The 121782-nt window shown below is 38.8% G+C and overlaps 1 protein-coding gene across 4 annotated transcripts; it reads left to right on the forward strand.

Annotated features, from left to right (window-relative positions):
* The first annotated feature begins 1455 nt into the window (after window positions 1-1455).
* On the forward strand, window positions 1456-120360 carry FRS2 (fibroblast growth factor receptor substrate 2). Of its 4 annotated transcripts, XM_066257642.1 has the most exons (10): window positions 1468-1587; window positions 31960-32109; window positions 52894-52988; window positions 54375-54417; window positions 97051-97145; window positions 110184-110276; window positions 111339-111525; window positions 112860-113018; window positions 113757-113920; window positions 115392-120360. In XM_066257642.1, exons 6-10 carry the CDS (start codon window positions 110211-110213, stop codon window positions 116340-116342), a joined length of 1527 nt encoding a protein of 508 aa, XP_066113739.1. In that variant the 5' UTR covers window positions 1468-1587; window positions 31960-32109; window positions 52894-52988; window positions 54375-54417; window positions 97051-97145; window positions 110184-110210; the 3' UTR covers window positions 116343-120360. The 4 variants fall into 4 exon arrangements, with proteins under 4 accessions (XP_066113738.1, XP_066113741.1, XP_066113739.1 ...); XM_066257641.1 differs by lacking the exon at window positions 31960-32109 and having other exon boundaries at window positions 1456-1587; XM_066257643.1 differs by lacking the exons at window positions 1468-1587; window positions 31960-32109 and adding an exon at window positions 2118-2159.
* The last annotated feature ends 1422 nt before the right edge of the window (window positions 120361-121782 follow it).

Here is a 121782-nt window from a genome sequence, read left to right on the forward strand (position 1 = left end):
ATAGTATGCATGCTGAGGCTTTAAATCCCCCCCCCCCCAAAAAAAAAATCTGGCCTGAGATACAGAATCTGCCTCAGATGTTTGATGCCTTCTGGATTTTGTTGCTGAGGAATCCCTTTTTTTCATTTCCTTTTTCCCTTTGTTCCCTGCCTGGCAACTGACTGTGGGTCCTCATACTGTCTTGGCTCACCATGTCACAAGTACCCAGGCTGGCCACGGGACATTCTTTGGCTCACCTACCTTCATTTTTCTCAATTCAAAAACCTCTACTCGTCTTTTATTTCCTTAACTAACCTTTTCTGTTGTCTATTGCTAATCCAAGTTTTCCAAATTATTCTATCAGAAGAAACTTGTTCCTACTGATGAGGTATGAGAATCGTACTTTTATTCAGTCCTGTGGTGGTACTCAGTACACTGAAGTGTTTAGAATGCATTTTCTTTTTTTTTCTTTTTTTTAGAGAGGAGAGAGAGAGAGAGAGAGAGAGAGAGAGAGAGAGAGAGAGAGAGAAGGGAAGGAGGAGCAGGAAGCATCAACTCCCATATGTGCCTTGACCAGGCAAGCCCAGGGTTTTGAACCGGCGACCTCAGCGTTCCAGTTCGACGCTTTATCCACTGCGCCACCACAGGTCAGGCTAGAATGCATTTTCATTTTGAATTCCTACAGTAACCCAGAGATGATTACCTATGTATACACACATACAGAGACATATCAGATATATTACATATGGGGAAACTGAGGCTTAGAGAGTTCAAGCAACTTGCCCAGGGTAAAAAAGTAAAAAGGAAATAACAGGACCCAGGCAATACGATCCCTGAGCCCCCAGCTCTTGGCCTCTGTTGAAGTTTCAAGTGATGATGGAATATAGGAGTATAATTTGGTTCCTGCACCTAAAGAATTTAAAAATCATGTTAGAAGTAGGTGAGATTTTTACACATAACACCAATTAAAATCATGAGCCAACGTTTGTGGTATTGAATTTGGCATCTTTGGTTTTCTCTCCTGCAAGATGTACATAATAGCACCAATCCCAAGGGGTTTGGGGATGATTAACAGAGTTGAGCATCTGAAACGCTTAATAGGGTGGCTACCAGGTAGTAAGTCTTAAATAAAAGTTAACTATCATTCTTTTTAAGGGAGGCCCATTGGAGTAGTGCGTATCCAGGAGAGAGGAGAGGCCGGGGGTATAGGCTGGGCCCCTGTCATCTAAATTTTCCGAGCTTCGGTTTTCTCCTACGTAAAATTAGGTGGCTGGAATGCAACAAGCCGAAGAGCAGCGGCAGCCTGGGAAACCCAGAGGCCGCGGGGCAGAAGGAGCACTGGACGAGTCTGGGGGCGGACCTGCGAGCGCCCAGCGGGAGAGACCCCGCCCCGCCGGGTCCGGGAGGCCGTGGTCGCTCTAGCCCGCGAGCAGTTCCGGTGCCAAAACTCTTCCCTCGCCCGCTCCCCCGGAAGTACTTTTCCAAGGTTTGGGCCTTGTAGGCACAACCACTGAGGCTCGGTCGCCTCGGAGCAGTGGCTCCTGGCAGGATCGGAGCCTGGGGATCCGCCGGCCGGCGCCTTGACCCCTCCCAGCGCCCGGGCCGACGGTGAGTGGCCGGGGGAACGGCCTGGGACGGCTGCGGGCCCTGTCGGTGCTGGCGCTCTCGGGCCCCCGCTGCCCGCTGCGGGCTGCGGGCTGCGGGCTGGGCTGTCGGGGCTCGGGAAGGGGGCTGTCGGCCGCCGCGGACTGCCGACCCCACGGGGCAGGAAGGAGCCAGCGGCGGGGCCGTGGGGTGGGCGGGGCGGAGCCGGGGATGGGGTTGCTTTTGGGACCGGAGAATGGGGATGGGCTGGGCCGCGGTCCACCCGATCCCCTCTTTTCAGCTCCCCCAAATCTTCGCGCTGCCTGCGGGATTTGGTTTTCTGTGTCCGACCTGGGTGGGGCTGGGAACTTGGACACCAGACTCAATCTTGGGACCCAGTTCCCGACTTTTTCGTCCTTTGGGTCTGCCTTCGGCCTCAGTAATTAGCCTGTGTCCCAGAGGTGTTGCCTCCTCAGTCCCAGGGCGGGGCGATGCATGGGTAGGGGCCGGGGATTTTATGCAAAGCTTTTCATCCGGAGGCGTTTAGGGGTTGCCCGGGATCGATTTGGACTGCGCTTGGGATCGGTTCTGGACAGGTCAGTATGGAGCTAGCGTGCGTCCCATAATCTTTAGTGACTGGAAAGCTTGCTCAAGCTGTTGTTAAAGTCACTTCTTAAAATAAACAACTTGAGGACGATCGGTTCAGATTGTTTCTTAATTTTCCTGCAGACGTAAAAAACTGATGATATTCTCTAACTTGTATTCCTGATTCCTGTGGCTGTTTGAAGTCACAGTTGTATGATGTGTTCAGTCTGCGGTTGTTGCACGAATGGGTTGCAGAGGGCTGGGGAATTACGGTATTACACTCTCTTTCCCTTCCCCCAAGTTTGTATACATATCTTCATATTTGAAACTGTCATTTTCCTTAACTTTAAAAGAAGAATTGTTCTCTAACTCCTGAGAATTTCCTTATACTGTTATAGCTGTTGCTGCAATGCAGAGTTCATACAGGTGGGCAGAGGTGATTTGTTTTATTTATTATTTTTTAAAAATCCCTTAAATTACGAAATGTTTAGCTTGGATAAATGGAGAATTTCCTAAAGGAGAAAGTAATGTAGGTATTTTTAATGAACAGATTTTAGATAATAAACTACTGCTGAAAGGTTTGTAGGAAGTAAGGGTTTTCCACATTTAATAGTGATTTTTCATTTATGATCATGAGAGAATGCAGTTACTGCAGATTATGACTATCAGCAGATGACCAATGTTTTTGCAATGTGGAGTGTACACAAACCACCTTTGTGATGCAAGTGACACTTTCCTACATTTCTTATCTGTGCTTATATTAGGACTTATACTGTAGGTTTTTGGGTTATTATCTCACTCTTTCTCCTCCCAGCACTGGCAGGGGAGATTGGTAATAGGAATTAGGGAAAATAGACTGAAGAGACAAGGTCAGTGAGCTCTCCTGTGCAAAAGAAAATTTATTTCAGGGTTATTGATCTTCAACAAGCAAAGGTTTGAGATTTTTTTAAGTTTTTGGAAAAGATTGTGGAGGGAAGTATAATTGCTCAGCATTTACAGTTAAATAGAAACTGTAACTCCTTAGCCATTTGAAGTGGTTGTTTAGAGCATATAGTTGGAATATTGTAATTAAGAGAATGTGGAAAATGAGTCATGTTAGATATGGTTATGGATCCGTACTGATGTTAATGTGTTTTGAAGGGAAATATTTCAAGAATTGTAATAGCAGAAAAAGATATTTGGAGAAAATCAGATAGCCTTAGATATTGTAAATTTTATTGTGTTCCAGTCAGTTCAATAGATATTGAGGCCCTGGCTGGGTGGTTCAGTGGATAGAGCATTATCCCAGCACACTGAGGTTGTGGGCTCCATCTCCTGTCAGGGCATATGTGAGAAGCAACCAGTGAGTGCACAACTGAATGGACCAAGTAAGTCGAACAACCAGTTGATCCTTCTCTTTCTCTTTCCCTTTCTTTATCTGTCAAGTCAGTGGAAAAAAATAGATACTGAACATTGTATTGTGAATTATATTATTCAAATAAATTCAACTAATATTGAACATTTTCTATGTTAGACAACCATGTAGGAGCAAATAAAGATACAACCCTAACAAATAAGATTCATGGTTTGGCAATAATTTTCTAAGGTGTGTCAGAAATCATGAAGAGATGAATTGTATTGTTTAAACATATTAAACAATTTTTCTAATTGGAAGTGGTGGTGTGTGCTTCATGAAAATCATTATTAGGCTATATAGGATACAAGGATTAAGTCTTTGGTTTTTAGAAAACTGAAATCTAGAAAGAGATGTAAGATGTCTGCATAAAACTTTACAACATAAAGAAGTATAGGTAAATAAAAAGGTTTGACCTAAAGTTTGCAGTTGTATGAAAGGATAATGGGTTCATTTATTTTTTAAGTGAGAGAAGAGAAGATAGACAGACTCCCATATGCACCCCACTGGGATCCACCCAGCAACCCCCGTCTGGGGCTGATGCTCGCAAGGGAGCTATTTTTAGTGCCTGAGGTAGAGACTCCAAGGAGCCATCCCCAGTGCCCAGGACTGATGTGCTCGAATCGAAAGAGAGAGAGAGAGAGAGAGGGAGAGAGAAGGGGGAGGTGGTGAAGAAGCAGATGATCAATTCTCCTGTGTGCCCAGACTAGGAATTGAACCTGGGACTTCCACATGCTGGGTTGCCACTCTACTGCTGAGCCAACCAGCCAAGACCTCATTTTTAACTGGAGTAATTATGGGGAGTGGTGGAGGTATAGTAGTACTTTTTTTTTTTTTAAGATTTTATTTATTTTTTAGATAAGAGAAGAAAGAGAAAGAGGAGGAAGGGTGGGGAGGAGCGGGAAGCATCAACTTGCAGTAGTTGCTTTCAGTTTGTGCCTTGACTGGGCAAGCTGGGGATTTCCAGCTTGCAGCCTCAGCATTCCTGGTCAGTGGTTTACTCACTGTACCACCAGAGGGCAGGTAGTGACACTTCTGAAGTTAGCTCTGGAGAGCTATTATTTATTGAGCACTAAGTGAGCACTAGGCTCTCTATTTGGGGACTACATAACTAAAATGTAACAAAATCTTAATTTGAATCCAGGTCTGCCTGATACCAAAGCATGTGTGTTTCCCCTTCGTCATGCTACCTCCAAATAAACTGGTAGCCTGAGTTCAACATTGCAGCGGTAAGACTTTTTTAAGACGAAAATTTAGGGGTTGGTAATAGGTAAATAAAGAAGACTTTCCAATACAAGATCATGGTGTATTCTGAGAAAAGTTAGTGGACCAGATTACCTAGAATATAAGGTTCATTTTGGGGAATAAGAGGTGAGGTTGGAATTTAATTTGGAACTGGAATATGTTTAAATGCCTATAGTTAGGACTTCAGCATTTGGGAGGTAATGAAAAACTACTAAGGTCTAAAAGTGTAGTGTGTAGAATTTTTTGTTGTAGAAAGCTGACTTTCAATAGTTGATCCTTGAAAAAAAAAAACATGGGTTGGAACTGCGTGGGGCCATTTATATATGGATTTTTTTTCAATAAATACGTACAGTACTGTAGATGTAAATTTTCTTAATAGCATTTTCTTTCCTCTAGCTTACTTTATTGTTAGAATACTGCATATAATACATATAACATACAAAATACACAGGGTGGGACAAAAATAGGTTTACAGTTGTTTGTATGGAAAATAATAGAATAAATAATGATACAAGAATAAACTTTCACATACTCATAACTATAAACCTTCTTTTGCCTCACACTGTATGTTAATCAGATGTGTATGTTATTGGTAACACTTCTGGTCAACAGTTGGCTATTAAGTTTTTGGAGAGTCAAAAGTTACACATAGATTTCCACTGTTGCGGGGGTCATCGGTGTCTCTAACTCCCACATTGCTCAGGGGTCAACAGTAGTATAAATACTGGGCAAGTGTAATGGCATTGGGATGATTTAGTAGGTGGATGGAGGAGGGATTGTTTGGAGAAGTGGAAGTTGAAGGCTATATTCATTTTAAGTGTGAGTGATGGCTGTGGTGGTACTATTACTAGAAAAACGGGCAATGGGATGCATAATGAGGTCAGTTTTGAATATGTTAACTTTTTTTATTTACTTGCCAAGCCCTGGAAATGCCCAGGAGCTTTTGGAAATGTGGGTTTGTAGCTGTTGAGAGGGCAGTGCTTGGCATATATTAAACATGGGCAGACAGTAATACAATGCATGCACTAGTAGCTGAGTCTACATAAAGAGATACAAGAATTAAGAGTTTAGAGGAGAAAGAAAAAAACTTTAAAAAATATTTGTTGATTTCTCAAGAGAGAGATAAAGGGGAGAGAAACACTGATTTGTTGTTCCACTGACTTATGCACTCATTGGTTGATTCTTGTATGTGCCCTGACCGGGGATCAAACCCCCAAACTTGGCATATTGGGAAGATGCTCTAACCAACTGAGCTTCTCAGCCAAGACTAGATGGCATCTGTTTAAAAAACAGAAAGAAAAGACACTAAATAGATAACTTTATATAGTGGGTAAAAAACTTGATAATCTGTGTACTGCTCCCTTACATTGCAGGTTCAGATGGTATAGAGAGAAGCTGATCATTGAAAATCCAATTGAGAATAAAATTTTCTTGCCATTGCTATCAAGAATACTAAGTTACTATTGCCCTGTTTTAGGGACAGCAAACTATTTCTCACTCATTGGGTCTAGACTATCAGTCTTTGGTTACATTAAGAGCTATTGTTGTTTCTTTTGGACACTGGCATGCAAGTGATATGTGAGGATTTGATTTGTAAGCAAATTTCTGATATAGTATTCTGTTTACTTATATGTATGACTTTCAGTTTTGGTTTCAGTGTTAAGAACCTCTAAATACTCAAAGATAGCTTTTGTGCCTCCTATTACTACTGGCTGCTTATAGTGCCTTTCATAGAAAATAGTATTTAATTACATATTTTTCTTCTAACTCTCTTTAGTAAATACTTTTGATTAACATGAATAGTTTTGTCTTTAATGTTCTGATTATCTTGGATAGAATGATAAGATACTTTTAACTATCATATAATGATACATATATAAATTTATTTTAATTTGGAAACTATAGATTTATAGAATTTTGTGTGGTTTTCTGTTTAGATATTTAAATAGGGTGAATCTGTATATTAATATATAAAAGATTGTAATAGTTTGCGAAATGAGGTTTACCATTGTAACTTTTTTGAGGGTAAGTTTATTAATTTTAGACTGAGTTACCATGGAAGTATTTATTTTCTTCTTGAAATTAATCATTTTGTTCTTCAGGAATACGTTTTTCACTATATCACAGGCACTTAGGAATGTCCTAAGAGTCCTGCGTCAGTGTTGTTGGAGGCAGGGGGTTTGTGTGTGCTTTGTCTGGGCTGGTTGGCTTAGTTGTAGTGAGCCTGGTAGTAATGAGGCAAAGGTCAGGAGTTCCATTTAGCTTCAGTCTGAATGATGGCTAGGGAGTACACCTCTCACTCCTGCCAGCTGTCTTAGAAATTCCTTGGTTCTCATTGGTCACAAAGGTGATTGGATTAGGGTGGATCTTTATAGCACTGGAAGAATATTAGAGGAAACTTGGTATAATGGTTAGGAACTCTGACTTGAATTAGACAGACCTGTGTCTAATTCTTGGTCTCCAGCCTCAGGAGAGTCCCTAAACTATTTCCTCGTTATTGAATAGGTTAATATTTTGTTTGGGCATGTCCTACTGTTGCTTTCTTTTTCCAAGTGGGAGCTGGCTGCTTAGACCTGTGCCGAATGCTGTGTACTGTATGGAGTGGTGTCAGTTCATGACAAAGTTTTCACTTGTCTGACGTCAATTAGCTTTTCATAAAGCTAAATCTGTTGAATTTAAAATAATTTTTTTCTAAAATTATCTTTCACCTTTTTTGTAGTAAGCATATTATTTCTTTTTGAGAGAGGTAGGGAGAGACAGGAACATTGAGTTGCTCCTGTATGTGGCCTGACCAGGGTTTGAACTGGCAACCTCTGCGCTCTGGGATGACGCTCCAACCAACAGCTATCTATCTGGCCAGGGCTTAATAAGCATAGTACTTATTTTATAAACTAATGGTGATGGTAATTGGTAGTTTTCTTTTTTTCCCACTGATTTGAGAGAGAAGAAGGAGGGGGGAATAGAGACAAATAGAGAAGCATCAACTCATTTCACTTAGTTGTTCCACCTAATTGTGTCCTCATTGATTGCCTCTCCTAGTACCTTGATGGGAGTATGTGGATGCGGGGGTGTTGTACCTGTGACCTCTGGTAGGCTGGGTGGATGCATTGTCTACTGAGCAACCTGGCCAGGGTGGTAGTTATTTTCTTTTTAAATGTCCTTGGCAAAATAAAGTTGGCACCTTCGATTTTTTTTTTTTTTTTTTTTTTTTTTTTTTTTGTATTTTTCTGAAGCTGGAAACGGGGAGAGACAGTCAGACAGACTCCCGCATGCGCCGACCGGGATCCACCTGGCACGCCCACCAGGGGGCGATGCTCTGCCCCTCCGGGGCGTCGCTATGGCGTCGCTATGTCGCGACCAGAGCCACTCTAGCGCCTGAGGCAGAGGCCACAGAGCCATCCCCAGTGCCCGGGCCATCTTTGCTCCAATGGAGCCTTGGCTGCAGGAGGGGAAGAGAGAGACAGAGAGGAAGGAGAGGGGGAGGGGTGGAGAAGCAGATGGGCGCTTCTCCTGTGTGCCCTGGCCGGGAATCAAACCCTGCACGCTAGGCCGACGCTCTACCACTGAGCCAACCAACCGGCCAGGGCCGGCACCTTTGATTTTTTTTTTTAAGATGATGGTTCTGTGAAATTTGATAATCTTGGTTTCAACAGAACCAGGGATTTCAGGGAGAATACTCAACCAACATATTAATGCATATTCAAGTTCGGTTTGTGGTGGTCTGCCCTTGTATTACCCTACAGGACAGGGACTGTATTGTGATTCTCACCACCATTGAATTTAATTTTGTTAAGTTTTACACTACTTATAGCACATTTCAAGGGACAGTTCAGATTGTTTTCAGTAGAGTTCAAACAAGTTGCTCCAAATTACTTGTTTAAGGCTTTGTTTCTCAACCAGAGTCCCAGGAGGAAGCTGGCGAACTGTGGAGGCCGCCTGCGGGTGCTGCTGTTAGTCATTACTCTGTTGATTAGTCAACAAGATAAATAACTTGCCTTTGACATAGTAGAGTCAGAAATTGGCTTTCCTTTTCACCTCTTCTGCAGGAGTGATCCTTGAAGCTACTGCAAGAAAAACTTTATTTAGCATAGCAAGTAAACCTTGTACAAATATCAGTATTCAAAATGCTTTCTAGAGAAGGAATAGTTCAGCAGTTTGCGTAATGGGTTATGTAAGTGGAGCCACAGAGGTCCCTCCTGGGGACACAAACCAATTATTAGCATAAGCCTTTATTGAAATTGCATTCAGTTGTATGAGAAGCTTATTGACTCCCTGGTTCACTTAGAGTGTGTGAGTGTGGGGGGACTTAGGTGCAGCCTCGCCTAAGTGACTGTTAAGTTAAGGCTTAACATTTGTTTCCTTTGAGTGTTTTTGGTTAGGTAATTTTGAAAATTGGGAGTGTTATAGAATTATATAGAAATGTATGACTCCCTAAAGCAAAATGTTCATGTTAGGTTGAAATAGCTTAGGCCCTCTGTCATTTAGTTTTAAATAAAACTGGAAGTTTGCTGCTTTAGATATTAAGGATGTTATTTTTCATTTTTTTTAGACATTTAAAGATTTTTTTCCCCCATTGATTTGAGAGAGAAAGAGAAAAGGAGAAAGGGAGGGACGGGGAGAGAGAGAGAGAGAGCAAGCAAGAGAGAGAAGCATCCATTCGTTCCACTTAGTTCTATTTAGTTGTGCACTTGATTGGTTGTTTCTGATATGTGCCCTGACCCAGGATCGAACCTGTGACCACAGTGCTGGTACAGCGCTTTATCCACTGTACCACTCAGCTAGGGCTTTACGGATGTTATTCCTTTAAAGAATTTTGTTGAATAATATTGTTTCTCATCAAAAAAGTATAGAATTCACTCATTGTAACAGTACTTAACTTTTTCTTACAAAGGACTATGAATGGCAGAAATGAGTGATATGCTTGCTTAGAGGTCTAGAGATACAGTCTTGCTGTGTTACTCAGCATGAGCTCACTGCCCCACGGGCATAAGCCAATACAATGGCACCTCATGTGCCCTTGAGAAAAGAAAAAGCTTATATTGCGAGGTTGACTGGGCAAGAAGCCAAAAGGCAAGCCTCAAATCTATCTCCCCCACCCAGGTTTGGGGCAAGATTTCAGGGATTGCAGCACCAGATCTTCCTGGACAAGGGACCGTTGGCTTCTCAAAGGGTTCTGTGTTCCGGTTCTGGTTGTGTCTGTGTTCTTTTGGTTCTTGGGGGTGGGGTGAGGGGAGGAACAGTTAAGGGTTCCACAAGTGTTACTCATGAGTAGTGTTCACAAGTGGTGTATCCAAGATTTAAACTTTGGTTCTGGGTCTTGTTAGAAACAGGATAGGACCAGTTTGAGCTGGTTCTATAGTTACATTAGTGGGACATTTGATGATGCCAGTAGGGTTTTATTTTTAAAAATTTATATGAATTTTTCAGAAGAGGAAGAGAGAGAGAGAGACAGAGAGAGAGAGAAGAGGGGTAAGGGGAGGAGTGGAGAAGCAGATGGTTGCTTCTCCCTTGTGCTCTGACTGGGAATCAACCTGGGACATCCACATGCTGGGCCAGCACTTGACCACTGAGCAAACTGACTAGGGCCTGTTTCACTTTCAAAGACCTAGTTTTGTGAAGTATTCTAGATTTTTTAGGGAGTGATCATTGGTCATTTAATTATGGTTTCTTTTGTTTTGATTTTTTAATTAAAAAATTAAATTTAATGATGTGACATTGGTCCATAGGATCACACAGATTTCAGGTGTACATCTCTATGACACATCATCTATACCAGGGGTTGGAAACCTATGGCTCGTAAGCCAGATGTGGCTCTTTTGATGGCTGCATCTGGTTCACAGACAAATCTTTAGTAAAAAAAATAATGTTAAAAATATAAAACATTCTCATGTATTACAATCCATTCATTTCCTACTGCTCATGTTCATGGTTGCAGGTGGCTGGAGCCAATCACAGCTGTCCTCCGGGACAACACCAAATTTTTTTTTTTTTTTCCATTTTTTTTTTTTTTTTTTTTTGTATTTTTCTGAAGCTGGAAACAGGGAGAGACAGTCAGACAGACTCCCGCATGCGCCCAACCGGGATCCACCCGGCACGCCCACCGTGGGGCGACGCTCTACCCACCAGGGGGCGATGCTCTGCCCATCCTGGGCGTCGCCATGTTGCGACCAGAGCCACTCTAGCGCCTGGGGCAGAGGCCAAGGAGCCATCCCCAGCGCCCGGGCCATGTTTGCTCCAATGGAGCCTCAGCTGCGGGAGGGGAAGAGAGAGACAGAGAGGAAAGCGCGGCGGAGGGGTGGAGAAGCAAATGGGCGCTTCTCCTGTGTGCCCTGGCCGGGAATCGAACCCGGGTCCTCCGCACGCTAGGCCGACGCTCTACCGCTGAGCCAACCGGCCAGGGCTAACACCAAATTTTTATTGGTTAGTGCATAACGTACATGGGTCATTGTATGGCTCTCACGAAATTACTTTTTTTTTTTTTTGGAATTACATTTTAAAATATGTGGCGTTCATGGCTCTCTCAGCCAAAAAGGTTCCCGACCCCTGATCTGTACATTGCATTGTGTGCCCATTGCTGTACTGTATATGTGGTCCCTTTAGCCCTTGCCACATGCCTTTGTGTTTGTTGATTTTTAAAATTTACTTTTATTACAAAAGCATATAATGTAATTAATGTAGTTTACATAATTATAAAATGAACTACCATACACCTCTAATTAGCATAGGAAATAGAACACTGTCAGCATCTTTGAAGCCCTTTATATTTCTTACCACTTATGTTTACTAATTCCCCATTCTCCTTTCTACCAACCTCTGGCAATAACTATTTTACTTTGTTTTTGTGAATTTGACTATTTTAGGTACCTCATGTAAGTGAATCATACAATATTTGTTCTTTTGTGTCTGATTTATTTCACTTAACATAGTGTCCTCAAAGTTTGCCTATGTTTTAGATAATGTTCATTGAGTTTTTAAAAATTTTATGTATTGTTTTTCTATTTCTAGAAGTTTTATTTAGTTCCTTTTTTAAGACTGTTCTTATTTATTTATTTATTATTTATTGCTTTTATGGGGCACGGGAGCAAGAAGTATCGACTCATAGTTGCTTCACTTTAGTTGTTCATTGATTGCTTGTCGTATGTGTATTGACCAGGCAAGCCCATGTTTTCAAACCAGCGACCTCAGCATTCTTTATCCACTGCAGCATTCTCTACCCACTGCACCACCCTGGTTTTCTTAAGATTCTTTTTTACTAGCTGTAGTTGCCTTTTAACTTACTAGACAGACTGTAAACTTAGGCACAATTTATGTTGTTTATTTTATTTTATTTTATTTTGAGGTGAGGTGACAGACAAGGTCAGGAAGGGAGAGAGATGAGAAGCATCAATTCATAGTTGTGGCACTTTGGTTGTTCATTGAATGCTTTCTTATATGTGCCTTGTCTGGGGGCTCTAGCTGAGCCATTGACCCCTTGCTCAAGCCAGCCACCATGGGGTCATGTCTATGATTCCACGCTTAAGCTGACAACCCTGAGCCCAAGCTGGTGAGCCTGTGCTCAAGCCTGCGTTCAAGCCAGCGACCTTTGGGCTTCAAGCCAGCGACCATGGGGTCATGTCTATGATCCCACAGTCAAGGTGGTGACCCTGTGCTCTGAGCCTGCACTCAAGCTGGATGAACCCATGCTCAAGCCGTCGACCTTGGAGTTTTGAACCTGGGACCTCCGCGTCCCAGACCAACACTGCCTGGTCAGACATTGTTCATTGTTATATTGTCACTACCTGAACTGTTGAATGAATAAATATAGTCGTGAGTTGCTGTTTGACTTAAGTGTCTTAAAAGATAGTGGGTCTAATATAATTGCATTACTTATATATTTTATATTTAGATATGAATATAGTCATAATACGTAACGTATATGTATATATAATATATATTGCTGCTGAGAGCTTAAAGGTCATGTGGGAAGGGGTCTTTCATACTTTGTATAACAAGCTAATATTTTTCAGATAAAAAAGTTGATGGATGTGCACGTAGCAAAGAAAATTTGGCTTTCTTGAAAGCATTATGTAATCAAAATTAGTGAGGCAGGTTTTCTGATACTGGCTCAGTTCTTTTTCTAGACATGGCTTTAAGATGTGGGTGATCCGAGGAAATGATTTAAGGTTTTCTGGAGGTCAACTTTTGAATTGATACTAGGGTGTAATGTTGACAGATGTCGTTTTTGTCCTGGTAAATTGGTAGAAGCTGGACCCTATCCAAATTTACCCTTTTTTTCTTTCCTTCTACCTTCCATTCTCAGTTAAAGCTGGAGGAATTTGGTCAGTGAATTTTTAGCTAGAACCTGAATTCATCCATTGACTAGATGATTCAGTAAATAGTCATTGGGAGCCTACTAGAATCTCATAAACATGAAGTCTTTGAGGTTAAAATGGTGAATTGAGATAGATGTGGTTGCTGTCATGTAGCACAGTCCAGAGGCAAACTGTAATATCCTTTTGTATTATTTATATATTTAAATTGAATATATTTAAGAAAAATATTATTTATACTTGTTGAAACTTTTCTGGCAAGGGAGAAAATTCTGATGGGTATTGCTTAATGGATTATATAAGTAGCGGATTTGAGATTCAAAACTATTCAATTAAGCATATTCTGAAAATTGACTGATATTAAATTGAAGCCTTTTATTCAAACCTGACCTAAGTAAATTATGTTCAATCTAAAGACTACCATTTGCTTCCTATAGGGTTTTGTGAATAGTTAGTGGGTTGTAGTGCCTTGGAAGTTATAACATATTACATGGTTCATTTTGCATTCCTTTATCTCCCACCCCCTCAAAAGAAAGCTTAATATTATACATGCAAATGCATGTTATTTTTGGTCTTTGTTTTTAATTTTTCTTTTGAGATAGAGACCCAGGACGTTGCAGAAGTAGTATGGCCCTACATCTTCTTCACTCAGTTTCCCCGGTGGTGATATCTTATGTAGCAATCATACAATATGAGATCCAGATATTGATATTGGTACATTACTGTTAACTAGACTAAAAACTATATATATATAGTTTTTATAAAAGTTATATATATATAACTTTTTTTTTTTTAATTAAGTAAGAGGCTGGGAGACAGACACTCCTGCATGCTCCCCAACCTGGATCCACCCAGCAAACCTCCTACCAAGGGATGCTCTGCCCATGTGGAGCCACTGCTCTATTGCTTGGCAACCGAGCTATTTTAGCACCAGAGGCGAGGCCATGGAGCCATCCTCAGCACCCAGGAACAACTCTCTCAAACCACTGAGTCATGGCTGTAGGAGAGGGAGAGAGAGAGCGGGAGGGAGAGAGAGATAGAAGGGGGAGGGGTGGAGAAGCAGTTGATTGCTTTTCCAATGTGTCATAACCAGGAATTGAACCCGGGACTTCCACATGCTGGGCCGATGCTCTACTGCTGATCCAACTGGCCAGGGCTTATATAACTGTTTTTTAAACCTTCATTTCTGTGGATATGGCTGTGTATGGCTGAAATTTTATTCCATGTATAGTTTTGTGTAATTACTACCACAATAAAAAACTTTCTAGTGTTCCCTGTGTATTCACACACATACTCCACTACTAGTTTTGCCATTCTGAGAAGGTTGTATGAATGAAATCACACAGTATATAACCTTTTGAGATGCATATTTAAATATATATATAATTGTTTTAGTTCTAAAGTAAAATAACATTTTTAAAAGGTTAGAGGAAACAAATGTAGTCATTATTTTGGAGTTTTTTACAGCTTTTTCCATATAAAATTTTATGTCATTATAGTATATGTTCAATTTTGTTTGCTGCTCTTTTAAAACTTAACATATTAAAGTATGTTCTCTGTCACCATCATATTTAATTTTTGATATTATAAGGAATGTTGCAGAAAACATCTTTGAGCATATAGACTTCTTCGTATTTTTAGTTATTTCCTAGGGCAGATTCCCAGATTTGTGATACTGAGCGGAAGAGGTTTGGTTAGTCTTGAAACATTTGGTTAAATTGTTTCTCAGCCCTGGCCTGATAGCTCAGTTGTTTAGAGCAGTGGTCCCAAACTCTGGGCCGCGGACCGGTACTGGTCTGCAGAGAAAGAATAAATAACTTACATTATTTCCGTTTTATTTATATTTAAGTCTGAAAGATGTTTTCTTTTTAAATAATGACCAGATTCCTTCTGTTACATCCAAGACTCACTCTTGACGCTTGTCTCGTAAGTTTGACAATTATATTTAAAAATACCACAGTTTTTACTCCGGTTGCATAATTTTATTTTGTGCATTTATCCGTCCCACCCTAAAGGCCGGTTCGTGAAAATATTTTCTGTCATTAAACCGGTCCATGGCCCAAGAAAGGTTGGGGACCACTGGTTTAGAGCATTGCCCTAAAGAACTGCCCCATAGGTTGCCAGTTCAACCCCTGGTCAGAACACATACAGGAAAAGATCATTGTTCCCGTCTCTTTCTCTTTCCCTTCCTCTCTTGCTAAATCAGTAGATAAAAATTTTAAAAAATTGTTTTTCAAAAGGATGGTTCTGTTAGTACTATTTCACTGTATCCTTGTTAGATTGAATATTAGTGTTACTCCCCCTACCACCAACTTAGTAGGTGGAAAAGGTACTTCATTGTTCTAATTTCAGAGTGCATTTCTTTATGTAACAGTTTTCCATGAAGAGTAAAATTGATTGTAATGTCAAAATGACATGAACTTTTAAAAATATGATTTCACTTTTAAGTAATTTGAGAAAGCATTTAATATCTGTGCCAGTGTTCAACAGTTCTGAGCAAGAGATTGAATCACCAGATCTTTACCTGTCACCTCTTGAGTTTACAGATTTGCTGCCTACAAAATGATTGCAGTTTCTGCATTGCTTCTCTCTCTGGTCTGCCACTGTCTTCTAGTTACTCTCCTCAGTTTGGATCCTTGACCTTTTCCCATGTCTGCTCCCTCTTCAAAGAGCTGCTGTTCCCTCCACTGGTACCTCACCAGCCCTTCATTCATTTTCTCTGTGTTCCTGTCAGCTCCTGCTCACACTTCAGTGCATCACTGTAATGTTTCCTTATAGTTGAGTGTAACTCTGGGTGACTACACCCTCCTGGGGTTCTTTGGAATATTGGCTCTCTTCACTTTTCTGATGGCTACCACAGAAGTTATATGGCTAATAATGTATGGAGTATAAGTAATGTACATGAATACAAAAATAACAATAACTAGGACAGTGTGCACCTTTTACTTTTCTATATATATTCTTAGAGCAGTGTGGGCCATCAGGTTAGTAAACAAAACCCTTAAAGTAAAGCAGAAGTTTTTAATTGAATATTACTAAGTACCTGGCACTATGCTTTCATGTTTTATTTAGTTTTTGTAATATTCCTATATATTTTTTTTTGTGGTAGCTGCATATGAAGGTCTTGTATATGATGTTGAGTAGGGAGTTGAAAAGATTCCCTGGTTAGCAAGAAATAAAAAAAAATACATATTTAAAATTTTAACTTGGATATACATTCTTTCACCATTTTTCCCCCTTATAGGATCAAAGTTTTTCTTTGTGCGTAGGTCCTTAAATTCTGGATTGTCTTTTTAGCATAATCCAAACCCATGAGGCATTATCTGTTAAGTATCCTAAAATATCCCCCTTTTTTTTGAGAGAGAGAAGCAGGGAGGAGAGAGAGAGAGAGACAGAGACAGGACCATTGAGCTGCACCTGTACGTGCCCTGACAGGGTAATTGAATGGCAACCTCCTTTATCCGGGGTGATGCTCTGACCAACTATCTGGCCAGGCCTTAATTTTATTTTAAATTGATTTTTAGAGAGACAAAGAGAGGAAGGGAGGGAGAGAGGAGGTGGGGAGGGAGCCATTCATTTGTTGTTCTACTCAGTCGTGCATTCTTTGATTTCCTCCCATGTGTGCCTTGTTCCGGTATTGAACCCCCAACCTTGTTGATTTGGGATGACGTTCTTAACCAATTGAGCTATTTGGCCAGGAACATATCCCTTTCTTATAGAAGAGACAATTAAAAGGCACTGTCAGTATGTTAAATAAAACTCTACGGTTTTATGCTTTTTCTTTATTCTTTTTAAAGCTTTTACATACACCTAATTTCATAATAACTTTTAAAATATAATTAGCCTTTGAATCTTTTTGAACTTCTCAACAGAATTTCAGAGAAACAACCCCTTTCACACTCATACTTCATCGGTTTACATAATCTTAAATTACATAATTACAGTGACAAGTTCAGTTGGCATACACTGGTTTGGGAACAAACAGCTGGCTCTTGTTAAGCATCCAGCTCATTTGGTGAGAGCAAAAGGGTGGTGATATATTAAGAAAGTGGTCTACTTAGGAGACTGTACCAGGCGCACGTGATCAGCCTGTGCTAGGCATCAGGGAATGACTTATGGATGGATCGATGAGCTGTGTTTTCATAAGTTGATAAAGTAGAGGTCTGTTAAAAGAATTTCTACTAAATTATTGTTGTATTTACATTTTATCAGTGAGGAAACTGAGGCTTCAGAGAATTAAGTAACATTCCCAAGGTCAGGCAGGTAATAAGTGATGGAGCCCCAGGATTTGTATCTAGATTGTATGGGTTCACATGCAGCAGGTGCTAGGTGCCTAGATGCCATATGATTTAGCCAGTCATTAAGTATTCTTGCGTGGTCTTCAGGTCATGTTTGGAATAATGTTCTTGCAGTTATCTCACATCTTGAGTCCTAGTTTCATTTTGCTCCTTGGTGTTTCTTTTGCATTAACACAGTGTAAAAAATGAGGGTGCATTCCAAGGTCAAAATTAGACTTATCCTTTGATGTTTTATTTTTATTTTTACTTTTTTTGTGACAGAGACAGAGAGAGACAGAGAGAGGGACAGATAGGGTCAGACAGACTGGAAGGGAGAGAGATGAGAAGCATCAGTTCTTTGTTGTGGCACCTTAGTTGTTTGTTGATTGCTTTCTCATATGTGTCTTGACTGGGGGGGGACTACAGAAGACCAAGTGAACCCTTGCTCAAGCCAGCAACCTTGTGCTGAAGCTGGCGAGCCTTGCTCAAACCAGTTGAGCCTGTGCTCAAGCTGGTAACCTTGGGGTTTCGAACCTGGGTCCTCTGCATCCCAGTTTGATGCTTTATCCACTGCGCCACCACCTAGTGAGGCTGATGTTTTATTTTTTAAATTAAAAAAATTACTTTCTGATTTTATAGAAGAGAGTAGGTGAGAGAAAGAGAAACATCAATTTGTTGTTCTGTTCATTTATGCATTCATTGGTTGCTTCCTTTATTTGCTCTGACTGGGAATTGAACCGTCAACCTGGGCATATCGGGATGACGCTCCAACTAACTGAGGTATCTAGTCAGGACATATAATTTGTTTTCTTTTATATTGGATATGTATAGGTGAGAACTGTGGCTAAGATCTTACAGAGTTGTAACTGCTGAGGTAATTGCAAAAAAAAAAAAGAGTGTATGGAAGAAAAACAGAGTTGGAGAGCACATAGACTCTTCCTCCTGTTAAATTTCCTTCATAGTTTGGGATCTGATCAGTCATCTTTATCTTTGTTATTACTTGCTATTTCTTAAAGCATCAACTGAGCCATTAGGATTTCAAGAAAAGGATATGTAAAGTTTCTTTTTTTAAAAAAAGATTTTATTTATTGATTTTATGGAGAGGAGGCAGGGAGTGAGAAGTATTGACTCAATAGTTGCTTCGCTTTAGTTGTTAATTGCTTGCTTGTTGTGTGCTTTGACTGGACAAGCCCAGAGTTTAGAAACAGTGACCTCAGCACTCCAGGTTGGTGCTCCATCCACTATGCCACCACAGGCCAGGCAGTAAAAGATATATTGATATATATTTTTGTAATTCGTAAGTATCTTTCTGTCCTTCCCCAGCACACACAAACCTTTTCCTGATAAATTTAAACATTTTATCAATATGTAGAGTCTGGCCTGACCAGTGTTGGCACAGTGGATAGAGTGTCAGCCTGGAATGCTGAGGTCCCAGGTTCAAAATCCTGAGGTTGCCAGCTTGAAGCCCAAGGTCGTTGGCATGAGCTCAAGGTCGCTGGCTTGAGCAAGGGGTCACTGGCTTGGCTTTAGACACCCCTCCCCCAAGGCATGTGTGGAAGCAATCATTAAACAACTAAAGTGAAGTAACTACGAGTTGACGCTTCTCACTCGCCCTGTTTTTCTCTCTCTCAAAAAAAAAAAAAAAAGAAAAATGTAGAGTCTGGTATATATTGATATTTTTCATTTTCATTTTGCTGTTCTAGAACATTAAAAAAACTAAACTACACTGTTACTACTACATTTCAGGTGTTAGAATTCAAAGACTTTTTCCACAAAATAAAATACATTTATTACATAATTTTTCATTGGGTTTTCTAGTTTCACTGTTGAAGACTATAACTACAACCAGAGCTTCTAATCACTATGAGATAAATTGGTATTACCACATTAAATTTTAACTCCACCCCTCAAATTTGGTTATCTTAGTGTACAAAGCTCTGTTTCATACACTTTATTAGGCTATCAAGCTATTTTTAAATCTTGAAAATAGCTTAAGTAACTCTCAGTTCCAATTTTAGATGGTCCTGGACTCAACACTGGAAACTGTTGATATGAATTTAAATGTTCAAGTATGTAGTTGTTAATCCCTGACTTTGATATGATTATAATTAATATTATGATTAGCATTACTCTTTGAGTATCAAATACCTCAGATATTGTTGAGCCGTAAATATAAAATAATATAGAATAAAAGTGAAAATTGTCAGTTGATAACATTCTCGTCCTTTTTCTTTGTAAATGTCAATATATGTAATACTAATTCTGAGGCAGTTTTTACCTCCTGCTTTCTTAAGTGTACATTTATGTCATGAGGTCAGATTTTTTTTGTGTTTTTTTTTTTTGTTTGTTTGTTTGTTTTGACAGAGTCAGAGTCAGAGAGAGGGACAGCTGGGGCAGACAGACAGGAAGGGAGAGAGATGACAAGCATCAGTTCTTTGTTGTGGCACCTTAGTTCATCGACTGCTTTCTCATTTGTGCCTTTAGGGGGAGAGGGAGCTACAGCAGAGCGAGAGACCGGTTGCTCAAGCCAATGATCTTGGGCTCAAACCAGTGACCTTGGGCTTTAAGCCATGACCGTTGGGCTCAAGCCAGCGACCATGGGGTCATGTCTATTATCCCACACTCAAGCTGGCGACCCTGTGCTCAAGCTGGCGACCTCTGGGTGGAGAATCTGGGTCCTCTGTGTCCCAGTCTGGCGCTCTATCCACTGCGCCACTGCTTGGTCAGGTATGAGGTCAGGTTTTATTTGTTTGTTTTTTTGGCATTAGTCTGAGTGTTTGAGTCTGGCAAAGGAATGCACTGATTTTTTGATATGCTGCCTAGCATCTTTCATTCACTGAGGTATATTCTAGACCTCATGAGACTGTAATTGATTGCAACAGCAAACTTTTGGGCTATATAGTTTGATTTTTTTTGTTTAAATGATCATTAAGTTTGTAAAATTAAAATTTTTTCATATAGTAGTGTGCTTACATGGTCAAGTCATTATGGTGGTAAGAAGAGAGCCAATAAAAGGATTTTTTTTTTTTTTACAAAAGATAAGTATGATCCTCTTTCTAAATGTTGCCATGTTATGTACTCCCCCATTCAATACCTTTTTTCATAGTTTTCTGGTTTTATAATCAGTGAGATTGTAATGATTTTGAACCAGAGAAAGAGGAGGGGGATCAGCTTAGTATTAGCTGCTGTTATATTAATCTCTGTATGTAGTAGCAGAACCCAAAATCTCATTAAATAGCAGCATTTAAAAATTAGCTTGAAAAATAATTTCAATCAGTTTCTTGAGTGTTAATTACTGAGGGACAACTATAGTATGTTCAGTCCTACTTGGACTGTAAGAGATAGAAAAATTCTGTTAGAAAAGTTAGTGTCTGACAAGTTTGTTCTTGTGGTTTCAAACTTAATGGCCATGACTTTGTCCTCCTTTTCCCCTTGCTTCGAACTGCCTTTTAGATTCAAAAATGGTTTGAATCTAAAACCAAAGAACACTTGTTAGGTTCTTTACAAAATATTTCTGGTACATGTAGCCATTGAGATCTAGACCCTCACCAGAAATTCCAACCAGACAGTTTTCTCCTTTGACGAAGGATGGTTTTTAGAGTGCTGACAAAATTATATTGCATCCAGTTTTATTTCTCTAATAAAGATTGCTTTGGGTAAGACAAATTCTGCATGTTTGTTTCACCTATTATACATTGTTTTGAATCACGCAGAATTGCCATAGTTGTTTGCTCTGAGGAGGAAATGAGCCCTCTACCCCAGTGTATATTGGTTATTGGGAACCCCTAGTAGCTTAGATTCTCAGTCTTACTGTTGCCTGCAGATGAGGATAGTAAGAGTGTATATGATGTATCAGAGGATCAGAGAAAATGGTCTAGATTCTTTAACAAATTTTTAACTTATTATTTTTTTTAACAATAGGGTAATACATGTACATGACCCCAAATAGGAAGATATAGAAAGGTTCATTGTGAAAAGCAAGTCTTTTTTCCTTACCTCCCTGGGGCCATTGCTGTTTGTAGCAAGTTTTCTTCCTACATTTACAACCATATTGACTCCTTTTATTGGTTACATCTTATCCATTGTATTGAATGAACTATAATTTAAGCTTGTTGCCTATCTTTTGCTTTTATTATGTGGCAGCAGGTATTGTATACATATTTCATATCTATGCAAATATATCAGTACTTTAAATTTAAGAGGTAGAATTTTTGTGCCAGTAGAGCCCGACCAGGTGGTAGCACAGTGGATAGAGCTTTGACCTGGGACGCTGAGGACGCAGGTTCAAAACCCCAAGGTCACTGGCTTGAGTGTGGGTTCATCTGGCTTGAGTACGAGTTCATCCTGTTTGAATGCTGGTTCATCCGACTTGAACAAGGGGTCGCCGTTTTGAGTGTGGGATCCCATGGTCGCTGGCTTGAGCCCAAAGGTTGCTGGCTTGAGCCCAATCTGGCTTGAGCAAGGGGTCATTTGCTCTACTGTAGACCCCTGGTCAAGGCATGTATGAGGAAACAATTAATGAACAACTAAGGTGCCGCAACGAGTAAATGCTTCTCATCTCCCTTCCTGTCTGTCTCTCTCTTGCTTAAAAAAAAATAAAAAGAAAAAATTGGTAGATATTACCAAAATTGTTTTTCTTGGAATATTCATTTTTAAAGTTAGAATATTAGTTTTCTGAGTTACTTTTGCAAAAATATGATCATTAGTTATATGCTATTTATAACTAGATTTATTTAATTTTGTTTTAAAATATTTTTATTTATTGGTTTTGGGGGGGGGGGAGAGAGATAAAGACAGGTGAGAGGAGCATAAAGCATTGTAGCTGCTTCTCATATGTGCCTTGACCAGACAAGCCCAAGGTTTCGAACCGACACTCTCAGCATTCCAGGTCCACGCCCTATCCACCGTGCTATCACAGGTCAGGCTATTTTATTTTTTAATTACAGTTTGCTTTTAATATTATTTTGCATTACTTTCAGGTGTACAGAATAGTGGTTAGACAATCATAAACTTCACAAAGTGTTCTTTTGATTTTTCCAGTACCCACCTGGCACCATATATAGTTATTACAATATTGTCAACTATACTATTTCCTATGCTGTACTTTTACATCCCTGTAACTATTTTGTAACTACCAATCTGTACTCCTCAATCTCTTCAACTTTTTCACCCATTTCCCCAAGCCGCCTCCTCTCTGGCAACCATCAGTATCCCTGAGACTGTTTCAATTTTGTTCATTTATTTTATTCTTTAGATTACACATATTAGTGAAATTTGTCTTTCTCTGCCTGACTTATTTCACTTAGCATAAAATCCTCTAGGTCCATGCATGCTGTCACAAATGGTAAGATTTCATTCTTTTTTATGGCTGAGTAATATGCTATAATATTGGATTTATTTTTATTCATCATGTGATTGCAAGCATGAGTCACTCATGTTGCACAAGTTACTTGCATTTACTTGTTTACTTTGTCAAAAATTTATTGTTTTAATTACTAGTATTTACTTAATTTTAGTCTTTTTTTATAGGTAGCCTCTATCTTGTAAATGAATTGTTTAAACAGGATTGTGACTAGGGGGTAGGAGGAGGGGAAATCATGAGTTAAAAATAGGAATTTGAATTAAGAGCCTGTTTTTCAAAAAGTCATATAAAATGGTATTTAACTTACTAGGTCAAGCAATAAAAATGATGTAACCCATTATATTGCACTATATTCGAACCACTGTTTACAAAACTGGTGGAAACTCAGTTCATCCTGCTGCATCCCTGTCTTAGGGAACTGGGTCTCCCCAAAATCTAGGCCCTCGGTTGTGAGTTCCATTACCTGAGGCAGGGGAATAGAGTTACATAGGGTGATGCTCAAGGAGCAGAATTCCTAGAGGGAGTAATGAACTGAGTGAGTTAGGGGTAACAGGTGATAAATAGCAATAGAATGAACTTAAGGTGGTTCATTCATTCCTTTTGTTGCTACTTTGCAGGGCTGGGACTGGGTAAGGGGGGAGGGAGCAGGGAAATGGGAAAGATAGCATTTTCCTTTATCTTTCTTCATAGTAACTTTCTTTTATTAGTCCCTTTCATGGGATCTTGATATCCGGGAGGATTCAGGTGAGTTGAGATGAATTATGGCTTGCTGGAGATGTAGCGGGACGAAGAGTGACAATGTCTGTAACTGTCAGGAAGGTGTTTAGAGACAGAAGAGGGTACTGAATGGAAAAGAAAATTGCAGTGGTAAGACAAAAAACCATGTATCAGTATGTTTTTTTGTTTGTTTATTTTTTGTAATTTTTTTGTTGATTTTAGAGAGAGAGGGTGGGAGAGAGTGAGAGAAAGAAACATTAATTTGTTGTTCCACCCATCTATGCATTCATTATTTTAGCTCCATGTGGCTTTTTTTGAAGGGTACTCAAACCATTCTTCCCTGAATGGAAAACATACACAGAGACTCTGACTTAAAGAGAATGTTCTATTATATCCTAGTTGGTTTAAAGGTGTCTGTGCTGGTCTCAGTTGACGTAGTAGCAATAATTCTCTTTCTATTCATTTCCACTGTGGAGCAAAACAGTTGACTATACAGCCGTTGTCTTTCAGACATGTCTAAATTTCTCAGTCTATTTATGAGCATCAACAAACACTTTGTGCATACTTCTGCCATGGGTTGAATACATCTCTTTTCCTTTAATTCAGCTGAAAACTGGTAATGGAATTCCTGAGGTTATGAGAGGAATAGTGTTGGCAAGTTTAGTTTTGACACTAAAGGCAAATTAAGATACCAACCAAAACAGAAGGAGACTATTACTTTAGAAAAGGATCGTAAAACTGCTGACATTTGCAAACCTAGTGTCATATTTATATAAGCTAGCAACTACTATTTTTCTAAAATTGTTGGTTTAAAAATAATTGTTATATTTGTGCACTTAGAAAGTTGCCTCTAACATACTTTGGGTATGCTTGAGCACAGCCTTTCAGTAAAGTATTCAGACATTTGGGTATCGGCCCTTTTCGTCTTATTCTGTCTCAGGCCATTTATGATAATTAAGATGGATTGTGGACTCCAGGAATTTGATAAGCTTCCATTAAAATCTAATGTGGTTTTAAAAATTGCTTAAAATGACCTTTGAACCTATTAAAATATACTGCCCTCATCTGAATTATGAAATTTAGCTGATTATTGCTAAAATGACAAACGATAGCACTTGTCATTTTGATGTTTGTTCTTTAAGTATACTGTTTCATTGCCTTTGTAAGATACTAGCTGTATATACTCTGAAAGATTCTGCTAATTAAAAATCAGCCTCCCTGATTAAATACATTTAATTCTAACTTTTGTGTGCATCTTGTTGGTATTCATTTGTGACCTCAGCTATTTATACAAATTTTCCCATCAATCTGTGGGCTTTTAAAAATTGTCTTCTTGTGTTAAATCTGTGTATTTTGTTTTATTGTTAGGCATCTCTTACTATTTTAAAATTTCTCCAGGACAAAAATAGTTTTTGTACATTTTTTGATATTTCTCCACCATGTAATGCAATGAATGCTTTATTGTTGTAAGAGCATATTTGCCCATTTGGTAACTTAAGAGGTACTTAAGCCAATGCTTACTTTGTTTTAGAGGCTGAGGATACAAGTCCAATAAGGTAGGGACCCTGCCTTCAAGTTCCTTAGACTTTGGAAGGAGATTCAGACAATAAATCAGTTTTAGTACCATGTGTCATTTATATTCTGAAATGATCTTTTTCAGGGCCAGAGCTCTACCTCTGATAGAGAAGATTTTTGTACTGAGGCTGAAGATTGGAAACTGACATTTGTAGAGTGTCTAAAGGCTTCTATATCAGTTTATCCTCCTAAATCCTTCAACATAAGCATGTTACCCATTTTATATATGGGAAACTATCTTTGAGAGGTTATATGATTTGCTAGAATATACAAGATAAATAAAACAAGGAATAGAGAAGGATGGGTCAAAGATTCTGTCAGGTTTTGAGTATGTGTGAGTGGTGGTAAAGGAGGATTTGACTAGCTTTGGATGGTGAGGATGGAAGTGGTGGTGGGCGATCCATAAGAGAATGGGGTTTACTCGGAGGTATTGAGTTACGTATGCTGGTTCTATATTGAAATCTGGAGCTTAGCTGCGAATTTGGGGTTATAGCAGAAGCAAGAAAATGTGGAGAAAGAAGAGTTTAAAAACTGCCACAATTTGGGTCAGAACAGTATATCTGACACATCTGTTTTTTGAGAACCACTCCAAAATGCCGTTATCTTTATTTAAATCAGGGGTAGTCAACATTTTTATACCTACCGCCCACTTTTGTATCTCTGTTAGTAGTAAAATTTTCTGACCGCCCACCGGTTCCACAGTAATGGTGATTTATAAAGTAGGGAAGTAACTTTACTTTATAAAATTTATAAAGCAGAGTTACAGCAAGTTAAAGAATATAATAATAATTACTTACCAAGTACTTTATGTTGGATTTTCACTAAGTTTGGCAGAATAAATCTTTATAAAACAACTTATTATAGTTAAATCTATCTTTTTATTTATACTTTGGTTGCTCTGCTACCGCCCACCGTGAAAGCTGGAATGCCCACTAGTGGGCTGTAGGGACCACGTTGACTACCACTGATTTAAATGACTTTTTTACTTAAATACACTTATTTTAAAGGGAAACTTTATATTGGTACCTTAAGTGGCAAACTAATATCACTTACTTTAAATAGTTGGCAATGGAAAGTGAAAGTGATGACAACAAATAATAGTATTGAATTACAGCTAGATAATGTTGCGGTTAAATCCTCTAGTCTGCAACTATCCATTTAAACAAACAAACAAAAAACCTGAATGAAATGAAAAACAGTAAGACTGCCCTGGCCAGCTAGTTAATTGGTTAGAGTGTTGTCCTGATACTTTTAAGGTTGCAGGCTTGATCCCCGAGCAGGGCACTAACAAGAATCAGCTATTGAATGCATAAATAAAAGTAACAATATTTCTCTGTCTTTCTCTCTCTTTCTTCCTCTCTCTTCTCTCTAAAAAAAAAAAAAGTTAAAACAAAACCTGTAAGGGCCCCGGCCGGTTGGCTCAGTGGTAGAGCGTTAGCCTGGCGTGTGGAAGTACTGGGTTTGATTCCCAGCCAGGGCACACAGGAGAAGTGCCCATCTGCTTCTCCATCCTTCCCCCTCTCCTTTCTCTTTATCTCTCTCTTCCCTCCCATAGCCAAGGCTCCATTGGAGCAAAGTTGGCTCAGGCGCTGAGGATGGCTCCATGGCCTCCGCCTTAGGTGCTAGAATGGCTCCAGTTGCAACAAAGCAATGCCCCAGATGAGCAGAGCATCACCCCCTAGTGGGCTTGCCGAGTGGATCCCAGACAGGTGCATGGGAGTCTGTCTGTCTGCTTCCCTGCTTCTTACTTCTGAAAAATACAAAAGAAAAAAACAAACAACAAAACAAGCCAGTACGACCTTGTAATTACAAGGCTTGAAACTTGACAAGCTAATTTTCTCATGACATGATTCGTTATTATATATGTGCCACCTGACGTGGATATACATCCCATGCTTTGGGAAACACCGAGCCATGCCAGGGGAAGAGGAATCTGCTGTGAAGAGAGGCAGCTAGTGATTGGACCAGTGAAAACTAGAGGGATGATGTCCTGGAAGTCTTAGGGAAGTAGGAGTTTCAAAAAGATAATTATGGTGCTTGTGAAAATTCAGGGAGACCCTGACCAGGTAGCTCAGTTTGTTCAAGTGTCATCCCAACATGCTGAGGTTGCAGTTTCAATCCCTGGTAGGGCTCATACAGTAATCAACCAGTGATGACATGAATAGATAGAAAAACAAACTGATGTTTCTCTCTTTCTCTTTGTCTCTCTCTGTCTCTCCCTTCCTCTCTCTAAAAATTAATAAATAATTTAAAAATCGGGATACTGTCTATTAATATACACCAAGAGGTTTTTGCATTCTGGTGATTCTCATATATTTGGATTTAACCAGTTCACACTGATCATCATATAGGAATTGATAAAATGCTTCCTTGGTATATTAGCAAGTTTTATCTGGAATGAATGAATGTATAAAGGCACATGACAATGATAAGGAAATACATTTCTAGTTTTCAAATAAGTAGTTATTAGAACGTCCTTTGGTCATGTTCTTATTTTATGATTGAAATTTAGCAGGACCAGTTAATTCAATAATAATAATTTAATAAAGAATTTTAGATCCAGCTATAAATATGAATTAGGCTGTCATATATGGACACATACACAATTACTGTTTCTCTAAAGAGGAAGCATTTCTCCTCCCCGTTTTGGATCGCACTTTGAGGAAATTTGACTGTATATCTTCATAGGGATATGAATAATGTTCAGGAATAGTTTTGTAGAGTTTTTGTCTCATATGTCAGAGTATGAACGAACACTGGTACAGATGTGAAGTTCTTTTTACTTTTGGTGGTTGAGTTGGGGGAAAAATGAATGTATTAACAGTTTACTTGTATTTTTGTTATCCTTAAAACAAAAATGTGTCCTTGACCTCTGAACATATTTTAGAAATTCTTTGAAGTTATGGTGATAAAGTAATTTTAATTTTCTGTGATTTACTCATACTATTACTTTGTTGTTCTTTGCATTATAAAATTCATTTTAAAGAATATCTAAGAATACACTTTTTTTTCATACCTTATTTTTAAGCTGAGTTGATGTGGTTGGCCACGATTTAAGATTGAACTTTTTCAACTAAAAAGGCTTATTTAGAAGATACAGCACTAAAAATAAATCGTTAAATTGTTACATGCCATGATTCAGCCAGGATCCCCGACCCCATTTTAATGAATAAGACAAAATATAAATAAATGAAGTACATCGTGGTGGTTGTCAGGCCACGAAACCCTATAATGTACCTGTACTGTACTTAATCACCTAACCACCATTTATAACTGAATCTGTGAGGCCAAAAGCCATTCATGACTCCCAGGCAACAGCTCAACAAATCATTTTTGGAATGTACCATGTTTAAGTTGGGAATGGCTAAAGAAGTAATTGATTTTGGCAGAAAAGAGATGTATTGAAGGAGAATTGGATATCTCTTTTGCCAGTATCTGCTTTTGTAGCCTGTGTCTAGTAGAAGCTATAATTACTAATCTTAAAAATTTAAATGTTAATCTAAATCAGACATAATTATATTAGGGAGTCATATCTAAGAAATTTTTGCCAACTTAAATTCACAAAGATTTTCTCTTCTATTATCTTTTATGATTTTTATAATTTTAGTTTTTGCATTTTATATACAGGTAACCCATTTTGAATTTTGTATATTCTGTGAGATAAAGGTCTCAGTCCAGTTTTATTTATTTATTTATTTATTTATTTATTTATTTATTATTATTTGTATTTTTTCAAAGTTAGAAGTGGGGAGGCAGACAGACTCCCACATGTGCCTGACTGGGATTCACCCAACATGCCCACCAGGGGGCAATGCTCTGCCCATCTCGGGTGTTGTTCTGTATCTGCCAGAGCCATACTAGCGCCTGAGGCGGGGGCCACGGAGCCATCCTCAGCACCCTGGCCAACTTTGCTTCAATGGAGCCTTGGCTGTGGGAGGGGAAGAGAGAGACAGAGAGGAAGGAGAAACATCAGTTTGCGCTTCTCCTGTGTGCCCTGGCTGGGAATCGAACCTGGGACTCCTGCACGCCAGACCGACGCTCTACCTCTGAGCCAACTGGCCAAGGCCTATTCATTTATTTTTTATCTTTGCATGTGAATACTTCATCAGCTTTTATTGTAAAAACTATTTTTTCCCTATGAATTACCTTGGCGTCTTTGTTGTAAAGCTGTTAGCCATAAATGCAAGAGGTTGTTTCTGGACTTTTGTTCTGTGAATCTTTATCTAACTTAAGCCAAAACCATGACTGAGAGAATTTTTGTTAGGGGATATATTGAAATATAACTAAAGTTAAATGGTGTCCAAGTGTCCACTAGGGCATATTTTGTTGGTTGAAATATATAACTAGTCTGATACATGATCATTGAGACATACTAATAATTTATTACATAATAGTCCATGTTGTGTTTTTGCATGGGTACACATGAACTAGTATATTTTCAGAGAATTAAAGAGAATAAATTCTTGAATGGCTAATGAAGTAGTTTATTGAATATTGTTATTCATTATTGATTTTCTGAACGTGATTGATATAACACTGATTCCAGTTACTGGTTTGCTGTTGATGTCCACTATAATTATTTCCTTGTCAAAAGGCTCAGGTAATATAATTTTAAATGTTAATCTAAGGCAGACATAATCAGGAAGATGTATGCTAAAAATCACATAACATATTTTTTGAAAGGTAAGCAGAAATAATGATTCATTCGCCACGACACGGCTGCTTAGTGGAGGGATTGAGAGCATAGCTAGTATCAGAGGCTGTTAAGGTAGTTTGCCGGAAGTGCGTTTGGAGGCTAATCATGGTAAGTTGAAATCCTAGGTGAATGTGGTCACTCAACAAAGAAAGTAAAGTGGCAGAGCTGGGATTAAGACTCTCCCCACTCCAGGTGCACTGCTTTTTGTACTATGCCACAGCTGCCTTAGAGGGCTGAAGGTTGTCCTTGGCTCTTTTGTGCCTCCATTCCAAACTCCCTGCTCCTCCCAGTCACACACAAACACATAAAAATATTGGGAGGAAACTTAGTTACACCCTTCTGTGTGCTATGGTAAATGGGATCAGTTAATTCAGTAGTAGATTCTGTGGAAGGGGGAGGGAGCTTCTGGCTACTGTTCTGGGGGGTTTCAGATGGAAGTGTAATGGGAAAGCCTCAGACTCACCTCTGGGTGGGGGAGAATAGAAGCAGGAGAGACAGAACAGAAAGGACAAGGCTCCTGGATGCTGGACCAATGAGTGTTTTTCAGTTTATGATGAATGTTGATTGGCATACACTGATAAACACAGATACCCATTTGTGGATGTGGAAAAAACAAATATGGTCTTATTAATTTAAAGAGGGGAAAAATTTAGTTTAGGTGTGTATGGCCAGTAGTCGGGGCCGCCGTTGCTGCCAGGCAGGTGCAGGTTCAGGTTAGATTTGGACAGCGAAGCCAAAAACTGGTGGTCCACACCTTTATTTTAGCCTCACAGCTGGCTGGCAAGGAGAAACAAACACACGGGGCTCAAAACGCACTCACACATTCTCCACTTCCACACCAGGAGAATCTTTTCTGGTTTTTCCTATAATCAAAGGCCCCACCAGTCTCAGTCCCCTCTGGTTCCCCATCTCCTGCTCTCTGCACCAACTCTGCAAAAACATGGCTTCCTCCTTCTTCTCCTTTCTTCTGAAAACTTTGGTGTGAAATCCCGCCTCCAGCAACATTAGCATAACAATGGCCCTTCCCAAGCAGGAAGGCAATTAGCAGTTTCACAGATCACATATCTGGGCAGCCATTTTTAACAATAAAAGTGAGCACCTCAGAAAATACAAATTTTACAAACTCATTTGCCCAACAAGGGGTTAAAAGTAACATTAATTGTAATTCCTGAGAAAGTTTGTACATTGGTGACTAATGTGACGTAACTACTAGTGCAATTCATGAATGTAATTTTATAGTGTTTCATTTAGATATATTAAGTATGTTTTCCTTTGCATTTCATTTCCTATCTATGCAGTTGTCAGCATACAACCAAAATAATTTAAAGCATTGAAAAAGTTTTGTATATGAATTCCTTGGAACTATCTATGATTAGCCTTGAAATGTACATATCACCCTCTCTCCTTCTGACCAGTAAATGGCCTGTTGACAAGAGGGCACACTGGAATAGTAACAGCTCAATTTACCAGAAAGGCCACGAGGTCTGGTCATAAAAGCTTTGTGGTTTAAATGAGACACATTTGGCTCTTATGTATTGCAGAACATTTTAAAATGGACATTTTTTTAACTTTAAAAAATTTATTGATTTTAGATAGAGAAAGGGGACAAGGGAGAGCAAGACAGAGAGGGGGAAGCAGTCAGTTGTTGTTCCACTTGATTGTGTATCCATTGGTTGCTTCCCATATGTGCCCTGACCAGGGATCAAACCTGCAAACCTGGTGTTTCAGGACCGTGCTCTGACCAACTGAGCTAACTGGCCAGGGCTTTTTTTTTTTTAAATAGTAGCTATAGTATTCTAATGTTTTTCGTTTTTATGAGAGCTTGAGGTTGATAATGAAGTATGTCTAGTGTAAAATACTTAATACATAAAGTAATGTATAGGATAATGGATAGATTATAGGACTGGGAGTCAGGAAATCGTACCTGTTATATAGTTTTATTGCTAAACAAAACTTTTGTCACTCTTTCACTGTGTAAGTGAGATTATAATGCTCCTACTCTTTTATTCTCCCTCAAATAATGGAATGAGCTTAATCAAAATAATGTGAACATTAATTGATAAACAGGAAATATAATGGTTCCTTTTTTCCCCCTTTGTTTTTTATTTCTGAAGTTGTGGATCATTCCCCTCTGTTTACTACTTTGTTTATTTTTCCTTTTCTAGGTTAGTTCTCTTTCAGATCATTTTCCTTTTTTTTTTTTTTTTTTTTTTAAAGATTTTATTTGTTCATTTTAGAGAGGGGGGAGAGAGAGAAAGAGCGGGAGAGAGAAGGAAGGAGGAGCAGGAAGCATCAACTCCCATATGTGCCTTGACCAGGAAGCCCAGGGTTTTGAAGCAGCAACCTCAGCACTCCAGGTCGACACTTAATCCACTGCGCCACCACAGGTCAGGCAGTCATTTTCCTTTTTTGATTTTACATATATTTGCCCCCAGAATTTTATTATGAAAACATTTAAGCATATAGCAAAATCTAGAGGGAGAGAATGACATTTGATATTTTTCCCTTATTTCTTCAAATGCTTTTCTGATTCTTTGAGGCTCACCTAGATTAATGCCTACTTACTCTTTCTCAAGCCCACTATTATCTTCCTCTTCTCTAATTTATACTTTTCCTTTGTATTTTATAATTTAGTACGCTGTCATTTCACTGTTTTATGTTGCTCTTTTTTTTCCCTATGTCTTAGCCTTGCCTTCAGTATCACTACACACTTCTTACCCTCTCTGCACTGCTAAATTTCAGAATCCCTGAGTTCAGGACTTGTCTGGATGCATTTCTTTCTCATGTTCCCTGACATGTGAGAGCACTTAGAGATATTTGAGATTTTCTTTGGTTGCTGTATTTTTTAATCTGTTTCTCATTTCATTATGTAGATCTATAATGTATCGATAAGATAAAATAACAGGTGTGGTTTTCTTTTTATTATTATTCATTTTAGAGAGGAGAGGGAGAGACAGAGAGAGAGAAGGGGGGGAGGAGCTGGAAGCATCAACTCCCATATGTGCCTTGACCAGGCAAGCCCAGGGTTTCGAACCGGCGACCTCAGGGTTTCCAGGTTGACACTTTATCCACTGCGCCACCACAGGTTAACAGATGTGGTTTTAATGCTCTTAAGCCTTTGTAATAGTTGTTTAATTATTTGTAAATTTGATACATAGTTGATATGTGAAAAGGAACAACTACATGTTATATATTAGCACAGTCCATTAGTACTGTTGAAAAAGCTAACAAAGTTTCATAGTTTTTATATGAAAAGAATTTCATTAATATTTTAAAAAATCAATAGATTCTGATGTAGTTGCTCATGGTGTTTTAACCTTGTGCTTTGAAGTTACTTTCTTTTTTCTGGAATGAGGTTCTTGACTGTAGAAAATATATGTTAATTAGGTTATATTTAGTTGGTGAATTTGTGCCCACAAGAATGTGACTTTCTCACAAGTTGTTATAGTTCTTGCAGATAAGATTGTTTCCTGTTTTCTTTTATCAAATTACTACTTTGTATTTTTTGCCATGAAGTGTAGTGTAGCCTTTCAGTTTGTCCATTTGTACTTTGACATTCAGACTGGAGACTCTGGTAAGTTCAGCTCTACCATCACTGGTGCTTACAAATGATAGTCATTTAAAATGTCAAAATTTGGATTTGATTCAAGAGTTAAAAATAATATGAGCTTTTATAAAAACACATCCAAATATATGTTCTTAAGGGGAAATAAATAAATAAAATACTGTGTTAATGGAGTGATTTCAAACAGGCCAGTGGTTGGCAAACTCCTTAGTCAACAGAGCCAAGTATCAACAGTACAATGATTGAAATTTCTTTTGAGAGCCATTTTTTTTTTTTTTTTTTTTTACAGAGACAGAGAGAGAGTCAGAGAAAGGGATAGACAGGGACAAAAACAGACAGGAACGGAGAGAGATGAGAAGCATCAATCATCAGTTTTTTGTTGCAACACCTTAGTTGTTCATTGATTACTTTCTCATATGTGCCTTGATCATGGGCCTTCAGCAGACCGAGTGACCCCTTGCTCAAGCCAGTGACCTTGGGTCCAAGCTGGTGAGCCTTGCTCAAACCAGATGAACCCACGCTCAAGCTGGCGACCTCGGGGTCTCGAACCTGGGTCCTTCACATCCAGTCCAATGCTCTACCCACTGCGCCACTGCTTGGTCAGGCGAGAGGCAATTTTTTTAAACTTAAATTATATAGGTAGCTACATTGTTATTAACTTAATTAGGTACTCCTAAACTGGCCAAAGAACCACATGTGGCTTGCGAGCCACGGTTTGCCGACCACTGAGTTAGGCTTTAGAGTTGCTACATGCCCAAAGTATTTCTCCAGTGAATTGCATACAGTATCAGTTCAAGTATTGTGTTAAAAGTATTTAGTATTATTGACCTCAATACTAGTTAAAATTCTGGTTGACAAAAATTAACATAATAGTTTGGAAAGAATTAGGTATACTTAATGAAGACAAAATCTGCTCTACCTCTTTAAAAATAAAATATTTGTACATGCATGACTTTAAAAGTCAAATTTCAAGGCTTATAAAAAGCCATCTCTTTTCTTACCTCCAGTTCCCAATTTTTAGAAGCAATTAGCTTCTAATTTTATTTTTAGTTCTGTTTTGATATGTGCCTTTATTTTTCTAAGTCAGTTCTGCTTTTTGTTGGCTTTTTACATTACACAGTCCTCCTGACTTCTTTCTAAAAAAAAAAAAAGATTAGGCACTTTAATCCCTGCACTACCTGTAAACATTTACACATACTTCTCTTTCTCTCATCTTTGTTTCAGAGGGTACCAGATTTTTGGAGTAAATAAAATTATGACTCTGTAGACATTTTTTCACAGCTGAGTTACAGAATTCACTATGATTATATTTCCTTTTTTTTATATCCACCTCATTGTTTTCCTAAATAATTATTTTGGTTTAAAATTTTATGTACTTTATGTCTGTTATTAGTTCATTCATAATTCTCTGACAAATCTAAAATGCTTTCAGTATTGTTGGACACATCAGGTAATCCATTCTTTTCCTCTTCAATGCTTCTGCATTTTGTCTAGAAGCAGACTTGCACATAACTCCTGCTATTCAGTCAAGTATTTTGCCTTGCTTTCTTTCATTTGTGACTTGTGTTCCTGAGGGTAGGGTCTGATCCACTTGCTCCAGAGTTGCAACTCTAGGCTCTTCATCAGAAATGCGCATAAGATTGGTTTTCAGAGTCACTTAAATGACCTTGCAACTAGTTGTCTGGTTTCCAACATTTTTCTGTGTTTTTGTCTTCATTATGCTTCTAGTACCCGAATCTCTCTAGCTTGCTGCTTTCTCTTTTTTAATTGTGATGATTTGATAGAATTAAATATTATAACTATTTTATTCATTCATTCATTTATTCATCCATTTATATTAAGTGAGAGGTGGGGAGGCAGCCCCCACTGGGATCTCCCAGCAAGCCCCTTACCCAGTGACGCTCTGCCCATCTGGGACCATTGCTTCATATCTCGGCAACAGAGCTATTTTAGCACTTGAGGGAGCCCGTGTAGCCATTCTCAGTGCCTGTGGCAATGCGCTCAAACCATTGGAGCCATGGCTGCAGGAGGGGAAGAAAGAGCAGGGAGTCGGAGGGGTGGAGAAGCTGATGGTTGCTTCTCCTGTGTGCCCTGACTAGGAATCGAACCCGGGATATCTACACACTGGTCTATGCTCTACCACTCGTAACCATTTTAAAGTGTACAATTCAGTGGCATTAAGTAGATTCACTAGATTCACATTCACTCACTACCCATCAATCTCCGGGACTTTTACATTGTCCCAAACTGAAACTTCATTCCTATTAAGCTATAACTGTCCCTTCCCCCTAGCCCAGCGATTCTCAACCTGTGGGCTTTTTTTTTTGGTGACAGAGAGAGAGAGAAGGACAGATAGGGACAGACAGGAAGGGAGAGAGATGAGACGCATCAATTCTTCATTGCGGTACCTTAGTTGTTCATTGATTGCTTTCTCATATGTGCCTTGACCAGAGGGCTATGCTTCTTTTTTTTTTAGTGAGACAGAAACAGAGTGAGGGACAGATAGGGACAGACAGACAGGAAGGGAGAGATGAGACGCATCAGTTTTTCATTGTGGCACTTTAGTTGTTTATCGATTGCTTTTTCATATGTGCCTTGACCTGGGGTGGGGGTGGGGGGCTCCAGCCAGGCCAATGACTCCTTGCTCAAGCCAGTAACCTTGGGGTCATGTCTGTGATCACATGCTCAAGCCAGTGACCCCACACTCAAGCTGGTGAGCTCACGCTCAATCTGGATGAGCCCATGCTCAGGCCAGTGACCTCAGGGTTTGGAACCGAGGTCCTCTATGTCCCAGGCTGACACTCTGTCCACTGCCCTACTGCCTGCTCAGGCTCAGCTTGCTTCTTGATGGCTCTTCCTCTCAGGTTTAGGTTTCACCTTTCTTGGTCTTAGGTTAGTTACCACTTCTTTCTCTTTCTGCCTTCCCAAATATTGTTGACTTCTTTAATTTGTTGTTGTGTCGTTCCTCATTCTCTGTACGCTTAATGGATTTTATACTTCTAAATCAACTCTGTCTTTTTAAGGTGAGGTATCAGTAAGGAGTAAAGGTTAGTCATGCTTAACTGAAAGCCTGCTTTCCTGCTACGTTTCTTTGTATTTTTAAAATTTGAGTTTTTTAAAATTAGAAATATAAGTACAGGTATGCCAAACAAAGGCAGTTATATAGCTATATTGGCTATAAAATTAAGCTTGATAGATGGGCATCTTTTTTTTATCACTGGTGCCCTTTGTGTTGCAAGGGTTTGATTTCTAAGACCTATTGCAGCCCTTCAGTCCTGGCTCTCTACATGTTCTGTACTACGGCAGCAGTTTTCACAGCAGTGCAAACCTGGCCCTTCATCCGAAGGGATTGGAGAGATGGACTGTTACCGAGAAATTTCCATAAAGGTTTGTTATTTAAGGTGCAGTTGAAGTATTTTTCTCCTCTTGCAACCTGAGTTTCCTAGGCAAGTTAATTACCCCTCCTGTGCCATGACACCTCTGAATAATTCTGTTTTATTCTATTATGTTAGATCTCTCTGTCTATACTAAACATCTGCATTATATGATCTGTTTTGATCGTTCTTTTTTAGACCTAGTGTTTCTCAACATTGGGAGAACATTTTGTTAGTTTGTAGTCCACAATAGGTAATAAATAATTATTTACTAAGTGAATAATCTCTTTGGATTGATTGAGTTTTCCGTTTTCTGGCAAACATACTGTCATTGTGCCCTTCATCACCAGTGTTCACTGAAATCTGTGCCAGAAACTGTTGAATACTTTTTTGCCTGTTACCGGGAGTCAGTTACGTATAGGGATTTGAGATATTGCGGTCAGAATGTCTGGGTTCAGAAAAACTAGCACGTTTATTAGCCTCTCTATGATTCAGTTTCTTTATCTGTAAAAGAGAGAATAGCTACCATATAATGTGAGGATTAAATTAATACACCTGAAGTACAAGATCAATGCCTGGTACATTGGTTTGTAGTGAATCTTTTTCATCTTTATGAGAACATGGTCTTCTATAATAGCATTAGAACCAGATTATGGTAAGTGCTGACTTTTGTTAGAAAAATCTAAGTGAAATGACAAATGTAGCTATTATTAAAATATTTAGCTTTTTGAATTTTGTATATTAACATGTTCTTAATTGAGCTTCATGGGCAGAAATCAGAAAATAACTTAAACTGGGAAAAACAATGTCTTCAGTTTGTTGTAAATGTACTAAAATACTATATTTTTAAACTCTAAGATATCTAAACTCTTTAAACATAGGAAATATATTGAATGGGAGTGTCAATATTCATGCTCTTCTCTCCCTGAAAAAAAGTTTTTGCAGCCCATTAATGGACTTGATATTTGTCATGATTGCAGTCTTCTAATTGGGGAGAATTTCATTCTGTTTATTCTCCTTCAGACACTGTGCTGAGGGTAGAAAACCCTTCATTTATTCAGCAACCATTGAATACTTGCTCATGTGCCTTGGCATTATGGATACAAAGGAGAAGAAGGCATGGTTGTTTCTTTCAAGGAGCCATCATTTCTTCATCATTTCAGTAATATTAAAATCAGGTGTTCTGGCAGAATGTATTCACAACTCTTTGACTCAGAATTCCATTTATAATGCTTTATAAAGGGAATAAAAATGTGCACAGAGATTTATATATACAGATGTTCATTAAAATATTAATTATAAAAGCAATAAAAAGAAATGAAGTTTAGTCCATCTATTATATTTTCTAGACTTTCAATTAGAAACATGTTATTACTTAAATAATTAAAATTTTATTAAAAAAAAAATCGGGTGGATTTACATGGGTGGATGGATAGAGGGTAGGTCAGTTGTTGAATTCCACGATCAGCTAATTAAAAGGAGAGGTAAAGTGCTCATGTCCATGTTAGAGCCCCAGGTCTAACACTTATTGTATGTGTGACTCTGGCAAGTTGGTGGTTTAAAATTCTATAAACCACAGTTTTTCTATATATAAAATGCACATAATAAATAGCTATGAAATTTGCTGTTAGGATTAAATAAAAGAGGGTATATATTTATTACATCTATAAAATAAGAAATAGCTCAGTAAATATTTGAGGCTCTTACTGTTACTGTTTTACCTATTCTTTTCCTCCTTAATTGTTTTCCTCCATAACCATCCTTAGTCATTTCAAACCAGAAATGCCAATATATTGTTTGGTGTGACAACTCCCATTGCTTTGTAATAGCATTCTAGAGATTTCTTATGCATTTGCCAAACTTCATATTATGAACTGTCGCCTGTTACTGGGTTGGTCAGTTTTTGTTTTGTTTAAGATGAGAAGAGGAGATAGTGTGAGGCAGACTCCCACTTGTGTCCTGACCAGGGATCCACCTGGCACTCCCTCCACCCCATCTTGGACTGATACTTGAGTATTGAACTATTTTTAGTGCCTGAGACTGTCATGCTCAGGCCAATCCAGCTATCCTCTGTGCCCAGGACCATGCTTGAACCAATCGAACCTCTGGCTACAGGAGAGGAAGAAGGAAAGGAGAAGGGGGAGAGGGAGGGAGAGAAACAGATGGTCGCTTCTGCTGTGTGCCCTGACTGGGAATCAAACCAGGGATGTCCATACACTGGGCTGACAATCTATCCATTGAGCCGCTGGCCTGGACCAAGTGGCCAGTTTTGAAAGAGGAGAAATAGCAGTACATGTGCCTTGGGTTGCCGTACTTGCTGTAAACCTTCTTTTGCCTCTTCATACACATATTCTCTCCCTGTTCTCTTTTGGATTTTATGTATTTTCTGTTCTGTTAGCTCTTTTTCTGTTTGTTTGTTTTTTGTTTTTAGTGCTTTGGCTGTTACTGTTTTTATTTCATAGCATAAATTACTCTTCATAATAAGGCAGTAGTCCAGAGCTAGCCTTAGGTCTTTTTTTAAAGCTGCTGCTTATAGGGCTCTTATAAAATGCAAGCACAGCTAGTTTGTAAGGCTGACTTGGCCATGCTTCATTTAAAGAAGATTAGATTTTGTTAAAACTTTTTTTTCTTACTCCCCTGACTAGAGAGCTCCTGCTATGTTTATTAAAATATAACCGAATGCAAAGGAACTTTTCCATAAGGGATTATAGTGTCCTTTGAGGGCACATAGATTATGACCAGCAAAAAAATTTTTTCTGTTAAATGGCAGAAATTTAAATTCATGGCTTTAGGTATAAGTTGTGTTCTGAGGGCATACAGAAAATAATAATCAGCAAGTTATAATTGGTGATTAATGAAATAGCCCTTAGCACACAGGCAAGAATGATTTTACTTTTTAATACATTTTGAGAATGAACTTCTAAACCATTGAAAGAGGTTTTACGTTTTTTGATGACTCTTATTTACATTGAAAAGCCCAGGGTATTTATAAGTTAACATAAATCAGAGTTTTTTTTTGTTGTTGTTGTTTTGTATTTTTCCGAAGTTGGAAACGGGGAGGCGGTCAGACAGACTCCCGCATGTGCCCCACCGGGATCTACCTGGTGTGCCCACCAGGGGGCGCTGCTCTGTCCATCTTGGGGCGTCGCTCTGCTGCAATCAGAGCCATTCTAGTGCCTGAGGCAGAGGCCACAGAGCCATCCTCAGCGCCCGGGCCAACTTTGCTCCAATGGAGCCTTGGCTGCGGGAGGGGAAGAGAGAGACAGAGAGGAAGGAGAGGGGGAGGGGTGGAGAAGCAGATGGGCGCTTCTCCTGTGTGCCCTGGCCGGGAATCGAACCCGGGACTCCTGCATGCCAGGCTGACACTCTACCACTGAGCCAACCGGCCAGGGCCTAAATCAGAGTTTTATTTAAAGAATATTAACAGTTGGATTTTGAAATCACTTGCCTTGGACTTACTTTTTTTATGTTAAATGCAAGGATTAATATCATATGGTGTTCAGTTAGCTTTATTTTGACTTAATTTGAAGGACAAGCTGAAGATGTTTTACTGACATTACCTAGCTAGAAATCAGAAGACAGGCTTCTTGGGTAAGTTGCTGATTCTCAAGGCCTGAACTACTTCTGTTCTCTAACATAGCTCTAAAGCATGATTGTCAGGAGCCCTAAGATAGATTCTTTCCCTTTCTTTCTTTCTTTCTTTCTTTCTTTCTTTCTTTCTTTCTTTCTTTCTTTCTTTCTTTCTTTCTTTCTTTCTTTATTCTTTCTTTGTCTTGTCTTTTTTTTACTGTATGTATTTTTAATGCTAGGTAGATAGTAGACAACAATATACATTTCTAGTGCTTGATTCTCACCCCTTCTAAATTTTAATATGAAAAGACAATGACTTTTATTTTAAGCTATGTTTGGTTTTGTTTAAGATTTTTTTTATTCATTAAAACATAGTTTTGAATTTAGGTTTTTTAGAAAAACATAGTTTTTGTCTGACCTATGGTGGCTCAGTGGTAAAGTGTCAGCCTGGAGTGCTGAGATAGCTGGTTTGAAGCCCCAGTCAAGGCACATACGAGAAGCAAGTTGATTTTTCCCGCTCCTCCCCCACTTCTCTCTTTCTCCTTTTCCCTTTTTCTCTCTCTTTCCTCTCTCTAAAATTAATAAATAAAATCTTTAAAGAAAGTAAAAAAACAAAACCATAGTTTCAACTCTGTATGGTAACTTGCTCCTGATATTTAGGAAAAAAACACATTTAATCCCCCCGTTTCACCCTCCCTATAAACTTTGTTTCATCTTTTCATCTTCATGTTGACATTAAAATAAATAAGTAAATAAAATTAATGTATTTGAGCTTTAATGTTCTAGATAGTGGAAAAGATAATACTGAACTATAAAGTAGCCCTGCAGAGAAATCTAGCAGAGAAAAGGGAGTGTGTTTTACACACTGAAAAATAAGCCTATGACAATAAGGCACTGACTTGCTCTGTACTGTTTTATAAGAGAATTGAATAGTTTTGTTACATGATTTATTTATTATCTTTAACGATTTTATTTATTGATTTTACAGTGAGAGGAGGGGACGGGGTGAGAACTAACAACTCATAATTGAGTTATTTGTTTAAAAAAAAAGAGGAATATTTAAGGCCTTTTGATAACAATTAAAAATTTTTTGATCTTAAAATGACCCCCAAGAAGCAGAGGGAATTGCTTGGTTGTAGAAGGTCAGGTGGAAATCTCCCGCGGGAAGACAGCTGTGCAGGCGGTGCCTGCTGGAGTAATCTGTGCGCGGGAAGACAGCTGTGCAGGCGGTGGAGCCTGCTAGAGTAACCGTGCACGGGAAGACAGCTGTGCAGGCGGTGGAGCCTGCTGGAGTAACCTGTGCGCGGGAAGACAGCTGTGCAGGCGGTGGAGCCTGCTAGAGTAATCTGTGCGCGGGAAGACAGCTGTGCAGGCGGTGGAGCCTGCTGGAGTAACCTGTGCACTCAACGGTAGTTACTTCTTGCACACAGATGCTTTCCTGTGTCCTCACTTCTCTTCTGTGTTCCTTTGAAATACATTTTAAATTGATTGGACATTTCTCATATTCTAGATTAGGAAAGCGATTATCCAGATTTCTAAAAATAAGTTTTCCAAGACTTCACAGGTAAATCAATTGGTTGAGTGTGCACAACATTTTTGTGTTTCTTCAGAAAGATTAAAAATAATATTTTTTTTCCCTGTCTGAGTGGGGCAGGTGAAAATAAATGCTACCTCTACCCGATATGTCAGATTCTGAGTGTCAGTGAAAACCAGTTCAAGCATATCATGTATTTAAAAGGGATATTTGGTAGAGCTCAGTGGTTCATCGAATTGTTGCAAGGATTAGAAAACCAGATTTAGGACTAAGCAGCCAGAAATAATGCCCCAAATCACATTGCACAATGATTCCCATGAGGATGCCGGCACCATCTAGAGACAGACTGACAGACGCCACAGGCTGCCCCAGTGACACTAGCTCTGGATGACTCTAAATGCTACCACTCTGCCCTGCACTTGGCCTGGCTGCAATTATTCTACCATTAGTGTGAGAGTTTCTTCTGGTCTCTACTTTTCCCGTTCACTAGTTGGCCATTTCTAGTTTGGGCTGGGCATGTGTGTTTGGCAGAGCCCCTGTATAGGACATGTGAGAAAGTGACCTTTAGAAATCATAAAATGAGGGCAAGTTCTTAAATTTAAGATATGGAAAACTTTGCCCTTCTGAAATCACAAAATGGGGAAATTCCCAAACTTAAGAAGGGAAAGTTCAGATGATAGGCAGACAGAAAGAAAGATGTCTACTGCATCTGTTTTAGATGTAGTATCAATACATGTTGAGCCTTCCCTGTGTGCTTAGGCACTATGCTAAGTTTCTTTCTTTTCTTTTTTAATACTGTTTCTTCAAAGCAGTATCACACATCATCCCCTAACATTAGACATGAGGTGATAGGCCAAGAGCAAGTAAGTAACCTACCCGAGATCATAGTCAGTACAGACCTGGGATACAAACTCAGAGCTATGATTCCAAAGGCTGCTCATAACCACTGTATTAAGCTGTATAATTTTCCCCCCTAATATATTTTGCTTGAAATCCTGTAAATAAATCTGTTGGTTGATTCTACTAAGTTTATTAAAATCTTATGTATGGTATGTGTATATATTTAGGCATTTTAAAGGAAATGGGAAATTTGTGGCTTTGATTTTATCTATTTTTAACTAATTGAATAATTTTTTATTCTTTTTCTCATTTTGTGACTTACTATAATTCACTTTGCTACATGCTACAGCCTAATAAAATTCCATCTCTGAGTATCAGTAATTTTTTTTCCCCCTGAAGTGAGAAGTGAGGAGGCAGAGAGCAGACTCCCACATGCACCCAGGCAGGACCCACCCAGCATACCCACCAGGGGGCAATGCTCTGCCCTTCTGGGCCATTACTTTGTTGCAACCAGAGCCATTCTAGTGCCTGAGGCAGAGGCTGTGGTGCCATCCTCAGCGCCCAGGCCAACTTTGCTCCAATGGAGCCTTGGTTGTGGGAGGGGAAGAGAAGGACAGAGAGGAAGGAGAGGGGGAAGGGTGGAGAAGCAGATGGGCGCTTCTCCTGTGTGCCCTGGCCGGGAATTGAACCCGGGACTTCCACACGCCAGGCCAATGCTCTATCGCAGTGATTTTGTTTTTAATTGATTGATTTGAAAGAGAGAGAAACATCGATTCTTGTATGTTCCCTGACTGTTCCTGTATGTTCCCTGACTGGAGGTCGAATATGGAACCATTGTGTATTGGAACGATGCTCAATATCAGTGTTTGGAATCCAGTTATTGAGTGTAAGAGAGACAGGTCAACAAAAAGGAGAGAGGGTATATGGCATGACTAAGACCAAGGCAGGGAGGTAGAAACATTGCGCACTCACACAAACTAGCGGTGGGGCAGGGGCAAACATACATATTGAAGGAATGAGAGAGTATATTATTCTACAAAGTGTCATTCTTTACATCCTTTGTTATTTGTAGTGGTTGAAAAACAATGAAACTCCTGCTTTAGCAAAGGAAGAACTGAAGTTCACATTATAAGCCTTTTAAATTTATTTTTAAATTTTTATTAAATTTTTTTTAATGTTTATTTTGTTGATTTTAAAGTGAAAGGAAAGGAGAGAGAGAGACAGGAATATTCATCTGTTCCTGTATGTGCCCTGACTGGGGATTGAACCAGGAACCTGTGCTTCGGGATGATGCTCTAGTCTAACCAACTGAGCTATCCAGCCAGGGCAAAGCCTTTTTTAAAAGTTAGAATTGCTATATCTAGAGTAAACAGTAAGTTTTAAGCCTTTGTATCAGTTTGTATTTTAAATTGACTTGTGTACTTCAATTTGAAAGCTAAAAAAAAAAAAAGTGCTATCTAGGAATAATAAACAGGATTTTTTTTTTTTTTTTTGGCATTTTTTTCCGAAGCTGGTAATGGAGAGGCAGACAGACTCCTTCATGCGCCTGACCGGGATCCACCCGGCATGCCCACCAGGGGGCGATGCTCTGCCCATCTGGGGCGTCGCTCTGCCGCAATCAGAGCCATTCTAGTGCCTGAGGCAGAGGCCACAGAGCCATCCTTAGCACCCAGGCCAACTTTGCTCCAATGGAGCCTTGGCTGCGGGAGGGGAAGAGAGAGACAGAGAGGAAGGAGAGGGGGTGGGGTGGAGAAGCATATGGGTGCTTCTCCTGTGTGCCCTGGCCGGGAATCGAACCCATGACTCCTGCACGCCAGGCCGATGCTCTACCACTGAGCCAACCAGCCAGGGCTAAACAGGAATTTTTAATTTGGGATATATCCAACTTGGTTTTGGCGTAAAACTCATAAAGACAAACTCCCATAGTTACTATGATGTCAGTCATACTAGAGTATTTCTACATAAATTTCTTGTTAATTATTCCTTTAGTGCAAGTCTGTACTGCAGATTTTTCTATGCTACCAAAGCAGCATTTTATAATGGTGTTATTTTATTCACTTGTACCTTTGGGATTAAATGGGCAACTATAATTTTTGTTAAAGTGAGTAGATCGAGTGTCCTTCTGCACACATACTCTTGTAGACTAATCAATAATTTTGAGTTACATGCTAGAGAAATACTTGATATAAGGTAAATGTCCATGAAATTAAAAGAGGAGAAAAATTTTCCTCTTTAAGTATTACATTTTTAATATTGAATATACTGTGCTTTTTGTGCTAACCTCCCCACCTGATCTTATATCCTGATAGGATATAAATTTTAATTTAAGAACTCTTATTTGTCTATGAATTTTTGTTTGGTCCAATGCAGGCTGTATAAAAGGATTTATGTATAAATACAATTGATGTTATATACTCTGCTATTCCACTACTTTACTTGAGAGTTAGGCCTCTTTTATGAACTGTTTTAGTGTACCACCAATCCTCAAATGGGCAATAGTCCTTTTATTAAGCTACTAGGTTGAAAACAGAATGTTGGCACATACACAGTTTCTTATCTTTATTGATATTATCTAATTATGAATTTAGTCATCTACCAAAGTAATGCCAGAGCAGAGATCCATCTAGCCTAGACTGTGCTAAAGAGCCATACCCGAGGACATGGATCACTTACTGCAACTCTGTCATTCCTAAAGGACTCATAGTCCGTTTCTAACTTCCCTTAACTTATTTACACTCAGAATTTATGCATTCATTCAAACTCTTCAACATTACACTCTGTTCTGGTTATATATGTTAATATATGTGCCAAGTTAGAATACCTATTATAGATTTTTTGGAATAAATAATTCTGGGGGAAAATACTACTTACAATGTGAACTTCAGTTCTTTCCTTGCTTATAAGCTGCTTTAGTTGCTTCACCTGTAAAATATAAAATGTTTTCACATGTTTATTTTTTTTCCTACTCTCAAAAATCTGTTCTTGCCTGACCAGGCAGTGGCGCAGTGGATAGAGCATTGGACTGGGATGTAGAGGACCCAGGTTCAAGCCCTGAGGTTGCCACCTTGAGTGTGGGCTCACCAGCTTGAAAGTGGGATCATAGACATGACCCCATCGTCACTGGCTTGAGCCCAAAGGTCGCTGGCTTGAAGGCCAAGGTCGCTGGCTTGAGCAAGGGGTCACTCACTCTGCTGGAGCCCCCCAGTTGAGGCACATATGAGAAAGCAATCAATGAACAACTAAGGTGCCGCAATGAAGAATAGATGCTTCTCATCTCTCTCCCTTCCTGCCTGTCAGACCTATCTGTTCCTCTCTCTGTCTCTATCTCTTAAAAAACTTTTTTCTTCTCTTTTAATATGGCCAATTTATGACGTTTTGTCTTTCTCACCCTCCTTTTTAGCATGTTTTTTCTACATGCTATTTAAATATAGACTATTAAGTTAGTTCTTTATCATGAATGAGGTACAAGTTATTGAGGGCCACTGAATTCCTTTGAATTATCTAATGGCTGAAACTATACCTTTTGTGGATTTTAGGAGAAACAATTTTATAGCTGCAGTTCAGAGAAAACAGAGACAGCTTGTATTGAATATTTGGGATATGGATTTACTGAAGGTCCTTTTATGAGATAAATTCTACTTTTCAGTTTGTTGGAAACTGGTTGAAGATGTTGGCCTTTCCTTCTTTGATATCCCAATATTGATTTCAAAACTATCCAGACCAGCCTATTATTGTACTTAGTCTTAGTGATAGCATATAAAGTGTTTTGTTATTGAGAAAGAAAATACCAAAATCCTAAAGATATCTTAAAAATAAGGTTATATTATTTATAATTTGTGTCTTGGGAGAGTATCTCCTTTCTGTCTGTCCATTTTTCTTTTTCTTTCTTTTTACAGAGACAGAGAGAGATAGACAGGGACAGACAGACAGGAACGGAGAGAGATGAGAAGCATCAATCATCAGTTTTTCATTGTGACACCTTAGTTGTTCATTGATTGCTTTCTCATATGTGCCTTGACCATGGGCCTTCAGCAAACCGAGTAACCCCTTACTCGAGCCAGTGACCTTGGGTTCAGGCTGGTGAGCTTTTGCTCAAACCAGATGAGCCTGTGCTCAAGCTGGCGACCTCGAGATCTCGAACCTGGGTCCTCCGCATCCCAGTCTGACGCTCTATCCACTGCACCACTGCCTGGTCAGGCTCTTCATTATTATTAATCATCAGTGTAGTGAATTAAGATTGTGAGGAAGATTTTTTTGATAAGAGTTCATTTATGTTGAAAATTCCCTGTATACAATCAAGACAGGTTTTCCCCACTGTTTGAAACTAGCGTTCCTATAAAACCTTTGTAAGCTGAAAAGGCGTAAAGTGAAGGAGCAATTACATTAATTTATATGGAAAAAAATTTTGAGTGTTTCCAGACCCAAAAAATAACCTACCAAATCATACCAAATAATACATAGAACTAAAATAACGCTAACATAGTAAACAAATGATATGAAAACATACCATGCTTTGTACATCTATCAGTACACTTAGTCAAGAGACTTGCCATTTTATTCATTATTGAATACTGACTAAAAGAGACTGCTTTGCTACTAGCAGGACCAATGGTAACTTCAGCAGCTTTCAAAATTCCTTCTGAATGTAAGAAGTGGCAGTGGTGGATACAGGCAAGGAGCTTGGTGGTGCCACTCTGGCTGTTTGGGGTACACACTGCCTTTATGAGACAGCTCATTGCAAGACAAACATTGAATGCTGTTTTTACTGTTTGCCTTTTTTTTCATAAAAGTGAAAATCCTCTTTGATTTCTTTCAGTTAGCAAAACAGGTACTGCAGATCCTGGAACAATGTTTCATTCAGCATCATTTCATTATAACATTGAGGATATGCTGTAGGAATTTTACTCTTGTTTATATCAATTAGCCTTTGGTAAAATTGGTTTTGTTACATGTCATTTTGCCACAATTTCAAGAACTTAGCCACAATTTTAAGTGAGGATTTACTGTATTCATGTAGGTCTTTTGTAAAAGCGAAATGGTCTAACAGGAACTTTCAAAAAGTGGGGGATACTTTTACTTAGAAAACCAGCATGTATATATATTTAGGCCTTTAAGAAATTTTAAGCCACCAATTTGTTGAGTTTCTCTTCTATAAAGCAGTAAGTTGTTTAAATGGCATGTTTTTAATCATTGTGTATAATTTGTTCCACAGAATTTCCACCTTCTCCAAATAACTGAAGACCTAATTAGTGTGTAGCAAGTCCACACTTTTGGGTAGTGTGTGTTTTGATAGTTAATGAATTGCCTTTTTATTTTACAGTAAGGATATTACTTTGTGAAATGGGTAGTGCATACATCTCATAATAACCAATAAGCTTACAATTTAGAAAGAAAATAGTCTTACAAACTGTTTTCTGATAATGACGTGTTAAAAATCCGATTCTGTTGAGAATAAAGAACTAATCCCAGTGTTACTCTCCCCAGTGTCATTCTGCATGAAAGACTTTTCCAGAAAAGAAAAATTACTAATCATAATTTTAATAATTTTGTTGTAAATTTTAAGAAATTGATGGAATAATTTAATATATGTATTTATTTGTATCTATTATTAAGAGAGAAAGAGAGAGAAGTATTTCAAACTTCCAGAAAAAATACAAAAACTGTTCTGATGAATAACTGTTTCCACTCTAGTAAATCTTAACATTTCTTCCCTGACTTCTCAGTGTGTAATAGATTAGCCATGACTTAGAGGTCATTAGGTTAATTGTGAATGAATACCAATTAGTAAGGTGCTATGCCTAGCTTATTCTTACTCGGTTCACTTAGACATAAATGTAGCATATTCATTCCTTAATGTCTCTGTTTTTTTTATTGATGTATAACAGTAAACCTTCCTCTTTGCCCTGTTATCTAAAGCAACTTTGGAAGAATAGAACAAATTTCTTAAACGAGCAGACTGGATTTGTGTTACTCCTCTGGGGCAAATGTGCTATTTGTGACTAATAATTTTATTCCAGTCTACTGCAGATTATAATAGTGAGAAAGACAGACAGATTTTGCATCCAGGTGCTGTCTCCTGGTTTGGACAAGATATTTAACAACTCTGTGTGCCTTGTTAAAACCTTTCCCTTAGGGAGGTTTTAAGAATTGTGAGCTAATGCAAATATTATATCTGGCACACAGAATTTGCTCAATAAAGGTTACTTTCAAAGCACTAGCCTTTTTCTAATATAATTTTTAAATTAAAGTTTTAAATTTATTGTGTTAATGTGGATTCAAGTGTCCCACCCAATAAAACACCCTCACCCCCCACAACATACTCCCCGTTACACAACCTCTTCCCTCTTCCCTCTGGGACTTACTCTCCTGTTATCTGTATCTATGTGTTGTGCACATATAATTTACCACTAGCCTTCTTTTAAGTGATTGGACTTGTTAAAGTCCGATTTCCAAATGACTGGGGACATTTCTGCAAAAAATATTCAGTATTTTTCCCTCCTCTCCCCAAACAAAGCAGATTTTAACATTAAATTTCATCATCCACTGTGGTGGCGCAGTGGGTAAAGCGTCGACCTGGAAATGCTGAGGTCGCCGGTTCGAAACCCTGGGCTTGCCTGGTCAAGGCACATATGGGAGTTGATGCTTCTAGCTCCTCCCCCCTTCTCTCTCTCTCTGTCTCTCCCTCTCCTCTCTAAAATAAGTAAATAATAAAAAATTTAAAATTTCATCATCCAACTCTTAGAACCCCTGCTAATTTCCTTCATTGTACTCTTGGTTTATTTTTGCACCTAGGGTCAGGTAGGCATATAACAAGTGCTTTGTGAATCTTAAACAAAGTGAAAAGAAATTGTTCAGATGAAAGGTATGTGGATAAGTCAGTCTTGGAGTAATTTTAGAAAACTCTTGCCAGAACTGGTATCCTTGTTTTTTTGGTCTTTAGAGACTATTAAATGTGATCACTGAGTCATACTTACTTGCTGGTTTCTCTGTCCCTTGGCTATCTCTGTTAAGCCCCTGAAGCTTGTCAGCCATAGGATGCTTAAAACAGAGTAGACCCAGGGGGAGTTTGTTTATTTAAAGAAAAATAATTAAGTTCAAACATCCCAACCATGTCATAGCTAGTCTAGTCATGTTAGAATGAGTGAGTTCTTTTGATTCTTTCTGGTGGTCATGATGCCTGAAGGCAACAGATATTTGAAAGTATTAAACTTTTCCTGAGATTACTTGGAACTTTATCATGTAATCTCTAACAGAAATCCTTGAATGAGAGGAAAGGGAATGCCATTTATTTTGTTAGTTGTTTTTTTAGTGGGATGCATTTAATTCAAATCATTACCTTCTTCCTTTCTAGTGTTATAATCTAGATGATTTTAAAACAAAACAATAAAAAAAGGCATACTATGGTAGCTGTATCCTCCATTAATTGTTTGAAGTTGGGACTGTAGAATCTTTTAAAAGGGACAGCATAGTTTTATAGATATTTAGACACAAAGATATAAGAAGTGATGGCTTTTGTGTTTCAAATGATTGTCACCTTCAAACTTTATGACTGATTTCTCCTAACCATTGTCTCCCAGGTAAGGAAATCTGAGACAGGTTTTGGGCTTGCTTAGGGTACCAGAACCTCTCTTTGATGAGATAACTTGTAAAAATTGAATCCTAAGTGAGGTAGAGGAGGAATAAGCCAGAGAGATATCTGGTGTCATAGGCAGAGGGCGGGCAAAACAAATCCTGAGGCCCTGAGAACATTGAGAACATGCCTAATGCCTTTAAAGGTAGGAAAGAGGCCAATGTAGTTAGAATAGCAAATACCTTGAACAGGAGGGAGAGTGGTAGGACATGAGGTTAGAGATGGGAAAGGGAAATATCAGATAATGATCCTGTGCCTTTATAAGGACTTTGGCTTTTAGACTAGTGAGGTGGATTTAATTAAATGAGCAGAAGAATAACATGACCTGATTTTTTTTTTTTTATGGACTAATCTGATTTGTTGAGGGGTGAGCAAGGGAGAGGGAATCTGGGAGATAAGATAGGAAACTATTATAGCAATGCAGATGAGAAATGAGTTGGCTTGGATCATGGTGGTAGGAGTGGTAATACTGCAGATCTCATTTGAAACTGAGGCTCCCAGGATGAACACTTGATGGATAGTGAGAAATACTGCACATATCTGGTTGACCGATTTTTAATAATGTTAAAATTAATCACTGGGTTCAAGTTTTGTCAACCTGATTTATCCATTATAGAGTCCTGTCAGCCTTTTATCTAATGGTTTTAACAATCATTGATCATTTAAAAATATTTATATTTCATTAGGGATCACAAAATGATGATTTTTCTAATCCTATTATTCCTTCTACATTTAGGTTTGGAATCCTATAAAAAAAAAGAGCTTTCATTTATTGAGTGCTTGATTATCCTGGAGTATTGTACATACAAGAAAGCCAGGATAAATACATGATTATTCCCCTTTATCAATTTTCAGATAAGTAAGTGCCCTAGGAACTTCCAAAGATGACCATGAATTTTTTATGTGTTTGTTTTAATCAATAGTAGTCATTTTTTTGATACTCAGTACGTCAGTATCAGTTGATCTTAAAACATGTCTTGAAAGTAAAAACTGTAAAATAAGATATATTCTGAGTAGTCTTTCATTTCTGTCCCTTCTACCCTGTTTTCTATTTTCTCTATAGATAACCATTTAAAAATGGTTTCAGTTTATCCTTCCTTTGCTTCCTTCTGAAAGAAAAAAAAGAAAGTCTGTATTAATATTTCTACTCCCCCAATTTTTATTTTTACAAAAATGTAGCATTTTGTGGAATACCGATTTAGCTACTGGATGGAAAGTAGCGAACCCTTGGGTTCTTTAAGTGTTATTTTTGAGACCTGTCAACTTTTCAGTCTTATGAAAGATTTTATCTTATATTCTTAAGTGGTCTTCAGAACCAGCACCTCAAAGAACACACATATTTTAAAAAGAAAAAGACCCTTACCCACACCATTTGGCAGTATTTAGCAAAATTGCATATCTAGCAGTTCCCCTTCCAGCTGTCTTTCCTAAAAGTTGCACAAACAAAATTATGAAGTGACATATGTCTTTGTTCTGTTCCTTGAAGGTTGGGATCATGTCTTGATTGTAAGGGCTTTGTTTATTGGAGAACAAAGCGATAAAGCTGATGTAGTTGGCATTAACATCAATGCTGTATGTGTGGAAGAGATGGCATTTTGACATTTTCCCGTTTTGAAATACTGTAAAGTTATTAAATCAATTTATTCATTATTTCAATAAATATTTACTTAGCACTTAACACATGGTAGTCATTGTTCCAGGTACTTGAAAAAATGTCAGTAAATAAAACCAACAAAAATCTCTGGAGCTGCCTGACCAGGAGGTGGCGCAGTGGATGGAGCGTTGGACTGGGATGCGGAGGACCCAGGTTCGAGACCCCGAGGTCGCCAGCTTGAGCGCGGGCTCATCTGGTTTGAGCAAAGCTCATCAGCTTGAACCCAAGGTAGCTGGCTCGAGCAAGGGGTTACTTGGTCTGCTGAAGACCCATGGTCAAGGCACATATGAGGAAGCAATCAATGAACAACTAAGGTGTCGCAACGAAAAACTAATGATTGATGCTTCTCATCTCTCTGTTCCTGTCTGTCCCTATCTATCCCTCTCTCTGACTCTCTCTCTGTCTCTGTATAAAAAAAAAAATCTCTGGAGCTAACTTTATAGGTGTGAGGAAGAAATAAACAAGAATAACAAGAAATTAATTTATTGTTTTTAAATGTGAAATTTTAGGGCTTCTATAGCTTCCGTTTTTCTTTTTTCAATCTGTACATGGCATTCTTAGGAATTGCAAGACCATGGTGGGTGAAAGGGTTTGAGGACTGAAAAGGTTATGGATTTCAAGTGTAAAACTCAACAAACCACCATCTGCCCATTGTATCATGAGCCCACTGCTCCTAGCAGTGTCTCTTCTATCCCGCATTTTCCCCGCCTCTGACTGCCTTCACCTAGCCCTCACCCCCTTTCCCTCTGGCCATCACCACACTGTTGAGGTTATGGATTTTTATACTTAGTACTTGGAACCAACTGTTGAATTCTGGGCCTGTGGGACAATAGCTTGTATTCCATCTATCCCACCTTACCCTCAGTCCTGTTAATGTTTTTTAGTAGAAGTTTGCTCAAGAACTGTTTTGATAGTTTCCTGTAGTCACTGAAATTTAGATAATTGTCCTTAAAGGTTTCATGTTTTTGTTATGCTATGTTTTTAATTCCACATCTTTATTTCAGAAATGACCATTAAGAAGTAGACGCCCAGATGCAAAGTGATGAAACAGCCTATTTGTCATAGAGTAAAATGCAGCTGTGGCTTTTCAACCAGATTAGTAAGTGTGGCCAACATTTTTTTAACTTTATACTTATTTTATCTACTTTGAAAAACATGTAATAAAAAGGTTAGTGTACATTTTTAAAGTGTCAATTTGTATTTCTGTTTTTCTGTACCATAGATTATAGTATAAATTCTAGCATATAATTCTAGAAAATGTATGTCTGTACTGTACCTTTTAAGAATAATAAAGGTAATAAAGTCATAGCGTTAGAGGAAATACATGAAAAAGAGTCACTATAATACCATTATTCAAACATAATTATTCTTAAAATTTTTGTGTATCTCTTTTTCCTACCAGTCTTGTTCTACACATTTAGAAGAAAGCATAATTTTGACCATAGTGTTGTAAAGTGTGTGCTTCTTGTATATATTTTTAAAATTAAATTGTTTTAGATGTTTCTCTCTGGGAGGAAAATGTTTGCTTCGGTACAGAGTTTCTTAGTGGGGTGATGAAAATGTTTTGGAATTAGATGGTGGTACAGATTACATGACTTTGAGAATATAGTGAAAACCACTGTATTTTGCATATTAAGAGGATGAATTTTACAACATGTAGATCAGTGTTTTTTGACTGCCAGTCCGTGGACCAGTGTTGGTCCACCAGAAATTTCATGCCAGTCCACGAAAGAGTTAACACCCTGATGTTGTATGAAGATTATAGAACCAATGATCTTGGTTGAATTCGCTTATGCTCAGGGTGGTTGGCACTTATCAGCCTGTATCATCGATGAAAATACTATTGAGGTTGTTTTAGATACCTTTGGACTTGAACGCTTTTTGGAACAACCTTTTGCACTGTGCAGAGCATTTAAGAATCATGTGCAATAGACAAAAAAAAACCATTTGAACAAACTTATGTAGTATTAATGCATCGTACATGTGGAGTTTGGAAATCAAGAACTAGCTTGTACTGTGTTGCACTGTTATACGTTGTAAGATAAAACTTTATTCGTTGGGTATTTCTGTTTTCAGCCAGGCAGAGTCACCGGTCCCCAAGTGTAAAAAGGTTGAAAACCACTGATGAAGACTATACCTAAAAAGTACCCTTCAGAATATCAAATCTTGATCAGAGTAAAACCCAATTGAGTATTGATGTTTTAGAATATTAAAACGTACCACACATCATTATGTACGTAGCAAAAATGATTTGATAGTAGAGTATTTTTGTAATGAAAAAAGTAATAAATTATATAATAAATATTTTAATAAAAATAATGAAGTACTTTTATTATTAGACTTATTGTTTCTTACTTAAGCTTTGGTAATACCAAATATTATACTATTCAGTATATACTATGTTAGCATTTTGTAACTTTTTATTTTCAAGTAACTTTCTATTTTGAAGCTAACATTTCAACTTTTCTACGTGAAAATTTTTTAGGAACAAAGTTGTATCTGTTTTTCTCAGAAGAGAATTCCACAAGGTAAGAAATTATTTATATAGTAATAAAATAAATATAGTTGAATAAAGCCTTAATTGTTCTTGATTTAAAAAAATTTTTTTCTTATATTTATTTTATATCTTTTTTTGATAATTACAAGATTCTCACAAATTTGTTAACAAACCTTTACTACCTCAGAATTTGCTAGCAAGACACAGGTTCATCTTACTTGAAGTTAGGATTAAAAGGGTTGATAAAAGTAGTCACCTTTGTAACTCAAATACTACTTTTCATGGTCAGAGCTCATTCTTAGTGTTGGTAGGAGTGGATTTGTCCATTTTATGAAAAAGTTCTCTTCTTCCATTGGGGCCCATTCACCTATTACCTCAGTGGACATCAAATGACTTTGCTGAGTAGAAGGTTCATAGACTCTCTCTTAGGGGCTTTAAGTAAAGGAAATTATTTGGCCATGTTTCCATCTATGGAAATTACATAATTGCTATATTTAGTTTAAAAATGTAATGCTTTTTATCAGATAATAAAAGATTGAGTAACATCTAGTATTATAAAAAAGTGCTGAATAATCTTTACAGTGGATTTTGAATCATCACTGAAATTTACATGTTCATACTCTTGACTTCTGAAGAATAAAATGTTCAAGTGAGTAAATAGTAAAATCTCCTTATTGGCGTGCTTACCCTATGCCTGGAACTTAAAATCAATCGCTTGGCTGACTTAAGATGTTACTTTGGTTAAATATTCTCAGGAACTTTTTGGTATAGGTAGTGGCTATCACTACAGATTATTAAGTCAGTCTGTTAACTGGAAGTGCTTATATAGTTAATTATTCAGATCAATAACTTTCTCACTATTCACCTTTTATATTCCTATATCCTGAAGGGAACTTGCACTCTCAAACTTATCTTTTCTTTATATTTTTGAGTCTTCCACAGACTTAGTTAATCAGGTCAGTCTTTATCCTGATAACTGAAAACAAAAGGGTTAAAAATGAAAAGACTGATGAGGAGGAAGGGAGGGCAAATCACTGATAGTTTTTATTTTCAAGTTTCTTGTGAAACTCTTTCGGGGGTTAAGGGAGAGTTTCCTGAACCTGTGTGTGCACTATCTGATCTTCCAGGGCACTGCTCAAAATTTCAGGAGAAAGCCAGACCTTTCTTTTCCTGGACCACAGTGCTTACAGCAAAAACAGAAACTTCCAAAGATCTGACTTAATGAACTTAATCTGTTACATCTTTGTCTCTTCTTTTGGCAAATGAAACTTAAGTCTTTGATGTTAATACAGTGCGTGATATAATGATGATGGAGCATAATGTGTAGTACTCTTAAGGCTCCCCTATGAGTGTTCAATAAATATTTCTTTTTACAAATACCCTGGTTTTATAATTTTTTTAGAGTAGAAAAAAAAATCAAAACAAGATTACTCACATTTATGTATCCCCCTGCTTTTCACAAAGATATTAAAAGGACAATGACATCTTTAAAAAATTATTAACTGTACACTTAAAAATGGTTAAAACGTTAAGTTTTATAATGTATATTTAACACAATTTTAAAAATTATTGTTTAAATTTTGGGGCAAATGTTTATTATGAAAGAGATGGTTTTGTGTAAAGCATTAGTTTTCAACCTCAAGTATAAGAGTTTTAAGTTAATGGTGTTCCTTCATTTGTATCATATTTATCATCATTGGTTCATTAAAGGACTATTCTGGTTTTTTTTATAACGAGTCCCTATATAAATGACCTTATAATGTTTGATATGAATCCTGTTTGTGTCTTGTAAAAGGTTTTATTATTTTATTTTTCTATGTTTTAATGATACATTAGATTTTAATCTAATGATTATGGTCTCCACCTTCCTCTCCTTTTTTCTAAGATCTGGCCATGTTGTTGGCTGAGTATTCATCCAATTTGTTTTGTCCTACTGTTGCATTGTATTCTAGGTTGTTTATGAAAATGAAGCTGTTAAATCTCTTAAATGTATAAGGTATAATAAAATGAGCATTTAAGAAAAGCCAATTTGTGCTTTTTTTTTTTTTTTTTTTTTTTTTAGTGAGACAAGGACAGACAGGAAGGGAGAGAGATGAGAAGTATATCAACTCATAGTTACAGCACTTTAGTTGTTCATTGATTGTTTCTCATACATGCCTTGACCAGGGGATGGCTCCAGCCAAGCCAGTGACCCCTTGCTCAAGCCAGTGACCTTGCGCTCCAAATGAATGTGGTGAGCCCGTGCTCAAGCTGGCAACCTTGAGGTTTCGAACCTGGGTCCTCAGCGTCCCAGGTTAGTGCTCTATCCACTGCGCCACCATATGGTCAAGCACAACTGAGCTATTTTTAATGTCTGAGGCTAATGCATTCAGACCAAACAAGCTATGCCTGGGGCCGATGCTCCAACCAGTTGAGCCTCTGGCTGCAGGAGCGGAAGAGGGAGAGAACGGGGAGAGGAAAGGGGAGAGAAGCAGATGGGTGCTTCTGTGTGCCCTAACTGGGAATTGAACCTGGGATGTCCATACACTGGGCCAACACTCTGTCTACTGAACCAACTGGCTTGTGCTCGTTTTTTATATTAGAATTGAAGTTCAAGAAGGTGAATTAGGTGCTGTACAATATTAGAGGAAACATACACATCTGTTTAGAAGGCTAAGAGTCTGTTAGTAACAAGCAAAGGAGGAAAGAATTGTGGGACCTAAAGAAAACATGTTTTTTTCTTCTAGAAACAGTATTAAAATGCTTAGGGCTCATTGACAACAGAAAACAGTATGGTGATTACAGGAGGGAAAGGGGAGTGTTGTAGAACTGTACACCAGAAATCTGTTTGATTTTATTGATTAATGTCACCCCAATAAATTTTAAAAAGTGCTTAGGTCTCAGTGTTAGCCTACAAAAGCTGAATAATTGAAAGATACTAGTAATATTATAGAATGTCTGCATTAAATATTACTTATTAATTAATCTAATGATTATAGTCTCCAATTTCTACATTGTATTATATTTGAGCATTCATCATCTTTTTTTCTGTTACTACTTTGAAGCAGACCATACTCTGTGCACAGTACAAATGCTTCTAAGTTTCAGATGCAGAAACAGTTCCATCCGTTTATCAGAGTATCAGCAGAAGCAGCTTCTCTCAGAACCCCCTAACTGGAAATTGTCAGAGAGTGGGAACTTTAGAAGCTTCCCGTCTGTGGTGATGGTATGCCTCCTTATAGTGAAGAGGAAAGAGAGAGGGAGACTCCTCTGGGAGGTTGAGGTAGACCATGACATTTGGAGGATACTGACAACAGTGGTCAGATCAGGGAGGGGTTACCATTAGGTAGAAAAAGCTGAAGGTACCTTATTGGGATCAGTTTCTTGTGTAAGAGGAGGATCTTAGGGGCACTTAGTTCCTTAGGTCTGAGGCTAGGAGGAATGTGGAACTGAGTCCATAGTGGAATGGGAAAGGGTAAGAGAATTCACATCTGCTAAAAGTGAAGCCACTGTTGAGGCTTTTTGAAAGAAATAGTTATGTATATGTCAACACAAGTATTTTTAAGATCTTTGGTAGGAAGCTCTTGAAGGTGATACTGATTTGGTATTGTATGCATTGTTAAATACTTCCCCTACTCTTTTTAAAAATAACTTAAAGGATTAGACGTCAGGTAACACAGTCTTTCTCTAGTTTCTCTAAGTTTTTGAGTATTTTCTATGGCATAATAATTTTATTATTCTCACTTTCTGTTAACACATGGCATAAGTAAAACAGATAATATTCTCGTTTTACAAATGATGAAACCAACAGTGGAATTAACTTTAGGTTCTTTGTAAAAGATATAATTACTAGGATAGTTTTAACACGAAAAAAGTTTCTAAGCAGGAAGAACCTCATTGCCTCAGAAGTTTAAAAAATACACATACAAACAAAAATAAAATCAACGGATGATGTAGGTGGTAGTTCTTAGCCTTAAGGTTTATAAACTGTTTTTTTAATTAAGATTTATTAATATGGATTTTGTCTACCACTGTTATATCAAAAATTATTTCAGGCCCTGGCCGGTTGGCTCAGCGGTAGAGCGTCGGCCTGGTGTGCGGGGGACCCGGGTTTGATTCCCGGCCAAGGCACATAGGAGAAGCGCCCATTTGCTTCTCCACCCCCCCCCCCCTTCCTCTCTGTCTCTCTCTTCCCCTCCCTCAGCCAAGGCTCCATTGGAGCAAAGATGAACCGGGCACTGGGGATGGCTCCTTGGCCTCTGCCCCAGGCGCTAGAGTGGCTCTGGTTGCGGCAGAGCGACGCCCCCGGAGGGGCAGAGCATCGCCCCCTGGTGGGCAGAGCATCGCCCCTGGTGGGCGTGCCGGGTGGATCCCGGTCGGGCGCATGCGGGAGTCTGTCTGACTGTCTCTCCCCGTTTCCAGCTTCAGAAAAATACAAAAAAAAAAAAAAAAGAGCCCTGGCCGGTTGGCTCAGCGGTAGAGCGTCGGCCTAGCATGCGGAGGACCCGGGTTCGATTCCTGGCCAGGGCACATAGGAGAAGCGCCCATTTGCTTCTCCACCCCTCCGCCGCGCCTTCCTCTCTGTCTCTCTCTTCCCCTCCCGCAGCCAAGGCTCCATTGGAGCAAAGATGGCCCGGGCGCTGGGGATGGCTCTGTGGCCTCTGCCCCAGGCGCTAGAGTGGCTCTGGTCGCAACATGGCGACACCCAGGAGGGTCGCAACATGGCGACGCCCAGGATGGGCAGAGCATAGCCCCCTGGTGGGCAGAGCGTCACCCCCTGGTGGGCGTGCCGGGTGGATCCCGGTCGGGCGCATGCGGGAGTCTGTCTGACTGTCTCTCCCTGTTTCCAGCTTCGGAAAAATGCAAAAAAAAAAAAAAAAAAAAAAAAAAATTATTTCATAAATATTTATCATTTATAATTAAGGCCATAAATTTAGATGTCTTTTAGTTTTGAACATTCCTATATACTTTTATTTTGCTCTTTTTTTTTTTTTCCTTCTTTTTCAAGCAAGAGGAGCGGAGACAGAGAGACAGACTCCCACATACGCTCTGACCAGGATCCACAAAGCAACCCTTGTCTGGGGCCATGCTCCCAACCGAGCTATTTTTGGTTCCTGAGGCAGAGGCTCCACAGAGCCATCCTTAGCTCCCAGGGGTCGGGGGTCAACGAGTTCGATCCTATCAAGTCATGGCTGCAGGAGGGGGCAGGGGGAGAGAGAGAAAGAAGGGGAAGGGTATGGAGAAGCAGATGGTCATTTCTCCCGTGTGTCCTGACTGGGAATCGAACCCGGGACATCCGTACACCAGGCCAACACTACCACTGAGCCAACTGGCCAGGGCCCCTATATACTTTTCTTTCTTTATTTTTTTTACAGAGAGAGTGAGTCAGAGAGAGAGAGAGAGATAGGGACAGACAGGAACGGAGAGAGATGAGAAGCATCAATCACTAGTTTTTCGTTGCGACACCTTAGTTGTTCATTGATTGCTTTCTCATATGTGCCTTGACCGGGGGCCTTTAGCAGACTGAGTAACTCCTTGCTCAAGCCAGCGACCTTGGCTCCAAGCTGGTGAGTGACTGCTCAAACCAGATGAGTCCGTGCTCAAGCTGGTGACCTTGGGGTCTCGAACCTGGGTCTTCCGCATCCCAGTCTGAGGCTCTATCCACTGGGCCACTGCCTGGTCAGGCCCTATATACTGTTCTTAAAGATTAGGTGTCTAATTTTGATGGCTGGGAGATTAGAATCCCTTTGTATGGAACAAACAATTTGATCTCATATATTTCAGAATTATGATAATCCTTTCCTGCCAAATTATCTGTAGTGTAGCAATCAGGCAAACTATACTATAAACCTTTTATCTTAAGAGACTTGATTTGGCCCAGGTCCAGCTTTTGTGGTATAAGCATAAGATCAAGATTGGTTTTGAGTAATCCAGGGCTATTCTAGGTCACTCTACGTCTGGAGAATTCTCAGATATACTAACCTTTTGGTTTTAATACTTACTTTACATTTGAGCCTTTGGAAAGATTGTGAGATTTTACGTGTAGGTAGGTGGTAGGGTAGATCCATTGACTCACAGTTTATTGAGTAGGTTGCATTTACAGGACTTTCAAGTTTAGCAGTGGTTTTGTTGTTCAAAAGTAGGTTACAGTGTTAAAAAAGGTCTTCTGATTCTGATTTCTTATTTCATATTAAGGCTTCAGATGTTACAGTTCACATTAAGTAAATTTAAACTTTAAAAAATGTAGATAGCTTTATCATTTTATAAAAGAATACAATTCTTTCAGATACCTTTATTTTTCATGATCTACTCTGACTTACAATTCCATATGAGCTGCCTTTATTTTATTTTTAGCCATTTGCATTAGATTGAAACAAACAAACTCAGAATAGATTGAAACTCAAGACAACTTGCTGCCACAGAACAAAAGTGCTGGTCAAGTTGAATCAGCCCCTATAATATGTATTGAAAGGAAAACCTCTTCTTTCTCCTCCAATTTGAAGAATGAGCATTTTCCCTGCCAAGAAGGGCTGACTTTAAATGGACCAGCTGTCCATATTGGGAGCATAGGGTTGCTAAGGTGACCATGGCTGTTTGGAGAAGAATGCGGCTGAGAGGGCAAGTTCTTGGATGTGTGAGCTGAGGGACGGAATGTGGTGCGATTGTGCATCATTCCTCCAGATCACATGCTCACAAAGTGCTGTGTGGGCGGCCTGTAAGAACTGCGTGTCTGAGTGCTGGAACTTGTGTGGTTAAAATAATTCCATTTCCCTATGATCGGAGGCTTACAGTTTGGATTGAAAATATCTACTATGTATTTATGTGTTTTTGGAAAAAAGGGGGGTGTTTTGGTGGTGGATGAAATGAGAATGAATTTATTTTGCTTGATGGACACATGCTTTCATAATATTAAAAAAATTATCTTCAGGCAAATGTTTTTTCCAACTCATCCCTTTCAGTCATATTTTTATAGTTATAGTTTCTAAGTGAGTAATATATTCCTTGTGTTGTGCTTATTTTCATGACACTTTGAATATCAGAATTCTTTAAAAGAGTTAAGAATATGTTATCTATTTTTTAATTGAATTTATTGGGCGGCACTGGTTATATAGTGTTGTCTATTTTTTAAAGAATTAGTTCTTCCCCTTTCCAAAGGAGATCTAATTGTAATGTATTAGGTACATATTTCTTCCCTGAATCATCCAAAGAGAGGCCTTTGGTCAGAAGTATGATTCAGGGAGCAAGAGGAAGGGTCATACCAATATTCTACTTATTTGAAGCACTATTTAGATTTTACCATGGGCATCATGCTAATATTTGAAATGAGATATAGACACAGGCATTGATAGACACTTAATGAACCATGAGGTTTTGGGTTTTATTTTAATTCTTGTTAAACTCCTACAGTAATGTGCTGATCTTAAATGAGGGCATAAATGTATAATATATTTAGGATATGAAGTAGTTAGAACATTGGAGGCTCTATATTACATTGCCATCATATTTTTTCTTAATCAGGTAGCCTACTTGCTCTGATGTGATCGCTGTTTAATTTATAAAAATATGGAGGGAAATTAAAAGATTAAAATAATTTTATCTTTGAATTCAGTTGGTTATTTGCCATTTTTTGTGTATACCTTGATAACTACTCATGGCGTTTTCTTTTTTTGTTTGTTTTTTCTTTGTTTTTTTTTTTTTTTGTATTTTTCTGAAGCTGGAAACAGGGAGAGACAGTCAGACAGACTCCCGCATGCGCCCGACCGGGATCCACCCGGCACGCCCACCAGGGGCGATGCTCTGCCCACCAGGGGGCGATGCTCTGCCCCTCCGGGGCGTTGCTCTGCCGCGACCAGAGCCACTCTAGCGCCTGGGGCAGAGGCCAAGGAGCCATCCCCAGCGCCCGGGCTATCTTTGCTCCAATGGAGCCTTGGCTGCGGGAGGGGAAGAGAGAGACAGAGAGGAAGGAGGGGATGGGGGTGGAGAAGCAAATGGGCACTTCTCCTATGTGCCCTGGCCAGGAATCGAACCCGGGTCCCCGCACGCCAGGCCGACGCTCTACCACTGAGCCAACCGGCCAGGGCCATGGCGTTTTCTATTAACTAAAACCTTTATGGTTTTTTCCTGGCTGGATAGCTCAGTTGGTTAGAATGTTGTCCAAGATTGCAGGTTTGATCCCCGGTCAGGGCACATACAAGAATCCACCAGTGAATGCCTAAGGAAGTGGAACAATGAATTGATTTTTCTCTCTGTCTCTCATCAATCAATACATTAAAAAAACAAAAAATAACTTCACATTTATTCTTAAATCTCCTAGGAATTGGTTTTTGTGAAAAGTATAGGATGCAAATTTACTCTTTCTATATGGATAATTGGTTATCCCAGCACTGTTTATTAAAATAATCCTCCTTGATATGTAAGTTCTCTATGTCATAAATCAAGTTTTTATTCATGGGGAGTTTTATTTGTGTAATCTCTCTTCTGTATCGTTGGTCTATTTGTCTGCCCCTGAACCAGTATTTGCAGAGACTCAAAGTTTTGTTTTTTGTCTTGTTCATGTGCCCTGACTAAAGTTCTAACCAGCAACCCTGGTGTCAATCTGGTGATCCCGTAGTAAGCCGGCGACCCCAGACTTGAGCTGGCAACCTATCCACTGTGCCACCAGCCAGGGTGCTAGTTTTGTTTGTTGCTTTAAGTCATAAGTAGACAGTTGGGTTCTATTAAAAAGGTTTTTGTGTAACTCAGGGGATGATCAAAATGTTTTCTCCTTAATCTGTTACTGTGGTCAGTTATATTGGTTTTAAAACAAGGTTAACTAAGCAGTTTTGGGATAACCTAATTTAGTCATGATAGATTATCATTTTTAGAAATTATTGGATTTGGTTTGCTTAAATTTTATTTAGAATTTTTACATTAGTGTTTATGAATCAGTTTGGCTTATAATTTTCTTTTCTCACAGTCGCCTGGTTAACTTTTTTTTTTTTTTTTTTTTTTTATTTTTTTCACTTTTCTGAAGCTGGAAACAGGGAGAGACAGTCAGACAGACTCCCGCATGCGCCCGACCGGGATCCACCCGGCACGCCCACCAGGGGCGACGCTCTGCCCACCAGGGGGCGATGCTCTGCCCATCCTGGGCGTCGCCATGTTGCGACCAGAGCCACTCTAGCGCCTGAGGAAGAGGCCACAGAGTCATCCCCAGCGCCCGGGCCATCTTTGCTCCAATGGAGCCTTGGCTGCGGGAGGGGAAGAGAGAGACAGAGAGGAAAGCGCGGCGGAGGGGTGGAGAAGCAAATGGGCGCTTCTCCTGTGTGCCCTGGCCGGGAATCGAACCCGGGTCCTCCGCACGCTAGGCCGATGCTCTACCGCTGAGCCAACCGGCCAGGGCATCTTTTAAAAAAAAATTAACCATCTTACATATTTTTTAAGTGTACAGTTAAGTAGTGTTAATTATATTCATATTGTTGGGCAGCCAATTTTAAGAACTATTTTTAACATTTTTATTTATTTAAAGGTTTTATTTATTGATTTTAGAGAGAGGAGAGAGAGAGAGAGAGAGAGAGAGAAAGAAAGGCGGTAGGAGAGGAGTGGAAAGCATTCCATCGTAGTTGCTTCCTGTGTGCCTTGACTGGGCAAGCCCAGGGTTTCAAACTGGCGACCTCAGCATTTCAGGTTTATGCTTTACCCACTGCGCCACCACAGGTTAGGTTCTCCAGAACTTTAAAAATTTTTTTTTTCAGTGAGGGTGGGGGGCAGGGGTACAGACAGGGACCAACAGACAGGAAGGGAGAGATGATTAGTTGTTCATTGATTCCTTTCTCATAAGTGCCTTGATGGGGGTCTCCAGCCGAGCCAGTGACCTCTTGCTCAAGCCAGCAACCTTGGGCTCAAGCTAGTGACCATGGAGTCATGTCTGTGATCCCATGCTCAAGCTGAGTGAACTCATGCTCAAGCCAGCCACCTTTGGGTTTCGAACCTGAGTCCAGCATCCCAGGCTGATGCCTCTATCCACTGTGTCACTGCCTGGTCAGGCTAAAGATTATTTTAAATTTATTTATTGATTTTAGAGCAGAACGAGGGGCGTGAGAGAAAAAAAACATCAATTTGTTGTTTGACTTATTTATGCATTCATTGGTTCTTTTAAAAAAAAATTTTGTTTCCTTTTCTAAGTGAGAGGAGAGGAGATAGATTCCTGCATGTGCCTGGATCAAGATCCACCCAGCAGCCCCTGTCTGGGGCCAATGCTTTGCTTATCTGGGGCCATGCTCCCAACAGAGCTGTTTCTAGTGCCTGAGGCGAAGGTTCCATGTAGCCATCATCCTCTGCACCTTGGCTGATTCACTCAAACCAGTTGCGCCATGGCTGCAGGAGGGAGAGAGAGAGAGAAAGCGGGGGGTGGGTGGGGGGTGGAGAAACAGACGGTCACTTCTCCTGTGTGCCCTGACCAAGAATTGAACCCAGGACATCCACACGCCAGATCTACACTCTGCTATTGAACCAACCAGCTGGGGCCCATTGGTTGATTCTCATATGTGTACTGACTTGGGATTGAATCCACAACCTTGATATCACAATGATACTCTAAAGCTACCTGGCCAGGGCTCTAAAATTTTTCATTTTGGGAAACTGATTAAACTCCTCTGCCTTGTTTCTCTTTCCTTGATAGTCTCTGGCAACCAACACTCTAGTTTCTGGTTTTATGAGTTTCATTACTCTGTATACCAGTAGTTATCTTTCTGTGCCTGCTTTATTTCACTTGGCATAATGTTGTCAAAGTTTATTCACATTGTAGCATGTGTCAGAATTTTCTTTTTAAGTCTCAATAATATACCATTGTATTTATAAACACTACATTTGTTCATCTGTCAATGGAAAGTTGTTGCTCTTGCCTTTTGGCTATTGTGAATTATGCTGCTATGAACATGGATGAACAAATATTTCTTTGAAACCCTGCTTTCAATTCTTTGGATATAGACCCAGAAGTGGTATTTCTAGATCATACGGTAATTGTTATTAATTTTTTTGAAGAACTACCATACTCTTTTCCACAATGGCTGCACCTTTACATTCCACCAGCAATGCGCAAGGTTCCAATTTCTCTATAGTCTCTCTAACACTTGTTTTCTGGGAGTTTGTTTGTTTATTTATTTATTTATTTTAGCTGTCCTAATGGGTATAAGGTGGTACCTCATTTTTATGATTATTTGCATTTTCCTAATGACTAGTGATGTTAAATATCTAATCATATGTTTGTTAGCCATCTGTATATTTTCTTTGGAGAAATGTCTGTTGACATTGCCTTTTTAAATTTTTTCTTGCTGAATTGTAGTTCTTTATATATGCTGGGTATTAACCCTGTACAGATAAAAGATTTGCAAATATATTCTTCATTCCATAGGTTTTGATGCACAGAAGTTTTTCATTTTGATATAGTCCAATTTGTCTGTTTTTACTTTGACTGCCTGCTTTTGATGTCATATCCAAGAAGTCATTGCCAAATCCAATATCATGATATTTTCCCCCTGTATCATTTTCTAATAATTTTACAGTTTAAGGTCTGTGTTTAGGTTTTTAATTCATTCTGAGTTAATTTTTGTACAGGTGTAAGGTAAGGGTTTCAGGTTCATCTTTTTCCACTTGGGTATCCAATTTTCCTAGCATCATATGCTGAAAAGACACCCACATAGAGTTTGCGAACTTCATATTCATTGAAGACACTTGCTTTGAAAATGTCTCTTGGGCTTTTATGGTGTTTCCAGTGCCACCCTTCTTACTGGCCTGTCCTGGGGCATGCGTCTGATGCAGGTAGAACAGTGAATAGACTGTGCAAGACTGTGGCCCTTTTATTACGTTTCCAGTGCCACCCTTCTTACTGGCCTGTCCTGAGGCATGCGTCTGATGCAGGTAAAACAGTGAATAGACTGTGCAGGACTGTGGCCCTTTTTGGCACAACCATTGTTTCCTCTTTTCTTGGTTATTGTGGAAGCAGGACTCTTACCATAATTAGACATATAATTGACCTTCTTAATTTATTTTCCATCTTTTTCCTTCTCCACAAACTCATTTAAGAGTTGGCTTGTAGTTATAAATTCTCACAGGAGATAATTATCTCCCTTCTACCAGCACCAAGGTCAAGCAGGCAAGTTTGCTTGCTGTCGCCTCTGGATTGCCTTACTAAAGCTCATTTAGATGTACTTTGCCTGTGTAGCCTTTTGGACTTTCAGCCCCTTATTGGGGAGCCTCACAATATATAGCCTGTCCCCAGCGTTCTGTTTTTCAGAGCAGCGTTGTGAGTTAACCTTACAGTCAAGAGCCACCTTCCAGAGTTTCTCTGTACATTTGTGTCAGATTAAGAAGTGTAAAAATATTTTTTAAAGACTTTATTTCCCATTTTAGATTCAGGTAGTATATAGCCAGTCTGGGCATCCAACCTTACCATGTTGCCTGAAATGGAAATCTTTGATCCATTTCAAATAAACATACATTTTAGGTAAGGTTTATATAAGAAATATAGCACAGAATTTCAATCAGCAGCCCCCATTAAAAAAAAAAGTCTCTGGCTCCAAGTTCAGATAGTCCATTTCTTTTTATATATTTAAGCTAAAATAAAATGTTTAAGGTATAAACGTATATTTAATTTCCTGATTTAACAAACTAACTTTAGGTCTGTTTTGAATTGGATAAGATGGGTTTTACTGAACTGGCTTAATATCTGTGCCAATGAAAACTGCAGTGCCTCCTTTAAGTAGGGAGCCCTTGTGTGGGTACCAATGAGATAGGGGAAAACGTAACACTCAGATATTCTAATTATGGTAAAAGAACAGTTGTACCATTCCCTTTTCATTTAATGCAGATGCTTAGTAGTAAGGTGGGGGCAACTTATATGCCAAATAAATCTGTTAGTCAAAACAGCAATGTGAGGGCACACCGTAAATGACTGCATTTAATATGAAACATAAAAGAAAAACTTGGTTAGGATTCTTGGCCCTAATTTTTTTCTTTTGGAAAAAGTGGTAGTGGTAGCACCTTTGTGATGCTCCCTCTCTCCTTGGGTACTGCTGCTGGGTTCTTCCTTGGATGGAGGGGCCGGTCCTGCAGTCTTCTTGAATCTCCCCAAACAGCCTTATAACTTCCTTATCTGCTGAGAGAAAGCTTTCAAAAGATTTTTCTCAAAGCTGTTAATAATGATATTTTTTTCCCTTTCATTTATTAGTTGGAGAATTACTTTGGTTTTTCTAACTTTAAACCAACCTTTGACATCTTAAATGCTCAGTTTGCTGATAATTTTAAGAATTTTGTACCAGCCCTGGCCAGTGTTGCCGTGGAGAGAGCGCTGCTCTGGAGTGCTGGTGTGTGTGTGGGGGGCAGTCACCAGCCCAGAGTTGCTGGCTCCACCCCTAATGTCACCCTTTTGATCCAAGGTCAGGGCACATTTGAGCAGCAGTCAGTGGCACAACTAAGTAGAACAACAAGTTGATGCATCTTTCTTTCTCTTGCTTACTGCCTCTCTCTCTTTCTTTCTTTCTTTCTTTCAAAAGAAAAAAAAACTTTTTGCACCAATATTTGTGAAGGACATTAGCTTATAATTTTATTATTTTATTGGGTTTTAGTATCAAGGTTATACTAGTCTCAGAATAATGACTCAGAGATGGTATCTTCTTTAACTGTTCTCTGGAATACATTGTATAAAATTTTCTTTCTTGCATGTTCAACACTATTCATCTTTGAACCCATTCTAGAACTAGAATTTCATTATGGGAGGATATTTTGATTTCTGGTTGAATTTTTTAAGATTATAAGACTATTTATATTTTTGTTTCTTCTTGAATCAGATTTAATTAGTTAATTTTTAAGGAGTTTATTTAATCTAAAATTGCTAATCTTTTGGTATGATATTCTTGTGATATTATCTTACATTTGGAATATCTAATTTTGAGCAGTTTTCAAAATATGTTCTGTTGACCTGTGTGGGTTCCTGAGAATAAGCAGTGGTTTGGGAGGTCCTGACTATTTTCATAATATAGATTTTTGGGGGGTTCTTTTTCACTGTGTTGATATTTGCAGTGATTCTGCAATAGCGATGGTGGTAAAACTGCTAACACTGTAGCACAGATTAGGCAGTGGCACCAAACTGAACTACTATATTCTTCATTGTCCTGCAGTCAGAGTTGTTTTTTTTTTAATATTTTATTTATTCATTTTAGAGAATGGGGGAGAGGGGAGGGGGAGGGAGGGAGAGAAGGGGGGAGGAGCAGGAAGCATCAACTCCCATATGTGCCTTGACTAGGCAAGCCCAGGGTTTCGAACCAGCGACCTCAGTGTTCCAGGTCGACGCTTTATCCACTGCACCACCACAAGTCAGGCAGTCAGAGTTTTTTTTAAAGAAATTATTCAGTTTTATTTAAGAAGGTCCTCGATGAAGCAGGATATATATATTTTTTTTTACAGAGAGAGAGAGTCAGAGAGAGGGATAGACCAGGACAGATAGGAATGGAGAGAGATGAGAAGCATCAGTTTTTTGTTGCGACACCATAGTTGTTCATTGATTGCTTTCTCATATGTGCCTTGACCCTGGGCCTTCAGCAGACTGAGTGACCCCTTGTGTGAGCCAGTGACCTTGGGTCCAAGCTGGTGAGCTTTGCTCAAGCTAGATGAGCTTGAGCTCAAGCTGGCGATCTCAGAGTCTCGAACCTGGGTCCTCCACATCCCAGCCCAACACTCTATCCACTGCTCCACTGCCTGGTCAGGCAAGAAAAAATATTTTAATTTCATTATATCTTGCCTTTGAGTACACATCTTTTTAATATTTTGAGTGACAGAATGGGAAGGATTCACAAAGCACTTCTGTTGCGTACTGATGCACACTAGTTGTCTTCAGAGAAAGAGCCTGTTCAGTTGAGCTGTGAGCTGAACTAGCTGTTTTTTTTCCTGTAACACCCATTTTTTTCTTGAAAGAACTGTATAGGAAAACTTTGGTTATTCAAACTTACGTATTGACATTTGTTTTTCTCAAAACTAAATTAAGTGAGCCTAACACTTCAAGAAAAACTTCTATATTTGTAAGCAATGATAAAAAAAATATCAAGATTTCAAGTGATGTTTAGAATTTTGTAAAACTTATACCTAACATTGTGAACTTGAGTGACAACTTCCCAGATAGGTTTTTCTGGTGAGATGTGTAATGATATTAAAAAAATATGTATTTTTAAGTTGCATTCTGAATTGTCAATTTGGAATATCTGCATAATTCAGTGAACCAAAGTTTACCAGGTGACCAGTGTATGATGATATAAAATCATGTGGGTAAAGATATGAAGTACAAGGTAAACCAGTGGATTTTAATGTAGTAGAGTATGAATGTTCATTGATAGGGTTTTGTAATTCACATTGTAGCTAATTTTCAAGACACTACCATTTGTTGAGTTTAAGTATAGTATCAAGAATATAAAAAGTTATTTGAAATAATTATTAAAATATTCTCTTTTACAACTATGTAACTTCATATGCTGATACACTTTTAACCTAAACAATATACCACAAAAATGTTGTAATTATCCACCGTCTTGTATAAAACCAGACATTGAAGATATTTTCAAAAATATAAAATTCTATCACTTTTCTCAACTGAGTTTTTTCAGAAAATAGGTTTTTTTAAACTAAAAAAATATGTGAAAGGCTTATTGTTTTAAATAAACTAATAAATATTTAAAACATTTTGCAGATTTTACTTCTAATTTGGTAAATATGAATAGATAGAACCCAGTTTAACCAAAGCTCTTTGTAAAATTCTCAAGCAATTTTTAAAAGCGTAAAGGTGTCCTGAAACAAAATGTTGGTGACCTGCTTGCTGATCTACAGAAACCATGACACTTCTTTTTTATTCCTGACATTATCCATTTGTACCCCTTTTACAAAAAAAAGCACATCCCTATCTTATTTAAAAAAAAATATCCACTCTTCCTTATATCTTTAGATTATGTCAAAACACATCTGTAAAAGATTATAAATACATCTACAGTTTCTCTGTTGAGGAAAGACTGGAGGAGACCAAGAGTGGAGGTAGAAGCTTTCCGTCAATTAGAAAGCTATTGCAAAAATTCAGACAAGAAATGATGGGAACTTGAACCTGATAAGTAATGGTAGAGATGGTAAGCAGCTGTTGAAGTACGATGTATTTTGAAGATACGTCTGAAAGAACATATAGATTGGCTATGAGATGTGAGAGTGAATTGTCAAGGATGATTGCAAGGTATTAATCTTAGTTAAAATTTACAAATAATTCCTTTTATCCTTTTTTTTTTTTTTTTTAACAGAGACAGAGAGTGAGTCAGAGAGAGGGATAGACAGGAATGGAGAGATGAGAAGCATCAATCCTTAGTTTTTCGTTGTATGTTGCGACACCTTAGTTGTTCATTGATTGCTTTCTCATATGTGCCTTGACCACGGGCCTTCAGCAGACCGAGTAACCCCTTGCTCGAGCCAGCGACCTTGGGTCCAAGCTGGTGAGCTTTGCTCAAACCAGATGAGCCCGCGCTCAAGCTGCCGACCTCAGGGTCTTGAACCTGGGTCCTCTGCATCCCAGTCCGACGCTCTATCCCCTGTGCCACCGCCTAGTCAGGCCCTTTTATCCATTTTTATGTTTGGTAATTTTTATTTTCCCTTCTTCGGAATTTTGTTTGACAAATGTAAAAACTGACAGTCATAGCTCTTTTCTGATGCAATGCTTTCTTTTCTCTCTCTCTCTCTTTCTCTCTCTCTTTTCCTCTCTCTTTGTGAGAGACAGAGAGGGACAGACAGGTACAGACGGACAGGAAGGGAGAGAGATGAGAAGCATCAACCCATAGTTGTGGCACTTGAGTTGTTTATTGCTTGCTTTCTCACATGTGCCTTGAGCGGGGGCTCCAGCCGAGCCAGTGACCCCTTGCTGAAGCCAGCAACCTTGGAGTTTTGAACCTGGGCCCTCAGCATCCCAGGCCATCGCTCTATCCACTGCGCCACCAGATCGTCAGGCTTATACATTATTTTTTATAGAGGGTATAGCATAATACATAATTACTGTATTGAAAATGTCAGTAACAACTATGAGTCAGTTCTGGAAAGAAACCACACTAACCATGTTAATAGAAGAGAAATTAATGAAAGGATTATTTGCTGAGTTTAGTCAGATTAAAGGAAACCAGCCAGCATTGATGACTGGCTAGCTAGTAACAGCAGGAGCTGTTACCACCTCGTCTAAAAAGTATGGGGGAAGGCAGTGATTACCTGAACCAGAGGTGTAAGTTTAGGAGATGGTTGCCTGACTGGAGCCATCAGTAGAGAAACTTCAGTAGGGAATGAAGCCACAGCCACCCTGGTCTGCTGGTGCTCCATGCAAGGCAGGCTTCGAGGGCAAGGAGCACAGTGGTCCTGGGGGGTCAAATGGAAAATATCCAACATTGCAGATAATTTTTATAAACTTTTGCCATAAAACAAACACAAAAAGAAGCATAAAACCAAGTAAACAAACATAAAAACAAACTGATGTGCCTGAGCTTTAAAATAAAGAAAAGAAATAACATAGTTTTTTAGTAGTAAAGTTATAAGAACTCAGTAGGGTAGGTTTTAATGACAAATAACAGAAGTATTAGAACTAAAATCAATCATAAAAATTTTTATATCAGGTTAAGTGTTTTACTATGGACTCACAAGTTTATAAAAATCCCTTTATGTGTTTTACTTTTAATTTAATCTAAATTTTAAAACTTTATACAACCACTACTTTATATTTCTATTTAAAAGCTTTTTTGTTGTGTCCTTTCCTTTGTTCTTTTAAATGTAAAGTATTTAAGGTTTAGTTTGATCCTTGAAATTTACTTCAATTGAAAAAAAAAAACTCAAGTCGTCTCATACCGTTTCCTAACCAGTAGTGGAATCTACTGAAAATTGCTACTGGGTATGAACTCATTATTTAAAGGAAACAATTTTTTGTTAAATAGATGGAAGTCTGTTTTATTCCCATAGACTTTATGGTTTGGTCCAACTTCTGTTTCAGGAGCAAATCAAGTTATTTTTTCATAAAACAGAAATATTTAAAGACGGCTGACTATTCTGACCTACTCTTGTTTACTGCTAAAGATTTTTTTCTCCAAACTAAATTTCTATTGTTTCTGCAATCTTGACTTACTGATTAGACATTATTCTTACCTGATTTCACTTTGAGTCACTCTCTTCCTTAGACTTCTGTGATGCCACATTCTTGGGGATCTTCTTCCTGCTTCTTGGACAGTGCCTATTCAGTTTCCTTTCTGGGCTTCTCTTTGTCTGCAGTTCCCTTAAATGTTGGTGGTTAGATGTTTCTATAGGTTTTACTTTTCAGTGGGCAATTGCATCCTGCCCCATGTCTGGCATCCATTAGCTAATGTTTCTGAGGTCCATATCTCCAACTTAGATCTTTCTCTTACTTCTATACCTGTATTTGTTTCTTTAAAAAAAATTTTTTTGAGTGACATCAGAGAAATGGCAGTGTGAAAGATACTCCTGATCTCTCCCCTTAAAATTTCAACAAATTGAACACAACTATAATTCAACGAAGGAACCCCAGCTGGGCTCACAGCTGTATCTGAAAGATCTTCACACTGAATGAACTGAAGGTGGGAATGGGTTGATAAGGGGCGGGAGTGGGGTGGGGAGGTCTGGAAAGGAGAGAAGCTGGAATGACTGGATTTTTCCTTTTTCTTGCTAAACTGAGGGAGGGAGGCTTATTCCCCTTGAGTTTTATTTTGAGCCTGGAGAAGCGGAGAGATCTAGGGGCAGAGGGGAAGGTACTGTACTAAGTTGGGCGCAACCAAGCTCAGGGTCACAGCTCTGGTTCCCATGGACTGCCTGTGGCTCTTGGCTCTTGGCATGTGCTCGGCCTGTACCCCACGCTCTGCCCGCAGCCCATGTTCTGCACAGTCACGGAGAAGACCAAAGTGTGGTCCCCCAGTCTCCCTGATCCTGCCTCCCTCCCCTCATAGTACAGGAGTGGTAATGATGGACTTCTCATAGCTGACTCTCAGGGGCCACTCTCTTTCCTGAGAGGCAGAGGTGCTCTGTGACTGATCCCCTGGTCTGTTGAGACATGAGGAAGAGTGCCTGGAGGCCTGAAACCACCATTGCTAAAGCCATAATACCGTAAAGCCACAAAGCCGTAAAGCTGAAACTGTAAAGCCCTCACAAAATGCCCTACCAACCAATGCTACTGCAGCCCTGCCTGCATTGTTATGACAGCAAAGTCTCAGTGGAGTTCTGCCCAAGAATTTTAGAGTCAAAACATGTAGTACAGCGACACCTACTGGGGAAAAAAATAACCTCTCAAAACTGAAAGGAATACATTTTTTTTGTTTTTTTTTCCTTTTTCTCTTTCACTTTCCCGTTTGAATTCCATTATCCTTAATTTTTATTCCTTTTTGTGAGCATTTTATTTTTGGCACTTTTTATTTTACTCTTTTCTTTTTCTTATATAATTTCATTTTTTTCAAAATTTTGTAGTTTTACTCTTTTTGTGGTATTTTGTTTGTCTTTGATTTCATGTTTCCCCCTTTTTTCCCCTTGGTTCTTGCTCTGTTTTCTGTAGTTTTTCTTTTCTCTTACTATTATTTTTAGAATTTTATTTTTTCTCTGTATTTTTTCAATTTTTATTCTTTATTTTTTAGTTGTTTCTTGTTAGAGTTCTTAACAATACCACTCTCAAATGCCATCAAGGAAGAAGATATAAAATACCATGGATAAACAAGAGAGAGAAAGTAGACAGATAATGAAAAATCTCGAGAAAAAAATCTCAATTACATGGAAACCTTGGTGTTAAATGACAGAGAATTCAAAGTTGAAGTTCTAAAACTACTCAGGGAGATGCGAGAAAACACTGATAGGCAATTTAATGAACTAAAAAAACAATTTAGTGAACAAAAAAAGTACTTCACTAAGGAGGTTGAAACTTTAAAAAAGAACCAAATAGAGATGAAGAACTCAATACATGAACTGAAAAATGAGGTAGCAAGTTTAGCTAATTAGAACAGGCCAGATAGAGGAGAGTATCAGTGACATCGAAGACAGGCAGCTAGAGATACTACAGAAAGAAAAAGAGACTCATGGCTTTGGAAAACAGAGAGCTCTACAAGAATTGTCTAACTCCATCAGAAAGAGCAACATAAGAATAATGGGTATATCAGAAGAAGAGTGGAAAAAGGAAATGGAGAGCTTATTCAAACAAATAATTGATGAGAACTTCCCAAGACTATGGAAAGAGTTTAGAGCCTTGAATCCAAGAAGTAAACAACACTGAATTACCTCAACCCAAACACACCTACTCCAAGTCATATCATAATGAAATTGTCACAAATGAATGACAAAGAATCCTCAAGGTAGCCAGGGAAAAGAAGAAGGTAGCATATAAAGGAAGGCCCATTAGCTTACCATGAGACTTCTTAGCAGAAACTCTACATGCCAGAGGAGAGTTGACCCAAACATTTAAAGTACTGAAAGAGGAATTACCAGCCAAGAATACTATATCCATCAAAGTTATCCTTCAACTATGAAGGAGAAATTAAAACTTTTACAGAGAAAGGGAAGCTGAGGGAATTTATCACCAGAAAACTCCCACTGTAAGAACTATTAAAGGGGGTTATCCAAACAGATACAAAGAACAAAACAAAACTACAAGTAAAAGCTCCAACAAGGTCATAATAAAAACAAGGATAATCTGCAACAATAATAACATAAAAGAGGAGAGGATAAAGATCAGCAATAGCGAAGGATTATGGCGTGCAGAAGCACTCGTAGGATGTTGGATTTTTGTAAATCTGACATTTTTCTCCTAATAACCTAATGGTAATCACCCATGAAAGTATTACTACTAAAACACATAGCTTAAAAAAGAAGAAACGGGAAGAATATGGAATACCTACAAACAAGAACAACTGACAGAAGAATAAAACAGAAGAACCAAATGAGATACAGAGCTATCAGCAATACATAGCCTAATTGGGGGTGGTGCAGTGGATAAAGTGTCGGCCTGGGACACAGAGGGCCCAGGTTTGAAACCCCCAAGGTTGCTGTTTTGAGCATGGGTTCACCAGCTTGAGCATGGGGTTGCTGGCTTGAGCTTGGAATCATAGACATGACCCCATGGTCAGTGGCTTGAGCCCAAAGGTCACTGGCTTGAATCCCAAAGTCGCTGGCTTGAGCAAGTGGTCACTGGCTCAGCTGGAGCTCCCTGGTCAAGCCACATATACAAAGCAATCAATGAAAAGCTAAGGAGCCATGACAAAGAATTGATGCTCTCATTTCACTCCCTTCCTGTCTTTCCCTATCTGTCCCTCCCTGTTTCTCTGTCACACTATCTCTTTCTCTCTCTCTCTTTCTCTCTCTCTCTCTCTCTCACACACACACACACACACAAAGAAGGCAATACATAAATTGGTTATAAGAAATCCCCAAGTGTCAATAATTACCCTAAATGTAAATGGATTGTATTCACCAATAAAGAGGCCCAGAGTGGCAAATTGGATCAGAAAGCAAAACCAAACTGTATGCTCCCTTCAAGAGACACATCTAAGCTGCAAGGACAAAACTAGACTCTAAATGAAAGGTTGGAAAACAATTTTCCAAGCAAATAATACCCAAAGAAAAGCATGTGTAGCCATACTCATATTTGACAATGCTGACTTCTAGACAATAAAGGTAACCAGAGACAAAGATGGTCATTTCATAATGATAAAGGGGACATTGTATCAAGAAGACATAACATTTCTTAATATACATGCACCAAACCAGGGAGCACCAAATTATATAAGATATCTACTAACGGATCTAAAAATAGAAGCAGACAAAAACAGAATCATACTTGGAGATCTCAACACATCATTGACAGCTCTAGATCGATCATCAAAATAGAAAATCAATAAAGAAATACCGGCCTTAAACAAAACACTAGACCAAATGGACATAATAGACATTGATAGGACATTTCATCCAAGAACTACAGAGTATACATTTTTCTCCAGTGTACATGGAAGATTCTCAATAGACAGGTTGGGCCACAAAACTAACATCAACAAATTCAGGAAGATTGAAATTATACCAAGCATATTCTCTGACTATAGGCTTTGAAATTAGAATTCTTCTGCAAAAAAGAAGTAAAGAAATCCACAAGAATGTGGAAGTTAAACAGCATTCTTCTAAAAATTGACTGGTTCAAAGAAAAAATAAAAGCAGAGATCAAAAGATATATAGACAAACGAAAATGAAAACAAGACATAAAAATTTCTGGGCTGCATCAAAAGCAGTAATAAGAGGGAAGTTTGCCTGACTGGGTGGTGGCGCAATGGATAGGGCATCAGACTGGGACACGGAGGACCCAGGTTCGAGACCCCGAGGTTGCCGGCTTGAACGCTGTTTCATCGGGTTTGAGCAGGGCTCACCAGCTTGAGCCCAAGGTCGCTGGCTCGAGCAAGGGGTCAATCTGTGCTGTAGACCCTCGGTTAAGGCACATATGAGAAATCAATCAGTGGGCAACTAAGGAACCGCAAAGAATAATTGATGTTTCTCATCTCTCTCCCTTCCTGTCTGTCTGTCCCTCTTTGCCTCTCTCTGTCTCTGCCACAAAATAAATTAAAAAAAAGAGGGAAGTTTATGTCATTACAGGCTTATATCAAGAAACGAGAGATCCCAAGTAAACAACATCACATCTTAAGGAACTAGAAAAAGAAGAACAAAGGCAAACCAAAATCAGCAGAAGAAATGAAATAGTAAAAATTAGAGCAGAAATAAATGAAATAGAGAACAGAGAAACTATAGAAAAAAACTAATACAACAAAGAGCTGGTTCTTTGAAAAAAATCAATAAAATTGACAAGCCCCTGGCTAGACTCAATAAGGGAAAAAGAGAAAGGACTCATATAAACAAAATCTGAAATGAAATATGAGAAGTTACCACAGATATCATAGATATACAAAGGATCGTTGTAGAATGCTATGAAAAATTATATGCCACCAAGTTTAACTATCTAGATGAAATGGATAAATTCATAGAACTATACAATCTTCCTAGACTGAGTCATGAATAAATGGAAAATCTAAATAGACCCATAAGCAGGGAGGAAATAGAAACAACTATCAAAAACCTCCCCAAAAATTAAAATCCAGGACTAGACAGCTACACTAGTGAATTTTACCAAACATTCATAGATTTGATTCCTATCCTTCTCAAAGTCTTCCAAAAAATAAAAGAAGAAACAGTATTTCCTAACATATTATATGAGGCCTACACAACCCTCATAAGCCTGGCAAGGACAATACAAAAAAAGAAACTACAGACCTATATCTCTAATAAATACAGATGCAAAAATCCTAAACAAAAGATTAACAAACAAATACAGTAACACATTAAAAAAGTAATATATCGGGCCCGGGCCCTTTGGCTCAGTGGTAGAGCGTCGGCCTGGCGTGCAGGGGTCCCGGGTTCGATTCCCGGCCAGGGAACACAGGAGAAGCGCCCATCTGCTTCTCCACCCCTCCCCCTCTCCTTCCTCTCTGTCTCTCTTCCCCTCCCGCAGCGAGGCTCTATTGGAGCAAGGATGGCCCAGGCGCTGGGGATGGCTCCTTGGCCTCTGCCCCAGGCGCTGGAGTGGCTCTGGTTGCGACAGAGCGACGCCCCGGAGGGGCAGAGCATCGCCCCCTGGTGGGCAGAGCATCTCCCCCTGGTGGGCGTGCTGGGTGGATCCCAGTCGGGCGCATGCGGGAGTCTGTCTGACTGTCCCCGTTTCCAGCTTCGGAAAAATGCAAAAGAAAAAAAAAAATGTAATATATCACAATCAAGTGGGATTTATTCCAGGAGCACAAGGATGGTTCAAGATATGTAAATTGATTAATGTAATACACCATATCAACAAAACAAAGTACAAGAAACATATGATCCCATCAGTAGATGCAGAGAAGGTATTTGATAAGATACAACATTCCTTTGTGTTTAAAACACTCAATAATATGGGCATAGACGGAAAGTACCTCAACATAATAAAGGCCCTATATGACAAACCATCAGTATCATACTCAATGGTGAAAAACTGAAAGCTTTTCCTCTAAAATTAGGAACAAGACAAGGCTGCCCACTCTCTCTATTTCTATTCAAAATAGTGCTGGAAGTTTTAGCCAGAGCAATCAGACAAGAGAAAGAAATAAAAGGTATTCATATTGGGAAAGAAGAAGTAAAGGTTTTATTTTTTTTAATGACATGATCCTGTATATAGGAAACCCCAAAGACTCCACAGAAAGACTATCAGAAACAATAAACCAATACAGTAAGGTCAAAGGATATAAAATAAATATACAGAAGTCTGTTGCTCTCATATACACCAACAGTGAAACTTCATAAAATGAACTAAAAAAATAATCTCTTTTACAGTTGCAAGAAAAAAACAACAACTTAGGAATAAAGTTAAAGAATGTAAAGGATCTATATACTAAAAACTACAAAGCATTAGTAAAAGAAATTGAGAAAGACACAATGAAATGGAAAAATATTTCATCTTCATGGATAGGAAGGATCAACATAATTAAAATGGTCATATACCCAAAGCAGTATATAAATTTAATGCAATGCATATCAAAATCTCAATGTCATTTTTTAAAGAAATGGATTAAAAAATCCCTTGGTTTGTGTGGAACCATAAAAAACCTTGAATAGCCAAAGTAACCCTGAGAAAAAAGACTGAAGCCAGAGGTATTATAATACATGACTTCAAATTATACTACAGAGCCTTGAAAATCAAAACAGCATGGTATTGGCAGAAAAACAGACACACAGAGCAATGGATCAGAATTGAGAGCCCAGAAATAAAGCCACATATATATGGACAAATCATCTTCTACAAAGGAGCCAAAAACACACAATGGAGAAAAGAAAGCCTCATCAATAAATGATGCTTGGAAAATTGGAAAGCCACATGCAGAAGAATGAAACTTGACTGGGGTTTGCCCTTGCACAAAAATTAATTCAAAATGGATCAAAGACCTAAATACAAGATTTGAAACAATAAATTACATAGAAGAAAACATACGTACTAAATTCATGGACCTTAGCCGTAGAGAACAATTTATGAATTGGACCCCAAAGGCAAGGAAAGTAAAGGCAAAAATAAATGGGACTATATCTAACTAAAAAGCTTTTGCATAGCAAAAAGATTGACAACAAAACAAATAGGCAGCCAACTAAATGGGAGATGATATCCAAAATATATAAAGGGGTTGATACACAAAATGTATAAAGAACTCACAAAGCCCAGCAACAAACAAGCAAACAGTCGAAATAAAAAATGGGGTGAGGACCTGAACAGATACTTCTCCCAAGAGGACATACAAATGGCCAAGAGATATATGAAAAGATGTTCATCTTCACTAGCTATTCGAGAAATGCAAATGAAATACCACCTCACACCTGTTAGATTGGCTGTTATCAACAGGACAGGTAATAACAAGTGTTGGAGAGGCCGTGTTGAAAAAGGAACCCTCATTCAGTGCTGATGGGAATGCAAATTAGTACAACCATTATGGAAGAAAGTATGGTGGTTTTTCAAAAAATAAAGAATAGAACTAAGTTATGACCTAGCAAGCCCTCTACTGGGTATCTACCCCAAAAGCTCTAAAACATTGGTACATAAAGACACATGCACCCCCATGTTCATCACAGCATTAGTCACAGTGGCCAAGACTTGTAAACAACCAAAGTGTCCCTCGATAGAGGATTGGATAAAGAAGATGTGGTATACATATACAATGGAATACTATGCAGACATAAGAAATGATGACATAGTATCTGTTACGTCAACATGGATGGAACTTGGAACATTATACTGAGTGAAATAACTAAATCAGGAAAAGCTAAAAACTATGATTTCATACATAAGTGGGGTATAAAACTGAGACTCATGGACATAGGTAAAGAGTGCAGTGGTTACCAGAGGGAGGGGGATATGTAGGAGGGGAAAGGGATTAGGGGAAGGATGCAAAGAGGGACAAATATAAGGTGATGGAAAATGATTTGACTTTAGGTAATGGGTAGACAACATAATGCTGTGGAGATGTTTACTGGAAATCTGTGTTTCTTAGCTCAGTCAGCTTACTGTCACCTAAATGGAATCTGTCTGTCCTTGACTCCTGCTTTTCTTCCCAGTCTAGTTAATATTAAGTATTATTTATATATACTGATAACTTTTAAATTCTGTTCTAATGTGTCCTCTTCATTATTCACTACCCTAATTAGTTATTATCCCACATTGTTTTTACTGCAACAGCCTCCAAACTTAACAGCCATATGAAGCAAGTAGTGGTGGTGGTGTTTAAAACTTTACCTATTGCCTGACCTGTGGTGGCACAGGGATAAAAGCATCCACTGGAGTGCTGAGGCTGCCCATTTGAAACCCTAGGCTTGCCTGGTCAGGGCACATAAGAGAAGCAACTATGAGCTGATGCTTCCCACTTCTGCCTTCTTTTCTCTCTCTCCTTCCTTTCTCTAAAAGTCAATAAGTAAAATCTTTAGGAAAACAAAACAAAACAAAAACCCCTTCAAAACTTAACCTATGTATGGAATCATATAGTTCTTAGTTTCTTCTGATTTACTTATTTCGCTCAGTATAATGTTATCAAGTTCCATCCATGTTGTTGTAAATGATCCGATGTCATCATTTCTTATGGTTGAGTAGTATCCCATAGTATGATATATATGTACCAAAGCCTTTTAATCCACTCATCCACTGACGGACACTTGGGCTGTTGTCAGGTCTTTGCTATTGTGAACAATGCTGCCATAAACATTTGTTTTTAATAAAAAGGAAGGAAGGAGATATTCTCACTATTTCTTTCAAATTATATTTTATTGTAAGTTGTGCTCAGAGGGACTAGCTTCAGTGACCTTATTTGTACTTTTGAATATAGCTCTTCAGAATTACCTTTACCATAGATGAGTGATATCCTAAGTTGAAGATCAGTACAAATCTGAAGGAAAACAAACCATAAAAACTTCAGGGGAAAAGTGCATATTGTTTTTGTTAAAACAGTTGGTAGGGAAACTAGAAATTCTAAATATGGCTTCCAGTAAAATTTTGATTATTTTTTTTAACTTTATTTCCTCATTTTAAGAATGGAGAAAATACTTCCCAGCAGTCTGCACTGCAAGATTGTTTTCTAGAGGAGTATTTACTGTACCTCAGGACAGTGGGTCTCAGATGCTCTAGTACCCTATCACTTGGTTATAATTGTCATAGCATCTGCTAAGAAGCAAGGAAAAGATTTTTTTTACATACTTTCATTAGTGTTATTTGTAATGAATTGATAGTTTTCATTGACTGTATTGTATTTTGTTGATTTATATCTGAGATATTTTCCAATTTTATTCACTGAAATTTGGGTGTATCTTTGAATCAGTGACATGTCATAGTTTAATTGGCAACTTATATACCTTAGTGATATATAAAATATCAGCCTTAATATCAATTGTGTCTCAGGTTTGATGAAAAACAGTATATATCTCAGTATTCAAAATAACAACAGTAACAATATAGTGTCCTCCATACCTAAGGATTACTGTTTTGGTAAACGTGTATTTTATTAAACATGCCCTAAGAACTGGAAAGTAAGCAAGGGCTTTTGGTGCTTAAAATTGTTATGAAGTCCTTGAAGTAAAGATTATGTACTTTAACATGCAATACTTTTGTCTGTGAATTTATAGCTTTATTTTGTATGTCGTTTTAATAGGCTTGGTGTCTGATTACAGAGTTTACAAGGACTGAAAAGAAACTAAAAATAAAAACAAACAAGAAATGTACATACATGTTTGTTAAGTGACAGTTCTGCGACCTACTACACTGTCAGCTGAGATTGAGAGTTAAAAGCTATTTTTAAAAAACAGCGCAAAACTCAGAACTGGCCATGTAGACCTATTTCAGTAGGGGCAGACTGACGACACACACAGAGCTCCCTGGTTACAGCTTGGAAAAGATTCTTTATCAAAATGCAGTCTGTCTGCCTGACCAGGCGGTGGCGCAGTGGATAGAGCATTGGACTGGGATGCGGAAGGGACCCAGGTTCGAGACCCCGAGGTCGCCAGCTTGAGCGCAGGCTCATCTGGTTTGAGCAAAGCTTACCAGCTTGGACAAGGTCACTGGCTCAAGCAAGGGGTTACTCAGTCTGCTGAAGGCCCGCAGTCAAGGCACATATGAGAAAGCAATCAATGAACAACTAAGGTGTCACAATGCGCAATGAAAAACTAATGATTGATGCTTCTCATCTCTTCATTCCTGTCTGTCTGTCCGTCCCTGTCTATCCCTCTCTCTGACTCTCTCTCTGTCTCTGTAAAAAAAAAAGAAAAAAAAATGCAGTCTGTCTGATTCCACTGGCATTTTTTTAAAGGACAAAATGTATTTTCTCATTTTGATTGGGGAACACTTGTTGATTAATTTTCCTTTCTTATGGCTTAATAGAGTTGCTTAGAACATATTTTGTCCTGAAAGTATTAGGGGGAAAAACAGAAAGAAAGCTTTTTTGATACTCAGCTGTCAAACATCTGAAATAGGATTTGATACTGTAATCCCAGAGGTGGTCAGACCCTGATCTTTCCACCCATGTTGGTCATTGACACAGGAGTGCCATATTTAGGCCTTAGAGCTAAGGACTGGGAATAGGTTGTTCTGAAATGTTAGAGAGGCAAGACATAGTGGAGGAGAAAAAACAGAGAGAACAGACTGTGGTACTGAAGAATGTTTCTAGAATCTCTCAGTGGGCACTTGTGCACCAGATGACCAACTGCAGTATTTTTGTTTGTAATAAACCCAGGCTATGTATATCCATAAATTCTTAGCATTGGGGGGCCTTTTGGGACATTCCCCTAAGACATGAATTCTGAGAATAACTTTGCTGGCTGCTGGCACCTTTAGCTTAAGAGTAGATGTTAAGTTTTGTGCGTTGGCAGATTTCCAGCATTTACTAATTAGGTTTTGCCTACTTAAATTCTCCTGGCAATTTCCCTTGGCCACACTCTGCCCTAACCTGTTTTGTATGTAGTCTGCCTTTGGGCTCTGCTTAAACATTTATAGCATTTCTTTCTAAAGAAGCCTTTAATAAAATATTGATTTGTATATTCTTTAGCTAATAATTTATTATTGTTGATTATAATAGCAATTCACACTCTATTGAGAATATAAAGACAAAAATCCTTCTGTCTTTACCACCAAGTGAACCAGTGTTAAGATTTTAGTATGTTTTAGTTTACACCCCTCCCCCCAGTTTATATATTTCATGTAGAGGGTAGAAGAATCACTGAAAAATTAGAACCATAGTACAGAGATTCTCATATACCCTTTACCTAGCTTTCTCTAATAATCATACACAGCTATGCTACATTTATTAAACTTAGAAATTAACACTAGTATGATATTATTAACTAAACTATAAGCTTTATTTGGATTTCACCAGTTTTTCCACTAATGTCTTTTTTCTGTTCCAGGATCCAATTCAGAAAACCATATTGCATTTTGTTTTTTGTTTTGTTTTGATTAATTAATTTATTTATTTTTACAGAGACGGAGAGAGAGTCAGAGGGATAGACAGGGACAGACAGACAGGAACGGAGAGATGAGAAGCATCAATCATTAGTTTTTTGTTGCGCATTGTGACACCTTAGTCATTCATCGATTGCTTTCTCATATGTGCCTTGACCGTGGGTCTTCAGCAGACCAACGAACCCCTTGCTCGAGCCAGCGACTTTGGGTCCAATCTGGTGAGCTTTGCTCAAACCAAATGAGCCCGCGCTCAAGCTGGCAACCTCGAGGTCTCAAACCTAGGTCCTCTGCATCCCAGTCTGACGCTCTATCCCAGGGGTCCCCAAACTTTTTACACAGGGGACCAGTTCACTGTCCCTCAGACCATTGGAGGGCCGGAATATAAAAAAAAACTATGGGCCCTGGCCAGTTGGCTCAGCGGTAGAGCGTCGGCCTGGTGTGCGGGGGACCCGGGTTTGATTCCCGGCCAGGGCACATAGGAGAAGCGCCCATTGGCTTCTCTACCCCCCCTCCTTCCTCTCTGTCTTTCTCTTCCCCTCCCGCAGCCAAGGCTCCATTGGAGCAAGGATGGCCCGGGCGCTGGGGATGGCTCCTTGGCCTCTGCCCCAGGCGCTAGAGTGGCTCTGGTCGCGGCAGAGCGTCACCCCTGGTGGGCGTGCCGGGTAGATCCCGGTCGGGCGCATGCGGGAGTCTGTCTGACTGTCTCTTCCCGTTTCCAGCTTCAGAAAAAATACAAAAAACAAAACAAAAACAAAGCTATGAACAAATCCCTATGCACACTGCACATATCTTATTTTAAAGTAAAAAAAAAAAAAAGGGAACAAATATAACATTTAAAATAAAGAACAAGTCAATTTAAATCAACAAACTGACCAGTATTTCAGTGAGAACTATGCTCCTCTCACTGACCACCAATGAAAGAGGTGCCCCTTCTGGAAGTGCGGTGGGGGCCAGATAAATGGCTTCAGGGGGCCGCATGTGGCCCGCGGGCCGTAGTTTGGGGACCCCTGCTCTATCCACTGCACCACTGCCTGGTCAGGCTGTTTTGTTTTGTTTTTTCTTTACAGAGACAGAGAGAGTTATAGAGGGATAGAGACAGACAGACATGAACAGAGAGAGATGAGAAGCATCAATCATCAGTTTTTCGTTGCAACACCTTAGTTGTTCATTGATTGCTTTCTCATATGTGCCTTGACTGTGGGGTTACAGCAGATCCAGTGACCCCTTGCTCGAGCCAGCGACCTTGGGTCTAAGCTGGTGAGCTTTGCTCAAACCAGATGAGCCCGCGCTCAAGCCGGTGACCTCTGGGTCTCGAACCTGGGTCCTTCACATCCCAGTCCAATGCTCTATCCACTGCGCCACCGCCTGGTCAGGCAACCATATTACATTTTAAAAGATCAGGTTTATCCTTTTTTTCCCGTTTAACTTTATACCATGAACATTTATTTTGGTCATTTTTAAACAATACTTATTAATGGCCTTTTAAAAATAACATCAAATGGATAGATGTACTCTGATGTAAACATTCCTGCTTAATGTTTTGGGTGGGAAGTGTTAGAAAACACACATGCATACATTGAACATTTTTTTTCATTGAACATTTTTATTAATCGTATAGTTGAATCAATGAGTTTACTAGATTGTAACAATTTTAATGCTTTGCTCAAAAAGTAGAAAATAATCAGTTTATTTTCCTTTGAGAATATGTTTAAGAGCATTGTATACAGATTGAGTTAAAAGCAGAATTTGTTAAGCTATTTATGACATATCTTGTTTTGAGGGTTGGAGTTGCTTGGCATTTGGCTTAACTTATTTTGTGTGTGTTTGTGTGTATGTATACATTTTATATACACACAGTCAATATTTAGGCTTTTAATATGAGTCTAGTAACAAGCATGATAACCACCTGAGTTTGGAAATACAAATTTTTGGTATATTTTACTAATGCACTTGTATATTCAGTTTTGAAAATTACCCTTTTTTAAATGTTTTTTTAAAATTATTGATTTTAGAGAGAGAGGAAGAGGGAGGGGAGAGAGAGAAGGGAGGGACAGGAGCATTGATTTGTTCCTGTGTATGCCCTGACCGGGGTTCAAACCAGCAAACTTTTCTACTTTTTTCTTTAAATTTTTTAATTGTTTATTTAGTTCTAGGTTAAGCATATTATATAAAAAGTGAAGATGCCTAGAGATTTTCCAGCATGTCTTGTATTGGTTTGTTAATTGTTATAGCTTGGTTGATATTGATATTGAATAAATATATTTATTTAACATGAAGTATAAGGTTAGAGTGACTTGCGTTCAGTATTTTGTTGTTTTAAAAGAGTAAAGCCATGAAAACAAAGGAATTCTTGGGGTGTACTGTTGCTCAGTTAGGTAAAACCTCATAAGTTAAATATTTATTATACCAGAGTTTAGTCCTTACTAAACTAGACTAGTGTCTAAGAGTAAATTTATAAACTAGAGATTTGTTATGAGGGTTTAGCAATCATTTGTTAATTTGACACAATTATCTGGTTTAATATATAGAAATAATAACTGAGTTGAAGAATACAAACATGAGATTCTGATATACAATATAGAAAATTGAATGTACTATCTTTGTAAAATCAAATATGTGCATTGCAATTTTCAGAATTGGTGATAAATGCTTTCTGGAGAATGCTTGTTTTTTTCTCCGTGCTCTCTTACAATCACTTGTCTTTTTATGATGCAGTCTGAATTTTTAGAGGAGAGAGGTCCATGATCTATCACTTTGATGTTGCTGGAGGACAGTATTTGATTTCCTTGTACATATTTTTGTATTGTAACTATGCACTAAACTAAGAGTTTCTTTAAGATATTTTTTCCTGTGATTTAAGGTGCTGGGAGTTTTGCCATTGTTGCTGATTCCGTTACTGAATTAGCTAAGGCAAGCTGACTCATCTGCTGGGTTTAACATCTGTAGGTGTGTGTTTATATCCTAGGGCAGAGATTATGGGCACACTCTGACTTAATTGTGTAAATTTCATCACCAGGGTTTCTGGGTATAAATAGATTCCAAAGTTGTAGATGACTGTAGGATTGAATTAAGGCAGAGTTATGTTTTATATCTATTTTCATTTTAGCTTTTTCTTGTTTTATTTTAGCAAGCTGTTTTATCAGTGTTTGCTAAGTACACACAATTGTTGATTGATAGATGGTAGGTGAAGATATAGATACAGATATATAGATTCTTATATTTCTGTTCCTAAAAGCTAAAATGTGTAACTGAAAGTGACTTTGTTAAATTCATTGTGAAGTATGATGTTAAAGTGGGTGATTTTTTCTAGGTCTGGAAGGGGTGTCTGAGGTTTATGTTGTCGTCTTTCAATGACACTCACTGCAGACCTAGATGCTGTTGGGAGAATATTTGTGTTTATAGATGTATGCTGTTATTTTTAGGTGAGACTTTGGGCATCACAAATAATAAAACACCATTAATTTTATTTTTAGGAGTTGGAAGTTCTTGTATGTATTCTAGAAATTCTGCCTTTATAAGAGAGTATTTGGCAGGACATTAGTGGTATCATTAGGATTAAGAAGGAAAATGTAAACTGCCCTCAGTAGTGCAAACTGGCCCTTCGTGAAATCGTGTGAGCCTGCTTTCTCGCCTGTCTCCTATTGTTCTCCCATCAAGTCCCTGTATTTCAATGATCTTCTGGAACAGGCCGTGTTCTTTCAGACTTCAGTGTTTTTGCATGTCGTCTTCTTGTTCTGGATTGCCCTTGCCTAGCAACCTCCCATCAGCCTTTCAGGACTCAAGGTAGAGGTCACCTTTCTTAGGTAGCCTCTCTCGTCACTTCTCTCTTTCCTTCTGCTCTGAGTTAAATGTTCTGTGGTGCTGGCGCATGGGTCAGCATCTGCCATGTATAATATTAATTTTCTTGTCTGTCTCCATCACTGAACAGTAAGCTCCTTGGACTCAGGGAATAGATATCTTTTTTTTTTTCCTTTTTTTTTTCTTTTTCTGAAGCTGGAAACGGGGAGTGACAGTCAGACAGACTCCCGCATGCGCCCGACCGGGATCCACCCAGCACGCCCACCAGGGGCTACGCTCTGCCCACCAGGGGGCGATGCTCTGCCCCTCCCGGGTGTCGCTCTGCCGCGACCAGAGCCACTCTAGCGCCTGGGGCAGAGGCCAAGGAGCCATCCCCAGCACCCGGGCCATCTTTGCTCCAATGGAGCCTTGGCTGCGGGAGGGGAAGAGACAGACAGAGAGGAAGGAGGGGGTGGGGGTGGAGAAGCAAATGGGCGCTTCCCCTATGTGCCCTGGCCGGGAATCGAACCCGGGTCCCCCCGCACGCCAGGCCAACGCTCTACCGCTGAGCCAACCGGCCAGGGCCGGGAATAGATATCTTTATTTCTAGCATTTAACTCAATGCCTGGCAGAGTCAGTGCTCAGAAAATACTTGTTGAATGCTTCAATGTGTGGATGAAGAAATGAATGAACTCATTTTTTATTTTCCTTAATATTCATAGCTTTTACAAGTCATTTTTATACTAAGTAACCTTTTGTTATTTCAAACAACTATGTCTGAAACAAAGAAATATTACTTTGTTAATATAATATTTTATATTTACCTATAGGAAAGTGAATTGATGGCCATTTAAATACATGTAAGCATGTCCTTAGTCTTTCTTGATCATCCTAGTTCTACTCATCTCTTAGAAGGAAAACAAGAATGAGAGGAATATCATTTAAATTACAATATAAGGAGTTTAGATTAGACAGAATTTCCAGAAAGTAAAGCATCAGATATTAAAGTGATTTGTAAGTAATATAATTGGTTTTTTAATTTCTTTTGAGAGTTAATAAAGGTGGATGGTTATGAATTGCATACTTAAAAGTTGCCATCAGTAGACTAAAAACCTAAAGGAAAAAAAATCTACTTAGTAATATATAGCTACAACCAAAGTCATGGATAGGTACTTAAAGATAGTTGGATACTTTTGTTTTTGTATGTATATTTGTATTTTAAATTTTTAGCTAACAAGGAAACTATATTGCACGTTTCCTTTTCACAGAATGGCTCTGGTTTAGGTGACTAGCAGAAAGTACTGAGAAATCTCCCTCCTTAGCTTTTTTTCTTTTTCTTTTTCTTTTTTTAAATTCCTCTTTTTTAGAATAATATAAATAGTAAAAAAATCCTTAGCAGTATTAAGAATAAGCCCAAAACTAATGTGTGTCAATAAAAAAAAGACCTACCTAGTAGCTTAAAAACAGTGCAGCCAGACCATTGGTGCAAAGAACAGGTTTTTTGTATGAATGCCAGTCTCTTGATTTTTTAAAAATACTTTTATTTTTTAAAGTAGTTATTTTATTGATTTGAGAAAGAGATAGGAAGACAGAGAGACGGAGAGAGGAACATTGAGCTGTTCCTGCACGTGCCCTGACTGGATATCGAACTGGCAAGCTCTAGACTTCGAGATGATGCTCTAACCAACTGAACTATCCAACTAGGGTTTGATTGTTTTAATGTAATTAAATATGGCGGTTAGCTGTGCCCAAAATTTAGAGTTATGTTGCTAAGCTTCTAACTATAGGTATTTTGTTCTGGCTATATTTGAACAGAACTACTGTAGTATAGGCCAGTTCACCCTCAGTGCTAGGGAACCGACAGAGCAAATAAACCTTCCTGAGCACCAAATTTATAATCACACTGATGAATAGAGTTCAGTGTTCTCGCTGCTTGTCAGTCTGCAAAAATTATATTGGAATAATTTAGGATAGTTTTACTAAATTTATTAATGTAACTCTTGTTATGAGGATGGTGTTAAGTTTTAGGATTCTGTGCTTATAGTGCAAAAGGCTTCTCTGTGATACAAGAGAGGATTTTACTGGTAGTGATGATATAATAATGCCTTGTTTTTATTTTTAAAGATTTATTTACTGATTTTAGAGAGAGAGGAGAAAGATGGGTGGAATGAAAAGTATGTTGCTTCACTTATGTAATTCATTGATTGTTTGTTGTATATGCTTTGACCAGGGTTTTGAACTGGTGAACTCAGCATTCTGGGTCGATGCTTTATCCACTGCACCACCATAGGCCAGGGACATTATTATTTATTTTTGTGAACCATCACAAAGAAGCTTAAGGCATACAGAAGACAAATAGCAGAATAACAGCTGTTTCTCCAGTTCAGTAATTACTTTGAATGTAAATAGATTAAACTCTCCAATCAAAAGAGAAATTAGCATGTATAAAAATATCTATATACAAGAGAATCATGAGGATCAGAGAAACAAGTAGTTATCATGTGCAAATAGTAACTAAGAGAAGGCAGGGTTGATTATACTAATATCAAACAAGGTAGACTTTCAATTTTACAAAGTTAAAAGAGATGATGAACATTATATATTAATAAAATAATTATCAGAGCAAGAAAATTGTAAACACTGTCCCTAATGATAGATCATCAAAATATACAAAGCAAAAACTGACAGAATTAAAAGGAGAAATAGTCAATTCTATAATAATAGTTGGGAGACTAATACCGTATTCACAATAATGGATAGACTAACTAGACAGAACACTCTACCCCATAGTAATAGCATAAACATTTTTCTGCAGTGGACATGGGACATTCTCCAGAATAGACTGTATGTTGGGCACAAATTTAGTCTATAGATTTTAAAAGATATCATACAGCATATCTTCTTTAACCTTAAGGGGATGAAGTTAGAAATGAACAACTGAAGGAAAACTGGAAAATTCACAAAATTGTGGAAATTTAAAAACACACTTTTAAACAATCAGTGGACCAAAGATGAAAGCACAAGGGAAATTAGATAATACTTAAGAGATAAATGAAAATGAAAACACAGCATGCCAGCCTAACTGGTGGTAGTGCAGTAGATGAAGTATCAACACCGAATGCTGAGATAGCAGGTTCGAACCCCTGAGGTCACTGGCCCTGAGGACAGGCTCTTCAGTGTGGGGTCACTGACTTGAGCAGGGAAATCATCCACAAGATCCCAAAGCTCACCAGCTTGAGCCCAGAAGGGTCACTGGTGCAAAAGGTCCATGGTCCCTGGCTTGAACAAGGGGACACTGACTCGCCCCAGACAAGACATGTGCAAGAAGCTCAATATACAACTAAAGTGAAAGCAGCTATGAGTTGATGCTTCTCACTCTCTCTCTCTCCCTTTCTCTCTCTGACTGACTCACTCTCTCTCTCAAAAAAAAAAAAAAACCCACAAAAAAAGAAAAACAAAGAAAAGCTAAAACTACAGGACATGAATAAAACAGTGCTAAAGGGAATTCATAGTTATAAATGCTTACATTAAAAACAAGGGTCTGACCAGGTGGTGGTGCAATGGATAGAGTGTCAGACCGGGACGCGGAGAACCCAACCTCGAGACCCCGAGGTTGCCAGTTTGAGCGTGGGCTCATCTGGTTTTAGCAAGGGGTCATTGGCTTGAGCAAGGGGTCACTCTGTCTGCTGTAGCCCCATTGTCAAGCCACATATGAAAAAGCAATCAATGAACAACTGAAGTGCCCCAACGAAGAATTGATGCTTCCATTTCTCTCCCTTCCTGTCTGTCTGTCCCTGTCTGTCCCTCTCTCTGACTCCGTCTCTGTCAAACCTCCCCCCCCAAAAAAAAACCCAAGGAAGACAAGAAACCAAGAACTTAATTATAACTTAAGTAACTAGGAAAAGAATAACAAATTAAAACCAAAGCTAGCAGAAAGGAAGGAAATAAAGTTTAGAAACAAAGATAAATTAAATAGAGTATAGAAAGACAAGAATAAATTAATGCAGCCAAAATTGGTTCTTTGAAAAAGTCAACAAAGTTGACAAATATTGGCTAGTTGGATTCAGAAATCAAGAGGAAAGACTCAAATTACTTAAGTCAGAAATGAAAGTGGGGACATCATTACTGATTCTGCCAAAGTAAAAAAGATTGTAAGTCAGTGATACAAACAATTGTACACCAACAAATTAGGTAACCTAGATGAAAGGGATGAATTTTTAGAAACACAGAACCTACCAAGACTAAATCACAAAGTAATAGAAAATCTTAGTATACCTATAACTTGTAAAGAGATTGAACCAGTAATCAGAAGTCTCCTGCCTACAAAAAGGCCCTGTTTCACTGGTGAATTCTTCCAAACATTTAAAGAACAACTAATATCATCAATTCTCAAACTTTTCCAAAATATTGAAGATGAGAAAACACGTCCTAATTCATTCTATGAAGCCAGCATTACCCTGATACCAAAACCAGACAAAGACACTACAAGAAAACTACAGATCACTGTCCCTTATGAACATTGATTAAAAAATCCTCTACAAAATATTAGCAAACTGAAATCAGCCATGTATTGAAAGGATTATACACCATGACAAAGTGGAATTTATTCTTAGAATGCAAGGATGGTATGACATACAAAAATCAGTCACTATAATACACCATATTAACAGAAGGAAGATAAAAATCATACAATCTCAATTATTGCATAAAAAACATTTGACAAAATTTAGCGCCTTTTAAAATAATAAAAACATTAAAAAGCTAAGAATAGAAGAAAACTTTCCTTCACATAATAAAAGCCATATATGAAAATCCAACTGTGAACATCATATGCAATAGAGAAAGACTGAGAGCTTTTCCTCTAAAATCAGGAACAAGATAAGGAGGTCCACTTTCACCACTTTTATTCAACATAGCACTGGAAGTTCTAGTGAGTGCAATTAGGCAAGAAAAAAGAAATAGAAGGCATCCAAACTACAAAGGAATAAATAAAATTATCTTTGTAGATGATAAGATCTTATATGTAGGAAACCCTAAAGATTCCACAAAAAAAGACTTAGAACTAATAAGTGAATTCAGAAAAGTAGCAGGATACAAATTCAACATGCAAAAATTAGTTGCATTTCAATACACAAATAATGAACAACCTAAGAAGGAAATTACAAAAACAACTTTATATACAGTAACATCAAAAAGAATAAGATACTAAGGAATTAAGTTAACCAAGGAGGTAAAACCCTTGTATAAAGTGAAACTATAAAACATTGCTGAAAGAGCCCTGGCCGGTTGGCTCAGTGGTAGAGCATCAGCCTGGCGTGCAGGAGTCCCGGGTTCAATTCTTGGCCAGGGCACACAGGAGAAGCGCCCATCTGCTTCTCCACCCGCCCCCCTCTCCTTCCTCTCTGTCTCTCTCTTCCCCTCCCACAGCCGAGGCTCCATTGGAGCAAAGGTGGCCCGGGCGCTGGGGATGGCTCCATGGCCTCTGCCTCAGGTGCTAGAATGGCTCTGGTTGCAACAGAGCAACGCCCCAGATGGACAGAGCATCGCCCCCTGGTGGGCATGCTGGGTGGATCCGGTCGGGCACATGCGGGAACCTGTCTGATTGCTTCCCCGTTTCCAACTTCAGAAAAAAATACAAACAAACAAAAAACCCCACAAAACATTGCTGAAAGAAATTAAAGAAGAAATTAAAACTAAAACATTCTGCATTCATGGATTACAAGATGTAATAATGTTAAAATGTCAGTGCTATCCAAAGAGATCTGTAGGTTCAGTGCACTCCTGATCAAAATCCCACTGATTATTTTTTCAAAAATAGAAAAACCTACCCTAAAATTCATGTGGAATTTCAAGGAACCTTGTGTAGCCAAAACAACCTTGAAAAAGAAGAGCAAAATGGGACAACTTACACTTCGGATTTCAAGCTTACTGCAAAGCTAGAATAATCAAAAAAGTGTAATACTGGCGTAAAGATAGACATAGATCAATGGAATAGAATAGAGAACCCAGAACTAAGCTCTCATATGACCAAAACCCTCATGATTAAATAAGTTTTGACAGTGGTGTCAAGACAGTTCAATGGACAAAGGCAGTCTTTCCAAAAAATTGTACTTAGAAAACTGGTTATCCACAACAAAAGAATGAATTTGACCCTTAGCTAACACCATATTCAGAGATTAACTCAGAATAAATCAAAGATGTAAATATAAGGCATGAAACAATAAAATTCTTAGAAGAAGACATAGGACTAAAGCTTCACAACATTGGATTTGGCTGCTTTTTTGAATATGACACTAAAAGCACAGGCAGCAAAAGCAAAAATAGACAAATTGGACTTTTAAAACTCAACCACAGGAAAACAACCTGATTCAAAAGCAGGCCAAGATCTTATATAGACATATCTCCAGAGAAGATAAACAAATGACCAATAAGCACTGGAAAGATGCTCAACATCACTAATCATTGCAGAAAAAGCAAATCAAAACTATAGTGAGATACCGCCTTGCAGCCATTAGGATGGCTGTTACCAAACCAAACCAAACAAAACAAATGTTAATGAGGACGTGAAGAAATTGGGATCTTTTTGCATTGCTGGTAGGAATGAAAATAGTGTAGCCACTGCCAAAATTAGTATGGTCGTTTCTCAAAAAAATTTATCAATGGAATTACCATATGGTTTAATTAATAGGGTAACCCAAAAGCAATACTACTGGGTCTATATCCAAAAGAATTGAAAACAGGGTCTCCAAGACATACTTATACATCCATGTTTTTTGTTTTCTTTTTTTGTATTTTTCTGAAGCTGGAAATGGAGAGAGACAGTCAGACAGACTCCCGCATGCGCCCGACCGGGATCCACCCGGCACGCCCACCAGGGGCAATGCTCTGCCCCTCCGGGGCGTCGCTCTGCCGCGACCAGAGCCACTCCAGCGCCCGGGCCATCTTCGCTCCAATGGAGCCTTGGCTGCGGGAGGGGAAGAGAGAGACAGAGAGGAAGGAGGGGGAGGAGGTGGAGAAGCAAATGGGTGCTTCTCCTATGTGCCCTGGCCGGGAATCGAACCCGGGTCCCCCGCACGCCAGGCCAACACTCTACCGCTGAGCCAACCGGCCAGGGCTACATCCATGTTTTTAACAACATTATTAACAACAGCCAAAGGGTGGATAAATTTCCAACAACAGATGAATGGATAGGCAAAATTTGGTATATATGTACAATGTAACATTATTCAGCCTTGGAAAGGAAAGAAATTCTGACATATGCTACAACATGAATGAACTTTAAAGACATTAAGCTAAGTTAAATAAGGCAGGCCCAAAAGATAAATATCGTATGATCTCACTTATACGAGGTGTCTAGAGTAGTCAAACTAATACAAACCAAAAGTAGAGTGGTGGTTACCAGGATTTGGGGAGAGGGGAGTGGGTTGTTTACTGGGTAGAGTTTCAATTGTGCAAGATGAAGTAGTTCTGGACATTGGTTACCCAACAGTATTGAACACATTTAACAGTACTGAAATGTATACTTAGAAGTGGGAAAGATGGCAAATTTTATGTTAATGTGTATATTACTAATATAAAATAAGTGGGAAAAAGATCCGAAGGTAGGACAGAATAAAAAGTTTACATAGAATCTATTCAAAGCTTTTAAATATTTTTCAAGAGCTTTATAGGATGATACACTGCTTATTTAATATTTTAAATTTCAAGACTTAGGCCTTTTTCTTGCTATAAGGTATAGACAGATCACTCTCATTCTCTTAATTATATTTACAGTGATTAAATTTATTTCAGGATGGGGGTTGTGGGATGCTTATAAGTGGTATAAATAAAGAGGAAAAGATTTTCCTCAGTTGATTGGCTAAACTTTCTTAAAAGAGAGAGATGGAAAAACAAACAGAATATGTATTCACATAAAAGCAATGGAATACAAGCCAGAGACAGAGCATGATGTGTGGTAAGTTTCTGGAGAAAGGAAGGAAGAGGCACTGGGTTGCTTCCCACTCTAATATGGGTGTAGCAGCACCGTATAAGGGGCGCGAGCAAACATCTGGCTGGACTTGCAGATTTTATGTGCGGGTTTGAAACCTAGAGTTGAAATTTTTGATTGATTATGGGTTCATGGTTTTAGAAATCTTCATTTTGGATATCATTTGTTAACTCTAGATAATATATACATTAAAATGAGACTATTAGCAAAACCTCTAATATAATGCCTGATATAGTTTAGCAGTAAATGGTAGTACCCATGGTTGAGTGAGTTTAATTTTTTTGTGTGCTGTAAAAAGTAAATAAATTTACCAGAAAAATTTCAAGACTATGTTGATATCTCTTGAAACTCTAGATTGTAATTGATTGCTATGACTTACGTTGTCCTGTCACTCCATGGCGTGTTTGTTCTTACGGAATTTTTAGTGATAACTGACTCTGATTTGGTTCTGGTGATCTGGTAGAATAGGAAGATACAGAGGGGGATTCTAGAGCGAGTCAAGTCTTTGAAAGGGTGATGGGAGGTTTAAGAAAAGTCACTGGAGTGGAGAATTAGCCTGCCACTGGCTATAAAGAGGTTTTAGAGCTGGAAAGGAATCTTGGAGGTAATTTAGTCTAACTTTTCATTTCAGGCTGAGGAGAAAAGTTACAGAGAAGTGGGTTATCCAAAGTCATAGCTATAGTGGAGAAGCCAGAATATCATAGAGCTCAGACTACTATATTCTTACTTTTTCTTTTGAAAAGGCCATATTAATAATATCTACTCATCATATTAATTTAAAATATATATCTTATATATTAAATGATTTTTAATCAAATTTTGGACATTTGAGTTTAAATTTGAACTAACAGTGCTGCCGGAAGTCTCATAAAGAAAATTATGATGATGATGATGATGATGATGGTTTTTTTATTACATGAGAGGCGGGGAGGCAGAGAGACAGACTCCTGTATGCACTCTGATAAGGATCTATCCGGCAAACCCCCTACCAGGCGATGCTCTGCCCAACTGGGGCCATTGCTCCGTTGCTCGGCAACTGAGCTACACATTTTAGTGCCTGAGGCAAGGCCATGGAGCCATCATCAGTGCCCAGGGCCAACTCACTCAGACCAATTGAGCCTTGGCTGCGGGAGGGGAAGAGAGAGAGAGAGAGAGAGAGAGAGAGAGAGAGAGAAAGAGAGAGAGAGAGAAGGGGAGAGGGAAGAGTGGAGAAGCAGATGGTTGCTTCTCCTGTGTGTGCTAATGAGGAATCGAGCCCAGAACATCCATATGCCAGACTGACTCTCTACGACTCTACCAGCAAACCAGCCAGGGCCAGTAAAATTATTTTAAAAGAAGAAATTCTTGACTTTTTTTAGGTTAAGTCATCAAATAAAGAAAACATGGTATTTTGAAGTATGATTAAACTCCTGGTGCTGCAGCAGAGGCTAAGAATATTAATGGCCAGATCTAGGTAAGTTGAAGTTTACCTTAAAAAAATCATTAAGTCCACAAATTTGGAAATGGGGAGGCAGTCAGACAGACTCCCACATGTGCCTGACCACCAGGGGGCAATGCTCTGCCCATCTGGGGCATTGCTCTGTTACAACCAGAGCCATTCGGCAGAGGCCATAAAGCCATCCCCAGCGCCCGGGCCAACTTTGCTCCAATGGAGCCTCGGCTGCGGGAGGGGAAGAGAAAGACAGAGAGGAAGGAGAGGGGGAGGGGTGGAGAAGCAGATGGGCGCTTCTCCTGTGTGCCCTGGCTGAGAATCGAACCCGGGACTCCTGCACGCAAGGCTGATGCTCTACCACTGAGCCAACTGGCCAGGGCCACACAAATTATATTTTTAAAGCAAGATATTTTGATAATTCTTCATTTTAATTATTTCTTTACAGTTTACTTTCAATACTATTTTGTATTGGTTTCAGGTGCACAGCATAGTGGTTATATAGTCATACACTTTATAAAGTGACCCTTCAGATATTTCCAGTATCCAACTGGCACCAAAAATAGTTATTACAATATTATTGGCTATATACCCTATGCTATACTTTACATTGTGCTTCTTCATCCTTTTACCTCTTTCTCCCAATCCCCCATACCCCTTCTCTCTGGCAATCACCAGTCTGCTCTCTGTGTTTATGAGTCTGTTTCAATTTTATTTGTTCACTTATTTTGTTCTTTAGATTTCATATATAAGTGAAATCACATGGTATTTATCATTCTCTGACTTATTTCACTGAGCATAATACTCTGTAGGTCCATCCATGTTTCTGCAAATGTTAAGATTTTATTCCTTTTTATGGCCAAGTAATTTTTTCTTCAGTGAGAGGAGAGAAGGGAGAGAGACAAATTACCACATGCACCCTGACCAGGATTCACCTGGCAAACCCACTAGGGGGTGATGCTCTGCCCATCTGGGGCATTGCTCAGCAACCAAGCTCATCTTAGCACCTGAGGAAGAGGCTATGGAGCCATCATCAACACCCAGGAACAACTCGCTCCAACCAAGCCATGGCTGCAGGAGAAGGAAGAAATGTGAGAGGGAAGGGTGGAGAAGCAAATGAGTGCTTCTGTGTGCCCTGACCGGGAATCGAACCCAGGACATCCACACGCTGGGCTGACACTCTACCACTGAGCCAACTGGCCAACGCGTGGCCAAGCAATTTTCCATTGTATATATGTACCACAGGTTTTTTTGTTTGTTTTGAGAAAGAGAGTGAAGGATGGAAGGCAGAAGGGAGAGAGATGAGAGGCATCAATTTATAGTTGCATCACTTCAGTTATTCATTGATGTTTCTCATATGTGCCTTAATGGGTGGGGAGCCTCAAACCGAGCCACTGACCCTTGCTTAAACCAGCGACCATGGAATCATGGAATCATGGAATCATGTCAGTGATCCCACACTCAAGCTGGAGATGACATGGTCAAGCTGGTGAGCCTCTGCTCAAGCCGGATGAGCCCACACTCAAACTGGTGACCTTAGGGTTTCGAATCTGGGACCTCAGCATCCTAGGTCGATGTTCTGTCCATTGTGCTGCCACTAATCAGGCTAGAGACATGTCTGTTCAGGTCCTCTACCTGTTTTTATTTTTATTTTTAAAGGTTATGTTGTTTTCTTTTTTTTTTACAATGTTTTTATTTTTAATTTATTGCATTGACATGGTTTCAAGTATCTCTGTCCATTTTGAATTGGATTGTTTATCTTTTTGGTGTTGAGTTATATGAGTTCTTTATAGATTTTGGATATTAGCCCCTTATCAGGTGTATCGTGTTCTCTATTTTATTAGGTTGTCTTTTTGTTTTGTTGATGGTTTCCTTTGCTGTGCAAAAATGTTTTAGTTTGATGTAGTCCCATTTGTTTGTTTTTTCTTTTATTATTTCCCTTGCACAAGGTGATATATCAGAAGAAACAATGTTCAAGATTTTACTGCTTATTTTTCTTCTAGGATTTTTATGGTTTCAAGTCTTACATTTAAGTCTTTAATTCATTTTGTGTTTATTTTTGTATGTGGTGTAAGATGGTGGTCTAGTTTCAATTTTTTTTCATGTATCTGTCTGATTTTCTCAGCACCATTTATTAGACTATCTTTACCTCATTGTGTCTTCTTGCCTTCTTTGTCAGATATTAATTGACCATAAAATCGTGGGTTTATTTCTGGGTTTTCTATTGTGTTCCATTGATCTATATGTCTGTTTTTATGTCAGTACCATGATTTTTGTTTGTTTGTTTTCTTGTTTTTTTTTTTTTAATTTTTCTGAAGTGAGAAGTGGGGGGCTGCAGACAGACACCCACATGTGCCCAACTGGGATCCACCCAGCATGCCCACCAAGGGGCGATGCTCAGCCCATCTGGGGCATTGCTCCATTGCAAATGGAGCCATCCTCAGCGCCTGGGCAAACTTTGCTCCCATGGAGCCTCGGCTGTGGGAGGGGAAGAAAGATAGAGAGAGAGAGAGGAGAGGGGGAAGGGTGGAGAAGCAGATGGGCACTTCTCCTGTGTGCCTGGCCGGGAATCAAACCCGGGACTTCCACATACTGGGCCGACGCTCTACCACTGAGCCAACCAGCTAGGGCAGTACCATGATGTTTTGATTACTATGGTCTTGTAGAATAGTTTGATATCAGGTAGCATGATACCTTCAATTTTGTTCTTCTTTCTCAATATTGTTGAAACTTTTCTGGGGGTTTTTTTTTTTTTTGGTTCCATACAAATTTTTAAATTATTTGTTCTTGTTCCCTGAAATGTACCATTGTAGTTTTGATAGGAATTGTGTTTGGTCTGTAGATTGTTTCGTGTGGTATGGATATTTTAATGATGTTATTTTTTCTGTCAATGAACATGGTGTATTTATTGGTATCTTCTTCAGTTTATTTATTTACTGTCATAATTTTTTGAGTATGGGTCTTTTATATTCTTTTTTTTTTTACAGAGACAGAGCGAGAGTCAGAGAGAGGGATAGACAGGGACAGATAGACAGGAATGGAGACAGATGAGAAGCATCAGTCATCAGTTTTTTGTTGTGCATTGTAACACCTTAGTTGTTCATTGATTACTTTCTCATGTGCCTTGACCGTGGGCCTTCAGCAGACTGAGTAACCCCTTGCTTGAGCCAGCGACCTTGGGTTCAAGCTGGTGAGCTTTGCTCAAACCAGATGAGCCTGGGCTCAAGCTGGCGACCTTGGGATCTTGAACCTGGGTCCTCCACATCCCAGTCCGATGCTCTATCCACTGCGCCACCGCCTGGTCAGGCAGTATTTTACTTATTTTTGATGCAATGTAAATGGGATTACTTTTTTAGTTTCTTTTTCTGATAGTTCATTATGGATGTATAAAAATGCTGCCACGCCCTGGCCGGTTGGCTCAGTGGTAGAGCGTCGGCCTGGCGTGCAGGAGTCCCGGATTTGATTCCCGGCCAGGGCACACAGGAGAAGCGCCCATCTGCTTCTCCACCCCTCCCCCTCTCCTTCCTCTCTGTCTCTCTCTTCCCCTCCTGCAGCCAAGGCTCCATTGGAGCAAAGTTGGCCTGGGTGCTGAGGATGGCTCTATGGCCTCTGCCTCAGGCACTAGAATGACTCTGGTTGCAACAGAGCAATGCCCCAGATGGGCAGAGCATCGCCCCCTGGTGGGCATGCGGGTGGATCCCGGTCGGGCGCATGAGGGAGTCTGTCTGACTGCCTCCCCGTTTCCAACTTCAGAAAAATACAAAAAAAAAAAAAATGCTGCCAATTTCTCAATATAAGTTTTGTATCCTGTTTATTTATTTATTTTTTTATTATTATTATTATTTTTCATTTTTCTGAAGCTGGAAACGGGGAGAGACAGTCAGACAGACTCCCGCATGTGCCCGACCGGGATCCACCCGGCACGCCCACCAGGAGACGAGGCTCTGCCCACCAGGGGGCGATGCTCTGCCCCTCCAGGGTCGCTCTGTTGCGACCAGAGCCACTCTAGCGCCTGGGGCAGAGGCCAAGGAGCCATCTCCAGCGCCCGGGCCATCTTTGCTCCAATGGAGCCTCGGCTGCGGGAGGGGAAGAGAGAGACAGAGAGGAAGGAGAGAGGGAGGGATGGAGAAGCAGATGGGCGCTTCTGTGTTCCCTGGCCGGGAATCGAACCTAGGACTTCTGCACACCAGGTCGACGCTTTACCACTGAGCCAAACGGCCAGGGCTATCCTGTTTACTTTATTGAACTCATTTGTCAGATCTAGTAGTTTTTGGTGGTGTCTATAGGGTTCTCTCTGTACATACAATATTCTGTCATCTGCATATAATGAGTTCTACTTTTTTTCTTTCTTATTTGGATGTCTTATTTCTTCTTCTTGTCTGCTTGTTTTGACTAGGACTTCCAGTACTACACTGCGCACAAAAATTCGGGATATATTATAGCTTTATATTCATTTTGAAATATCCCCTAATTTTTTGAGCACTATATTTTAAATAAGAATGGTGACAGTGGACATCCCTGTCTTGTTCTTGATCTTAAGGGAGATACTTTTAGGTTTTGCCCAATCAGTATGTTGGCTGTGGGTTTGTCATATATGAACTTTATTATGTTTAAGATATGTTCCCTCTATTTCCATTTTGTTGAGAGTTTTTTATCATAAATGGGTGCTAGATTTTGTCAAATGCTTTTTCTGCACCTAAAAATCACGTGATTTTTATCCTTCATTTTGTTTATGTAGTGTATCACATTAATTGATTTATGAATATTCTACCAACCTTGCATTCCAGGAATAAATCCCACTTGATCACGGTGTATTATCTTTTTAGTGTATTGCTGCTGGATTTGATTTGCTGATATTTTGTTGAGGATATTTATATCTATGTTCATCAGGGATATTGACCTATAGTTTACTTTCTTTGTAGTGTTTTTATCTGGTTTTGGAATTAGGATAATGCTGTTCTCATAAATGAGCTTGGAAGTCTTCCCTCTTGGACTTTAAGAAGGATTAGTGTTAGTTCTTTTTTCTATGTTTGGTAAAATTCCCCTGTGAAGCCTTCTGGTCCAGGACTTTTGTTTGTTGGGGTTTTCTTAATTATTATTACTGCCTTGATTTTATTAATTGCAATTCCCGTGTTCTAATTTTCTGATTTGTCTTGATTTGGTTTTAGAAGATTGTATGTTTCTAGGAATTTATCCATTGTTTCATATTGTCCAATTTGTATGTATTATTTTCTTATCCTTTGTATTTCTGTGGTTTCAGTTGTTACTTCTCTGTTTTGTTTCTGATTTTATTTATTTGGGTCTTCTCATTTTGTTTTGTTTTTCTTAGTCTGGTCAAAGGTTTATCAGTCTTGCCTGGCCTGTGGTGCTACAGTGGACAGAGCATCGACCTGGAATACTGAGGTAGTGGGTTCAAAACTCTGGGTTTACCCAGTCCAGGCACATAGGACAAGCAATCAATGAACAACTAAAGTGAGGTACCTACGCTCATTCAATAAATCTTAAAAAAAAAAAAAAAAGGTTTATCAGTCTTGTTTATTTTTTCAAAGACCAGCTCTTGGTGACATTGGCTTTTGTATTGTGTTTTAGACTATTTTGTTTATTTTCACTCTGATCTTTATTACTTTCTTCCTTCTACTAAATTTAGGCTTGTTTGTTGTTCTTTTTCTAGTTCTTTTAGGTGTAAGGTTAGATTAGTTAAGATTTTTTCTTGCCTCTTGAGCTAGGCCTGTATTGCTATGAATTTTTCTCTTAGGACTGCTTTCACTGTGTCCCATGGATTTTAGGTGGTTGTATAAGGTCTACCGGAAAGTTCTGTCTGTTTTGGAATAAAACAAAATACAAAATTTTTTTACCATCAATAAACTTTATTAAATAATATAATTGCCATTATTATTAATGATTTCTTGCCAGCGTGAGGGCAATTTGTATATCCCATTTTTGAAAAGTGTTTTATCTTTTGATGTGAAAAATTGAACCAGTACTTGTTTGATATCTTCTTCAGTTTTGAATTTTTTGCCCTTCAAAAAATTTTCTAAGGACGAAAACAAGTGATAGTCGAAAGGTGCTAAGTCCGGGGAATATGGTGGATGCGACAGACATGCTTCTATAGCATTTCTTCCATGTTGAAATTCGTAAAAATTACAGTGGCATAAATGAACTTTATCAGTAGCTATGGGTACACTATCACTTCACACATAAGACTAACCTGAATCAACTTTGTTTTAGTTAATTTGCTACGTCAGTATGTATACATTAAGTGATAAAAATAGAGAGGCACACATGCGCCAAATAAACATGTGCTTATGTGTCAAAAATTGTTGTGATAGAAACGGACAGAACTTTCTGGTAGACCTTATGTATTTATTCTCATTAGTCTCAAAGAAACTTGTTTTCTTCCTTAATCTCATTGTTAATCCATTCTTTGTTTAGTAGCATGTTATTTAGCTTCCATGTGTTTGTGTTTTATCAGTTTTTTTCTTGTGATTTATTTCTGGTTTCATTCCATTGTGGTCAGAGAAGATGCTTGATATGATTTCAATCTTATATTTATTGAGACTAGTTTTGTGTCCTAACATGTGGTCTAATTTAGAATGTGTTCCATGGCCCTGGCCAGTTGTCTCAGAGAATAGAGCATTGGCCCAGTGTATGGATAGTCCCAGGTTTGATCCCCAGTCAGGGCACACAGGAGAAACAGTCATCTGCTTCTCTTCCCCTCCCTCTTCCTCTTCTCCCCCTCTTCCTCTCCTGCAGATTGGTATGATAGCTTGGTTGGTCCCAGTGATAGCTCTCAGGCAATAAAAATAGCTTAGTTGATTTGAGCATCTTCCCAAAATGGGAGCCTGGTTGGGGATCTTGAGGGAGTCTGTCTCATTATCTTCCCTCCTCTCGCTTAAAATAAAAAAAATACTTCCTTGTGCACTTGAAAAGAATATATATATCCTGCTGCTTTGGCATGAAATACTCTGAAAATCTCAATTAAATCCATCTGGTATAGTGTATCATTTAAGACTGCTGTTTTCTTGTTGATTCTGGAAGCTCTATCCATTGATGTCAACCAGAAGTTAAAATTTCCTACTATGACTATATAGCTCTCTCTTAAAAATGTTTTCTTGAATGCAGTCACTTTGCCTGCTGATTTGCTGTCACCTCCTGCCCCTAAATAATAAGGACAAATAGCTTTGATTAAATTAAGACAGTGTTTACTTATTTATTTATTGAAAAATGTGTGGAGTTAGAAGGGAACTTAGTGCTGCAGAAAGTTTTTTATTTAAAAATTTTACTGATTGATTGATTGATTGATTTTAATGAGAGAGGAAGGAAGAGAGAGAGAAAAAGAACATTGATTTAGGGCCCTGGCCGGTTGGCTCAGCGGTAGAGCGTCGGCCTAGCGTGCGGAGGACCTGGGTTCGATTCCCGGCCAGGGCACATAGGAGAAGCGCCCATTTGCTTCTCCACCCCTCCGCCGCGCCTTCCTCTCTGTCTCTCTCTTCCCCTCCCGCAGCCAAGGCTCCATTGGAGCAAAGATGGCCCGGCGCTGGGGATGGCTCTGTGGCCTCTGCCCCAGGCGCTAGAGTGGCTCTGGTCGCAACATGGCGACACTCAGGAGGGTCGCAACATGGCGACGCCCAGGATGGGCAGAGCATCGCCCCCTGGTGGGCAGAGCGTCGCCCCCTGGTGGGCGTGCCGGGTGGATCCCTGTCGGGCGCATGCGGGAGTCTGTCTGACTGTCTCTCCCTGTTTCCAGCTTCAGAAAAATGCAAAAAAAAAAAAAAAAAAAAATTAAAAGAACATTGATTTGTTGTTCCACTTATTTATGCATTTATTGGTTGATTCTTTTTTTTTTTTTTTTTTTGTATTTTTCTGAAGTTGGAAACGGGGAGGCAGTCAGACAGACTCCCGCATGTGCCCGACCGGGATCCACCCGGCACGCCCCCCAGGGGGCGACGCTCTGCCCCTCCGGGGCGTCGCTCTGTTGCGACCAGAGCCACTCTAGCACCTGGAGCAGAGGCCAAGGAGCCATCCCCAGCGCCCGGGCCATCCTTGCTCCAATGGAGCCTCGCTGCGGGAGGGGAAGAGAGGGACAGAGAGGAAGGAGAGGGGGAAGGGTGGAGAAGCAGATGGGCACCTCTCCCGTGTGCCCTGGCCGGGAATCGAACCTGGCACCTCTGCACGCCAGGCCGACGCTCTACCACTGAGCCAACCGGCCAGGGCCTACATTGGTTGATTCTTGTATGTGCCCTGACCAGAGATTGAACCTGCAACCTTGGCATGTGGGGAGGATGCTCTAACCAACTGAACTGCCCTACCAGGGCCAGTGTTTTCTAAAATACTTAGCAAATGTATTGCAATATTGATCCTCCCAAACAGTAGCTACTTTTTGTTATTGAATATACCCTTGTTACTTTTTTAAGTTGCCTTCTTAAGGGAGCATAGTAAGTCTATTAATGTTTTTTGCTGAGTTATGAACTTGGTGCTGAAATAACTACATCACAGGGTTTCTCATCAACTATTTAAAGCAAGCGTCACCAAACTGCGGCCCCCTGAGGCCATTTATCCGGCCCCCACCACACTTCTGGAAGGGGCACCTCTTTCACTGGTGGTCAGTGAGAGGAGCACTGTATGTGGTGGCCCTCCAACAGTCTGAGGGACAGTGAACTGGCCCCCTGTGTAAAAAGTTTGGGGACCCCTGGTTTAAAGTATTAGTGCATATTATTAGGTCTGCTATAACTCAAATGTGGTCTCCAAATAGTAGAGGTCATACATCTCCTTGCCTAGGAGTTTGTGGTTCAGGAAGAGGAGTCAGGGATGTGGAGAAAACTCCACATTAAAAAATGTCCTCTTTTATTTGGAAATTGAACTCAACGGCCATTGTTTCAGCTATTTCAGTCTCCCTCATGCTGAACCTATTCTTCAACCTGACTGAAGCCTCCTGTTCCTTTGTGCCCACATTTTCTCCCATTTTGTCAGCCTTCTTCTTTTTTTTTTAAAGATTTTATTTATTTATTCATTTTAGAGAGGAGAGAAAGAGAGAGAGAGAGAGAGAGAGAGAAGGGAGGAGCAGGAAGCATCAACTCCCATATGTGCCTTGACCAGGCAAGCCCAGGGTTTTGAACCAGTGACCTCAGTGTTCCAGGTCTATGCTTTATCCACTGCGCCACCACAGGTCAGGAGTCAGCCCTCTTCTCAACTTCTTTCCTGACCAGAACAGATGATCTATCACTTCTAAACCTCCTCCCCACTACCCGCCTCCCCCGTTTTGACAATATCCTCTAATTTTCTTGTCCTCTTAACGTGATCCTGGATCAGCTGAACTTTCTACAGTCCGGACTGCTGAGCGCAGCTAGAAAAACAACATAATCTTTCTTCGCAGTCTCTGAGTTCTCAGCACAGCCTACTTAATCCTGCACCGTTGCTTGGGTAACTCCTCAATGAATAATTCTGTCATTCTCTTCATTTTGCAGACTTGCCTTCTATTTTACAAAGGAAATTTAGGATGATAGATGTGCCTCTCCTTCAGCTTCTCTACTGTGCTCCCCACTTCCTTATTTTCTCCCCTCTCTCCTGAGAGGGTGGGGCATTCCTCCACTCCTCTGCTCAGATGTCTCAGTCCTGGCCCTGGAGCGCTTCTTTAGTTTTCCCCTCTGTCTTGATCCAGCCTTTGTTTCCCTTCTTTTGCCTTTGTTTTTTCCTATATTTAAAAACCTTACCTGGCCTAATGATTATAAAACCTGCAGAAATCTGTATCATCTTAAAACAGTACATAACTCAAGTATCATATTTTCTTTTGAAACCATGTCTGTTCATGCCCTAGTGCTGTATTCTTTTTTTTTTTTTTTTTGTATTTTTCTGAAGTTGGAAACGGGGAGGCAGTCAGACAGACTCCCACATGCGTCCGACCAGGATTCACCCGGCATGCCCACCAGGGGACGATGCTCTGCCCATCTGGAGCGTTGCTCTGTTGCAACCAGAGCCATTCTAGCACCTGAGGCAGAGGCCATAGCCTTCCTCAGTGCCCAGGCCAATTTTGCTACAATGGAGCCTCGGCTGCAGGAGGGGAAGAGAGGGACAGAGAGGAAGGAGAGGGGGAGGGGTGGAGAAGCAAATGGGCGCTTCTCCTGTGTGCCTTGGCCAGGAATCGAACCCGGGACTCCTGCACGCCAGCCTGACACTCTACCACTGAGCCAACCGGCCAGGGCCCTAGTGCTGTATTCTTTAGTTCTTCACCTTGTTCTTGGAAGAACAGTTTTCATGCTGTGAGGGATTCTTTTCTTACCTTTCATTTGCTCACTGCAGCTTGGCTTCTGCCTCTATTATTCTTAAGAACGGAATTCTCCTAACACTTTTTCTTATTTTGTACTATTCTGACTTTTTTTTTTCTTCTTCACTTACTTCTATATACTCCAATACTTATACATTTGTATTCCTTAGGATTTCAACCACAGACCACTTTTTATACTGTCCTTGAGCAGTGTCTTCTGTTTTGTAGCTTAAATATCACATATGTACTAATATTTTGCCTCCTTCCAACCCATACTCAGGTCCTTAACTCTCTATTGTGTATCTCCATTTTATTGTTCTCTAGACTCTCAGTTTGGCATCTCTAAAACTGAATTAATCACCATTACTTGTGCTTGAAGACCCTGGGCTCTCCTATCTCAGCTGTTCAGGCCCACACCCTTTCTCTGCCTCGCTGGAAACCATCTCTGCCTTCCCTGTGACGAGCCAGCCACTCAGTGACATGGACTTGGCTTTGTAAATGTTTCTTAAATTTATCTTTGTCATCTTTGTCCCCACTATTGCTTCCCTGGCTTTAGGTCTTGAGCATATTTCTTTTTTTCCGTGGTCTCTAACTGGTTTCCCTTCTTTTGGGCTAAACTCTAACTTTATTTTACAGATGGATATATTTATAATGAAGTCCTGACCACCACTTTTCTCCTTAAAATTCTTTAGTAGCATTGCATCATGTGTAGGATAAAATCCATTCTCCTTGGTATAGCGTACGAGGCTTTTGTGTCGCATGTTCAGCTTCTCATTAATTATTGTTATAATGAAGCATTCAGCATAGAGACCCAAGTAGGTTGCACCACTACTCATATATCCCTGCTAACACGGGAGGTGCTGCCATAGGTAGCCTATGAAAGTGGCAAATGGAAGGATGATTTTTCTGCTCTTTTTGAGAAATAGTTTAAAATATTTTTTGAGGCACCATCTTTTTTATTATTATTATTTTTTAAGTGAGAAGAGGGGAGAGTGAGACAGACTTCCACATGCACCCTGACTAGTGTCCACCTGGCAACCCCTGCCTGGGGTCAATGCTCAAATCAACCAAGCTGTTCTTAGCACCTGAGGCTGACGCTTGGACCAACTGAGCTATCCTCAGTGCCCAGGGCCCAAGCTTGGACCAGTTGAGCCACTGGCTGCAAGAGGGGAAGAAAGAGAGAAAGGTCAGAGGGAAAGAGAAGCAGATGACCTCTTCTCATGTGTGCCCTGACTGGGAATCGAACCCCGGGCATCCGCTCGCCAGACCAACGCTGTATCCACTGAGCCAACCTGCCAGGGCCAAGGCACCATCTTTTGAGACCAAAGCCATACCCATTGTAAACTTTTAGCTCTTTATAGTTATGTGGCGGTCAGCATTGAGGGTAAACATGTTATTTCTAGAAGCCATTTTTGTTTGTTTGTTTCTATCATTGATCCTTCTGCTTTAAAAATGGTTTTAAAGACCCTGTCCAGGTAGCTCAGTTGGTTAGAGTGTTCTCCCAATATGCCAAGGTTGCTGGTTCCATCTCCAGTCGGCACGTGCAAGAATCATCCAATGAATGCATGAATAAATGGAACAGCAAACTGATCTGTCTCTCTCTCTCCCTTTCTCTCTTTCTCTCTTGTCCACCTTCCTTCCTCTCTCTCAAATCAATAAATTTTTTTTAATTTTTAAGATACTTTTTTTTATTCCTTCTCATCCTATAATTTATTAAACATTTATTAACTTTTAAAAATTAAACACTATGGAGCATGTGTTATGTCAAGCAGTATACTTTAGTGCCTTAGGAAATTAAGAAGGCAGGTTCTAGTCTTCAAAAGATCACAGTGCAGTGGGTGGTAAGACAGTTAAATATTACAGTAGAATAAATAAATGCCATGATAGAGGTATGTCCCTTTGACTGGGGACACTGAAGACAGGCTAACTTCAAGTTGGTTGGAGTCCCCAATCCCTGCCTTCTTTAAGATGCTTTCTGGTTTAGCCCTGCTTGTGTTACCGCCTACCCTCAACTCTAATTGTGCTGGATGCCTCGCTTTCTCCTGAACATAGTGCAACTTTTCACAGCCTTTGTCTTTGCACACACTATTTTATCCATCTCAAGTACTTCTATTTTTTTTTGCCTAGCACACTGTTTCTGCTCACCTTTTTTAATAACCAGTTCAAATGGTGTCTCCTGCCCTGCCTAACCCACACAAGTAGTTACTCCCTTTTCTGTACCTACAGAACTCTTCTCATGTTCTAATACAAGGGTTGTCATGATGTGTTATCTGCACACCTCTCTCTTTCCCTTTAGACCATGGTTCTTCAGGAGCACTTGTTATGACTTCATCATCTCTGTGCCATGACACTTAGGCGGCATATTGTTAGAGCTAAATACCAAATGAGTCTTAATTAATTTTACTATTTTATTTATCACTTCTTTTGGTTTATACGCTAGTATACTTTTTCATCATCACCATCTTCTTTTTTTTAAAAGATTTTATTTATTGATTTTACAGAGAGAGGAAAGGGGGAGTAGAGGGAGAAGTATTAACTCATAGTTGCTTCACTTTAGTTGTTCACTGATTGCTTCTCGTATGTGCTTTGAACTGGCAAGCCCAGGGTTTTGAACCAGTGACCTCAACTTTCCAGGTCTACACTCTCTCCACTGCGCTACCACAGGTCAGCCTCTTGGGCTTAATTTTTCCTCATCGAAATAATGCAGGGCTTGTGTTAAATGATTTCTAAAACCTGTTTTTATTTTATAATTTTTTATATCCTACGTCTAATGATAATTTCCAAATTATCTTTTCATGTAGCACTCACATGGTCTTCTGAAAGAAGCCATGGGTAGCTGTTGTAGCTGTCCAGATATAGACACTGTCCCAGATAATCATCGGAACAAGTTTAAGGTCAGTAACACTGCTTGAGTTATATCTCTCTGTGCCTACATGGATATTCTTTTACTTCACTTAATATATATAATATATATATATTATAATATATATATAATAATATATAATATATATATTACTTTTCACTTTATCTCCAGTCTGTTTTATTTCTCTCTTTGCTCACTCTGCCTTTTCTTGTTTAACAAGTGATGATGACGTTTTCTTACTGACAGTGTGGAATCCTCTTTTACTTTCTTGTTTGTCATCTCTATTCAATTAGCCACACAGTTCTGGTATACTTTCTCTAAAATGCCATTGTATAGGCATTTTAGGTAGGGCAGGTCTCCAGCCATTGATTCATTCCTGGATAATTTCTTAACTGGACTTACCTTGAGTCACCACTGTGATCCACCCTGCAGTTGACATGAAATTAATCTTTCTTTTTCATCATTTTGAAACTTCTTTGGTGTTCTGTTACCTAGAGGCCAAATGCTCCATTCCTTACTCATCCACAGCTATGCAGTGTCCTTGTCATCTGAAATCAGTCTGCTATAAATCATAGTCTCTGGGTCATACAGACTTAGGTGTAGGTCACAGTCCTGTTGCTTTGTAGCTCTGTAGCTTTGTGACCTTGGGCAGGTTGCATTATCACTAAGACTTTGTTTCAATTTTGTAGGATGGAGGAAACAGTATTTCCTGCAATTTGTAGTATTATGAGGATTCAATGGGAAAAATATATGTAAAACACATTGCCCAGTTCCAGTAAGTGGGTATAGTAAGTTCTCCCTAAGTGATTATCTGTTCTTCGTAGTTTCTGGCCATTTTCTGAAATTCAGTAGTGCAAGGCCTTATATTAATATGAACTTACCCCTCAGTGGGACTCTGAGTCCTTGCAGATACGAGCAGGTTCATGTGCTGTGCTGCCGCACAGTCCTGCCGCACATTGGTTCACGTGTGAACTAGCAAAGGAGCGAGTAGCTGAGCCAATTCACACAGCACATTTCCCTGAAAAATTGGTGAAATATGTGTGACTATTAAGTGGAAGCAGTAGGTTCTCACTAATTAAACTTTCTTGTTCAGGTCATTAATGTGGATGATGATGGGAATGAGTTAGGTTCTGGCATAATGGAGCTCACAGACACAGAACTGATTTTATACACTCGCAAACGTGACTCGGTAAAATGGCACTACCTCTGCCTACGACGCTATGGCTATGACTCGAATCTCTTTTCTTTTGAAAGTGGTCGACGGTGTCAAACTGGACAAGGTAGGTAGAACCTTTAATTTTTTTCTACAAACCTTGTCACATTTGAAATATTTATACTATCCTTTCAGTTATTCTGTATACAATGTTTAATATGTTACTTTCTCCTGATAGGAAAAATTACCCAAACAGTGCCCTTGCTAAGAAAAGAGATTTTGGCCTGACCAGGTGGTGCACAGTGGATAGAGTGTCGGACTGGGGTGCAGAGGACCCAGGTTCGAGACCCCGAGGTTGCTAGCTTGAACGCGGGCTCATCTGGTTTGAGCAAGAAGCTCACCAGCTTGGACCCAAGGTTGCTGGCTTGAGCAAGGGGTTACTCATTCTGCTGTAGCACCCCGGTCAAGGCACATATGAGAAAGCAATCAATGAACAACTAAGGTGCCACAATGAAAAACTGATGATTGTTGCTTCTCATCTCTCTCTGTTCCTGTCTGTCTGTCTCTATCCCTCTCTTTGACTCTCTCTCTCTGTCTCTGTAAAAAAACAAAAAACAAAAAACAAAAAAAGAAAAGGGATTTTGTAAACCATGTATTCATTCAGCAAGCATTTATTAAGTAAATTCTCTATGTCCAGACTTTTGACTCATATTAGCTTTAAGATTTTTAGTAAATGATTAGCCCCAGTAAATTGACTGTATTTACTGTTATAACTTGTTGGGGAAAGAACCTAAATCTTGGAGTTGAACAGTACATTGATTATTTTGCTACATACAATTTGAAAGGCCTTGGGCACATTACCTCTGTCAAGTATGAGATTTTTTCTCTGCCTGACCTGTGGTGGCACAGCGGATAAAGCGTTGACCTGGAATGCTGAGGTTGCCAGTTTGAAACCCTGGACTTGCCTGGTTAAGGCACATATGGCAGTTGATGCTTCCTTCTACCTCTCCCTCCTCTAAAATGAATTTTAAGAAATATTTTTAAAATTTTTGTCTTTTATCTATTAGAGGTGAATGATAATTCCTGCCTTATAAAATTATTATAATGAAGCATGGTAACAGAATCAGGGCCTGTCAAATGGTAAAGGATTACCTTGGTAATGATGAGTTGGGCTCCCCCTACTGTTAAAAGGCAGACTGAAGTGTACATTTCCCATCTTTTTGTCTGCCTTATTTTGGACCATCTCCCTTAGACAAATGCAAATTATTCTGTAGGCTTTCATTTGGGTTTATGTTTTGAAACAGGGGATATCATTAATTTATCAGACATTTATTTTAAAAGGCTTTCTTGCTATTGGTACATAGAATTCTTATTTTACAATTTTATTCTTTGACAGGTAGGTGCTCCTATATAATTTTTAAACATGTGTTAACCATTGTTCCTTCTGGTTTATATTTATAGGAATCTTTGCCTTTAAATGTGCCCGTGCAGAAGAATTATTTAACATGTTGCAAGAGATTATGCAAAATAATAGTATAAATGTGGTGGAAGAGCCAGTTGTTGAAAGGAATAATCACCAGACAGAATTGGAAGTCCCAAGAACACCTCGAACACCTACAAGTAAGTATATACTTTCCTTCTAAAATGGCATTTAATCAAAACTATAAACCATAGTTTGTAAACTGTAGACCGGGGTCCCCAAACTATGGTCCGCGGGCCACATGCGGCCCCCTGAGGCCATTTATCCGGCCCCACCACACTTCTGGAAGGGGCATCTCTTTCATTGGTGGTCAGTGAGAGGAGCATAGTTCCCATTGAAATACTGGTCAGTTTGTTGATTTAAATTGACTTGTTCTTTATTTTAAATATTGTATTTGTTCCCGTTTTTTTTGTTTGTTTGTTTGTTTTTTTACTATAAAATAAGATTTGTGCAGGGTGCATAGGATTTGTTCATAGTTTTTTTATAGTCTGGCCCTCCAACAGTCTGAGGGACAGTGAACTGGCCCCCTTTGTAAAAAGTTTGGGGACCCCTGCTATAAACTATGGAGCTTTAATCTATAAAATGTTAGAAGTCACTATTAACTAATGTAAGTTTAATGGTTGTCAGTTTAAAAAGCTGTTAGCCGTAATTATATACATGTTTAATATTTTACATATGATAATTAAATGTTCCATATTATCTAAAATATGAATGGAAAGTTGGCATAGGGGCGTGCTCTTTGTGCCCTGGTTTCTGTTGTCTTGTCAGAAACACCTGCCTTAATCCTATCAGTGCAGATGGATTCTCACTCATTTTTATTCTCTCTCCCCTGCCTCTGTGTCCTGCTTTTCTTCTTAAACCGATAAACAAAAACTCAGCTCCAGGGTTTGCTGCTCAGAACTTACCTAATGGGTATCCCCGATATCCCTCATTTGGAGATGCTTCCTCCCATCCTTCCAGCAGACATCCGTCTGTGGGAAGTGCACGCTTGCCTTCAGTAGGTGAAGAATCTACACATCCTTTGCTCGTGGCTGAGGAACAAGTAAGCATATGCTTCTATCAAACAGGATAATGGCTTTTGTGGACTTTAGGTGTGGAATTGAAGATTTTAGTCAGTTTGAATTTAGCATTCATTGTCTGTATAAGAATTTTGTAGTGAAGAATCAGAGGAAATAGTGTATATTTGCTGATGTAGGCTGCAATATGTACAGGTACTGGGGGAAACAGCATTACAGTAGTTTGTGTGCTCACAGGAGCGGTGCATCTAAAGATAAAGACAGACATAACTAATGGCCAGTTCCCATTACAATAACCTCCATTCAGTCAGAATTTGTGCTACTGCTTAAATTATATAAGTAATTTTTATAATTAGTGGACTACTAGCAGGAAGGTTGATTTTGTTGTTAATATTTTTATAGAGCTATGTAATTTTCCTGACTATTATATTTTTCATTTGAGGACTAAAGTATCTGGTTAAACATTGTCTATGCTTTAATAAGTTATTTATCAGTAAGAAGTTTTAATTTTTTTTAAATTCACTTTTTCATGTTCTTTACATAGTACATGAGTTCTTATTTACTGTAATTACATTTCTCTCAACTTTAAATTTTATTTTTAGTTCTTCTAATTTTATGTATAGACTTAAAAATGTTTTTTATATTGTCTCCCAAAATACTGTTGAGCTTTTCCTTATCATTTTAGTGATTATTTCTTAGTAGCTAGTATTTATTTTATAGCTATGCATTTTATAGAACTCTTTATTAAATCTAATAGGGTTTATTTTTTTATATAGTCTGATCATCTGTACATAATGATAAATTTTAATCTTTTTAATATTTATTTCTGAATCATGGTTTAATGCATTCATGAGAATTTCTAGAACAGTACCAACATGATAATCTCTATTTCTTCCTTATATATTTTTCTTTTACAGAATGCTTTTTATGTTTCACTATCAAGTATAATGTTGCACTTTAGATTAGTTATTCTTTTGGGAAGAGAGGTGAGAAGCATCAACTCATCGTTGTGTCAGTTTTGTTGTTAACAGATTGCTTCTCATATGTGCCTAGACGGGGGAAGGATGGGGGCTTAAGCTGAGCTAGTGGCACCTTCCTCAAGCCAACAACCTTGGGCTTTAATCCAGCTATCTTTGGGCTTAAGCCAGTGACCATGAGGTTATGTTGGTGATCCCTTGCTCAAGCCGGCGACCCTGTGCCTCAAGCTGGTAAGCCTGCACTCAAGCCAGATGAGTCCACAGTCAAGCCGGTGACCTTGGGGATTTGAACCTGGGACTTCAGCATCCCAGGTTGATGCTTTATCCACTGTGCCACTACCGGTCAGGCAAAGTAGTTATTCTTTTACTAAATTAGGAAACTACATTTTTATATTCCCTTCCCCTCAAATTTATACCCTTTGTATATATTAGTAAAAACCAGGTGCAGAAACTTCAAGTTTTTGTGTGGGTTTTTTTTGGGGGGGGCAAGTTACTCATTCACTTTTCTGTTTTGTTTTAGGTACACACCTATGTTAACACTACAGGTGTGCAAGAAGAGCGGAAAAATTGCACAAGTGTGCATATCCCACTGGAGGCAAGGATTTCTAATGCTGAGAGCAACACTCCAAAAGAAGAACCAAGTAGTATTGAGGACAGGGACCCTCAGGTCCATCTTGAACCCGAAGTAGTCAGATTTGTCTTAGGACCAACTCCTGTTCAAAAGCAATTAATGGAAAAAGAGAAACTGGAGAAAATTGGAAGAGATCAAGCCAGTGGAAGTGGTGCAAATAACACAGAATGGGACACTGGATATGACAGTGATGAGCGAAGAGATGCGCCCTCTGTTAACAAGCTGGTGTATGAAAATATAAATGGGTTATCTATTCCTAGTGCCTCAGGGGTCAGGAGAGGTCGTCTGACATCCACCAGTACCTCAGATACCCAGAATATCAACAACTCAGCTCAGAGAAGAACTGCATTATTAAACTATGAAAATTTACCATCTTTGCCTCCTGTTTGGGAAGCCCGCAAGCTAAGTAGGGATGAAGATGACAATTTAGGACCAAAGACCCCATCTCTAAATGGCTACCATAATAATCTAGATCCAATGCATAACTATGTAAATACAGAGAATGTAACCGTGCCAGCAAGTGCTCACAAAATAGAATATTCAAGGCGTCGGGACTGTATACCGACAGTCTTTAATTTTGATATCAGGCGCCCGAGTTTAGAACACAGGCAGCTCAATTACATACAGGTTGACTTGGAAGGTGGCAGTGACTCCGACAACCCTCAGACTCCAAAAACGCCTACAACTCCTCTTCCACAGACTCCTACCAGGCGCACAGAGCTGTATGCTGTGATAGACATTGAGAAAACTGCTGCTATGTCAAATTTGCAGAAAGCACTACCACGGGATGATGGTACATCTAGGAAAACTAGACATAATAGTACTGATCTGCCCATGTGAGCCTGGGAAGCATTACATTGTTTGCACCTTTATGAATTTTTAAAAAATGAAGATGCAAGTGCTTCATTTTCATTTCTAAACACTAACTCCTTTTATAGACTGATGAAATTTTTTTTTACTATTTCATGTGCTTCTTTAACTAAAGGGAATTAATGTAGAGCAGGTACTCATTAAAGAACACTAATTTCATTATATACTACTCATTACTGTACAGCAGCACTCCCATTTTCACAGTGCCTATTTAAAATGAGAGTTGAAGTGAGTGACATGCTGGTTGATTTGTGTCAATATTCTGGACTTATGCATATCATTCATGTCTAAGTCATGGTTGGCATTTAAAACATTTCATAAAGCCTCTTGATAATGTGCATTGCTAACAGATAACTCTAGGCTCTGGAAGTAGTATTTGTAAATTCACTGTTCATGGTATGTGGCGTCCAGCACGTAAGATGAGGAATCCTTCATTTTAGTAATTGTAGGCTTTTTGACTTGAGCCAAACCATTTGTAAAGGAAATAGAAGTACCACACTCCTTATATACCAGTCAGTTCCTTTGCCTTCAGCTTACTAGAAAGTTCTGTGTCCATGAGTATGGTTTGCTGTTTGTGTGCTGAACGGCAGGAAGCGGAGAAGATTTTCTCTTTATTCATCTCATGATGTCATTGGAAGGGCATGCCCAGGTATCTTAGTCAGAATTACAGTAGGCTCAAGAATCAGTCTCAGGTCATTTTACCCTAAAACATTTGAAAATCTGAACCATGATCTCTTGAAAGTGTCTCTCCTATGGATTACTAACAATAACATTGTTTCTGGAGGCATTTGTGCCATTGAATTGCCATTTACCTTCAATTGTTTTCCTTTGGTGTTTGGGATGTCTTACTTTGTTGCATAATGTCTTTTTCAATTTAAAATGTTTGAGTTTGTATATAGTTTTAGAATTGGCTTATGTGTTTATTGTTGTTTAGTTTGCATTTTTGTCAAATTGTGGTTTTGAAGGTTCATTTGGAACTTACTGTTATTCTATAACAGGGTTGCCCTTGTCCAGTATTTATTTATATGCTGTTTACTTTTCAAGTTGATAAAAACATCCTCTCAGTTTTAAATTTTACTTGTGTCCATAGGTGATCTCTTTAGCAGCTGAGAAAATACCTGAAGCTACTTTTACCGTGCAGAGTCCCCTAAAGGTACTGAGTTTTCTCTGTGGGCACCCTCCCCAGCACTTTAGCAGTGATCCCTCAAGTCACACGGCTGCAACTGTACTTTGCCCACGGTAGTGCTCCTTAGCTCTGCTGTTCTTCACTCAGAGCTGGATATTTGCTTATCCCTGATTTCGATGGAATGTTAGGATTATTGCCAGCATAGCAGGTACAGTGCAAGTCTTGTAGCAATGCGATTATGTCATAATTTAGGATGTAAAATGAATTGAAGCTTGTATAAACTGACAAGAGGTCATATGTCTAACTCTAGGAAAATCAAGAATGTTCCAGTTTCCCAATCACTAGAGAAGACGAAAGTGAAAAGGTCAGGTAACCTTGCAAAATATTTTACCGTTTTCTCTAAATATGAGGAAGTTTGAGATTATGATCTGGATCTACCAGATGTAACTAAGGTTATTTTAGCATGAAAAATTTTTGGTCATATAGCATTCAACCAGTTATAGGGCAGTGAATGGATTAGCTAAATAATAGAATGGGACCATTATAAAGAAAATAAATTATTAAAGGTGTCTGTTCTTTTCAGTGCCATTGTTGTGTGCATAGCAGATTTTTTTTTCCTTCTGTGAACTTGGTGCTTACTAAAGTGTTCACTGTTCTCTAAAAAGAGAGCAGTGGTATAGATTTGCAGTTTCCATTTTTAATATATTGTTGCATTTATGTTTTCTTCTGAGTAGATTGCTAATCGTGCCAAATTTATATGATTTTTGATTTTTGTAATGTGGAGTAAGAATTGTGATGGAACTATTGTAGTGCACATGGTTTTCTCTGAAATAAGCAGTCAAGACCAGAACATTAACCTCCAAATGGAAGGGCTGACCTATTTATTCATTTTGGAGGTTGGATACTTTATTTTCTTTTTCTCATCCTTTTCATTTCTCCTTCCAGATTCTAATTAGTTTTTATATATTTTTTAGGTAACTCCAATATAATCATTGCAGTTTATGCTTTAAATACTGTGTGCTTTAAAAATGAAAATGGGACCAATTTGTCTGCTAATAATTTGATTTAGGTACTATGAGTATTAGGAAGATGTATACATACAACTGGTGTTAATTTCTAGATGTCTCTGGAAATCACCTGTATTCCTATTTAATAAAAAGTATGTAGAACACTCCTTGTCCTTTGCAATAGTCTAGTAGTGGGCATTAAGCCCTGTCTTGGAAAGATGTACCTATTGCTAGGTACATTTTAGAGTGAGATATTTTATTGGGATATAATTGTGGCCATGTGTTTCAGATTTTCTGAGACAGACCTAATTTTAGATATTTTGTTCTGTTGATAGACCATGTGATCCCACTTTTCAGTTTTGGAAATATCATTGTTCATATATTTTCCCAAATAGAATCCTCTTTTATTCATATAGATCATAACAGCTTTTATCCCAGACCAGGATTGGAAACTGATACGGATATTGACTGTTTTTTCTTAGTGTGTTTTATTTCCCAGTTTCATCTTCCTTTAAAAATGAAAATATGGTGCCTTCTCTCCCTCCAGGAAGATTGGCAAATAGTTCCTTTTATTTACTGCTGCTGTGGAGTGACGAGATATGCACTTTACTCTTGAAGACTCATCAAAAAGCTTTTCACTTCCCAGTATATTCAGAATAGATTACATTTGGGACTTAGAAAAATTTGCCAAGCAATCTTTGTTTTTATAGATATTGATGTTGACCCCACAGTCCAATGTTATAAGTCAAGCTAGTGTTTATTTCCCCTCCCAAAGAAATCTGTGGCACAACATATAAAAATGTACCTCAATAATGTTCTATTGAAAATGGGACAGGGGCCTTATGTTTTCATAATTTCCCAATAATGTGCCACCATATTTTTGCCTCAAGGTAACAGTTTTAAGCTAAAAAGTCTTTCCATTCTCCCCTGTGCTGTTCCTAACCCATAATTTCCAAGTGTTTTGTGCAATGTGTAGTATGTGTGTATGTGTAAATATATATGTATGTATATCTCTGTAGATATACATACATAGATATACATATATATATATATATATATATCCTTGAAATAGACATACCACCAGAGACAACATTCAGAAGTAACTGATATATTGGCATCTCATTCATATTTCTGAAATGTGAGGTATATGGTACTAATCACCTTTTCCCTGATGTTTGCCAAATTTGAATAAAGGCATTGGTACGAAATTCCAGAATGTATAGGAAATGTTTTTGGCTTGAAAAATTAACTATTTTATGACATACCACAATATATATATACTCTGCCCAAACCAGCACCATATCTATCTTTCCTGTTCTTTACATCCCTATTCCCCATTCCTTCTTCCTCATTTTTTGGGTATAACACAATTCTTTAGTAGTGTCATTACAATCACAATTCTATGACAGACTGGTATTAATAGTACAGTAGTCACCGGTGTGCCACATTTGCATTAGGAAATGCAAAATATACATTTTATAAAGGACAAATTTTGTGTTATGTTTTTATTTTCATTACATTGTATAATATTGTAAGATTATTGTATGTCCTAATTTGCATTATAAATGTTTTTTTCCTACATAAAGGCATAAATATAGCAACTTTGTATAAAGGTAGCCTATTAGATTTTTAATTTTTCTTTTATAAGAAATTGTCTAACAGTGGGACTACCATTGCCAAATTGTATATGACATACGAATTTTACCCCCATGGTTATTTTCTTTTATACACATTCCACATTTCTCTAATAAAAGACATAAGTGATGCTGTACTATGCATAAATTGTATTTTAATGCTGTTTCATATCAGCATTTTAAATTTGGTTTGCATTTTTAATATTGGCAAAATTTACCACTGTTGATTAAAACCTTGTATATGTAACAACATCTTTTGCCCTCTCTCCTTCCCTACTGTTTGTTCTCTGTTTCTCCCTATCAGTGCCAACTTCATACATTTTGTAGCATGGCAATAAAATCCGACTTTTACACTGAGGCCAAGTGTGGCTTTTTGGAGGATGTGGAGATAGATGGGAAGATCACCCTTTAGTTGTCATCTGTGTATGACTTTTTGCCATATGAACCATGTCTCCAGGCATGAGAAGTTATTTCATATATGATGTAAACATGCGTTTCAAGACAAGTGTGAATGTGCTTTATAGCTTAATTTTTGTCATAACAAATAACTAATTTTTTATCTTTGGAAAAGTCAGAGTCTTTGAAATATTATCAAGCCTTTATTAACTGGAGTACTTAAAGAATATGCTAATAATTGAATTTAGTTCAACAAGGGCTAAGCAACACTTTTTTTAAATCCTTATTTATTATAGAGTATCGGTATACTGTCCCAAAAATTATATGTAAAATATGGTTTAATCTTAGATAATTAGGATCTTGTGATGGCTTGCTATTGTCATTCTGGCCTATATTTCCATGATGAGGTACTCAAGTTGATGCTGGAAGCTGAGCTGACTATACACTGACCTTAAGCATTCATGAAACACTGCTTTGTTGAATAAAATCTGGTCGGCGGTCTTATGGTTACTTTCCCCTCATTGCTGAAAGTAGATTGCAATAAAACCCCAATAAAAGTTTGGTTGGATACCTATTTATAGTTTTACTATATTTATATTTCACACATTTCTTGAAACTATGATAAAAGGTTTTATTTCTTAGTCTCATATTACTGCCTCCATTTCAAAGTGAACATATAATGGGCTAAGGATTTTGTTTTGTCTAGTGAAATGAAATTTTTAAGTATTTGACAGACTCTCACAGTTTTACCTGCATGGTTGTTGAAATTAGTAGGTTTCAGCTCTAGGTCTCCAAACTTGTTTTTAGTCACTGAATAACTCTGAAAAGCATATTTGGATACAGCTCAAGATGGAAATTATTTAAACAATGAAGGGGAAAGACAAGTCCACAAATAATTGGGTTCTTACTATGTGCCAGACACCACAGAACACATAATTGGTAAAGATGTGGCAATGACTAGATCTTGGAAGACTTAGGTATTTGTTCTCAGAAGTTAAAAACTTCTTTGGATTATTTCTATTTTTTTTCTCTGAATTGCTTAGAAGATAGTAGTTGTTAACATGTTCTTTCTTAATGAATGAGCATGAACTAGGCCCTATACTAGTAATAAAGATAGCAGCCTTGTCCTCAAAATATTTGTAGTTCAAAATAACCTTCTAATGGGGGCAATGCCCTTTCCCTCCTCAGAGGACTAAGCCATAAGAAATAACTTTTCTCTATTATCACTAGAATGATACTTGATATAT

Source organism: Saccopteryx bilineata, chromosome 2 (assembly GCF_036850765.1).
Source record: "Saccopteryx bilineata isolate mSacBil1 chromosome 2, mSacBil1_pri_phased_curated, whole genome shotgun sequence".
NCBI classification, from domain to species: domain Eukaryota; kingdom Metazoa; phylum Chordata; class Mammalia; order Chiroptera; family Emballonuridae; genus Saccopteryx; species Saccopteryx bilineata.

Excerpts from the sequence above, each read along its gene's own strand:
- FRS2 (XM_066257641.1), top strand. The coding sequence starts at position 110,211 with ATGGGTAGCTGTTGTAGCTGTCCAGATATAGACACTGTCCCAGATAAT. Across the intron at positions 110,277-111,338 it reads ATCATCGGAACAAGTTTAAG|GTCATTAATGTGGATGATGA; the intron begins GTCAGTAACACT and ends TTTCTTGTTCAG. Across the intron at positions 111,526-112,859 it reads ACGGTGTCAAACTGGACAAG|GAATCTTTGCCTTTAAATGT; the intron begins GTAGGTAGAACC and ends TTATATTTATAG.